Source organism: Nerophis ophidion, linkage group LG17 (genome assembly GCF_033978795.1).
Source record: "Nerophis ophidion isolate RoL-2023_Sa linkage group LG17, RoL_Noph_v1.0, whole genome shotgun sequence".
Lineage (NCBI taxonomy): Eukaryota > Metazoa > Chordata > Actinopteri > Syngnathiformes > Syngnathidae > Nerophis > Nerophis ophidion.
The window spans coordinates 36839704-36958989 of record NC_084627.1 but is presented as its reverse complement, the minus strand read 5'-3'; the positions used below and the strand labels follow the sequence as shown (position 1 = coordinate 36958989).

General features: G+C 40.6%; 3 protein-coding genes across 3 annotated transcripts in view; all 3 read right to left on the bottom strand.

The window, feature by feature from the left end:
- Positions 1-9591: 9591 nt before the first annotated feature.
- Positions 9592-30108, bottom strand: prrc1 (proline-rich coiled-coil 1). The gene is made up of 9 exons (XM_061876882.1): positions 29996-30108; positions 25982-26121; positions 23182-23559; positions 22333-22478; positions 18843-18945; positions 18530-18693; positions 15306-15409; positions 13410-13512; positions 9592-10424 (listed from the first exon to the last, which is right to left on the bottom strand). The coding sequence occupies exons 2-9, from the start codon at positions 26076-26078 to the stop codon at positions 10215-10217; spliced, it is 1305 nt and encodes a 434-aa protein (XP_061732866.1). The 5' UTR covers positions 26079-26121; positions 29996-30108; the 3' UTR covers positions 9592-10214.
- A 3067-nt stretch (positions 30109-33175) lies between these two features.
- LOC133536390 (long-chain fatty acid transport protein 6) lies at positions 33176-70904 on the bottom strand. The gene is made up of 10 exons (XM_061876881.1): positions 70328-70904; positions 63776-63979; positions 59623-59781; positions 52076-52200; positions 47857-48051; positions 45007-45097; positions 44726-44924; positions 40956-41053; positions 37685-37815; positions 33176-37622 (listed from the first exon to the last, which is right to left on the bottom strand). Exons 1-10 carry the CDS (start codon positions 70797-70799, stop codon positions 37446-37448), a joined length of 1851 nt encoding a protein of 616 aa, XP_061732865.1. The 5' UTR covers positions 70800-70904; the 3' UTR covers positions 33176-37445.
- An 11409-nt stretch (positions 70905-82313) lies between these two features.
- Positions 82314-119286, bottom strand: part of megf10 (multiple EGF-like-domains 10) — a 147000-nt gene continuing 110027 nt past the window's right edge. Inside the window, exons 11-25 of the mRNA XM_061876880.1 lie at positions 117430-117550; positions 114106-114269; positions 113020-113122; positions 112794-112940; positions 111617-111751; positions 109538-109666; positions 106827-106955; positions 105330-105458; positions 101875-102003; positions 99439-99663; positions 96221-96333; positions 96021-96141; positions 91557-91601; positions 91269-91478; positions 82314-87740 (exon numbers count right to left, since the gene is read on the bottom strand). Of these exons, the coding sequence (XP_061732864.1) occupies positions 87574-87740; positions 91269-91478; positions 91557-91601; positions 96021-96141; positions 96221-96333; positions 99439-99663; positions 101875-102003; positions 105330-105458; positions 106827-106955; positions 109538-109666; positions 111617-111751; positions 112794-112940; positions 113020-113122; positions 114106-114269; positions 117430-117550 (2067 nt within the window). The 3' untranslated portion in view covers positions 82314-87573. The remainder of the gene's footprint in view (positions 87741-91268; positions 91479-91556; positions 91602-96020; positions 96142-96220; positions 96334-99438; positions 99664-101874; positions 102004-105329; positions 105459-106826; positions 106956-109537; positions 109667-111616; positions 111752-112793; positions 112941-113019; positions 113123-114105; positions 114270-117429; positions 117551-119286) is intronic.

The window sequence follows — 119286 nt, the reverse complement described above, 5'->3', positions numbered from 1 at the left end:
ATTAGCTTTTCACTCTAAATTGTCTATGACTGGTCCTCAAACCTGCGGGGTAGATAGTCCGATGTAATCCACAGTTCTGGCCGCATCCTCCAATCATTTGTGGCAGCTTTGGGGTACTTTGAAGACTACCATCAACTTCCAATTTGTCGACAAACCAGAGCAACGCTTACTCCAGTCAGCAGATATCCTGTAATCATAATTCCGAATAGGTAGATATCTCCACGTCCTCGACAGAAAAGGTTCGACAGGCACACGGCACTCCTTCTTCTCCCAAGAGTCCATCGTGTGTCCAGCAACAACTGCTTCGTCACGACAGCAGTTTCCCCCAAACCCAAGATCTTGTCAATTTTGTTGAGGCCAGTTAAATCGTTCCAATGTTTAGATTTGGAGAGCAGTGCAAAAAGAGGCAACAAGAAAGTTAAGACAAGACAAAACAAAGAAGCAAGCAGGAGAGATAAGGGAGAGGAACCTCGTCACGTCCATTGTGTTCCTGAGCAAGACACTTCACCCTTGCTCCTGATGGGTCGTGGTTAGGGCCTTGCATGGCAGCTCCCGCCATCAGTGTGTGAATGTGTGTGTGAATGGGTAAATGTGGAAATAGTGTCAAAGCCCTTTGAGTATCTTGAAGGTAGAAAAGCACTATACAAGTATAACCCATCTACATTTATTTCATCACTAAATTACATGTTTTTAATCGCCATGTTCTATGATTACTTCAAAACTGATATAGTTGAGCAAACAAATAAAAATATGTCTATATATTGACACCATAGCCCAGGGGTAGGGAACCTATGGCTCTAGAGCCAGATGTGGCTCTTTTGATGACTGCATCTGGCTCTCAAGATAAATCTTAGCTGACATTGCTTAACATGATAAGTAATGAATAATTCATCCAATGCCCTTAGGGGTGATGGACAACTGGGCAGTGCCTGAAGAGCGGCAGCCCGCCAGCGTAGCCCCCCAATCCCTCCCCTCTGTTGCAAGTCTGGAGATGTACGTATGTTGTGATACGTATATATGCTTTGCTCTGGAGGTTTTTTTTCTCCCCTTAGCTGTTCTGTGACCCTAAACACTGTTTGTTTGTCTAATCAAATCAATCAGTCAATCAACAAAGTTGTGTTGTACTTGGGCAATAACAATACTTACCTACCTACATAATTAGGCTGGTAATCACAGTGTCAAAATATCCGCTTTCTACCGCACCTGTTCAAGAAGTCGCATTCATGATAAGAAGTATTTGATTTATTATTGGTGAGCTTCAGAATAACAATGTTATTAAAAAGAATAAGAGACCTACAATACTTTGAAAATGTTGGTCTTACTAAAAAAATGCATTATATTATATGGCTCTCACGGAAATACTTTTTAAAATATTTGGCTTTCATGGCTCTATCAGCCAAAAAGGTTCCCGACCCCTGCCATAGCCTGTGTTTTTATCTTCAGTGTCACCAGTACACTATATTGCCAAAAGTATTCAGCCCATACTTGCCAACCCTCCCGATTTTCCCGGGAGACTCCCGAATTTCAGTGCCCCTCCCGTAAATCTCCCGAGGCAAATATTCTCCCGAATTTGTCCGGATTTTCACCTGGAAAACCATATTGGGGGCGAGCCTATAAGACACTTCCGTGCAAACAGCGTGCTGGACCATTCACATACTAAATGCGACACATATAAGTGAATGCCTGCGATGAGGTGGTGACTTGTCCAGGGTGTACTCTGCCTTCTGCCCGATTGTAGCTAAGATAGGCACCAGCGACCCCAAAGGGAATAAGCGGTAGAAAATGGATGGATGGACGGATAAGTGAATGCAAGCATACTTGGTCAACAGCCATACAGGTCACACTGAGGGTGGCCGTACAAACTTTAAAGGCAGTCTGATAGTTTATACATCAATGATGAAATATTAACATTGCAACACATGCCAATACGGCCGGGTTAGTTTACTAAATTGCAATTTTAAATTTCGCGCTTAAGTATCCTGCTGAAATGTCGCGGTATGATGACGCGTGCGCGTGACGTCACGTATTGTAGAGGACATTTTGTTCCAGCATCGTTCCCAGCTATAAGTCGTCTGTTTTCATTGCATAATTCCACAGTATTCTGGACATCTGTGTTGCTGAATCTTTTGCAATTTGTTCAATGAATAATGGGGACATCAAAGAAGAAAGCTGTAGGTGGGAAGCGGTGTATTGCGGCCGCCTTTAGCAACACAAACACAGCCGGTGTTTCATTGTTTACATTCCCGAAAGATGACCGTTAAGTTTTACTATGGAACAGAGCGGTCAAGCGAACACGGTTGGATTGGACCACACACACACAAAGTACAGTGTATTATGCAGCGATCATTTCGAAAGATCGTGTTTCGAAGAGGGTCCCTTGCGAAGGGCAGAGATGGGCATCGCCACCACCCGTCGACCGGTGCGGAAGAAAGGTGCGGGGCCGACCTTCAGGCTGTACAGACACAACCTTATAATTTCACTAAAACACTAGTAACACAATAAGCAGATAAGGGATTTTCCAGAATTATCCTAGTAAATGTGTCTAATAACATCTGAATCGCTCCCACTGTATAGTCTTTTTTTTTCTTCTACTCCTTCACTCTCACTTTCCTCATTTGCGAATCTTTTATCCTCACTCAAATTAATGGGGAAATCTCTGCTTTCTCGGTCCGTATCGCTCTCGCTGCTGGTGGCCATGATTGTAAACAATGTTCAGATGTGCGGATCTCCACAACCCGTGACGTCACGCGCATATCGTCTGCTACTTCTGGTACAGGCAAGACTTTTTTTATCAGCACCAAAAGTTGCAAACTTTATACGATCAAGTATGACACATAGAATGAACCTGCTATCCCCGTTTAAATAAAAAAATCTCATTTCAGTAGGCCTTTAACACTGTTACAAATATGCGCCACACTGTAACCCCGCACCAAACAAGAATGACAAACACATTTCGGGAGAAAATCCGCACCGAAACACAACATAAACACAACAGAACAAATACCCAAAAACCATTGCAGCACTAACTCTTCCGTGATGCAACTATATACACCCCTGCTACCATCAAACCTCCCCATCTCCCGAATTCGGAGGTCTCAAGGTTGGCAAGTACGATATGGCCACCCATCCAAATGATGAGAATCAGGTGTCCTAATCATTTGGCCCGGGCCACAGGTGTATAAAATCAAGCACTTAGGCATGGAGACTGTTTCTATTACATTTGTGAAAGAATGAGATGCTCTCAGTGATTTCCAGCCTGGAACTGTTCAACAAATCCAGTCGTGAAATTTCCTTGCTCGGCGTAAATTGGCAGCCTTGTTTCTGCCGGTCTACCCCAGGGCAGCTATGGCTACAAATGGAGCTTAGTTCAGTTAAAGTACCAATGGTTGTCTCACACACACTACTGTAGGTGTGGCGAAATTATTCTCTGCATTTGAGCCATCACCCTTTTTCACCCCCAGTGAGCAGCAGTGGTGGCTTTTTGGTGATTTAACCCCCAATTCCGACCCTTGATGCTGAGTGCCAAGCAGGGAGGTAATGGGTCCCATTTTTATAGTCTCTGGTATGGCACACCCAATGTGTGAATGTTGAGAGAATGGATGATGAGTTCTAAATTCTTTCTGTAAAATGCTTTAAGTCAGGGGTGTCAAACTCATCTTAGCTCAGGGGCCGCATGGAGGAAAATCCATTCCCAAGTGGGCCGGAATGGTAAAATCATGGCATGATAACTTCAAAATAAAGACAACTCCAGGTTGTTAACTTTGTCAAACAATAGAACAAGGACAATGGAAAAAACACTTCATGTTTGTTGAAAATTCTGAGGAAATTGGTGCAGTTTCAAAAACACAATGAGTTTAGACGTGGTCGCAGTTTATCTACAAAGCCAGGATTAAACTTTAAGTCGCAGTCTTTCAGGGATTGAACAAAAAACACAACATGTAAACTCTTCGAGGTATCAAACACCTCCTTTGTCATGTCCACATATCAATCCAGAGTTAACTCAACAAACCGTGAGAATCGGAGGTAAAACTATTCAAAAGGGTTAAGTTTTCTCACTATATTTTCATAGTTGGCGCCTGTCGTGGCGGTAATCCTAGAACCCGTTGATAGAACACCTCATTTTACCGGTTTGGTCCATGTGCCGCCTCTAATGGCTCTGATATTCCGAAGCGTTTCAGGTGTATAGAAGAGTTTTATCTATCTATTATTAATATTAATTTTATTATTATGGAAAAAGGACGACAACGAGGCATCTTGCAATGGTAAAAGTTGATTTTCAAGACAAAAAATGATTTTTAAGGTAAAAGTTGATTTTCAAGACAAAAAATGATTTTCAAGGTAAAAGTTGATTATCCAAGTACACAAGATACTATCGTCTATTCTTAAAACCCACAGAAAGACATTATTGGGGAGTAAGGGTGCCAAATAACAATGTGTTTGAAGCGGAAGACACAAAACGGCAGGTTTTAAGTTTCCACGCTTTACTTTGTACCTCTTGCTGGTCCTAACAGAATTGCTATTGTGACATCCAGTGGACACATTCAGACCAGCAGTTTCTCTCATTAAAAAAATAAATAAATGCAACTCATTTTAATACGTTTGACACCCCTGCTTTAAGTGTATAGAAAAGTGCCGTAAAAATTAATTGTTATTATTATTATTATTAGGCCGAGGTGGATGACCCAGACCAGAGGCGGAGTGGCTCAGCAGGTAGAGCGGCTGTTCAGAAACTTAGAAGGGAACTGCTCTTTTTTGGAATTTTGCCTATGATTGACAACCCTTAAGAGACACAGTCTATTCAAATGCATTTCTGTAAATAAAAGTCTGCTAACAATATAGATTATGGCAGCCATGACGTCATTGCGTCCCATAAAACCCACTAAACAAACATCCACAAACCACCAACATTTTACATTTTGTGACCTGGATATTAACCAAGTATTAGCAATATTGTTATTATAAGTTCTGACATTAAAGGTCCTACTTTTAGTGGTGCATTTATCACAGAGAGGTAACTGGCTTATCCTGCTGTGTTGACATCAGCTGGTGAGCTGCTCTCTTGCCTCTACTTGGTGAAAGTTTATTCTAGTTTATAACCAGAAGGATGTAGTCATAAACTTGGAAGTTGGTGAACTTTGACTAGACCTGGTAATGGCAAGAAAGACACAAGAAGCTTTTTTCCCCACTTTGCAATGTTTAAGTAATTCTTTATATGAATGGCATAAAATGAACATCCCATCAGTCGGCATCCTAGTGAGAGCAGACATTGCACAGTAAGGGTTTAATTTATTGTAGTCGTCGTCTCTCACAAAGTAGTTGTTGAACCAAAAAATGAATGTTACATCTATGGAATTAATGCCAGCCCGTATGCTGAAAACGATCATAATACAAAACACAAAACCGGTAAAGTTGGCACGTTGTGTATATCGTAAATAAAAACAGAATACAATGATTTGCAAATCCCTTTCAACCTATTTTCAATTGAATAGACTGCAAAGACAAGATAATTAATGTTCGAACTTGTGTTATTTTTATGCAAATATTAGCCCATTTGGAATTTGATGCCTGCAATTTGTTTCAAAAAAGCTGGCACAAGTGGCAAACAAGACTGAGAAAGTTGAGGAATGCTCATCAAACACTTATTTGGAACATCCCACAGGTGAACAGGCTAATTGGGGACAGGTGGGTATAAAAGCAGCTACCATGAAATGCTCAGTCATTCACAAACAAGGATGGAGCGAGATTCACCACTTTGTGAACTAATGCGTAAGCAAATTGTCCAAAAGTTTAAACACAACATTTCTCAACGAGTTATTGTAAGGATTTAAGGGATTTCACCATCTACGGTCCGTAATATCATCAAAAGGTTCAGAGCATCTGGAGAAATCACTGACCCGTGACCTTCGATCCCTCAGACGGTAAGGCGTCAAAAAGCAACATCAGTGTGTAAAGGATATCACCACATGGGCTCAGGAACACTTCAGAAAACCACTGTCAGTAACTATAGTTGGTTGCTGCATCTGTAAGTGCAAGTTAAAACTCTACTATGCAAAGCGAAAGCCATTTATCAACAACACCCAGAAACGCCGCCGGCTTAGCTGGCTGGGCCCAAGCTCATCTAAGATGGACTGATGCAAAGTGGAAAAGTGTTCTGTGGGCTGACGAGTCCACATTTCAGATGTTTTATTTTTTTTGGAAACTGTGGACGTCGTGTCCTCTAGATCAGTGGTCCCCAGCCTTTTTGTAGCTGCGGACCGGTCAACGCTTGATAATGTCCCGCGCGGGGGGATTCTTTTTTTTTTGTCATGAAAAAGGGAGGTTTTTTGGGTTGGTGCACTAATTGTAAGAGTATCTTGTGTTTTTTATGTTGAGTTAATAACATTTTTTTTTTTTTAAATCCAAAAAAAAATCTTCTGCGGCCCGGTACCAATCGAGCCGCGGCCCGGTGGTTGGGGACCACTGCTCTAGACCAAAGAGGAAAAGAGCATCCGGACTGTTCTAGGCGCAAAGTTCAAAAGCCAACATATGTGATGTTAAAGTTAAAGTACCAATGATTGTCACACGCACACTAGGTGTGGGAAAATTATTCTCCGCATTTGACCCATCACCCTTGCTCACACCCTAGGAGGTGAGGGGAGCAGTGGGGAGCAGCGGTGGCCGCGCCCGGGAATCATTTTTGGTGATTTAACCCCCAATTCCAACCCTTGATGCTGAGTGCCAAGCAGGGAGGTAATGGATCCCATTTTTATAGTCTTTGGTATGACTCGGCCGGGGTTTGAACTCACAACCTACCGATCTCAGAGCGGACACTCTAACCACTAGTATGGGGGTGTATTACTGCCCAAGGTATGGGTAACTTACACATCTGTGGTTTTGGAGCAACATATGTTGCCATCCAAGCAAAGACTTTTTCATGTATGCCCTTGCTTCATAGTAAAAGAGTGCGGGTACTAGACTGGCCTGCCTGTAGTCCAGACCTGTCTCCCATTGAAAATGTGAGGTGCAATAAGAAGCCTAAAATACCACAACAAAGACCCCAGACTGTTGAACAACTTAAGCTGTACATCAAGAATGGGAAAGAATTCCACCTGAAAAGCTTCAAACACTGAGTGTTGTTAAAAGGAAAGACCATGTGCCAACTTTTTGCAACGTGTTGCTGCCATAAAATTCTAAGTTAGTGATTATTTGCAAAAACTTTCTCAGTTTGAACATTAAATATCTGGTCTTTGCAGTGTATTCAACTGAATATAGGTTGAAAAGGATGTGCAAATAATTGTTTTTATTTATGTTTACACCTATCTCCCACTTACAAAATTGTCCTTTAAACCATTCCGAAAAGACTCTGCAATATAACCTCCAACAAATAACAGGAGTTGGTGACATTTTTTTTTTTTTTACAACTGAATGAATACTAACATGGCAGGCGGTTAGTGGTTGATCCTCAGAGATCGTTCTGCCAAATAATAACTCAATGCTAACAAGGGGAAATCACACTTCCACTGTCATTGACTTTGACAATACAATGGTTTGATCGCATTTTAACACTTGGTTTTCTCACTACTGGTTTTCTCACTACGATAGGGTAAAACCATCCCAGGCACAGCCTCCTGGTTTTTGGAGTATAAACATTTGGGGTTTTGGCACCAGCAGCTAGAGTACATCTGACCAATCTACCAACCCCGTTTCCATAGGAGTTGGGAAATTGTGTCAGTTGTAAATATAAACGGAATACAATGATTTGCAAATCCTTTTCAACCCATATTCAGTTAAATGCACTACAAAGACAAGATATTTGATCAAACTCATAAACTTTATTATTTTTTTGCAAATAATAATTAACTTAGAATTTTATGGCTGCAACACGTGCCAAAGTAGTTGGGAAAGGGCATGTTCACCACTGTGTTACATCACCTTTTCTTTTAACAACATTCAATAAACGTTTGGGAACTGAGGAAACTAATTGTTGAAGCTTTGAAAGTGGAATTCTTTCCCATTCTTGTTTTATGTAGAGTTTCAGTCGTTCAACAGTCCGAGGTCTCTGCTGTCGTATTTTACGCTTCATAATGCGCCACACATTCTGAATGGGAGACAGGTCTGGACTGCAGGGGGGCCAGGAAAGTACCCACACTCTTTTTTTACAAAGCCACGCTGTTGTAACATGTGCTGAATGTGGCTTGGCATTGTCTTGCTGAAATAAGCAGGTGCTTTGAATGCAGCATATGTTGTTCCAAAACCTATGTAAGTTACCCATGCCCTGGGCACTAATGCACCATCACAGATGCTGGCTTTTAAACTTTGCGTCGATAACAGTCTGGATGGTTGGCTTCCTCTTTGGTCCGGATGACACAATGTCGAATATTTCCAAAAACAATTTGAAATGTGGACTCATCAGACCACAGAAAACTTTTCCACTTTGCATCAGTCCATCTTAGATGATCTCGGGCCCAGAGAAGCCGGCGGCATTTGTGGATGTTGTTGATAAATGGCTTTCACTTTGCATAGTAAAGCTTTAACTTGCACTTACAAATATAGCGACGAACTGTATTTAGTGACAGTGGTTTTCTGAAGTGTTCCTGAGCCCATGTGGTGATATCCTTTTGAGATTGATGTCGGTTTTTGACACAGTGCCGTCTGAGGGATCGAAGGTCACGGTCATTCAATGTTGGTATCCGGCCATGCCGCTTATGTGGAGTGATTTCTCCAGATTCTCTGAACCTTTTGATGATATTATGGACCGTAGATGTTGAAATCCCTAAATTTATTGCAATTGCACTTTGAGAAATGTTGTTCTTAAAATGTTTGACTATTTGCTCACACAGTTGTGGACAAAGGGGTGTACCTCGCCCCATCCTTTCTTGTGAAAGACTGAGCATTTTTTGGGAAGCTCTTTTTATACCCAATCATGGCGCCCACCTGTTCCAAATTAGCCTGCACACCTGTGGGATGTTCCAAATAAGTGTTTGATAAGCATTCCTCAACTTTATCAGTATTTATTGCCACCTTTCCCAACTTCTTTGTCACGTGTTGCTGGCATCAAATTCTAAAGTTAATGATTATTTGCAAAAAGTTTGAACATCAAATATGTTGTCTTTTTAGCATATTAAACTGAATATAGGTTGAAAAGGATTTGCAAATCATTGTATTCCGTTTATATTTACATCTAACACAATTTCCCAACTCATATGGAAACAGGGTTTGTAAGTCTATGACCAAATCTGACCAATCTATGTCTAAGACTACATCTGACCAATCTAAGTCTATGACCAGATCTGACCAATCTAAGTCTTACACTAGATCTGACCAATCTAAGTCTAAGACCAGAGCTGACCAATCTAAGTCTATGACCAGATCTGATCAATCTAAGTCTTACACTAGATCTGACCAATCTAAGTCTATGAGCATGAACTGATGAAGCCTACTCGGATGAAAGGCCAAACGTCTTCTAAGACAAACAAAACAGTCCAGTTACGATCGATTGAATGCCCTGAGAAAACACGATGTAACATTTGAAGATCTATTTCTCACTAGTCGTGTGGGTGTAAACACAGTCTGTGGACCAATTAAACAAGAACTACCCCTGAGACACACACCCTCATTTGAATATCACTTTATTCTTTCATGTGGCAGAGACCGTAATAAGGCAAACTCTTTTGGCATTATGTTTTATACGTCAGTAGTCTAGGTCAGGAGTCATTGACTACTGTACATTTGTCCAAGGGCCAGATTTTGCCCCCAAAAGACACTGTGAGGCACGGATGCTATTGTTAATAATAATAATAATAAAAAATATGCGGACGTAAAGTTTATCACAAGTTAAAGGAGCTATTTTGGAGGCCATCTTAGATTTTTACAAAACAATGACCCACAAGGAATAGGATCAATACGGCCTATGACCATACATGTGCTTCACAAAAACTGAATTTTTTTTGGGATAGACGGCATAAGATTGATTCAATTGTTAACATACATCACAAAGTATAATCTCAGAAAGGTTAAGCAGATGCTAAAACGATATACAGTCTATACTTCTTAAGAGGACCTTTGTAAGTGATACGCTACAGTAAAATCCAGTTGGGCTGGAATGTTAATGAGCACTGATCTTCACAAACTTGTCCATTAAGGAATAACATGAGACATCACCTACCAGTTATCTTAAGTTCCTTCTGCAAAATGTCACCAAATCCTCAGTGGATGACACACAGAGCAATAAAGCCTCATGCAGTTCTGGGTGGCAGCCTCTGTTTGTAGATTCCAGCCAAAGCTTTGGCAGCACTCTGGATCATCTGCCTTTGTGCCATCCCTGTCATGGCCGAATGCCATTCTGTTCTATTGATGTTGGGAAGACTGCGCTCCAGGATCTCACCAACTGTAACTGTAAGACCAGACCAACGAAGGCTGTAGTCTGGAGGGGTCTGGGACTGAGCCTGTGTGCAGATGACAAACATATTTTATTTGTGTTCATTTTAAATTGTGTTTCTACATTGAACCCTCTTTTAAAGCCTTGGCCAGTTTGCTTAAAGGCCTACTGAAACCCATTACTACCGACCACGAAGTCTGATAGTTTATATATCAATGATGAAATATTAACATTGCAACACATGCCAATACGGCTGGTTTAGTTTACCAAATTACAATTTTAAATTTCCCGCGGAGTTTCTTGTTGAAAACGTCGCGGAATGATGACGCGTATGATGACGCGTGTTTGTGACGTTATTGGTTGGAGGGGACATTTTAGCCCAGCACCATACACGGCTAAAAGTCGTCTCTTTTCATCGTATAATTACACAATAATTTGGACATCTGTGTTGCTGAATATTTTGCAATTTGTTCAATTAATAATGGAGACTATAAAGAACAATGCTGTTGGTGGAAAGCGGTGTATTGCAGCTGCCTTTAGCACCGAGACACACCCGGTGTTTCTTTGTTTGTTGTGAAGCTTTAACACAGAGCGGTCAAGCAAACATGTTTCTCTACGTCAACCAGCATGTTTTTGGATGGGAAAATTGTGATATATATCTTACCGGAGACATCAGTGGATTATTCGTCGTCCTGCAGTAGCTGTCAAAAAAGGCAGCTGTGAGCTTGGCTCCTCGGCTTCTCTCTGAGACACTGCGTGTCCACCGCAACCATCCGACTTTGAGGTATGTCTTTACAATCTCACTAAAACAGTGAAGATAAGGGATCTTCCAGAATTATCCTAGTAAATGTGTCAAACTACATCTGAAACGCTAACACTGCCACCGCTTTTTTTTTTTCTTCTAGTCCTTCACTATCAATATCCTCATCCACAAATCTTTCATCCTCGCTCATATTAATGGGTAAATTGTCACTTTCTCGGTCCAAATTGCTCTTACTGCTGGTGGCTTACATTACAAACAATGTGAGGATGTGAAGAGCCCTCTAAACGGTGACGTCACACGCACATTGTCTGCTACTTCCGGTAAAGGCAAGGCTTTTTTATTAGCGACCAAATGTTGTGAACTTTATCGTCGATATTCTCTACTAAATCCTTTCAGCAATAATTTGGCAATATCGCGAAATGATCAAGTATGACACATAGAATGGACCTGCTATCCCCGTTTAAATAAGAAAATCTCATTTCAGTAGGCCTTTAATAAAAAAATAAATAAATCAAGTGTATCTAATCAGCTACAAGGTCAACATTGATTAATCTTGGTCTAAAAGTGACATGGAGACTGGATGCAGGATGTAATGTGACTTCTTCAGTGTAGAAGCATGAACGTGTTAGCTTTCCACCTAAGCCAAGTTTGTTATTTGTTTTATAACATTATTCATTACAATTTGGTAATTGGTAAATCCAGCGTTACCACCAGGTATCACAAACCAGACAGTTCCATAGTCGCTATATGTGACGTCATGTTTGGTTGTAGCCTTGGAACCAGTTAAAACACTCCAATTTACAGGCTCCATTTTTTTTTAAAATGGGTGTTAGATGCCAGTTTACATGTACAGTACATGTAGTAGCAAAATACAGCAAAGATGCACTCTACAATCACAAAGCGATAGTCTAATACAGTAAATACAATCTGTAGGACTCAACAAAAGACAAGACTGGCACATTCGACATAATGGCAAAGACTACTTCCCAACTACGGCAACAAACCCTGGATAAACTGAAAAGAGTGCATGCATACTTACTGTGATATCTTAGTACATCAACTCAAAAAAGAGCAACCTACTTTCAGATTTGTTAGCCTTATATACAGACAGTGCGGCAACAAACTGGCACTTTCTGAGGCTTTCGTGGGACTCGTAAAACGATGTGGCATGCCAGAGTTGGACCCTGGGCCTAGAGTTTGACACCTGTGCTTGAGGCAAATTACTAACAAACAAAATGATGTAATAAAACTGAAAAAAGCTGTCAGAACAAAAAGAAGGAGTGGTAATACGGTTGGTAGTCTTGTTAACTGAATATCTTGCAATCTGTGTTTTAGGCTGTTGAAACCGTTCAAAATGGGAAAAGGATACAAATTCCTTACAATACCTCCAGAGGTAATCAAGAAAAGCAAAAGAGTAAAAGATTTTATGAAAAACGACAAGAAAATTGAGCAAGCAGAGTCGAAGACGGCACAGGTTTTCAGAGATCCCTTTGTTGAAGGTTTGTTTGATATAGTTTTAACGTTTAGAAAATCCCATTCAAGTATTATCTTTTATAACCTGTATTTTATCTTATTTTGGATTTCAAAATGCATTCAAATTCAATGCAACTCGGCGAGTCTAAATAAAAGAAAGCTAATGAGACCAAAACCTAAAAGAGTTAAGTTTTTACCAAAGGTACCAATCATAAATGAAGCTTTCAGCACATAAACAACGTGGAGGTCTATAGTTATAATTTGATAAAGATGAAAAAAAACAGGCATAATCGTAAACCACGCGTGCCACAAAGATGGCTGTAGACACAAAGTAAAATCAATAAATGCACCCTTACTCGGAAAAAAAAACTGCGCCACCCAGCCACACACAAATAAGTTGTAGACCTTTTCCAAGTTTTCCTGTTTTTTCGTGTTGAAACGCATCTGTAACACCAGAGTTCGACATGTCTGGGACCGCGACGGACGTATAATCCTTGGGATGATTTGAATTTTTTTTTTAAAATAACGTATAGGGATTGATTCCGTTGCAAATGTGGATTTTTTGCTCGTATTTGCTTTTTAATGGTAAGATAGGCTCCAGAAACCCCCGTTATCCCGAAATGGACAAGCGGTAGAAAACGGATGGATGGATATAGGACCCTGGCATACACAGATATTTTTCACTCTGTTTTCTACACAGTAGCCATATTGGTTTGGTGACCTTCTGTTCAAAATTCACATGAAGGAATACAACTTATAATGAATGACCTGTTTTCATGTCACATTGTTATTTGTGGTGTTCTGTTCCAGGTGTACCTGCTGGACATGTTCCAGTGCCAAAGGAGTTGCCTGGGTGAAGACCTCCACTTTAATGTTATGAGCCGGGTCTTCCAGGATCAAACAGCCAATGTCAAACCACCTGCAGGGGAAAAACAGCATTCTCAGGTATGAGACTTGTGTACACTTACATGAGCATGTTTTCTATATAGGGGTGCATTCACAATTATAGTGCGGTACTTTGGTCCGGACCAAAAGGTATGATAAAGATACTTGGTGCAAACTAATAAGTGTTCACGGTCTGTCTGGGGTGAGTTAAGCATGCAAAGCCTAGCTTTCATTGGACTGCGTATAAGACGTGCATACCATGCAACAAACCTGATGCATACAAACATTTGCTTGTAGCACTACAGTGCATCCGGAAAGTATTCAAAGTGCTTCACTTTTTCCCCATAGTGTTATTTCAGAAAGTTATTTCTCTCCAGAATTCCACACACATAAAAACCCATAATGAAAAAATTAACACCATTTTTTGTAATTTTTTGCAGATGTAAAGTATAACAATAGTTTTAAAAAATAGGCCTATCAAAGTTAATCCATGAGATTATTACAAAAAATTGTGCTTTAATCAAGTACAAATGCATATTAAAGGGCTGTTCTTAACTTGCTCAAAGTTATATTTTGCAAACCAAAAAAATATATCATGAACACCACCAGCTAGTTTATGTTTCCATTAGTGGTTTAAGAGAACACACAGTAGAACCTCGATTTACAAACCCCTCTATTTGCAAACTTTTAGATTGAGCCAAATATCCCTCTGTGTGCAAATCATGTGCGTGCATTTACAGTTCAGCTTTATTTTGTTAATAGAAGGATTGTCAAACATTACCCCATATATATATATGGACACACCTTCTCATTCATTGCATTTTCCTTATTTTCATGACTATTTATATGTAGATTGTCACGGAAGGCATCAAAACTATGAATGAACACATGTGGAGTTATGTATTTAACAAAAAAAGGTGAAATAACGGAAAACATGGTTTATATTCTAGTTTCTTCAAAATAGCCTCCCTTTGCTTCAGTTACTGCTTTGCACACTCTTGGCATTCTCTCGATGAGCTTCAAGAAGGAGTCACCTGAAATGGTTTGCACTTGGGTTAGTTTGTCTGCCTCACAATACGAAGGTCCTGAGTAGTCAGGGTTCAATCCCGGGCTCGGGATTTTTCTGTGTGGAGTTTGCAAGTCCTCCCCGTGAATGTGTAGGTTCCCTCCGGGTACTCCGGCTTTCTCCCACTTCCAAAGACATGCACTTGGGGATAGGTTGATTGGCAACACTAAATTGGCCCTAGTGTGTGAATGTGAATGTGAATATTGTCCGTCTATCTGTGTTGGCCCTGCGATGAGGTGGCGACTTGTCCAGGGTGTACCCGCCTTCCGCCCGATTGTAGCTGAGATAGGCACCAGCGCCCCCGCATTTTAACACTTGGTTTTCTCACTACGATAGGGTAAAACCATCCCAGGCACAGCCTCCTGGTTTTTGGAGTATAAATATTTGGGATTTTGGCACCAGCAGCTAGAGTAGATCTGACCAATCTACCAACCCCGTTTCCATAGGAGTTGGGAAATTGTGTTAGATATAAATATAAACGGATTACAATGATTTGCAAATCCTATTCAACCCATATTCAATTGAATGCACTACAAAGACAATCATATGTGAAACAGATAGTATTAGTAAATGATTCACTTTCAATTTGTTTAGCACTTTTCTCTTCAAAGTACCTAAAGTGCTTCACATCATTCCCCTCCTGATGACAGCATCAGGAGCAACTAAGCGTTCAATACTGGTCACACGAGTACTCGGGAGCCCTGCTGCCATACAATAAACATTCTGTTTAGAGAACCTCTAAAACTGGTTTTGTTGCTTACTTCTCAGGAAAGAGTTCCGCAATAAAGTTTTCCATAGAGACCACTGGCTGCTTCTCGTGGATCACCCCAGATCTTCTGAGACCATCAATGCGCTCCTGAGCCCCCTGCACAATAGAGAAGAAGACAGGTAGTCATATTTTATTTGATTTCGAAAAGTTTTTGTTGCTCACCATCATTTTGGTCAACAAAAGGCTCCAAATAATTGATGCAATGCTTGTTTTCAAAATAAAAAGGCATGAAAATATAGTAGAACCACTAAAGTTAGGGGTGTTTCAATCTTTCCATCCAACGTTCCCTTCTAAAGTGTGCACCTGTGCAATTGTGCACTGCACATTGCATTTTGTGCGCATGGCAGATCTAAGCCACGCACAAAATGTAAATAAAAAATAAGCGCATAACAATTTCCAATATAACTGATGACACACGGCCACAACAGAGAAAACAGTTTTCTTTATCACTGTTCAATTATTATAACATCTATTGGACATGAATTCCATCGACCACTTTGTTGAGCAGAACTCTTTATTGTCGCCCATAAACACATGGCCAAAACTGTGGTAAAAAAGTTTCTACCTTGCAAAACTGGTCATTTTCTGCCGTACAAACCAAACCAAAACCAACTTTGTCAACAGCAGCCGCTCGCTCTTTCTCACTTGCGCCAACACATGCGCATAAGGCACTTAGTCAGTGATGTGTTTACAGCCACACAAAAAGTCGGACAACTCAAACACCACACATAATGGGTAATTCCAGGTTGTTACATTATAATTTAACAATCAAAAGTGTGCTTATTCTAGTGTTAATAAGGGGATTATGGATGTTCATTTATAAATATTAATCATGAAATGCTGTTATCTGCGATGAGGTGGCGACTTATCCAGGGTGTACCCGCCTTCCACCCGAACGCAGCTGAGATAGGCTCTAGATGTGACTTTAAGGTTTTACTACTTACGTATAAAATACTACACGGTCTAGCTCCATCCTATCTTGCCGATTGTATTGTACCATATGTCCCGGCAAGAAATCTGCGTTCAAAGGACTCCGGCTTGTTGGTGATTCCCAAGGCCCAAAAAAAGTCTGCGGGCTATAGAGCGTTTTCCGTTCGGGCTCCAGTACTCTGGAATGCCCTCCCGGTAACAGTTCGAGATACCACCTCAGTAGAAGCATTTAAGTCTCACCTTAAAACTCATTTGTATACTGTAGCCTTTAAATAGACTCCCTTTTTGGACCAGTTGATCTGCTGTTTCTTTTCTTTTTCTTCTATGTCCCACTCTCCCCTGTGGAGGGGGTCCGGTCCGATCCGGTGGCCATGTACTGCTTGCCTGTGTATCGGCTGGGGACATCTCTGCGCTGCTGATCCGCCTCCGCTTGGGATGGTTTCCTGGTGGCTCCGCTGTGAACGGGACTCTCGCTGCTGAGTTGGACCCGCTTTGGACTGGACTCTTGCGACTGTGTTGGATCCATTGTGGATTGAACTTTCACAGTATCATGTTAGACCCGCTCGACATCCATTGCTTTCCTCCTCTCTAAGGTTCTCATAGTCATTATTGTCACAGACGTCCCACTGGATCATTATTGTCACCGATGTCCCACTGGGTGTGAGTTTTCCTTGCCCTTATGTGGGCCTACCGAGGATGTCGTGGTGGTTTGTGCAGGCCTTTGAGACACTAGTGATTTAGGGCTATATAAGTAAACATTGATTGATTGATTGATAGCGACCCCCCCAACCCCGAAAGGGGTCGGGGGGGTCTAATAAACAAGGGGTAGAAAATGGATGGATGGATAGATGGAATTCTATTTTAAAATTAAACTACCATAAAAATTACCATTTAAAATTGGACTTTTCATGTCTTTCAAGTTGGTCTGCAACGATGAAGTGATTAAATCGATGAGATAATTTTTTCCGATTCATATTCAGCTGATTGAGTGTTACTAATAAACATTGATCTAATTTGGACCGCGGAGTGCAAAAAACTTTATATACGTGGACATATTTTCTGGACGGCGGTGGTGTGTCGTGATCTGTGTGGTGACCAACAGCAGACAGTTTACATTTTTTTAAATGTAATGTTTAAAGTGTAATTTCAACATTGATGATGTGCAGTTATTAGAAAAAAAAAAGAATGAAGGTTATGTAAGTGGAAACATTGCTGTTTATTTTAACTATTATCCCTAAAATATACCATATTTTTCGGAGTATAAGTCGCACCCGTCGAAACTGCATAATAAAGAAGGTAAAAAACATATATAAGTCGCACTGGAGTACCAGTAGCATTTTTTGGGGAAATTTATTTGATAAAACCCAACACCAAGAAAATACATTTGAAAGGCAATTTAAAATAAATAAAGAATAGTGAACAACAGGCTGAATAAGTGTACGTTATATGACGCACAAATAACCAACTGAGAAGGTGCCTGGTATGTCAACGTAACAAATTATGGTAAGAGTCATTCAAATAACTATAACTTATAGAACATGCTATACTTTTACCAATCAATCTGTCACTCCTAATCGGTAAATCCCATGAAATTTTATACGTCTAATCTCTTACGTGAATGAGCTAAATAATATTATTTTATATTTTACAGTAATGTGTTAATAATTTCACACATAAGTCGCTCCTGCGTATAAGTCGCACCCCTGGCCAAACTATGAAAAAAACTGTGACTTATAGTCCGAAAAATACGGCACATTAAGTCTATAAAGTGTGTTTTATCCAATCAATTAATCAAACAAATTATCCATCCATCCATCCATTTTCTACCACTTGTCCCTTTTCGGTTCGCTGGAGCCTATCTCAGCTGTATTTGGTCTAATCCATAGATAACTTGATTACTTAGATAAACGATAGCTACAGTTATATATTTAAGGAGTTTTACAAAAGCAGTGGGATATCAAATGATTCACCCCAATGTACAAAGTCAAGTAGCATTGTAGGATATGATTTTTAACTAATCAGGATCAGTAGTGTACCTGTTACACACACTATGAACACAGTTCCAGTTCAGCTGCCATCTACTCAAAGTGCTTTCAAGTTTATTGAGAAGCTGCTTTTAATGTGTGTGCACAAAATAGATAACAATATTGTCAGTTCAAAATAAGGAATTGTGTGTTATTTAGAATGACTCTAGTTCATATTGTGATTATCAGTGTAATTGTTTTGCTCAACCTGTGCATTTAATTAAATAGATCTTTACAATTATAAAAAGTGCAGTGGACATACCTTGAGCCCAGCTGCATACCCCACAGGCTGTGGGGCAATGTTGGACAGACCATTTTCCCCAGTGACCATGGCCATCCCGAACACCTCCTGAAAGGCCCCTCGGACTGCATCAACATTCGCCTCTTTATCTGAAGTCACCACAATGTCGATATCCCCTCCAGACTCTGTAAACAAGAACACATTATTTAATGGGATTGTAGTCAGGCCTAATGGATCCCACCTGATTGGGACACTTATCATTTGATGTGGTCTGAAGTGTCATATGTTTTGACAAACAGATTAAAAAAATAGGTTGCAAACATGTCGTGCTTACTGATATAGGGAGCCATGCCAGGATCTAGAGTAGTGATCATGGACTCCACTGAATGTTTAGTCTTATCCAGGACTGATTTTACAACAGTGTTTCCTGCAACTCCCTAGAGGAAACAAAGACAGAACAGAGTCACAGATTACACTGTGCAGGTTTCACGCCACGAGCATGCAGTTAGAGCAGTCCTTAACATTATGTGGGCCCTACCGAGGATGTCGTTGTGGTTTGTGCAGCCCTTTGAGACACTTGTAATTTAGGGCTATATAAATAAATATTGATTGATTGATATACACTATATTGCCAAAAGTATTTGGCCACCTGCCTTGACTCACATATGAACTTCCAGTGCCATCCCATTTCTAAATTTCACACTCGGCACAATTCAGTCCGAAATGTAGGGTTCTCCTGGCAACCTCCAAACCCAGATTCGTCCATCAGAATGCCAGATGGAAAAGCGTGATTCATTACTCCAGAGAAGATGTCTCCACTGCTCTAGAGTCCAGTGGCAACGTGCTTCACACCACTGCATCCGATGCTTTGCATTGGACTTGAGGATTTATGGCTCCGATGCAGCTGCTTGGCCATGGAAACCCATTCCGTGAAGCTCTCTGCGTACTGTGCGTGGGTTAATTGGAAGGTCAAATGATGTTTGGAGCTCTGTAGCAACTGACCGTGCAGAAAGTCGGCGACCTCTTTGCACTATGCGCTCCAGCATCCGCTAACCCCTCTCTGTCAGTTTACGTGGCCTACCACTTGGTGGCTGAGTTGCTGTTGTTCCCAAACTCTTCCATTTTCTTGTAATACAGCAGACGGTTGACTTTGGAAATATTGGAGCGAGGAAATTTCACGACTGGATTTATTGCACAGGTGGCATCTTATGGACAGTTCCACGCTGGAAATCACTGAGCTCCTGAAAGCGGCCCATTCTTTCACAAATGTTAGTAGAAACAGTCTCCATGCCTAAGTGCTTGATTTTATACACCTGTGGCCAGGCCAAGACATTAGGACACCTGATTCTCATCATTTGGATGGGTGGCTAAATACTTTTGCGTAGTGTGGGATATCAGTATCATGCGTCAAACCACGCTTCAAAAAGATGCGAACTGCATAACATAAACATAATACATAAATTAATAAGCACAATATATTGCATGTATCAAGATGAGTTAAAATAGAAGTTTGTGATTCCACATTGAATTATCTGAATTGCACATACAATATCATGAAGTACTTTAGTGCATGTGGGCATTCATGGCCTTTCTAGACACTTGCGTAACGTTTAACAGTGAGAGCCCATTATTCATTCAGTCTACATTCACACATACTTTTAAAAAGGTACTCTGGGTTGTTAAAATTAACAATGTACAAAGAAATGAACATTGTGTCACAAAACCATGATAAAATCCAAAACATGGATTTTGTAAACCAGTCCAGCATTAATGTTAACTGTCCTTTGTTTACATAAAGCTGACTTGAACAAGGGGTGTGTGTATGATTGCTGGCCCACCTCCCCAAACAGAGATAGTAGATTACATGAGGGCTCACTCCATTCATATGATTCCCACTATGAAACAAATGCGGAAAAGTGCTAAACCCGATGCTCGGAGCGAACTATTTTGCTGACTTGTCGAAGGCGAGAGATGAAGACAACAAACGCACTTGCAACTTATTGAGGCCAGTAAAATTATTGCATTTATTTTCTTTGACCATTCAATGAAAACAGCTTATAGACCACAACTACGGCGGTCAAAAAGTACCTTGAAAATGGTGTGTCAAACAAAATCTATGATAAATATTGACCAAAGAACCAATATTACATGTTATGAAGACTACAAGGAAGTCTTTACAATTCTGAAAAAAATGATATAACCCCTATAAATGGACAACATTTTAGTAGTTTTTATTTTTCTAACACCTTAAATAGCAGCAGAGTAGAAGAATAAATAAATACAGCTAAATGAAGTAGCCATCTTTATTGTTAGTTACACACACCTAAAATATCTCAAGATGAATTTAAAAACCAATGGCTACATTAGAGTAACTGAATATGTGCACACTTCATAATCCAATTAGTCGACTACCGTATTTCCTTGAATTGCCGCCGGGCATATAGTATGCGCCTGCCTTGAATTACTGCCGGGTCAAACTCGCTTCGCAAAAGAATCAGCGCATGCTTAGTATTACCGCCGGGTCAAACTCGTGACGTCACGAGTGACACTTCCCCTGTCATCATTTTCAAAATGGAGGAGGCTGATTTCAATACAGGTAATTTGAAATCGCATAAAGGGAAGAAGATAAAGAGCTATTCAGTATGATTTAAGGTCCAAGCTACTGAATACCGGTATGCTAAAAAAAACAGTAAGCAGCTATGTTTTATTAATATAGCTGTGGAGAGGTGGAGCCGCCGGTCCGACAGAGAGGCAGGGCACGCTGGAGCCCGGCCCAAGATGGCGGTGAGGAGGCGGCGTCGGCGAGCGAGCGGAGAGGAGGAGCGGAAGAGCAACCTGGACTGAGGTTTGATTGAAAAATAAACAAAGTCAAACTGCTCAAGCTATGTCCTTCCTTGGTAGTCCTGGGAACCCGCAAGACAACGGCTTTAAACCATCACAATACCGTAGCTAAGTGTGTCAAATATGAGTCATGAAATGACTCCTGCCTCCTGGTGGTAGAGGGCGCTCGTGATCCTTTTTGCGACTACTCGGCTGCAGAAGAAGTGACAATGAGTGACGTGAATTGTGCTGGGACGGATATGACGCGGCGGATGCACAACGGACCTTTTAGGATTTAACACCTATTCTGGCTATGTAAACAACCGGGCTGAAATAAAGCATGTTCTAGTCCTAAATACCCAGTGTATTATTTATACAATAACACTTCCTGGTGGCAGCGGTGGGGTAAAGAGATCACCCACGGAGCAGAACGGGAGGGGGAGTTGTCAGAGGGTAATTCTGTCGTCGCCCCCGCACTTGAGGAGCCGAGCTAACTGATAGTAGCGGTCTGATAGCAGTTTTCTAAACTGGACTTTCAATCGAAGCAGGTGGTAATAAAGGAAGATCTCCATCAAGACAGAAAGACTTTTAAAACTGAAGAAAGATAAGGAAGACTTCTATAAACAAGTTATCGATGATTTTAATCAGAAGGAGCTGGCATGGACTATATTTATAAGTAAAGGTAAGACCATTATAACGTTTTTTTTAAATTAAATGTGCTTTTCATGATGGTATCCTTACATCACACTCAAATTGTACTGCATGCCTTTGGTAAGTGCCGGAGTGAGAAGAGGTTTTAAAATAATTAGCGCATGCTTACATTTACCGCATGCCTTTGGTAAGCGCAGGAATGAGAAGAGGTTTTAAATTAATAAGCGCCCCGGCGGCAATTTAAGGAAATACGGTAATTGTTAAGATAGTCGATAATTATCCAAATAGTCGTTAGTAATAGCAGTATTTAGGCAGCAACTAGCACTGATGTAAGCACATTTGATCAGTATTACCTTGAAAAAGCCCCATATTCCTCCACCAGAATTGTTCTCTCCAAAGACCCTGGGATCTTCCTGCTCCTCTGGAAATGTGATAGGAGATCTGGCATCCAAAGCACCTGTCATGACAGGCTGCTGAACCAGGGGGCTGGACACTACATCTAGAAATGGAGACAAAACTATGAAATCTCAATGCCTAAAATGGTTTGCTTCTGTTGGTCTCCTAATATTAGTTTGAGGTGAGTAGGAAATGCTATAATAGGGTCTCTCTGTCTCTTATATGCACGTACACGAAGGTTGTAGTGTAAGTAGTAAAGTACCATTACAAAATAGTAATTAAATCAAACATTGCACACCTTTTAGTCAGTGGTTGAGTAGTTTTTTTTACTAAATATTTACTGAGTCAAGTAATTATTTGGATGATGACTTTTTACTTTTACCTGACTTATATTACTGTAAAGTAACAATACCTTTACTTGAGTATTTTTTGGCTACTCTACCCAACTTTTATATCAGCTGAATTTTGTTGTGTTGTCTTAGTGTTTTGAGTAGGTACATTTTCAGAGAGAGACATTATAAAACTAGAATAAGGGCTTAGGAGTATTTTCTTAAAGAAAAAGGACTAGTGTGTGTGCTTCATGGGCACACAACTAGTCTTTGTTCATAAGAATGTTTTACAGCAGGCAAGGAGCTCAATCATTTCCATCGAGTGTATCCCAAATTGTGTTGAAAACAGATCTCAAACGATGTGCAGAATCTACTCGGTGAAACGATGTGATTAAACGCATTATTAAAAGGAACTATTTTAAACTACACTTTATGAATAGTACTGGTGTGTTATAGAAATGTTTGTACAAAACATACCTGAAATCGAGGTAGGGCTGGAGAATGTTGGCATGAGCGGTGTCTGCGGTGTTCGACCAGCATGACCCCGCGTGATATCATATCCTGAGCTCAGGAAGTAGTTGGTAAGAGGCGGCCCGACGGGAGGTGGGCCGCCGCCAATGGGTGGTGGTCCAGTGGAAGAGGGCGGGGGGGGCACTGACACGGCAGGACCAGCGGGGAAGGGAGAGGCGGTGCTGAAAGGAGGAGCAAGTGAAGATGGAGGAGGAAAAATGGACGGTGGAGCAGTGGGACCGCTAAAAGCAGGAAGGGAAGGACCAGGTGGGGGTGGAGCACTGATTGAGAGGGAGCCAATGGACACTGCACTGGAGCCTGCAGGAATAACGGGGCTGGACAGACCTGAAACACACAATTTAATACTGGTTTCTACTTTGTGTGTAAAAACAAAATGCAAAAATTGTTTTAAAAAATAATCATGAAATCAATTTCACAGGGCAGCACAATGGAGCATGTGGATGTATATTCTACTCCGGTTTTGTCTTGTGGGTTAAAGCTAAAAAAAAATCATGTTTAAAGGGGACCTATGATAGGAAAGTTGACCTCCACATGGAGAGGAACCAGAAGAAGTGGTTCGGGCATCTGGTCAGAAGGCCCCCCGAACGCCTCCCTAGGGAGGTGTTTAGGGCGCATCCGACCGGTAGGAGAACACGGGGAAAACCCAGGACAAGGTGGAGAGGGAACACCTCGGGATCCCTCGGGAAGAGCTGGACTAAGTATCTGGGAAGAGGGAAGTCTGTGCTTCTCTGCTGAGGCTGCTGCCCCCGCGACCGCAACCCGACTTCAGATAAGTAGAAGATGGATGGATGAATCAAGGTGGGGGGCTTATGATGAATTTTGTCTTGTCTGATTTGTACCGTATTTTTCGGACTATAAGTCGCGTTTTTTTTTATAGTTTGGCCGGGGTTGAGACTTGGCCAAACTATATAAAATAAAAAAATAAAAAAACATTTGGTAAAAAAACATGGTATTTTTTTTTTTTTTTTGTTTGGCCGGGTCTCACCCCCCGCTGGACTGTGGAGAAGACTACGACTTGTAGTCCGAAAAATACGGTAAATGTTACAGAGTTTCATACTTGTGTTAAACAAAGCCAACACGTCAAATCACGAGGTTAATGCATTTTGGTGTGAGCTTGCACGCAATTTTAGATGCCTATGTTGGCAGGCTTTTTCCGTCTGGCAAGGTGACATTAAAACAAGGTGGACAGACTTATTTGGACATTAAGTAAAGCTCTCAGCCAGAGATGGAAAAGCTCCTCCTCTGCTTCAGGCTACGAGGAAACATAAAAAGGTAGGATAAACTTGTTGTTTTTTCTAATCTTTGAATGTGCATTATAACACCAATATGCAGTCGCATGATTGCTGCTAAAAGGAGATTTTTTTTATACAGGTTTACCAAATGCAGGTGAACCTATGGCGACAGGGTGAATCTATATAATGTTTTATGAAGTTTATTTTGGACTATGTCTGGAAGAAAATAGCGGTGACGACTTGAATATACATACAGCGCCTTGCAAAAATGTTCTTTTTTACCTATTTTGTTACATTACATCCTGTAATTTAAATGTTTTTAATCTATTTCAGGGTCAATTTCAAAGTTATATTATTAGTTTTTAATTATCTTAATGGAATTGCGCCTTTTTATCTATCTGACCTGCTTTTACTTTGTCAACCCTTGCAGATCATAACTTTTATCTTTACCATATACCACAACAAAGGTGAGGGGGCATTTAGCCACTATAGCCTCCGCATGTAAGACAGCCTGCCAGATAGCCTCAGGATTGCCGAAACAGGTGATATTTAAAAAAAAAAAAATGGTTAAAACACACTTCTTCAATCAGACTTTTACTGATCATGTTAAACTCTTCAGTTTTTAATTGTTATTGTTACTTACATTGTATTTGTTGCTATTAATACTACTACTATTCTCCCAAATTAATTTTTTTATGTATTTATTAATGTACTATTGATATTTTTTTTACATATATTTTAAAATACATTTTATACTATTTTTTTACGTTTTATACTACTACTTTTAGACGCTATTAACTTTAGTAATTCTTCAGTGTTGCATTATTGCCATGCAATGTTTTGTTATTGTCAATAGTGCTGTGTGAGCATGTGTTTTCCTGGTGTATAGCACTTTGTGTTTCCACTTGCCTGTGCATGAAAAGTGCTATATAAATAAAGTTTGATTGATTGAATGATGTTCCAACACATTTACTCCCACACGTTAAGGACATTTGTAAACTGTTGAGAGCAATTTATAGTGCGAATTTTTGTTGGTAAATGAGAGTCGTTTAGAGATTATTATCACACTTCAACATCTCTGCCATGTAAATGCTGCATCTTTTCTAGGTCAGCATTGGAAATGAAAATATGTTCTCGATTGTCTTACCCTGGATAACTGTAAAATAAATATACAAATAAATGTAAATTGGGAAATACATTTTGTATACCACACTACATTACCCAGCAGGCTTAGTGCTATAGACAGGAACTGGAAGTACACCCGAGCTATGTGGGAGGATGACAATTTTGTTATTTGATCAACAAAGAGTTGATATAGTGTACATGTGTTGTTCTTGTTGCGTTACACATTTGACGTGAGCGTTTAAGCGCTGCTCAGAGAAAAAATTTAATTCGCCAAAATGATAATTCAAGGGGTTGAATTAATCGCAACATCAGGAAATCTTGGGGAGACCGAACAATGGTACATTGAAAAATGAAAAACATGATTTTAGACGCACACATCGTCTTCTTACCCATGCTCATTGGTGGAGAGCCGACTAAAGCTGCTGCACTCACAGAAAGTGTCGGGCTGGTTGGAGGCGTAGTCTCAATCCCGCTCTCTTCCATCATCTCCTTAGCCTTTAACGTCCGCGTAAGAAGGAGAAGAAACTAACTGTAATACACACAGTACATTAAGAGGTTATTTTACAGCATTTGGATGAAACTCAAACAGAGTGAACATATTCTCTATTAACATTTTGGCATGTGAGCACGGAATCAGTGCAAAAGATGAACGCTTGCCGTCTTAAAAAAAATATGATTCGGTGTTTTCATATATTTATTTATTATTGGAAAACTGTCAAAAATGCGAATTTGGCGCTTCTGGTTCGCACTCTCTTATGAACAAATGATCATGGAAGTGTAGCACAACTGTAGGTGTGCCTCCACTTTACAACACACCTCATACACGTCTGGTTTCAGTTCAGTTCCAGTTCATTTCGAACATGCATATGATACGATGAGATGCATCACATATTTCCCGTTGTTTCATTACAGCACGTCCGAAAAGGAGTAAGAAGAAGCTGAGTTTATTTAATCCTACCCCTTTTCATACCATAACAATTTTATCCTATTTTCTTGTTCTCGGTAACAGAAAAGTGAACAAATAAATAATATACCATTGGAAATATACATATAATAAATGCAAAAATAATCTGTCTAAAAGAAAATAAAAAATAGATAAAGGTTTCAACATGTTCATCATAATTCTTGTTCTGTGTACTTTGTGAACACTTGAACAGTCTCTTAAACTGAATCATATTGGTGCTTTGTTTGATTTCTTTGGTTAATTCCACATACAGATATACTAAAGTGTTGTACGAGCATACACATAATTTTAATTAGATTTTCCGCTAAGGTTATATTTCTCCTATTTTGTTGGGGGAAAAAATTGTGCATTCTTGGGTAGCAGGTTATAGTTTGCTTTGTACATACTTTTAGCTGTTTGGAAATGCACCAAACCGTTGAACTTCAACATTTGTGATTCAATAAAGGGATTGTATGTTCTCTATATCCAACATTATGTATTATTCTAACTGATCTTTTTAGTGAATGAAGCACACATTTGTAGTTGTTTCCCCATATTTCTACACAATAACTGAGAAATGGCAACACTAGCAAGCAGTAGAGAATATGAAGTGATTTTTGGTCTCGAACAGGTTTTGCTTCATTCATTATTGACGTGTTTCTTGCTACTTTGTTGTATATTTTTTACATGAGATTTTCACTTCATTTCATCATCTATTATTACAGCCAAAAATGTGTTTTCTTTTACCCTTTCAATATCTACTCCGTATATTTGTAAAAGACAAAAAGAGGTAGCAAAAATGATTTTTGATGCACTTGAGGCACTAATAAGTAGAGGTACACAATAAAATTGTAAGAGATAGGTTGATTGTCAACACTAAATTGGCCCTAGTGTGTGAATGGGAGTGTGAATGTTGTCTGTCTATCTGTGTTGGCCCTGCGATGAGGTGGCGACTTGTCCAGGGTGTACAACGCCTACCGCCCGAATGCTGCTGAGATATGCTCCAGCGACCCCAAAAGGGACAAGAGGTAGAAAATGGATGGAAGGAATCTCCTCTCTGGTCAACAAAAGCACCATGAATATTCTACCGGGGACTCTCATTCAACCATTTTCGATCACGCATACACCACCTGGTACCCCAGCACCTCCAAAACCCTCAAATCTAGACTCCAAACATCCCACAACAAGCTAGTCAGGCTACTTCTAGACCTCCATCCCAGATCACACCGCACTCCTACCCACTTCTCCAAAGTGGGGTGGCTCATGGTGGAGGACAGAGTAAAACTTGCAGGGAGCCTAGTCTATAAAATCTGCTACACTTCCCTGATACCGAAGTACATGTCAAACTACTTCCATACCGTGAATGACCCCCATAACTAAAACACCAGAGGGAGCACCGCAAACCACATCAAACCCAGATTCCGATCTAACAAAGGTCTTAACTCATTCTCCTTCTATGCCACATCAATGTGGAATGCACTCCCAACAGGTGTAAAAGTAAGTGCATCTCTATCCTCCTTCAAAACCGCACTAAAACAACACCTCCAGGCAACTTCAACCCTTTACTAATACCCTCCTCCATTCACATCCCATTTTCCCGGATTGTAAATAACCTTAAATAATCAAATGTATTTCTAATGTATATACTTGTTCTTATGCTATCCGAACTCACCATGTTCTCTGCTCGCTGTACATATTCTACTAAATAAGACCTACACTGTTTCAATGTCCATTTCTCTGTTGATGCAATTGTTGATGACTGAAGTGCTGATATCAACCAAAGCTCCTCATCCCACCCCCTGGATTGTAAATAATTCAATGTATATACTATGATGATTAACCTGTGTGATGACTGTATTATGCTGATAGTATATATTTGTACCATGAATTGATTAACGTGGACCCCGACTTAAACAAGTTGAAAAACTTATTCGGGTGTTACAGTTCAAGTTGCCTGGAGGTGTTGTTTTGAAGGAATATAGAGATGCACTTACTTTTACACCTGTTGGGAGTGCATTCCACATTGATGTGGCATAGAAAGAGAATGAGTTAAGACCTTTCTTAGATCGGAATCTGGGTTTAATGTGGATTGTGGAGCTCCCCCTGCTGTTGTGGTTATGGCGGTCATTTACGTTATGGAAGTTGTTTGACATGTACTTCAGTATCAGGGAGGTGTAGCGGGTTTTATAGACTAGGCTCAGTGCAAGTTGTTTTACTCTGTCCTCCTCCCTGAGCCAGCCCACTTTGGAGAAGTGGGTTGGAGTGAGGTGTGATCTGGGGTGGAGGTCTAGAAGTAACCGTACTAGCTTTGGAGGTGGGAGGAAGCCGAAGTATCCTGAGGGAAACCACGAACATGCAAACTCCACACAGAAAGCTCCTGAGCACGGGATTGAACACTGGACTACTCAGGACCTTCGTATTGTGAGGCACGTGCACTTACCCCTGTTCCACCGTGCTGCCCATGGACTAAATCAGGGGTCGGGAACCTTTTTGGCTGAGAGAGCCATACAAGCCAAATGTTTTTAAAAGTATTTCCGTGAGAGCCATATATTTATTTTTTTTAACACTGAATACAACTATATGCATGCATTTTTAAGAAAGACCAACATTTTTAGAGTATAATAAGTCTCTTATTCTTTTCAGTAACATTGTTATTCTGATGCTAACCAAAAATACATAAAATACTTCTTACCATTAGTCCGACTTCTTGAACAGGTGCGGTAGAAACCGGATGGATGGATGAAAATGCATGAGAATGTTATGTATTTTGAACGTTATTTTTGACACTGTGATTACCAGCGGAATTATTCATTACTTATTGTGTTAAGCAATGTCAGCTAAGATTTATCTGAGAGCCAGGTGCAGTCATCAAAAGAGCCACATTTGGCTCTAGAGCCATAGGTTCCCTACCCCTGGACTAAATGTTAACACAATGTATTTTGACATCATGAAAATGAATAAAAACTACAAAAGTACTTGTCCCTGGACCTATTTCGGACATTTTCCGAAAATGTCATCCAAATCAGTCTATTAGTTACAATATGTTGCTAACTATAGGATTACAGCTGGTTGCATTCTTTTATGAAGCAGCACAACAAAGTGTCCCTTTTTTTCCAGTTGGCAACCTTACATTCAGAGAGTATTGCACCTCCATTGTTAGGTTAATACAAAATATGTACCACAAATTTTCCCTTTTTCTCCGTTCAGACGTCAACTACACCCGGTGAGTGATAAGTAATCTCAACCCTTAAAAACCGACATATTATTTTATCAACCAATTCAGTCGAGGAGCACCTCTACTTGTTCCACATCAGCTGTCCACGTGTCCAAAGTTACTTTTACGCGTTCAATAAACGTTTAGAATAAAAAATAACTAGTATTCGTTATTCTTAAATTCGGAAACCATTCCGTATACATGTTTGAAAGTTGCTAAGAAAACATAAACAGTCTTAGTACTCACCTGCTAGCTCGACTCGCTACTAACACGAACATGCGCAGACACACTTTGATGACGTCATGTGTTGCCACGTCTCCCATCAGGCACGGGCCACGCCCCTTCAGGATGTCCGTCTCCGGCAAGGCTAAAGCTAGTGGGGGCGAAGTTTTATAATGTGCCCACGTGACTTCCATTTTAGTAGGGGCCACTCTCCCATTTATGGCAGTTATAGGGTCAAATGGACAAAATTAACAACATAGATATTGGAATAAGTACTTCAATGCATCATTCATTAATTGTAATTGGAATCAAATGCATACAATAAAATATTAGATTATTCAATTGTTTGATTTCTTATTATTAGAAGCATTTAAAGGCCTACTGAAACCCACTACTACCCACCACGCAGTCTGATTGTTTATATATAAATGATGAAATATTAACATGGCAACACATGCCAATACGGCCTTTTTTAGTTTACTAAATTACAATTTTAAATTACCCGGGAGTTTTGTCTTGAAAACGTCGTGTAATGATGACGTGTACGCAAGACGTCACGGGTTTTAAGGAAATATGAGCGCTGCACACACACACAGCTAAAAGTCGTCTGCTTTAACGGCATAATTACACAGTATTTTGGAGATCTGTGTTGCTGAATCTTTTGCAATTTGTTCAATTAATATTGGATAAGTCACAGTAGAAAGATGGAGTGGGGAAGCTTTAGCCTTTAGCCACACAAACACACGGTGATTCCTTGTTTAAAATTCCTGGAGGTGAAACTTTACTATGGATCATAGTGCGGTCAAGCAAACATGAATCACGACGGAATGTCAACCAGCAGGTTTCGGTGAGAAAATTGTGGTTAAAAAGTCGCCACTTACCGGATATCAGCTGAGCTTGTGCCTCCCGTACAGCTGCCGTCGACTTCCCCGAGACACTGCGCGTCAACACCCGGCCGTGGACGTACACTTCCGACTATCAGGTACTGTTAAACTCACTAAAACACTAGCAACTCAATAGAAAGATAAGGGATTTCCCAGAATAATCCTAGTAAATGTCTCTAAAAACATCGGAATCCGTCCCAATGCAATCGCGTTTTTTTTTTAAAACTTATTTTTTTAATCTTTTTTTTTTTCTAGTTCATCGCTATCAATATCCTCAAACACAAATCTTTCATCCTCGCTCCAATTAATGGGGAAATTGTCGTTTTCTCAGTTTGAATAGCACTTTTTGTTGGAAGCTACCATTAAAAACAATGTGACGGGTGACATCATCGTGTGCGACTTCCAGTAGAGGCAGGGCTTTTCTCTTAACACCGAAAGTTGCAAACTTAATCATCAATGTTCTGTACTAAATCCTTTCAGCAAAAATATGGAAATATCGCAAAATTATCAAGTATGACACTCAGAATGGACCTGCTATCCCCGTTTAAATAAGAAAATCTCATTTCAGTAGGCCTTTAAGTCTCACCTTAAAACTCATTTGTATACTCTATCCTTTAAATAGACCCCCTTTTTAAACCAGTTGATCTGCCGTTTCTTTCCTTTTTCTCCTCTGTCCCACTCTCCCTTGTGGAGGGGGCCCGGTCCGGTGGCCATGGATGAAGTACTGGCTGTCCAGAGTCGGGACCCAGGATGGACTGCTCGTCCAGAGTCGGGACCCAGGATGGACTGCTCGTCCAGAGTCGGGACCCAGGATGGACAGCTCGTCCAGAGTCGGGACCCAGGATGGACCGCTCACCTGTGTATCGACTGGGGACATCGCTGCGCTGCTGATCCGCCTTCGCTTAGGATGGTTACCTGCTGGCTCCACTATGGACGGGAATCGCTCTGCTGTGTTGGATCCACTTTGGACTGGGCTCTCATGGTTGTGTTGGATCCACTATGGATTGAACTTTCACAGTATCCTGTTAGACCCGCTGGACATCCATTGCTTTCGGTCCCCTAGAGGTCATAATTGTCACCGATGTCCCACTGGGTGTGAGTTTTCCTTGCCCTTATGTGGGCTCTACCGAGGATGTCGTTGTTTGTGTTGTGGTTTGTGCAACCCTTTGAGACACTAGTGATTTAGGGCTGTATAAATAATCATTGGTTGATTGATTAATTTTAACTGTCAGTAAAATAAAAGTGCAAATGAAAATACAGCTTCACCTATTTTGGTCTTGGTTTCTGCGCTTAGGAAATAAATATCCCTGTGATTTTAGCTCCAGACTTCTTTGGATATGGTCAGTGCTGCCACAAGTGGTGGAAAGGTGTATTACAACTAAGTGCGGACCACAGCTGAGAAAAAAAATGTTATTTGATGGCCCAACAATTTGTGTCAGGTTCAAACACTGATGACTTCTTTTAAACGGACAAGAAGCAAGGAACCATGCAGAGACAGCGTTAGATTTAGCTCATGAGGAGAACGCATGGAGCTGCACACTTCAATCAATCAATCAATAAATCAATCAATGTTTATATATCCATCCATCCATTTCCTGCCGCTTATTCCCTTTGGGGTCGCGAGGGGTGCTGGTGCCTATCTCAGATACAATTGGGTAGAAGGCGGGGTACACCCTTGACAAGTCGCTACCTCATCACAGAATGTTTATTTATATAGCCCCAAATCACAAGTGTCTCAAAGGGCTGCACAAGCCACAACGACATACACAGATCAGCGCCAACATAAGGGCAAGGAAAAACTCACAATCCAGTGGGACGTCGATGAGAATGACTATGAGAAACCTTGGAGAGGACCGCAAATGTGTACACAATTTTGAAAATAAGAGCTAAAAGGTGCTGTCCACGCATGCGGCCATTAAGCCTTTACAGGTTTTAAGAACCTCTTCCTGAGGGCGTTCCACTTTTATCTTTAGACCAAAATGTGTCCATTCTCCCTTTTCTGTCTACACAGTGTGTCTGCTTGGAAGTACTCCGTGATTGTGCGCTGCCGACCATGCTCGTAAACCCAGCAATGACACGACGAGGGGACAGGGTGTGGTGTTTGGGGGACCATTACTTTTTAGAGGCGGTATAGTACCGAATATGATTAATTAGTATCGCAGTGCTATACTAATGCCGGTACACGGTACAACCCTAATTGAAACATTGAGTATTGATCCGATACAGTATCAGCAGAAACCATAAATAGATAACTTTTTTTGTAGTATTGAATGTTAGAAAATGTTTGATCAAGTGGAATTAGTCAAACAGAGAACAATGGTAAATATGAAAAACACTCAACTATTTATTATTAACCATCTGGAATGTTTAATGCTAATTCAAAAAGGAAAATCCCTTTGAGATTAAACGTTACAACAACAAAGTTACAAGAGGAAGCACATAATAATAAAAAAAAAAAGTGCAGAATTTTGAGGCAGCAATGACCTCAATTTGTATTTAAATGCATTAAGGATACAAACTCAAGTCAATTTCCAGTCTTTTTGCAGCATGTTTCAAGCAAAAGGAGCTGAGTGAACAGAAGCTTACATCGCTCAGCTCTGTTTGAAAGTAAGACACAGAGAGCAAGAACTAATTGTTTGATCGCAGCGAGCACGAGTCGACGGTTCTCTGTGTGATTCAAATATTCATGTAGGGAGGCAGAATTCCAAGCAGCTCCTTTGAATACTACAATAATAAATAGTAGAGATGTCTGATATTATCGGCCGATAAAGGCTTTAAAACGTAATTATCGGTATCGGTTTCAAAAAGCAAAATTTACAACTTTTTAAAATTCCGATGTGTACACGGACGTGAGAAGTAGTACAGAGCGCCAATAAACCTTAAAGGCGCTGCCTTTTTCTTGCCGGCCTAGTCAAATAATATCTACGGCTTTTCAGACACACAAGTGAATGCAAAGCATACTTGGTCAACAGCCATACGGGTCACACTGAGGGTGGCCGTATAAACAACTTTAACATTGTTACAAATATGCACCACACTGTGAACCCACACCAAACAAGAATGACAAACACATTTTGGGAGAACATCCGCACCGTAACACAACAGAACAACTGTGAACCTACACCAAACAAGAATGACAAACACATTTTGGGAGAACATCCGCACCGTAACACAACAGAACAAATACCCAGAACCCCTTGCAGCGCTAACTCTTCCGGGACGCTACAATATACACCCCCCCAAACCCCGCCCACCTCAACTTCCTTACGCTCTCTCAGGGAGAGCACGTCCCAAATTCCAAGCTGCTGTTTTGAGGCATGTTAAAAAAAAATAATGCACTTTGTGACTTCAATAATAAATATGGCAGTGCCATGTTGGCATTTTTTGCCATAACTTGAGTTGATTTATTTTGGAAAACCTCGTTACATTGTTTAATGCATCCAGCGGGGCATCACAACAAAATTAGGCATAATAATGTGTTAATTCCACGACTGTGTATATCGGTATCGGTTGATATCGGAATCGGTAATTAAGAGTTGGACAATATCGGAATATCGGCAAAAAAGCCATTATCGGACATCTCTAATAAATACAATTGTGCCAATCTGCCTGCCTTTTAGTCGTGAGTACAAGTCACAGGGATGTGAACCTTACAGAAGCAGGATAAACTATGTCCAACGTTTCGAAGACATTGCGATGTAAAAAAGATTTATAAAAAAGTTGCAGAGACAACACACTTCTTTGCTTCTAAAGAAAAACAACTTATTATTAAAACAAAAACAAAGAAAAAACAATGTAAGATTTAGTTTCTTTACAAGTTTTTCTATACGTGGTTTAAAAGTCAAGCCACATATGGAATTAAGGTGGCCAAGGTATTTATATTAATAAAACACTATAAGGGAGTCCTTTCACCTTCTTACAGTTTGAAAACAACATGGGCATAGTTTTGTCGGCATTAAAAACTAAGTTTAACTCTGGACGTGAATGACGTTTGTCATTGACACAGGTGGACCCAAGTCCAGTTTAACATAATGTATCACACACAATACTGACATTACTCCATTAGAGAATCCAACAATATAATTACTTAAAACATTATGAATAAAAACTAAGTCTTTACATCTGTATGTATTACCTATACTGTACCTATTGCTTAAGGTACAGTATTTTGTTGCTGTTTTGTTAAGATTGGTCTCTATGTTTTATATACAGTCGTGGTCAAATGTTTACATACACTTGTAAAGAACATAATGTCCTGCAAGTCTTGAGTTTCAAATCATTTCTACAACTCTTTTTTTTTTGTGATAGAGCTCCTTGGTCACAAAACATTCATGAAGTCTGGTTCTTTTATGAATTTATTATGGGTCTACTGAAAATTTGACCAAATCTGCTGGGTCAAAAGTATACATACAGCAATGTATTGTAGCCAAACAGCTCAATTTTTATTTAATCTGACATCCCTTGGACAAAGATAAGACTTTCTAGAGGAAAGTTCTGTGGTCAGATGAAACATAAATTGAGCTGTTTTGCCACAATACCCAGCAATATGTTTGGAGGAGAAAAGGTAAGGCCTTTAATCCCAGGAACACCAAACCTACCTTCAAGCATGGTGGTGGTAGTATTATGTTTTGCTGCCAATGGAATTGGTGCTTTACAAAGAGTAAATGGGACAATGAAAAAGGAGGATGACCTCCAAATTCTTCAGGACAACTTAAAATCCTCAGCCCGGAGGTTGGGCCACAGGCACAGTTGGGTGTTCCAACAGAACAATGACCCTAAACACACTTCAAAAGTGGTAAAAGAACTTGCTAAATCAGGCTAGAATGAAGGTTTTACAATGGCCTTCCCAAAGTCCTGACTTAAACATGTGGACAATGCTGAAGAAACAAGTCCATGTCAGAAAACCAACAGATTTAGCTGAACTGCACCAATTTTGTCAAGAAGAGTGGTCAAAAATTCAAACAGTAGCTTGTGGATGGCTACCAAACGTGCCTTATTGCGGTGAAACTTACCAAGGGGCATGTAACCAAATATTAACATTGTTGTATTTATACTTTTGACCCAGCAGATTTGGTCACATTTTCAGTAGACCAATAATACATTTATACAAGAAGCTTTTTTGTGACCAACAAGTATGTGCTCTAATCACTCTATCACAAAAAATAAAAATAAGAGTGGTAGAAATGATTGTAAACTCAAGACAGCCATGACATTATGTTCTTTACAATTGTATGTAAAATTTTGACCACGACTGTACGCCTCAGAACCAGCGTTCCCTGCAGTGGACATTTGTGTTTTGCATCACAACACTATTTTTAGTGTGTGATGTTTAACGCTGATAAAAAAAAATTCAATGAACAACAAATGTCCATTGCAGACGATGGTTTTAATGATTTTATATGCTTACAAGGAACTGAAATTATTCCAACCATATACAAAATACAAACTATACAAACCCCAAAACCAGTGAAGTTGGCATGTTGTGTAAATCATAAATAAAAACAGAATACAATGATTTTATCCCTCAGATGGTACTGCATCAAAAAGTGACATCAGTGTCTAAAGGATATCACCACATGGGCTCAGCAACACTTCAGAAAACCACTGTCAGTAACTCCAGTTTGTCGCTACATCTGTAAGTGCCAGTTAAAACTCTACTATGCAAAACCGAAGCCATTTATCAACAATACCCAGAAACGCCGTTGGCTTCGCTGGGCCCGAGCTCATTTAAGATGGACTGATGCAAAGTGGAAAAGTTTTCTATGGTCTGACGAGTCCACATTTCAAATTGTATTTGGAAAATGTGGTTGTAATGTCCTCCAGAACAAAGACGAAAAGAACCATCCGGATTGTTATAGGTGCTAAGTTCAAAAGCCAGCATCTGTGATGGTATGAGGGTGTGTTAGTGCCCAAGGCATGGGTAACTTACACATCTGTGAAGGCTCCATTAATGCTGAAAGGTATATACTGGTTTTGGAGCAGCATATGTTGCCTTCCAAGCAACATTGTCATGGACGCCCCTGCTTATTTCAGCAAGACAATGCCAAGCCACGTTTTACAACAGCCTGGCTTCATAGAAAAAGAGTGCAGGTGCTAGACTGGCCTGCCTGTAGTCCAGACCTGTCTTCTGAAAATGTGTGGTGCAATTTGAAGCCTAAAATATAACAATGGCGACCCTGGACTGTTGAACAAATTAATCTGTACATCAAGCAAGAATGGGAAATAATTCCACCTCAAAAGTTTCAAAATTGGTCTCCTTAATTTCCTAACCTTTACTGAGTGTTGTTAAAAGGAAAGGCCATGTAACACAGTGGTAAAAATGCCCGTGCCAACTTTTTTGCAATGTGTTCCTGCCATTGAATTATAAGTTATTGATTATTGGCAACATAAAAAAATCAGTTTCTCATTTCCAACATTAAATATCTTGTCTTTGCAGTATATTCAATTGAATATAAGTTGAAAAGGATTTGCAAATCATTGTATTCTGTTTTTATTTACCAATTACACAATGTGCCAACTTCACTGGTTTTGGGTTTTGTATAATCTATTTTAATGCTTAGACTCTAATGAAGACCTTATTACTCGTTATATTATAGTTTGATTTTTCCCAGCACAATATCCTCATACAGGGATCCACTGAGGAGAATATAGTCCTTCTGAGTGATATCCAAGAAAAACAGAGGATCCATTATGACATCTGGGTTGAAGCCTTCCTGGACTAGTTTGCCCTTCTGCTGCTTAAAAGTGTCCGTCACATCCAGAGAGGGCTGCAAACAAGGTGAGATGGTCAAAATGCGGAAATTCTCTTAAAATCAGAAATGTGACATACCCGTATTCTGACAAACCATGGCCAGGCATACGAAGGAAGTGCTTCAACCAAGTGCTTGTAGAGTTCTGCACCGTTCAGTCTGTGGTCGGCTTTTAAAACAATAGCAGCCATGCCTGCTCGGCCTTCATATCCTGCAATTGATACCACAGTCAATAATTAACAAAGAAACATTTTTTCACTTTCTACAGATGCTTCAGCCTGCCAGCACATTAGCCTAACATTTCAAGTGGAGGAATTTCCTTGGTGTGTTTAGCAACGTTGAAAAATAACCCAAAAGGCTCACAAATTTCCGGTTTGGACGACAAATAATGCCTTGAGAACGGTAGGTCGTGAGTTCAAACCCTGGCCGACTCATACCAAAGACTATAAAAATGGGACCCATTACCTCCTTGCTTGCCACTCAGCATCAAAGGTTGGAATTGGGGGTTAAATCACCAAAAATGATTCCCGGGCGCGGCCACCGCTGCTGCCCACTGCTCCCCTCACCTCCCAGAGGGTGATCAAGGGTGGTGGGTCACATGCAATGAATAATTTTGCCACACCTCGTGTGCGTATACTTAAATATTCCGATATAGTCATTTTCTATATCACACAGAGACAAACCCGCGATATATCGAATATATCAATATATCGCCCAGCCCTACGGTAGTTTGTTGATATCGTAAACTCTGTTTGTGTAAAATTTCAATGGGTGCGCATTGTTAGTTGGGGAAGGTTAAGTCTACCCCAAAATAAGAAAGGATCTTTAGTCCTATAGGGTTTTCCATACAGTAGAAGGCTAAACTAACTACACAACAAATCGAGCCAACACTGCTAATGTATCAATCACAAATTACAAACCTACTGTTAATATTTACCATTCCATTGTCTTCTCCATTGCCATAAAATGTACCGTATTTTTCGGATTATAAGTCGCAGTTTTTTTCATAGTTTGGCCGGGGGTGCGACATATACTCCGAAGCGACTTATGTGTGAAATTATTAACACATCACCGTAAAATATTAAATAATATTATTTATCTCATTCGCAGAAGAGACGAAGAAAATGTCAGCAATTGTCACACACACGTCAACCAATAAGAATTCGGCGGGGGAGGGTCATGGGAGAAGTGCATTGTGGGTCATGAGATGCTAACTGCTATATGGTACTGCCGTAGCTATTAAAATGGATCATTTCAACGTTGGCGGTAACTTATAAAAACTGAGAAGGGGCTGAACAAAAATAGCACCGAAAAGGAAATCATGTACTGCAGATTACAAGCTGGACGTAGTGAAATATGCAGGAGAAAACGACAAGAGGAAGCGCCGTATACCTTTGGAGTTGGCAGAGTTGTTTAGAAGCGACATCGAGGAAGAAGATTTCATGGGATTTATCGATTAGGAGTGACAGATTGTTTGGTAAACGCATAGCATGTTCTATATGTTATAGTTATTTGAATGACTCTTACCACATAATATGTTACGTTAACATACCAGGCACCTTCTCAGTTGGTTATTTATGCGTCATATAACGTACACTTATTCAGCCTGTTGTTCATGATTTTTTATTTATTTCTAATTGGCTTTCAAAAGTCTATTCTTGGTTCTTGGATTTTATCAAATAAATTTCCCCCAAAAATGCGACTTATACTCCAGTGCGACATATATATGTTTTTTTCCTTCTTTATTATGCATTTTCAGCCGGTGCGACGTATACTCCAAAGCGACTTATAATCCGAAAATTACGGTAAGCATCGAGCTTAAAAAAAGGACATTTCTTACTTCAGATGAGGCTGAAAGTTTGTGTCATGACTTGTGCTGGTTTGAGCAACCACCAACAGATCATTTTCTTTCAATCGGTTTCATTGTGGAGAACGGACATGTTTTGGACTACAACTGCTTCTACATTAATGAACAATGGCTGACTAGTGCAAATATATTCGGTAAATCATATTTGGATACTCCGCTGACGTCACACCTAGGAAAACGTCATACATGGAGCAAAATCCAAATGGATTGTAAGGAGGAAGTATAAAGGTTGTTTTATAAATATATCTTTGGAAAGTCTCTATGGTTTGATTTCAAATTTTGGGGACATACGGAGATCCCAAATAATAGTTTTTGCATTTATACGGCCCCTTTAAGTGAGGCCATTTTTAGTAATATTAAGAACACGGTGGACCAGACCTTGATGAGTTGTTGACTAGGATATGTTGTCGATTTAAAACAGGTTCGACTGTCTGGTCCATACAATGTCCTAGTTCACATCCTTGCAATCTGACTAGATCATGATGAACACATACATAGTACTATACATCTTGAAGGGGAACTGCACTTTTTTTTTTTTGGTAATCTTGCCTATCGTTCACAATCATTATGAAATATATGACGAGGAATGGATTTTTTTAATGCATTCTAATTTGTAAAATAAAAGTCAGCCAATGGGAACTCCTATATTTTGCCCATAAAATCCAATAAATAACCATTCAAAAAGCGCCAACAATACTCCATTTACATCACAGGATTTAAATATTTACCCAGTATTAGCGATATCGGTATTATAAGCGTTAACACAGACAAACTATTCATACTATCATTGAGTAGTCTGCTGCTTCCTTGCTCCCTGCAAGTTTATTCTAGTTCATAAATCGAGCATCTCACCTGGACATGAGACGTCTGGGTAGGATACTTTGACAACCATTAAGGACCCGAAACTGGCAAGTACGACAAAAAAAGACACTTGGTCCCCCCCGCACCCTTGCCCTGTTTCTTCGTGAGCATCATGAGACATTTTTGATCTAAATGGGAATATATGAACATCCGAACAGTCGGCCTTCTAATGACAGCAGACTTTGTACAGTAAGTGATGTTGTGTTGATTTTGTTGGCTCTCATAAAGTCTGCTGTGAGAAATAATCAGTGATAAAGGGGAAAAAAAGCAAACGTGATGCTTTTTTTTAAAATCAATGAATATATATTACATGTTATTATAGATCTGCCTGTTACTACATTACATATATACTTAAATCATGTATATAAAACCTCACTGGAGGTGTTTAGGTGTTTAAGGGCATTATAGGCAGAATTGCACAGCTCCAAAAGGCTCTATTGTAAGCAACCTTTTGACTTATTTAACAATTAGAATGCAAAAGAAATAAAAAATAACACCAATCATCATGTCTTTCATAATGATTGTGAACGATAGGCAAAATTCTTCAAAAGAGTGCAGTTTCCCTTTAAATATCAAAGTTTACACAGTTGAAAGGTGCAGTGAGGTAATGAAGTTTGACAGACCTGATATGGTGACCCCATAAACACTGGCATCCTGAACAAAGTCAAGAAGACATAAAACCTCTGAAACTTCCATGGTGGATACATTCTCTCCTTTCCACCTGCAAGACAAACAATTATTCTGTCTTTACTAGCATATTCAGGACATTGAAAAGAGTTTTCATTCCACATTAATGAAATACAGTATGACACAATATGTGCAACCAAGTACCAAGTAACTGACAATATGACCTGGTCCCTACACACCGGAGCTCTTGTAAAAAGAGCTCAGCAGCGCATGCACTTTTTGCGTCGGATGAAAAGAGCACAGCTCCCTCCCCCCGTTCTCAGCACATTCTACAGAGGCACTATAGAGAACATACTGACCAACTGCATCTCTGTCTGGAGTGGAGCCTGCAGTGCCTCAGACTGGAAGTCTCTGCAGAGAGTGGTGAGGACGGGGGAAAAGATCATCAGGACTCCTCTTCCTCCAATCCAGGAGATTGCAAAAAGCTGTTGCCTGACCAGGGCTCAGAAAATCTGCAGAGACTCCTCCCACCCCCAGCAAGAACTGTAACTGGATTCAAGAAAGAGGTTCCGCAGTCTCCGTAACAGAACCTACAGGTTCTGTAACAGCTTCTTCCCTCAGGCCTTAAGACTCTTGAATGCATTACAATAATCCCCTCAATTCCCCCCAAAATGGATGAACTCGCTGGAATTTAAAGACAATATAACATACATCCATAAACGTGGATGCAAATGAAAAAGTGCAATATATTTATCTGTAGAGTAATCTATTTATTTATATCTGCACCTTACTGCTCTTTTATCCTGCACTACCATGAGCTAATGCAACAAAATGTCATTCTTATCTGTACTGCAAAATTCTAATTTGAATGACAATAAAAGGAAGTCCAAGTCTAAGTCTAAGTCTAAGCATGACATATGATTTTAGCGTAAACAAAAATTATAAAGACAATCACGGATTTCGCCATGACAACGGCATCGCCTGTTAAAGGCAAGACATCACGGGAATTGACGTCATTTTGACTGACATACTGTCATCGTGAGAAGAAGAAACGTTTGTCTGGAGAAATCATGTGTCCAGGACCGTAAATTTCTCCCCAAAACTCTCATTTTACCTCTCCCATAACCGCCATAACCACAACACCAGGGGTAACTCCACAAACCATGTTAAACCTAGATTCCAATCTAACAAAGGTCTTAACTCATTCTCCTTCTATGCCACATCATTATGGAATGCACTCCAAAGAGGTGTAAAACAAAGTCCATCTCTATCCTCCTTCAAAACCGCACTAAAAGAACAACGCCAGGCAACTACAACCCTTGACTAACACCCTCCCTCCTCCACATCCCACCTCCCCGGACTGTAAATAATCAAATGTATATACAGTACTTGTTCTTATGCTTTCTGAACTCACTATGTTCATTGCTCGCTGTACATATACTACCAAGTCAGACCTACACTGTTTCAATGTCCATTTCTCAGATGATATAATTGTTGATGACTGAAGTGCTGATATCAACCAAACCTAACCCCCCCGCCCCAACATCCCCCTCAACACATCCCACCCCCCGGATTGTAAATAACATAAATAATTCAATGTATATACTCTGATGTTTAACTTGTGTGATGACTGTATTATGCTGATAGTATATATTTGTACCATGAATTGATTAACGTGGACCCTGACTTAAACAAGTTGAAAAACTTATTCGGGTGTTACCATTTAGTGGTCAATTTTACGGAATATGTACTGTACCGCGCAACCTACTAATAAAAGTTTCAATCAATCAATCAATCAATCAATCAATCCCAAAATAAATCAATGTCAAAACGACAAATACAAACACTGGCTCAGTCTGCAAACAAACTACGAAGCTAATGCCAGTCAGGACAACACATAAATCAGCAACACATGACATCTGCTTGTGTTGTTGTGGACGACCCCACCAATGTACACTCGATATATAGACAGAAGGACAGCCACTCAAGTTGGCACACTCAAAAACATAGTAATTATCAAGCCCTTTTGAAAGGGGAATTGCATTTCTGGGGGAATTGTGCCTAAAATTCACAATCCCTATGTAAGACAAGAACACATATGTTTTTCTTTTGTTAATGCATACTAAGTCGTAACGTAGGCATGTACTGTACGAAGTGGCAATCAATAGAGGTAATAGGGGTACACTATTATAAAAAGCCCTCTATATAAACATCTAAAAACCGACAACAATACTTCATTTACATCTTGTGACCTAAATATTAACCAAAGTATTAGCAATATTGTTTTTAAACCTGCTAACGCCAACAAGCTATCTTTAGCAGCGCTGTGATCACAGAGGCAACTGACTTGTGCTGCTATATTGTCATACTGAGCTGGTGAGCTGCTGCATAGCCTCTGAGCTAGTAAAAGTTTATTAGAGATTTTAAATCACGCCTTTCACCTAGATACAAGAATGATGTGGCCATAAACCGAGAAGTTGGTTAACTTTGACATCCAACCTATACCAGGAGATGGCGGGAAAGACACAAAAATCCTTTTTTTTTTTTAAACAATCATGAAGATTATAATCATTTTCTTCATAGAAATGGGAATATAAAAACATCCCATCAGTCGGCAGCCTAGTGCGAGCAGACATTGTACAGCAATGGATAGTTTTATTATATTCGAAGTATGTATATCTTGTTCAGCACTTACCAATACTGCTGCGTAATGCTTCCGCTTTGTTGTTGAAGGGAAAAGCAAATGTAATTATGAATGTGCCTGTTACTAAATTGTCCACCATGACCCATTTGGCAATTCCATCCATCCATTTTCTACCGCTTATTCCCTTTGGGGTAGCGGGGGGCGCTGGTGCCTATCTCAGCTACAATCGGGCGGAAGGCGGGGTACACCCTGGACAAGTCGCCACCTCATCGCAGGGCCAACACAGATAGACAAGCAACATTCACACTCACATTCACACTCACATTCACACAATAGGGCCAATTTAGTGTTGCCAATCAACCTATCCCCAGGTGCATGTCTTTGGAGGTGGGAGGAAGCCGGAGTACCCAGAGGGAACCCACACATTCACGGGGAGAACATGCAAACTCCACACAGAAAGATCCTGAGCCCGGGACTACTCAGGACCTTCGTATTGTGAGGCAGACGCACTAACCCCTCTCCCACCGTGAAGCCATTTGGCAATTCCATTGGCTAAATTGATTGGCAGCATGAGAACCCCATGAAAGCAGAAAAATAGCATTGTATAAAGCGCAGGGTTCAAAGCTTAGGAAAAAAGTATTGGCTTATAGTCCGAAAATTACGATATTTTCATTTGATGATCTGAAGATATATTGATATGATTTTTGTCTACAATTTGACTTGCAAGTGTGACGGCGTGTATCCTAGCTTCTAAATCCCATTAGTTGATCCATGCACCTGTTAAACTTCGAATCTTAAAACACCCTAATCACATGAATAATAGTACATATGACTTTCACCCTGCAGGGTTCCAGTGGAATTCTTTAAAAAAATGTCACCCTCTTGTGATTATTGAGAGGGACCAGCCTGCCTCTACTTTAGAGACAGTCCCAGGACAGACCGTGGTGACTGCAGAAGGCACCTCCCAAAATTACATACTGAGCCAAATATGAAATAGAATTGTTAATATATTACATACCTGTATTACCAGCTCAGCTATCAGTTTTTTTAAATGAACTTGCCCAACACTGTAAACATGATCATGTGACAAAAATTATTCTATGTAAAAAATGCTTGACCCACCTGAAAGTATCTCCGACGCGGTCACGGAAGTAAAGAAAGTCTCTTTGATCCTGAAGCAGGAGATCTCCGGTGTTGAAATAGACATCACCCGTCCTGAAAACATCCTTGACCAACTTCTTCTCAGACTGGACCTTATTTCCAGCGTATCCCGGGAACTGGTTCATAGGTGTTAAAGGAGCTACCAGGATACCAGCCTCACCTGCGCATCAGTGATGGGTTACAAATACTTGTTTTCAGTGTTAAAACATTCACATGTAGTGGTCAAAAGACTGTGAAATTACCTTTTTGTGCTCGTACACATCTTCCAGAGTTCGTTCTGAGGGGCTCATAAGTTTGCGTGTCATATCTCAAGAGTTCAAATGGCATTGAAAGCTGAAGGAGAAGAAATGACAAAATGGCAGTTTTAGCAGAAACCATCTAAAAACGGAGTTTACCAGATATCAGGACATTCACACCACTTTTACCAACAATAAAGGTAAGATAAAAATCTTTATGTGTGAATGTATGAGTGAATGCGTGAATGTTACGTATAATGTAAAGCACTTTGGGTTCCGCTATACATATACATATATATATATACATATACATATATATATATATATATATATATATATATATACATATACATATATATATATATATATATATATATACATATACATATATATATATATATATATATATATATATATATATATATATATATATATACATATACATATATATATATATATATATATATATATATATATATATATATATATATACATATATATATATATATATATATATATATATATATATATATATATATATATATATATATATATATACATACATATATATATTAGGGGTGCAACGGTACGTGTATTTGTATTGAACGGTTTCGGTTCGGTACGAGGGTGTATCGAACAAAATTGTAATCTAAAGTCTTAACAAGCTGCTCTGCAGCTGCCTTTGAGCAGTGAGCACCCAGCATTGTTCCGCCCACACAACCATCTGATTGGTTACATACAAAGCCAATCAGCAGTGCGTATTCAGAGCGATGTAACAGCCAATCAGCAGTGCGTATTCAGAGCGCATGTTGTCAGTGCTCCGGCTTCGAGATGAGCAGATATGTGTTTAGCTGGTGAGCAGCTGACATCGTACACTCCCCAAATTATAAAAAACACTTCCCAGTCACAACTATTACAAACATTACTATGAGCCCGTTGACCTTCTAGAAACTTAAACTGGAGCTCAGCTCTCTCAAAGTTCTGGGTTGAGGTGAACGCTATTTAGCTTTTAGCGTTACGTTAGCTCATTTTGCTGTGTGCGTGTGTGTGTGTGTGTGTGTGTGTGTGTGTGTGTGTGTGTGTGTGTGTGTGTGTGTGTGTGTGTGTATAATAAAAGTCAACTACAGGCTTCCCAAATGCTGTAATAAATTAAGCATGATGAGTTGACTTGAAACTGTTTAATGTTGCACTTTTTAACGTGGGTAGAATTATTATAGTGTTTCCAATTTTAAAAGGATGAAGACATAGTTTACAAATTTGGTAAATAAATAACCAAAAAATTTATATTTTATTGTTTTCTTACTGTACCGAAAATGAACCAAACAGTGACCTTTAAACCGAGGTACGTACCGAACCGAAATTTTTTGTCTACCGTTACACCCCTTATATATATGTATATATATATATATATATATATATATATATATATATATATATATATATATATATATATATATATATATATATATATATATATATATATATATATAGACTATTTACCATTTTGAGGTTATCATCTTCCTGATCAGCCCTGATGTTATGTTTCTTTGTTTATGTTTTTACTAATAACGGGCAAGGAACCATTATTGGTCACCTTTTTATAGAGGATTTTCTATGTGAAAATCATTTCAAATATTTAAATGTTTTATGTGCTCCAACAACACTCTGGGGTTAAGATTGACTACATTGGTAAAGGCATTTTGACAGAGATGGACCACACTTGCCAATCTTGAGACCTCCAAATTCGGGAGATGGGGGAGGGCGGAGTTGAGGTGGGCAGGGTTTTGTGGTAGCGGGAGTGTATATTGTAGCGTTCCAGAAGAGTTAGTGCTGCAAGGGTTTCTGGGCATTTGTTCTGTTGTGTTAATGTTGTGTTACGGTGCAGATGTTCTCCCAAAATGTGTTTGTCATTCTTGTTTGGTGTGGGTTTACAGTGTGGCGCATATTTGTAACAGTGTTAAAGTTGGTTATACAGCCACCCTCAGTGTGTCCTGTATGGCTGTTGACCAAGTATGCTATGTATTCACTTATGAGTGTCTGTAAAAGGCGTGTATATTATGTGACTGCGCCGACACGCTGTTTGAATGGAGGAAAAGTGGACGTGACGACAGGTTGTAGAGGACGCTAAAGGCAGTGCCTTTAAGGCACGCCCCCAAAATTCTTGTCCGGGTGGAAATCGGGAGAAATTCGTGAAAATTATTGTCCCGGGAGATTTTTGGGAGGGGCACTGAAATTTGGGAGTCTCCCGGAAAAATCTGGAGGGTTGGCAAGTATGAGTAATACGCTACATTCACTTTGTTAGTTACTGAAACAACTTTGTAGATAAATGGCACTTGTCAGTGCAGTTTTAATGTTTTATACTTTTTGTCATGTTTATAATTGTTTGGCGGTGTATTTGGACCCCAAAGAGACGCAGGCAAAAGCAAAAAAATACAAAGATATAATAACAAAAGGAGCCCACAGGTGTGAAAAACTCAAAATTCGAATGATTACCAAAAAGTGACGGTAACATTGGGTTGCCATTAAAAAAACGATAGAAAAAGGTCAAAAGATAAGTCACTTGACAAGTCAGGCAAACAAATATACACAGGATAAGGAACCAGAGCAGACATGGAAATGAGTAACTTGAACAGGCATGCAAAGGAACAATCCGGTGACCACTGCACACATTCTAGGTAGCAGTCATAGCGCTTGTTGTTTAGTTGGCCATACTTTTTATACACAACTCTGGCTTTAGTTTGTCATTACTGCCACATGTGGTGGAAAAGTGTATTACAACTACGTGCCGCTGCGGCCCATACAGCTGGGAAACACCTTACAAAAATCACTGACACAATAAAAAAATATGTTACCAACCTTGTTGAAGGCGCTTGCTCTTCCAATGGGTCCAACTTCATCAGTGTAGTTAAGGAAGCCAATGCTGGCCTCAGTTAAACCATAGCCTTCTCTGATCTTGATCCTCCCAAAGCGTTTGGCAAACTCCTTCCACACATCTGACCGCAGCCCGCTTCCTGTTGCAAGCCGAACAGAGTGACTACTCTCCTCTGGAACCTGTATGTAAAGGAATAATTTAATCAAATTCAATATTCAGCACTTTGACATTTCTGTTTCTGTTTCAATGCAGCAAAATCTTGGTTGCGTCACGGATTAATAGGATTTTTAAGGTTTTTAAGGATCGCTTTCCTTAATTGCAAATAAAATGGAAACCATTTAAGTTGATCTTTTTAGGACTGGCTGACACACGCAGACATTACGGTTTGTTCACATCACATTTTTTCCAAGATGGCGCTGCTGTAGTGGCTGCTGTTGGCAGGAGCTCTGTGCTCTTGTGTCATCCTTTTGTGTTTCCCTCTTGTTTTCATGTCTTATTATATTTTTTTTGCCTTTTGGTCCGGGACCCTATGGGACTGTGTGACAAGGGGTGCCACTTTCGTGACCTCTGTGGTGCTTTTTTTGTGGACTTCTGGATCTGCCTCCTGGGAGCCTTTTGGCCATGGAGACCAGCTGCTGGGTGTCTGCCACACCGGAGTCGGTTTGGAGGGACTGGCGGAGATGCGGATGAGGGGACAGGACTGCAGAGTTTGGAGGGACTGGAGGAGATGCGGATGAGGGGACAGGACTGCAGAGTTTGGAGGGACTGGAGGAGATGCGGATGAGGGGACAGGGCTGCGGAGCTAGCACTGAGCGCTGGGACAGAGAGGCTTCGTGGTGTCTTGGCTGGGTGAGCAGGTGTCGGACACCTCAGTCACCTTGGACGTATCCTCGCTCATCCATGCGGACTGGACACTGGCCGAAAGTGGAGTCGGCTGTCTTGGTTGCTTTGTTGGGTCTGCTCCTGTCTCTGGCCATGCTCCCTCCACACCAGCGGACGATGGCGTGGAACACCGCAGAGGCCACCACAGTGTGTATGTTTATTTTACTTTTTATTCATAGCTGTATGTAGAAGTGTCTGGTTGTATCTGCTGCTTTAATGTCTTTAATGACCTCTGTGTTCTTTGATGTTTGAAGTTTCCCTCTTACACACATGGAAGAGGGATGTGTACCATGGCTATGAGTTGTTTTTTTTCCCTTGGCCTCAGTCTGCACCCCCTCTCCAGGGCCCAGGCTAAGACCGATTTTTTAATTTTATTTTAATCTTCTATTTTTTTCTCCCATTCCCCCCATTCCTTGTTTACCTGTATCTCATCTTTTTTGTAAAGGGCGGAGGAAGCCCGCAGACCCGTCAGCGACCCTGTTCTGTCCCCCTGTAATGTTTGTCTAAACTTGAATGGGATTGTGCTGAAAATTGTAATTTTACTGAAGGAACTCTCCTGACGGAATAAATAAAGTACTATCTATCTATCTATCTATCTATCTATCTATCTATCATCACTCAAAATTACCGTAGAATTATGTGATATTTGCCACAAACATGAAGAAAACATTTTTTTAACAGGGGGGTGTCAGAATAATTGTATTGAAGTTATCACTGAACTTTGTGTTGCCATGAGTTCTCGGCGAGAAGACAAAAGCTGTCTTTAAACTTACCAAGCAGAAGGCTTGTAAAACTCCACTGTGTAGGATGGGAAGCAACATGAAGGTGTTCTGTTTCTATGATGTATTGTAATCCACAGCAAGATTTTGTCTTCACCCGAGAACTACAAAGCGGAGAGAAAGCAGGATCTGCCCAAGTTTGAACTGTTTTACGACCTTTTCTTTACCGACAATTTCTTTTAATTGTTCTGTAATCAAAGGCGATGGCAGTTTACAACCCCCGTTCCTTTAGAAACAGCTGTTAACATGTAATCAGGGAAAGTCCAACGAAAAGAGGAGGCGCACAATCTTTCGTCAGAGCGTGGGAGACTGTATAAGAGTACAGCCCGGACGTTTCTCCTCGTTGAGCCAAATTTAATTCTGTCTCTCTATAAGTCCTTGCTTCTTGTCTTGTTTAATAGATGTCATCAGTGTTTGAACCTGACAAGGGGTGACAGGACATATATAAATCCTACTGTGAAACAAGAAAGGATCTTTGGTCCTAAATGTCAAATCTTTCCAGTTTACTGTGAAAAATCACAATGATTCATAGGAATCATTAAATATAAATCTAACATGTACATATGTAAAGCATTAAAAACCTTTTTACGACCTCTAAATAAGTTTTTCAACATTACCAGAGCTCTTTTAACGATTAGTGAGCGGTGCGGTGCTTGCAGCGTGACCCCAGAATGGGAGGCAGAATGTAAGTATAAGAATATTTTAATTAACAAAAGAAATCGAGTGCAGCTAGGAAGTGCACGAGGTAATTTAGCTACAAACATTAGACAAAGGAACGCTATAAGACTGTGTGCCGCTAGAAAGTACACAAAACAGAAAAATAATCCAGCCCCAAGAGACAGGCAGGGCGTGCATATAAAGGAGCCTGACTGGCAACCAATCAGAGACAGTTGTGAGAGTTAGCACTCAGTGGCTGGCAGGGGATATAAAAATACAGATTAAGAACCCTGGAGGAACTGTAAAAAAACCAATACAAGTCCAAACTATCACAGAGGTCATGAAATAACACCCTCTGCTCATCTTTACACTCGTATAATCCAATACAGTAATGCTGGCCAATCAGTGGTCACCGTACTCAACTGTGGGCTCTGATTGGTTTAGTCTCCTATAGTGGACAATACAACTGTATTGATATTTTTAGTTTATTTGGCCAGTTTATGCTTTAAAATACTTAACAGGATGATTGTAGAATATGCTATCAAAAATATGCAACGTGGTTAAAGCCTTACGACTGTAAGTGGTAGTTATTTTCCCCTCCCACTTTTCTGTTTGCTTTTATTGATTTTGACATAACCACAAATCTACTTTTGCACAAAAACTCTCGCAAAAAAGTGTGGCTGGAATTTTCAGGCATTTTATTGTTTTGTTGTGGAAGAGTGGATCGTGAGATCGACAGGTGGATCGGTGCAGCGTCTTCAGTAATGCGGACGTTGTACCGATCCGTTGTGGTGAAGAAGGAGCTGAGCCGGAAGGCAAAGCTCTCAATTTACCGGTCGATCTACGTTCCCATCCTCACCTATGGTCAGGAGCTTTGGGTCATGACCAAAAGGATAAGATCACGGGTACTAGCGGCCGAAATGAGTTTCCTCCGCCGGGTGGCGGGGCTCTCTCTTAGAGATAGGGTGAGAAGCTCTGCCATCCGGGAGGAACTCAAAGTAAAGCCGCTGCTCCTCCACATCGAGAGGAGCCAGATGAGGTGGTTCGGGCATCTGGTCAGGATGCCACCCAAACGCCTCCCTGGGGAGGTGTTTAGGGCACGTCCAACCAGTAGGAGGCCACGGGAAAGACCCAGGACACATTGGAAAGACTATGTCTCCCGGCTGGCCTGGGAACGCCTCGGGATCCCCCGGGAAGAGCTGGACAGAGTGGCTGGGGAGAGGGAAGTGTGGGCTTCCCTGCTTAGGCTGCTGCCCCCGCGACCCGACCTCGGATAAGCGGAAGAAGATAGAGATGGAGATTATTTTGTTGTTTCGCTACTTCATATTCAAGCTATCGTAGCAGTTAACATGGTTTCTTATTCCCCGCTGCCGGCGATTTTCTCTGTGCGTTTCTGTACTAGTTCGATATTTTAGAACTGTCTGAATTACTTTACCATACGAATCCATATTTGTACGTTTGTCTATCGATTCAGGATTGCCCACATTCCAGTTGTGAAGTATAGATTATATAGATTGAATTGAGCTAGTTACTCTTTTCTTCGACGTGTTTCGAAAAAAAATGTCCCAATACTTTCAAAGCGATTTGTTAGCGATTTTTGCCAACAATGTCAATGAATCGTTAGATCCCTCACGTCCAAAATCTGGTGTTTTACTTTCTAGCTAATAGCAGATAGCCAGCTGGACAGATAAACTTTGTTTTTCCAACAATGGGAATTGAAAAAGTGAGTGTAAAAGGTAATGCTAAGAACACTTAACAGATGACATGCAGTGAATTAAATAAATAAAAATCATGAAAAAGCATGCAAAAACAAAATTCAACATCTGAACAACATGATAAAAAAACAAAGAACCATAAAATGATCATTCCAAAACGTTTATCTTACCCTTGGGTGGGAAACCAAATATCGACAGAGCTCTCCAATGTATTGCACCACAGTCACATTATATTTCACACAATCCTTCCAAAACTGACTGGCTGAAAACTTCTTCTTTAAGACGCAAGTTGCACCTTTGATACATGTGAAGAAAAAACAAGGACATATAAGTCAAATGTCATTATTGTAATTAGTCATTATACAGTAACAACAATAACAATATTAGTAGTAAAAAACTAAATAATGCCATTTCTATAGAAATTACATTGAATGCTAAAAAGCTCAATCAAAGCTGAAATTCTGTAAATATTTAAATTTTTTTAAAATAAATTTTAGAATGAAAAATAAAACCCCCAAAAAAGATGCACTGGTTTGTATCATTTGAAAAAAATATAGAAACGGAGAATGTAAAACTACCCAAGGGAATAAGCGGTACAAAATGGATGGATAGATGGATGACAAAACAGTAATTTTTAGAACACAATCTTAAAAAACTAACATATCCTAAATGAGCTACACATTGAACTTAGAAACAGTTGAACAATGTGTTACATTGAACTTGAAGACATGTTTTTTCAGGGCATTCAATCAATTGCAACCGGACTGTTGAGTTTGGATTAGAAGATATTTCAACTCTCATTCAAGTGGGCTTCATCAGTTCATGCTCATAAACTTAGATTGCTCAGATCTAAGGTTCTGGTACCAAAACCCCAACTATTTATCCACCAACCCATGGAGGGCATGCCCAGGCAAGGATGGTTGTGCCCCGTTCAAGTAAAAAAAAACAACAAAAAAAACACTGTTAAGATGCAAAAGAGCAACCCTTCTATCAATGCCAATGACAGTTGGCATTGACACAATTTCCCCTCATTAGCAATGAGGTATTGTGTGGCAAAACAAAACCAATGCCGACGCAATATCGGAATCAACTACGTTAGCATTTCATTCAGTTGTAAAAATGGCACAAAATGAGTATCTGAAAATGGAAACTTTCCTTTGGAAAGTTTCTAACTCCTCTTAGTAGTTGGAGCTTAAATTGTAGTTTTTTAGGTATGGTTGAACGTGCAGTGTTGGTTGTATATAGGAAATAGGTAGTGTAGCAGAGACCATCTCTACTGTAAAGTAGAGATGTCTGATAATATCGGACTGCCGATATTATCGGCCGATAAATGCTTTAAAATGTACTATCGGAAATTATCGGTATCGGTTTGAAAAAGTAATATTTATGAATTTTTAAAACTCCGCTGTACAGAGTGGTACACGGACATAGGGAGAAGTACAGAGCGCCAGTAAACCTTAAAGGCACTGTCTTTGCGTGCCGGCCCAATCACATAATATCTACGGCTTTTCACGCACACAAGTGAATGCAAGGCATACTTGGTCAACAGCCATACAGGTCACATTGAGGGTAGCCGTATAAACAACTTAAACACTGTTACAAATATGCGCCACATTTTGAACCCACACCAAACAAAAATTACAAACACATTTCGGGAGAACATCCGCACTGTTCTGCCCTCACTGAGGTTATAAAGCTTGGCAGACAGCTAACAACCTATCCAGGATGTTCTAATAAAGTTCCAAAGCAGATGAATCCATTTAGGCTCTTTATTGTTGTTGATCTTGCTTTGTCTTGCACTGGACTTTTATTTTTATTATTATTATTCTTGTAAAACTGAAATACACACAATGACAATGTATAAGCTATATGATTCAATTAACATACTCAAATGTAATACACAATATGTAAACATTAGCTTTACACAAATATACAGCATTATTACCAAACAAATACTGCTGAGTGTTGAAACTATTTCGATGGTGGAAATATGCGACCGGCAGCCATTTTAAATCCTCAAACATTCATTAAAATAGAGCACAAAAATCGTTTTTCAATACACATCTTATTATCAAATTTAGCCACTTTCCACCATACTATTGAGTTACATAAACAAGTTAAACAGTTTACTTACAGACTTATCTTTTCCAAGGCTTGTAAGAGTTAACACAACTCGTCTACTTCTCATTGTTTGTGAACTGAACTAACATCGTAAACCGGAAGTGCCTAAACTAAACCGGAAGTGCCTAAACTAAACCGGAAGTGCCAAACTAATGACGTGCAGCATTCCCCATCGCTACAAGGTGTCAGTAATAGTCCACAATCAAACGGGCATAACACGCACCGTAACACAACATAAACAAAACAGAACAAATACCCAGAACCCATTGCAGCACTAACTCTTCCAGGACACTACAATATATACCCCCGCTACCCCATACCCCCCACCTCAACCCCACCCACCTCAACCCCCACATGCTCTCTCAGGGAGAGCATGTCCCAAATTCCAAGCTGCTGTTTTGAGACATGTTAAAAAAAAATAATGCACTTTGTGACTTCAATAATAAATATGGCAGTGCCATATATGCATTTTTTTTCCAGAACTTGAGTTGATTTATTTTGGAAAACCTTGTTACATTGTTTAATGCATCCAGCTGGGTATCACAACAAAATTAGTCAAAATAATGTGTTAATTCCACGGCTGTATATATCAGTATCGGTTGATATCGGAATTGGCAATTAAAAGTCGGATAATATCAGAATATCGGAAATCGAAAAAAAAAATTATCGGACATCTCTACTGTTAAGAGATGGTTTGTCAACGTTGATGGCGTTCCTCATTACGCAATGTGAGTATCTACAGCAACATGTAGCCCTGACAGAATAAGCGCTCCAAAGTTTGTTTAGATTTTACAAGAAAAATTGCAACAGCGCTACTTGTAACAATTGCAAGGTTGCTATTTCATCAAGAAGAGGTCACACAAGCAAAATACTGACATATGAAGACAGCATGCAATAACTATAAATAAATGTCATGTTTTTGAACCGCACTGATATCATCCCTGCAGCAGTCTTCTGGCGTGAATACAACAGACACTAACACCACCTATAATGTTAGAGCAGTGGTTCTTAACCTTGTTGGAGGTACCGAACCCCACCAGGAGAAGTTTTAATTTACTGTTAGAATAATCATGTACATATATTATCACACAACTTTAATATGCTTAAAGTCCGTTGCCATATTTATTAGCTATTGTGCTCAAGCTGCATTTTTTCTATCTGTGCAAGGACAAAACTTATTGTCTGAGGGGTGGCCTCCGCTGCAGATGTTGTATTTGTTTTAGCCCGTTAACAGCCAAGGACTTCAAAGACCTCAACTAAGATAAGATGACAGCACGCAGACGAAGCCGAAACAAGGAAATCACACGGCCCCCAGCAAATTCCGTCACACATTGTGCATACTGGACCTGCTTTGCATAATATATGTGACCACTCCTTTTAGAGGCTGCCTCAGTGATGTTGGCAATGGAACTAGTGAATAAATAAAGGGATGCGGGAGCTGAACCTTAGAGCGTAGGGCGAGACTGTGACTAAGTGTGCAGCTCCATGCGTTCTCCTCATGAGCTAAATTGAACTTTGTCTCTGCATGGTTCCTTGCTTCCTTGCCTGATTAGTAGATGTCATCAGTGTTTGAACCTGACATTTACACAATGAGTCGGGTGTGTCTTGACCTCCGCCGAACCCCTGAGCCCGACTCACCGAACCCCGAGGGTTTGATCGAACTCAGGTTAAGAACTACTGTGTTAGAGCTATTACCTGCTGAATTGAAATGAATGCCCTCTCATTTAAATGTGCATGATTCTGGTGGGCAACAATAGCACCAGTGCACGTCTTCCGCTAGATTCTCCTTTCACCGCGGCGATAAGAGTACACTGACTAAGGCCAGGAACGGCAAATGTCACTGAGCAGTCACTAAGTTTGTGGTCAAAGCTTGCAACCATTTGCCAGAATGCTCCTGATTTTTCGGTCAGTGAATGCTTGATTGTAGTAAGAAAAAAGTTTCATGTTTTCCTCCAACCAGATTTGTACTCAGTCATTCCCATGATACAGATGGAAAGCAAAAGGTTAGAATATCGTGTTTAAGTCTACTCCCGTAATCAATTTAATTTCAAATGAGGAACTAATATGTGATATAAACTCATTAAATGCAAAGTGAGATATGCCAAGGCTTTTCTTTGTAATCATTTTGATGATTATAGCATACTGTTTTTGAAAACCCCAAATTTTATGATTTTGATCAAAAAAGGGCTTGAAATATATTGAGTTACATGTTATGAGCCTATGTCATAAATCAGTCTCCTTGTAAATCTAAACAAACCTTTTCACAATATTCTATTTTTTTGTACTTCCCTAAAGAAAATGATAAAAAGCAGCCTTGTAAAACGGTTTACTGACAGTTTAAAACATTAGTTAAAGGCCTACTGAAATTAGATTTTCTTATTCAAACGATGATAGCAGGTCCATTGTATGTGTTATACTTGATCATTTTGCGATATTGCCATATTTTTAGTGAAAGGATTTAGTAGAGAACATCGACGATAAAGTTTGCAACTTTTGCTCGCTAATCAAAAAGCCTTGCTTGTACCAGAAGTAGCAGACGATGTGCGCGTGACGTCAAGCATTGTGGAGCTCCTCACATCCTCACATTGTTTACAATCATGGCCACCAGCAGCGATAGCGATTCGGACCAAGAAAGCGATGATTTCCCCATTAATTTGAGCGACGATGAAAGATTCGTGGATGAGGAAAGTGACAGTGAAGGACTAGAAAAAAAGAAAAGAAAAAAAAGACGAGGGCAGTGGGAGCGATTCAGATGTTTTTAGACACATTTACTAGGATAATTCTGGAAAATCCCTTATCCGCTTATTGTGTTACTAGTGTTTTAGTGAGATTATATGGTCGTACCTGAAAGTCGGAGGGGTGTGGCCACGGGTGTGGTGACCGGTCTTCGATGGAAGCCACGCTTCTCGACGAGGCAAGGCAGCCAAGCTGAAATTTTTTTTTTCCCTTCCTCCACGGTGTAAACATCCGACGGTCGGGGGCGGGCTGTTGGGAGGAGGCAATAGAGTCCGCAGCTGCAGGAAGCGAGGCACGACGCAAGCTCTCCGCTCATAACTACGGTAAGAACTGACTTAATACCACCATTTTCTCACCGAAACCTGCCGGTTGACATGTCGTAGGGAACCATGTTCGCTTGACCGCTATGTTCCATAGTAAAGCTTCACCATCAGCTTTCGGGAATGTAAACAAGGAAACACCGGCTGTGTTTGTGTGGCTAAAGGCGGCCGCATTACGCCGCTTCCCACCTACATATTTCTTCTTTGACGTCTCCATTATTAATCGAACAAATTGCAACACAGATGTCCAGAATACTGTTTAATTATGCGATTAAAGCAGGCGACTTATAGCTGGGATTGGTGCTGGATCAAAATGTCCGCTACAATCCGTGACGTCACGCGCATGCGACATCATACCGCGACGTTTTCAACAGGATACTTTGTGCAAAATTTAGAATTGCAATTTAGTAAACTAACCCGGCCGTATTGGCATGTGTTGCAATGTTAAAATTTCATCATTGATGTATAAACTATCAGACTGCATGGTCGGTAGTAGTGGGTTTCAGTAGGCCTTTAAGTTTTACTGCAAATGAATATCAGCCCCAAATATCGGTTATCAGCCTCCCTGACTACAAATATTTGGTACCGGCCATGAAAAAACATATCGGTTGATTTGTAACACATATCCTGTATACTAAAAGCTTTATGGACTGAAAGAAATAATAAACTAACTTTTGACAAGCCGTCATCTCTTTTGTTCTAAAGTTCTTTTTTTCCCTCTATCTTTTTGTAGAATAAAATAGAACGCTTTATTGTCATCAAAAATGAGAGCATGACGAAATCCTCTTGTGAGAAAGACTGGCTTGTATAAGTGCTCCAAATTTTTTTGCTACTGACATTTTTGATACAAAAGTAGCGTATAGTTCTAACTTATATGTCAGTACACTTGATATGGAAGTGCTAAAAACCACAACAGTCAGAAAGCGGCTTGAAGTTGGGTCTGTAAAACTAAATCTATGCAAAATGTGGACCAAAGCACCACCATTACATGCTACGTACACCACAAGGAAGCGTTTCAAATGTACAAAAAAAATCATAATGTGAACCCTTTAAAGGAAAAAAAAACAACAAACTGCAATTATTTACGATTAATTATTACAAGGGGTGTCCAAACGTTTTCCACTGACGGACGCATACTGAAAAATCAGAGCAAGCGAGGGCCATTTTCATCAATTTTATTTTAAAAACCAATACAATATATGTATAAAAAAATATACATTTAGGCCTCCACTCAATTAAGATCCCGGGGACCCCAAAGGGTTTTGGTAAAAAAAATGTTTTAAAATGTGTCATTATTCAGTATTATAATTTTTATTATTATGCAAAATTTTAAATCTCTAGATCAACATTATAAAAAAAATGGAAAAAACACAAAATATGCAATATTTTCACCCAATAACTTTTGAGGTGGAATATTTTAGATTATATAATAATTGGAGCATAAAGTTTGGATTTTGATTAATTATTATTATTATTTTTTTTAAATATTTTTTTGAGGGCTTCACGGTGGCAGAGGGGTTAGTGCGTCTGCCTCACAATACAAGTTCCTGCAGTCCTGGGTTCAAAACCAGGCTCGGGATCTTTCTGTGTGGAGTTTGTATGTTCTCCCCGTGAATGCGTGGGTTCCCTCCGGGTACTCCGGCTTCCTCCCACTTCCAAAGACATGCACCTGGGGATAGGTTGATTGGCAACACTAAATTGGCCCTAGTGTGTGAATGTGAGTGTGAATGTTGTCTGTCTATCTGTGTTGGCCCTGCGATGAGGTGGCGACTTGTCCAGGGTGTACCCCGCCTTCCGCCCGATTGTAGCAGAGATAGGCGCCAGCGCCCCCTGCAACCCCAAAAGGGAATAAGCGGTAGAAGATGGATGGATGGATTGATTATTTTTTGAGCAATGACACTTATAAACAAATCACAGTAAAATAATTGGGGATCCAAAAGTGTCCTACTTATTAAATTGTGAAAAAATTAATTATAAATTTTTTTACTTTTAGCACAATAATCTCGAGATCAACTTCAGATATATCCGTCAATTTTAAGTTTTATTGTTGTTTATGTTTTGTTTGTTTGTTTTAGGCCCTTCTTTAAAAATAAACAGCTCATTTTTTTATATGGCAAAACACAAAATATGCAACTTTTTCCCCAAAAACTATCTCAAAGTGGAATATTTAATGTGACGTAATCGGAGCCTTGAATAGGTCAATAATTCAAAATGACATGATTTTGATTCATTATTATTTTTTAAGGAAAGAAACAGCCTGCATGGTAGCGTTGTGTTACAAGAGTAGGCATTGCAACAATTTCGTGTTACATTTCACCTGTTTGCGCTTTTATACCAGTTTTTATGTTTTTAATTTTTTTCAATTGTTTTCTTAAAATGTGCCGTGGGCCATTAAAAAATGACCCGCGGGCCACAAAAGGCCCCCGGGCCGCACTTTGGATACCCCTGAGTTATTAAGTCAACTACAGACAAAAAAATGCAATTAATCCCAATTAAATATTGTATTTGTTTAACATCCCGAGAAAAATACATTATCTTACCGAGCTGTATTGCTCCTCCAATCCCTAACAGGGAAGCAGACATGTGGTAAAGAGGAAGGGTGATGTAGATGATGTCATCAGATGTAACCCCGCACATGTGAAAAAATGCCATACTCATGATGGCTTTAAGATGACTCACACGGGCTGCCTTTGGGAGACCTGTAGAATAGACGACACAAATTACTGCTCATTTATACTGTATAAATGGTTACTTGATGAGACTTACTTAGCATATGGTTCTAGTTGCAAAATATTAAAATGTACCTTGTGTCTTTAAAAAAAAAAAAGTTATTTAATTAATGAGGTCATAAAACATCATTGTCAAATTTAAAATTACTAGTTAAAGTCACATAAAGGGGTCATATCATGCAAAACCTAATTTTCTAGCCTGTTGGTAGCTGTTTTTGTGTATTTGGGTTACCCATAAGTGCCGATAATGTAGTTTCAAACCATGCAGGCATTGAGGCGATACTCATAAAATAACTCTGCCTTGTTTTAAAAAAGCCATTTGAGATTTACCCCGACTTGGACCTTTACCTACCTGTGATGTCAGTGGATACATGGCAGAGGTTTTATCTGCAGGAATATAGTATGGTGGCCAGACAGAAGCCATTTCTTGGTAAAAGTTTGCCAAAATGCACTTGAAAGTGTCATGCCTGTAAAACCGTTTTATGTTTGATCATGTTATGTTTTGTTTTGGACTCTTGTTTCCCGTTTTGCACTTCCTGGTTTTGTTTGTTGCCATAGATACTCGTTAGTTTCCACCTGGTCTCCAAGTCACGCCCCTGCCCTCAGCCCCACACCTGTTTCTCATCACCATAGCCACTATTTAAATTATTAGCTTTCTGTTTCTTGGTCTGGGAACTTTGCATTCTACTTGCTGCTTATGCTGTACCTGCTTGCGACATGCTGCTCCTACCTTCATGCCATGCTATTCGGTTTTGTCCACATCAAGTAAGTTTTAGTTATTTAAGCCGTTGTGCTAGTTTTGTTTATAGTTCATTATTCATGCCATCGAGCAAGTGTTTTTGTTTCATGTTTGTATTTTTTAGCCTAGTATTCGTACCTCCTTGAGAGCACCCTTTGTTTGCTTTTTTTTATTATAGTATATAAATAAATTAAATATGTACCTGAATTCAAGCCTGGCTTGTCCCAAATTCCCTCTGCATCGAAGAAGCAAAACTAATCCAATTCAAAGTCCTGACAGAAAGACCCTCAGAGCATGAGAAACAAAATTATTCGGTCTGATGAGACAACGATTGAACTCTTTGGCGTGAATGCCAGCCATCATGTTTGGAGGAAACCAAGCACAGTTAATCACCAGGCCAATACCATCCCTACACTGAAGCATGGTGGTGGCATCATCATGCTGTAGGATGTTTTCTTGGCGGCAGGAACTGGGAGACTCGTCAGGATAGAGAGAAAAATAAATGCACCAATGTACAGAAACAGGTTGGATGACAACCAATGCTTCTGATCCAACCTGATGGAATTTGAGAGGTGCTGCGAAGAGGAATGGGCGAAACTGCCCGAAGGCAAGCTTGTGGCATTGTATTCAAAAAGACCTGAGGCTGTAATTTCTGCAAAAGGTGCATCAACAAAGTATTGCGCAAAGGCTGTGAATAATTATGTACATGTGATTTTTTTTCTACATTTGCAAAACTCATTGCATTTCTGCGTGGAATGTAGTTCGGCTGGTATTTGTGTTGGGGGGGTTGGTCATTTTAATAGTCTCAAAATGAAGCGATTGTCTTACTGATGTCTCCACCCATTCAACATGTGCAGAAGTAGAGTTATATACTGTTGAGTTTGTTGCTTTAAAACGAGACTAGCAAAAACAAAAGTAAGGTATGGAGTGTCCTGTGTCAATGTAACAATAAAAGAAAGGATCCAGTTGTCGTCTTAACGAGCCGTTTTATTCTCGACATTACAGCTACTCCAAGTGCTAACTGCCAGCTTCAAACACATACACAGAATGTTGCAACATGAAGACGTGCTGCAACCCGTACATAATCACAACAGCACAGAACAGCTCCATTTCAAAAAGAGAGGTAAAACAAAAGTAATTAAAAGGAAAAAAATGATAAATAAATACCGTGAAAACGTCGGACAAGCAAATATGCATGTTTGATAACAGTGGAAGTCACTGCTTATTCAGCCCCTGCAGTGAGCGAAATCGTTCAAAAGATGGAGTCATAGCACAAATTAGGGCTGGGCGATATACTCCATCCATTTTCTACCGCTTATTCCCTTTCGGGGTCGCGGGGGGCGCTGGCGCCTATCTCAGCTACAATCGGGCGGAAGGCGGGGTACACCCTGGACAAGTCTGATATACTCAATACATTGCGGGTTTGTCTCTGTGCGATATAGAAAATGACTATATCGTGATATTCAAGTACACGTTCTCACACAGTTGCTTTTAGATGCGGCCATTACACTTCTGGCTCTCCTTCTCACTGAGACATAAAACAAGCGCACCTTCTTACATTCGTCACATACTGTCACGCTCACCCTCACAGAGCGGAGAGGTAGCGGCATGGTAACATTATCAATCAATCAATGTTTATTTATATAGCCCTGAATCACAAGTGCCTCAAAGGGCTGCACAAACCACAACGACATCCTCGGTAGGGCCCACATAAGGGCAAGGAAAAACTCACCCCAGTGGGACGTCAACCGTGATGACTATGAGAAACCTTGGAGAGGACCACACATGTGGGCAACCCCCCCCCCCCCCCCCCCTCTAAGGGCACCGAAAGCAATGGATGTCGAGCGGATCTAACATGATATTGTGAAAGTCCAATCCATAGTGGATCTAACGTAACCGTGAGAATCAAGTCCAACGTGGATCCAATATAGTAGCGAGAGTCCCATCCAAAGTGGAGCCAGCAGGAAACCATCCCAAGCAGAGGCAAATCAGCAGCGCAGAGATGTCCCCAACCGATACATAGGCGAGCGGTTCATCTTGGGTCCTGACTCTGGACGAGCGGTCCATCCTGGGACACGATTTTGGACAGCCAGTACTTCATCCATGGCAACCGGACCGGACCCCCTCCACAAAGGAGGGGGGGGACATAGGAGAAAAAGAAAAGAAACGGCAGATCAACTAGTCTAAAAAGGGGGTTCATTTGAAGGCTAGAGTAGAGACTTGAATGCTTCTACTGAGGTAGCAGCTCGAACTGTTACCGGGAGGGAATTCCAGAGTACTGGAGCCCGAACAGAAAAGACTCTATAGCCCGCAGACTTTTTTTGGGCTCTGGGAATCACTAATAAGCCGGAGTCCTTTGAACGCAGATTTTTTGCCAGGACATATGGTACAATACAATCGGCAAGATAGGATGGAACGAGACCGTGTAGTATTTTATATGTAAGTAGTAAAACCTTAAAGTCACATCTTAAGTGCACAGGAAGCCAGTGCAGGTGAGCCAGTACAGGCGTAATATGATCAAACTTTCTTGTTCTTGTCAAAAGTCTAGCAGCCGCATTTTGTACCAACTGTAATCTTTTAATGCTAGACATGGGGAGACCCGAAAATATCGTTAATATGAGGCTAAGGCAAAAAATTGAGGCATATATCGGGTATCGTTATATGGCCTAAAAATATCGAGATTTTAATAAAAGGCCATATTGCCCAGCCCTTAGCACGAATAATAAGACCTTTCCCTTCATGTTAGGTTCTGCGCACGTCGAAGTAAAGTTTTTCCGATTTCAGGTGTGATGCATGAAAATGCACGTCATGATAAGATCATTTTTTTCAGGGCCCATGTACACAGTAACATTCTAATCTGAATGATGATCAGATTAAATAAATGTTGTTCATGTACATGTGGCTAGTTAAGCATAAGAAACACAAAACATGCAAAATAGTAGGTTTTCTAACAGTATGTCAATTTATTTTATTATTTTAAAAAAAACTTAGTCAAGAGATTTTAGTGTTTGTTTAAGTACTTTTTGTGCACATTCAACATTACTGCGATGAGAATAATATCCGTGATGATTTTGGTCACAATAATCGTGTTATGACATTTTCATATCCTTTCATCCCTAGGAAACCATAAGAATGTGTTTTGGATGTAGATTAAAAATCATAATACGACCCCTTTAAAATGTACTAGGATACATTTGGGAAGGAGATAAAAGGCCAATGCAATACCTGTTGTGCCTGAAGTAAATATGAAGAGGAAGTTGGACATAATATCAACTTTGGGTAGCCCATTTTGGTTTTCTGATGAGCTGTTTTCCATCTTGTCCAGTAAACTGACGAAACCCTCTGAAGGTGCCGACTCATGTGCCAAAAACACAATCGTATTGTCCTCCTTGAGGTCAGGAAGCACATCTTCCACCAAATGAACCAGACCTGGATGAAAAGACACAATGAGTCACCTCACTACTACAAACCCTGTTTCCATATGAGTTGGGAAATTGTGTTACATGTAAATATAAACAGAATACGATGATTTGCAAATAATTTGCAACCCATATTCAGTTGAATATGCTACAAAGACAACATATTTGAGGTTCAAAGTGATAAACTTTTTTTGTGTGCAAATAATCATTAATTTTAGAATTAGATGCCAGCAACACGTGACAAAGAAGTAGGGAAAGGTGGCAATACATACTGATAAAGTTGAGGAATGCTGATCAAACACTTATATGGAACATCCCACAGGTGTGCAGGCTAATTGGGAACAGGTGGGTGTCATGATTGGGTATAAAAGCAGCTTCCACGAAATGCTAAGTAATTCACAAACAAGGATGGGGTGAGGGTCACCACTTTGTAAGCAAATTGTCAAACAGTTTTAGAACAACAATTCTCAACGAGCTATTGCAAGGAATTTAGGGATCATCAAAAAGTTCAGAGAATCTGGAGAAATCACTGCACGTAAGCGATGATATTACGGACTTTTGATCCCTCAGGCAGTACTGCATCAAAACCGACATCAGTGTGTAAAGGATATCACCACATTGGCACAGGAACACTTCATAAAACCACTGTCAGTAACTACAATAGGTCACTACATCTGTAAGTGCAATTTAAAACTCTACTATGCAAAGCAAAACCCAGTTATCAACAATATCCTGAAACGTCGCCGGCTTTGCTGAGCCCGAGCCCACCTAAGATGGACTGATGCAAAGTGGAAAAGTGTTCTGTGGTCTGACGAGTCCACATTTCAAGTTATATTTGGAAACAGAGGATGTGGTGTCCTCCAGAATAAAGAGGAAATAACCATTCGGATTGTTATAGGCGCAAAGTTCAAAAGCCAGCATCTGGGATGGTATGGGGGTGTATTAGTGCCCAAGGCATGGGTAACTTACACATCTGTGAAGGCACCATTAATGCTGAAAGGTCCATACAGGCTTTGGAGCAACATATGTTGTCATCCAAGCAACGTTATCATGGCCGCCCCTGCTTATTTCAGCAAGACAAGTGTTACAACAGCGTGGCTTCGTAAAAAAAAAGAGTGCGTGTACTTTCCTGGTCCGCCTGCAGTCCAGACCTGTCTCCCATCGAAAATGTGTGGCGCATTATGAAGCGTAAAATACGACAGCGGAGACCCCGAACTGTTGAACGACTGAAGCTCTACATAAAACAAGGATGGGAAAGAATTCCACTTTCAAAGCTTCAACAATTATTTTCTTCAGTTCCCAAACGTTTATTGAGTGTTGTTAAAAGAAAAGGTGGTGTAACACAGTGGTGAACATGTCCTTTCCCAACTAGTTTGGCACGTGTTGCAGCCATGAAATTCTAAGTTAATTATTATTTGCAAAAAAAAAATTAACTTTATGATTTTGAACATCAAATATATTGTCTTTGTAGTGCATTCAATTGAATATGGGTTGAAAATGATTTGCAAATCATTGTATTCTGTTTATATTTACATCTAACACAATTTCCCAACTCATATGGAAACGGGTTTTGTACACAAAGATCCAACATTGTGAGAACTACACAACATGCACAATTATTTTATCAAAATTGTTCTCATTAAATGTTCAGGGCTATTCATTGATCCAACTTGTTAAGAAATGACTACGAAGGACATTCTTTTTTAAACTGCAAACTCAAATGTTTAACAAAGGAAAAGCCACTTTTGTTTTTGGCATATATATGATTATGCACATGTACGGATAGGTTTGCCGAACATTGCAGCCATGTCAGTGGTTCCCATACATTTGTCTGTGGCAGCCTTCCACAAATTAGATTTGTTTGCTACCTGTTATTCCCTTGCTCAAAAACACATCATAAGGGGACATTTCTGCAAATGCAGTGTGTCGTTAAAACTCTGCATAGTAGATGACTTTGTAACTCAGCTGCTGTATTTATCAAGTATGCAGACCCATTCAGATTGTACTTTATTTAAATGTTTTTAAAGCAATAAGTAAATAATTTGGCAATACATTGTTCTCTTGCTGCTTTTTGGTTCACTTACCATAGTTTCAGTGCATCACAGATTTTAAAGTACGAATAATTACATTGAAATTTCGGAATCCGTTTAAGTTTTAATGTTAAAAGTACATAAGTTTTAGAGCACAGTTGTCAAACTCAAGGCCAAGGAGCTGGTCGTTGACTTTGGGAGGTCGAGTCCAAGGTCACAACCTATTGTGATCGAGGGAGTCGAGGTACAGACTGTGGACTGATTCAAGTACCTCAGGGTTTGGGTGGACAATAAGCTGGACTGGACTGTTAACACGGACCACCTGTACAAGAACGGACCGAGCAGGCTCTACTTCCTCAGGAGACTGCGCTCCTTCAACATTTGCAAAAAACTCCTGTGGATGTAAAACCAGTCTGTGGTTGCCAGTGTTCTGTAGTGTGCTGGGGGGCAGTACATCTAAGAAGGACAGCTCCAGACTGGAGAAACCGATCAAGCGGACCTGTTCTACAATCGGAATAAAACTGGACTCACCGGTGACAGTGGCAGAGAAGAGGACTGTGGACAAACTAGTGAGCATCCTGGATGATGCCAGTAACCCTCTGCATAGTGTTATCAGTAGCCAGAGGAGCCTGTTCAGTGCTAGACTGCTTCATCCCAAGTGCAGGACTAAGAGACTCAAGAACTCCTTTGTCCACACGCCATTAGACTGTACAACTCCTCTCTGGGACGAGGGACCCGGGGGGTATTAGGATGACAGGGGATGCAAAACATTAACAGTGCAATACGTTTTTCATAACATGGTCACTACTGCCTACTTTGTCTTGTTATATTCTTATTTTACTATTATATTGTTATTCCCATTGTTTTTATTCTTTTTGTAATATTTCTCTATTTTGTTTCCATTTAAACCCCCATTATTTACTTTTTACTTTTTTTCTTTAAATTGATCTCAACTCTGTACACTGCTGCTGGAATTTTAATTTTCCTGAAGGAACTCTCCTGAAGGAATCAATAAAGTACTATCTATCTATCTATCTAGTGTTATCAGTAGCCAGAGGAGCCTGTTCAGTGCTAGACTGCTTCATCCCAAGTGCAGGACTAATAGACTCAAAAACTCCTTGGTCCCACACGCCATTAGACTTTACAACTCCTCTTTGGGGAGAGGAGCGGGGATGCAAAACAATAACAGTGCAATCCTTTTTCATAACATGGTCTCAACTGCCTAGTTTCTCTTGTTATACCTGTTATATTCTTATTTTACTGTTATATTTTTATTCCCATTGTTGCTTTTTATTTTTATTGTAATTTTTTTCCATTTATACCCCCATTATTTACTTTTTAAATTGACCTCAACTCTGTACACTGCTGCTGGAATTGTAATTTTCCTGAAGGAATCAATAAAGTACTATATATCTATCTATCTACTATTAAACTTTCTTATTAAGGTGGGGCCGCAAACAAATGTCCCGAGGACCGTAAGAAAACCCTTGTCTCCATGGCAACCTAGCTTGCCGCTTTTCCACCAACGCAGAGGTAGGCAACCCAGAATGTTGAAAGAGCCATTTTGGACCCAAATAACACAACGCTGTCAAGCGTCATTCATATAAAACTTGCGGGTCGCACTACTATTAAACTTTCATATTAAGGTGGGGGCCGCAAAATAACGTCTTGCGCGCCGTAAGAAAACCCTTGTCTCCATGGCAACGTCACTTGCCGCTTTTCCACTAACGCAGGGGTAGGCAACCCAGAACGTTGAAAAAGCCATTTTGGACCCAAATAACACAACACTGTCAAGCGTCTTTCAGATAGAACTCGCGGGTCGCACTAACATTAAACTTTCATATTAAGGTGGGGGCCTCAAAATAATGTGTCGCAGGCCGTAAGAAAACCCTTGTCTCCATGGCAACCTAGCTTGCCGCTTTTCCACTAAAGCAGGGGTAGGCAACCCAGAACGTTGAAAAAGCCATCTTGGACCCAAATAACACAACGCTGTCAAGCGTCATTCATATAGAACTCGCGGGTCGCACTAACATTAAACTCTCATATTAAGGTGGGGGCCGCAAAATAATGTGTCGCGGGCCGTAAGAAAACCCTTATATCCATGGCAACGTCACTTGCCGCTTTTCCACCAACGCAGAGGTAGGCAACGCAGAACGTTGAAAGAGCCATTTTGGACCCAAATAACACAACGCTGTCAAGCGCCATTCATATAAAACTTGTGGGTCGCACTAACATTAAACTTTCATATTAAGGTGGGGGCAGCAAAATAACGTCTCGCGGGCCGTAAGAAAACCCTTGTCTGCATGGCAACGTCACTTGCCGGTTTTCCACTAACGCAGGGGTAGGCAACCCAGAACGTTGAAAGAGCCATTTCGGACCCAAATAACACAACGCTGTCAAGCGTCATTCATATAGAACTCGCGGATCGCACTAACATTAAACTTTCATATTAAGGTGGGGGCCGCCAAATAATGTGTCGCGGGCCGTAAGAAAACCCTTGTCTGCATGGCAACGTCACTTGCCGCTTTTCCACCAACGCAGAGGTAGGCAACCCAGAATGTTGAAAGAGCCATTTCGGACCCAAATAACACAACGCTGTCAAGCGCCATTCATATAAAACTTGCGGGTCGCACTACTATTAAACTTTCATATTAAGGTGGGGGCCGCAAAATAACGTCTTGCGGGCCGTAAGAAAACCCTTGTCTCCATGGCAACGTCACTTGCCGCTTTTCCACTAACGCAGGGGTAGGCAACCCAGAACGTTGAAAGAGCCATTTTGGACCCAAATAACACAACGCTGTCAAGCGTCATTCATATAGAACTCGCGGGTCGCACTAACATTAAACTTTCATATTAAGGTGGGGGCCGCAAAGTAATGTGTCGCGGGCCGTAAGAAAACCCTTATATCCATGGCAACGTCACTTGCCGCTTTTCCACCAACGCAGAGGTAGGCAACCCAGAATGTTGAAAGAGCCATTTCGGACCCAAATAACACAACGCTGTCAAGCGCCATTCATATTAAACTTCTGGGTCGCACTAACATTAAACTTTCATATTAAGGTGGGGGCCGCAAAGTAATGTGTCGCGGGCCGTAAGAAAACCCTTATATCCATGGCAACGTCACTTGCCGCTTTTCCACCAACGCAGAGGTAGGCAACCCAGAATGTTGAAAGAGCCATTTCGGACCCAAATAACACAACGCTGTCAAGCGCCATTCATATAAAACTTGCGGGTCGCAGTACTATTAAACTTTCATATTAAGGTGGGGGCCGCAAAATAACGTCTTGCGGGCCGTAAGAAAACCCTTGTCTCCATGGCAACGTCACTTGCCGCTTTTCCACTAACGCAGGGGTAGGCAACCCAGAACGTTGAAAGAGCCATTTTGGACCCAAATAACACAACGCTGTCAAGCGTCATTCATATAGAACTCGCGGGTCGCACTAACATTAAACTTTCATATTAAGGTGGGGGCCGCAAAGTAATGTGTCGCGGGCCGTAAGAAAACCCTTATATCCATGGCAACGTCACTTGCCGCTTTTCCACCAACGCAGAGGTAGGCAACCCAGAATGTTGAAAGAGCCATTTCGGACCCAAATAACACAACGCTGTCAAGCGCCATTCATATTAAACTTCTGGGTCGCACTAACATTAAACTTTCATATTAAGGTGGGGGCCGCAAAGTAATGTGTCGCGGGCCGTAAGAAAACCCTTATATCCATGGCAACGTCACTTGCCGCTTTTCCACCAACGCAGAGGTAGGCAACCCAGAATGTTGAAAGAGCCATTTCGGACCCAAATAACACAACGCTGTCAAGCGCCATTCATATAAAACTTGCGGGTCGCAGTACTATTAAACTTTCATATTAAGGTGGGGGCCGCAAAATAACGTCTTGCGGGCCGTAAGAAAACCCTTGTCTCCATGGCAACGTCACTTGCCGCTTTTCCACTAACGCAGGGGTAGGCAACCCAGAACGTTGAAAGAGCCATTTTGGACCCAAATAACACAACGCTGTCAAGCGCCATTCATATAAAACTTGTGGGTCGCACTAACATTAAACTTTCATATTAAGGTGGGGCCGCAAAATAACGTCTCGCGGGCCGCAAAATAACGTCTCGCGGGCCGCAATTGGCCCGCGGGCTGCGTGTCTGACACCCGTGTGCCAGAAGGTGCCATCCATCCATCCATCAATTTCTACCGCTTATTGCCTTTGGGTTCGCGGGGGGTGCTGGTGTCTATCTTAGCTACAATTGGGCGGAAGGTTGCGTACACCCTGGACCAGTCGGCCCCTCATCGCAGACCAGAAGGTGCAGTAAATGTAAATAAATACCTGTGCCTACGACAAGCGCCTTGGCTTCGCAACTCCTGATGCAGTGCAGCAGAGATTTCGATTTAATGTTGGTGTTGAGAAAGGCGACTTGACAGCCGAGTTTACAAAGTCCAAACCACACGTGAATAAAATCCGGCTCGTTGGCCATCAACACAGCAACAATGTCTCCTCCTTTCAAACAGTTCCGCCCGAACACGTCGGCGAACTGGTTACTTCTCCTGTCCACGTCTCGGTACGTCAACCTCTGGTCTTCGTGGATAATGAAAGTTTTGTCCGGTTTCGTCCTGACTTGTAGAAGAAAAGAGTCCAAATACGTGATTATTCCTCGCTGCGTGCGAGCCAGCAGAGACTTTCTGTACATCCGGAGTTTGAAGTAATATCCCAAATCCGCCCACAGGAAAGGATAAAACATTTTCTGATAGAGCAGAGCAGCCAGCAGCCCCGCTAAAAGGGTAAACGCCGCCGTGAACATTGTTTGAGTAGCTATGATGCTCTTCAAAAAAAAAGACAAAGTTTAGCCGAGAAGTTTTGATGGACGTGGACTCCTCCAACTAGCTTAGTCATCTTGCTAGCTTGACAGCAGCCAATCAGATGCCAGCATGGAGGATGTCCTCATCTACTTCAAAAACATCCATCCATCCATCCATTCTACCGCTTATTCCCTTTTAGGGTCGCGGGGGGCGCTGGCGCCTATCTCAGCTACAATCGGGCGGAAGGCGGGGTACACCCTGGACAAGTCGCCACCTCATCGCAGGGCCAACACAGATAGACAACATTCACGCTCACATTCACACACTAGGGCTTCAAAAACATACATTCTTAAAATACTATTAACGTAAAAGTATGTGATATTAATACAAAACCTTATTTTTTGGGGGGTGTGTGGGGGGGGATACAAATACCAAGTCAAGACTACTAAGGGCAGCACGGTGGGAGAGGGGTTAGTGCAGGTGTGTCCAAAGTGCGGCCCGAGGACCATTTGTGGCCCCCAGCTAATATGTTAAAGGCCGACTGAAACCCACTACTACCGACAACGCAGTCTGATAGTTTATATATCAATGATGAAATATTAACATTGCAACACATGCCAATACGGCCTTTTTAGTTTACTAAATTGCAACTTAAAATTTCCCGCGAAGTGTCATGTTGAAAACGTCGCGGAATGATGATGCGTTCGCGTGACGTCACGGACTGTCAGGAAATATTAGCAGCTGCACCACACACAGCTGAAAGTCCTCTGCTTTAATCGCATAATTTCACAGTATTTTGGACATCTGTGTTGCTGAATCTTTTGCAATTTGTTCAATAAATAATGGAGACTATAAAGAACAATGCTGTTGATGGAAAGCGGTGTATTGCAGCTGTCTTTAGCAACCGAAACACAGCCGGTGTTTCTTTGTTTGTTGTGAAGCTTTAACACAGAGCGGTCAAGCGAACATGTTTCTCTACGTCAGTGGTTCTCAAACTTTTTTTGTCATCCCCCACTTTGGACAAGGGGGAGTTTTCAAACCCCACCTGCCCCCATCGCCCCAACAAGAACGCTAATGCCAAGCTTAACATTTTCAAATTTATTGAACATCAGGTAACATTCAAGTTGTATACATTCAAACTCAATAACATAAAATAACATCAAGTTCAATAATAAATAAAATAACTGTGCAGCTGTGGTATAACTTGCATCAAGTTCAATAATAAATAAAATAACTACTCAGCCAGTTTACTTTGAAATAAATCAAGTGGCTTATTGACGTGATTGGGGTGTGTGGTCTCGAGGCGTCTCTTTAATTTGTTGGGTCTCATGCTGTCTGCTGCTTGCGGTTTTAGACACAGAACACACAGGGGTCTCTCCTCTGCCCCCACCACCGTTGCCGTGAATCCAAGAGCAAGATACCCTTCATCATATTTTCTTTTCGGTTGGCTTTTTGGTTGATTAAGCCCGTCAGATTTTTGTTTCTCTGCAGGCGATTGCTCGACGACCTTTGAGGTGTGAGTCACAAATTTATCCATTTTGTGTAATTGTGGTCCACACATTAGCCTGCCACCCATCCGTGTGAAAGATTGTTTCGCTTAGCCCCGCCCCCATTAGTTACTGTTGCTATGTTTGTCAAACTTTCGCTCCTACCTAGAAATTTAAAGCCTAGAGGAAAAATAAGTAATTTACATTTATTCATATAGTGGATTTCACAGACAGAATCACAAAGTGATTTACAGTGTGTATAGAAAATGAAAGCATGGTAAAAAAAAAAAAAATCTAAGAATATAATTAAAAAAACATTTTTAAGTGCGATTTCCTCCCGTTCCTCGTGCCCCACCTGTCATGTCTCTATTCCCCACCAGTGGGGCCCGCCCCACAATTTGAGAAACGCTGCTCTACGTCAACCAGCAAGTTTTTGGATGGGAAAATTGTGATATTAAGTCTGTTCTTATCGGAGACTTGAGTGGATTATGCGACCTCCTCCTGCATTTGTCAAAAAGGCAGCTGTGATTTTGGCTCCTCCGTTGGCCTCTCTGAGAGACACTGGCGTTCACCGCAGCCCTCCGACTTTCAGGTATGACTTTATAATGTCACTAAAACACTATTAAAACAATAAGCAGATTCGGGATTTTCCAGAATTATCCTAGTAAATGTGTCTAATTACATCTGAATCACTCTCACTGCCATCGCCTGGAGCCGTGGCATTTTGTTTTTTTTTAGTTTTTTTTTTAGTGCTTCACTCTAACTTTCCTTATCCACGAATCTTTCATCCTCACTCAAATTAATGGGGAAATTCTCGCTTTCTCGGTCCGAATAGCTCTAGCTGTTGCTGGCTATGATTTTAAACAATGTGAGGATGTGAGGAGCCCTGCAAGCCATGACGTCAAGCGCACATCGTCTCCTACTTCCAGTACAGGCAAGGCTTTTTTTTTAGCGACCAAAAGTTGCGAACTTTATCGTGAATGTTCTCTACTAAATCCTTTCGGCAAAAATATGGCAATATCGCGAAATGATCAAGTATGACACATACAATGGACCTGCTGTCCCCGTTTAAATAAGAAAATCTAATTTCAGTAGGCCTTTACAGGCCTACTGAAACCCACTACTACCGACCACGCAGTCTTATAGTTTATATATCAATGATGAAATATTAACATTGCAACACATGCCAATACGATCGATTTCGTTTACAAAATTACAATTTTAAATTTCCCTCGAAGTGTCGTGTTGAAAACGTCGATGACGCGTATGATGATGCATGCGTTTGACGTCACCGGTTGTAGCGGACATTATTTTCCAGCTCGAACCAAGCTATAAGTAGTCTGCTTTAATCGATAATTACACAGTATTCTGGATATCTGTGTTGCTGAATCTTTTGCAATTTGTTCAATTAATAATGGAGAAGTCAAAGTAGAAAGATGGAGGTGGGAAGCTTTTAGCCTTTAGCCACAAAAACACAGCCGGTCTTTCCTTGTTTAAAATTCCCGAAGATGAAGCTTTACTATGGATCAGAGCGGTCAAGCGAACATGGATCCCGACTACATGTCAACTGGCAGTTATCTGTGAAAAAATTGTGGTAATAAGTCGCCTCTTACCGGAGACATCAACGGAGCTTCCGTCCTGCTGCAGCTGCGTGACTTCCCTCAGAGACTCTGGCGTCGACACATCTGTGGCCACACCCCTCAGACTTTCAGGTACTATTTAAATAGGCAGATAAGGTATTTTCCAGAATTATCCTAGTAAATGTGTCTAATAACATCTGAATCGCTCCCACTGCAATCGCCTTTTTTTTTGTGTACTTTTTTTTTCTTTTCTAGTCCTTCATTCTAAATTTCCTCATCCACAAATCTTTCATCCTCGCTCAAATTAATGGGGAAATTGTCGCTTTCTTGGTCCGAATCGCTCTAGCTGCTGCTGGCTAAGATTGTAAACAATGTGAGGGTGTGAGGAGCCCTACAACCAGTTACGTCACATGCACATCGTCTGCTACTTCCGGTAAAGGCAAGGCTTTTTTATTAGCGACCAAAAGTTGCGAACTTTATCGTGGATGTTCTCTACTAAATCTTTTCAGCAAAAATATGGCAATATGGCGAAATGATCAAGTATGACACATAGAATGGACCTGCTATCATCGTTTGAATAAGAAAATCTAATTTCAGTAGGCCTTTAACTAATGTTTTAAACTGTCAGTAAACCGTTTTACAAGGCTGCTTTTTATCATTTTCTTTAGGGAAGTACAAAAATCGCACAATTAAACAGTATTCTGGACATCTGTGTTGCAATTTGTTCGATTAATAATGGAGACGTCAAAGAAGAAATATGTAGGTGGGAAGCGACGTAATGCGGCCGCCTTTAGCCACACAAACACAGCCGGTGTTTCCTTGTTTACATTCCCGAAAGCTGATGGTGAAGCTTTACTATGGAACATAGCGGTCAAGCGAACATGGTTCCCTACGACATGTCAACCGGCAGGTTTCGGTGAGAAAATGGTGGTATTAAGTCAGTTCTTGCCGTAGTTATGAGCGGAGAGCTTGCGTCGTGCCTCGCTTCCTGCAGCTGCGGACTCTATTGCCTCCTCCCAACAGCCCGCCCCCGACCGTCGGATGTTTACACCGTGGAGGAAGGGGAAAAAAAAAATTCAGCCTGGCTGCCTTGCCTCGTCGAGAAGCGTGGCTTCCATCGAAGACGGGTCACCACACCCGTGGCCACACCCCTCCGACTTTCAGGTACGACCATATAATCTCACTAAAACACTAGTAACACAATAAGCGGATAAGGGATTTTCCAGAATTATCCTAGTAAATGTGTCTAAAAACATCTGAATCGCTCCCACTGCCCTCGTCTTTTTTTCTTTTCTTTTTTTCTAGTCCTTCACTGTCACTTTCCTCATCCACGAATCTTTCATCCTCGCTCAAATTAATGGGGAAATTATCGCTTTCTCGGTCCGAATCGCTATCGCTGCTGGTGGCCATGATTGTAAACAATGTGAGGATGTGAGGAGCTCCACAACGCTTGACGTCACGCGCACATCGTCTGCTACTTCTGGTACAAGCAAGGCTTTTTTATTAGCGACCAAAAGTTGCGAACTTTTTCGTCGATGTTCTCTACTAAATCCTTTCACTAAAAATATGGCAATATTGCAAAATGATCAAGTATAACACATACAATGGACCTGCTATCCCCGTTTTAAATAAGAAAATCTCATTTCAGTAGGCCTTTAAATTGTGTCCATGTTTTCTACCCTTCACGCCCATCTATACGTCATTCATTTTCTCTATACTGTAATAGATTTACTATTTTAAAGTTATGTATTAAACATCCTGCTATTTTCTGCTTCTTCCAGTTCCTATATCCCCAAATATGGTCTCCTTCGTACCAATGGCACCCAAAATGTGTGGCCTTGTTGTTGTTGTTTTTAACCACAAATAGATTGTGATGTAGTACTGCATTTTGGCCACTAGATGTCAGTGACATTCCATTCATGTGTTGATAATCACAAAGTATCTATGTTGTATACTGGACACATGGTAAGTGTGCACTGATTTTAAAGGAAAAGTAAAGTTTAGAGTTATTTTTCTGCCATTTCAATACTTAATTTCCGGGAAAAAAATCATACATTTTAATATAAAATGAATATAGGCGTGAAAGTTTGCTTGAATCAAATAAAGAATGTTTACAAACCCTGTAACGCAAACCCATGACGTCATAATTGTTGGGATGTCGCATGGCTGCAGTTGTGTGTCCCCGAGTATGCAAGAATCCAGGAGAGTTGCGTGGAGGTAAGATGAATTTAATACACAAAAGAAAATAACAAAAGCAAACATAAAGCAGTCGTGCAGATAAACGTTCTCAACATAATATTATCATCGAGCACTGAGGAGTGCTCGAGTGAAACATAAATAGACACTAGTGTGATTGACAGCAGGTGTGAACCGCTGCCAATCAACGAAAAGAGAAAAATAGTGCTCCGTGAATAAAAACAGGAAATACAACAAAAATAAGAGCACTGAACCGGAAGTAAATACAAAAACACAAAAAACTAACAGAAATGAAGTGACACATCGTTACAGGACCTCCCCCTCAAGGAACAGATACCAGATGTTCCCTGGGAAAGAAAAAAAAATGGAAAAAAGTCCAAAATGTAAGGGAGGGTGGAGGGAGGATTTGGTGGAGGGTTGCCAAACCTCGTGTCCCCGCAGCCAGCGAGGGAAAGTCAGGTGGCGGCGCCGCGTAGAGCGCCGCTGGAACTGGCGAGGCGGGCGGCCAGGGAACGGCCAAATCACTGGCCGAAAAAGAGGAGAGTGCGCAGGGCACGGCCACATCCACGGCCGACGTAGAAGCGGGCGCGCTGAAGCAGGCCGGGAAGCAGAAGACGTAACCGGCGGCGTGGAAACCGCAGGCGTCATCAACGGCGTGGAAGTGGCGGATGTCATCGGCGGCGTGAAAGCGGCGGATGTCATCGGCGGCGTGAAAGCGGCGGATGTCATCGGCGGCGTGAAAGCGGCGGACGTCATCGGCGGCGTGGAAGCGGCGGACGTCATCGGCGGCGTGGAAGCGGCGGACGTCATCGGCGGCGTGAAAGCGGCGGACGTCATCGGCGGCGTGAAAGCGGCAGACGTCATCGGCGGCGTGAAAGCGGCAGACGTCATCGGCGGCGTGAAAGCGGCAGACGTCATCGGCGGCGTGAAAACGGCAGATGACGCCGGGCGAGGAGCAGCAAATGCTGGCCGAGGAATAGCGGATGCCGGCGGTGACGAAGCCCGGCGTGGTGCTGCTCTTGGCGGCGTTGGGGCTCGGCGTGGAGCCGGCGTTGGGGCTCGGCGTGGAGCCGGCGTTGGGGCTCGGCGTGGAGCCGGCGTTGGGGCTCGGCGTGGAGCCGGCGTTGGGGCTCGGCGTGGAGCCGGCGTTGGGGCTCGGCGTGGAGCCGGCGTTGGGGCTCGGCGTGGAGCCGGCGTTGGGGCTCGGCGTGGAGCCGGCGTTGGGGCTAGGCGTGGAGCCGGCGTTGTGTGCCTGGCTGCACCGCAGTGTATAGTGGGCCCCCCTCCACTAGGTGGCTGCCAGACACCGTTCACACATGCGGGAAAGCGTGCCTGCTCGTCGGAGTCCCCCGGTGCGAAAACCAGGGACGGGCGGGAGGGGACCAGGAGGAGGGACGAAGACACGTCCCGTGCCAAGTCCCAGCAGGAGGACAAAAGCGACCTCACTGTGGGCTCCACTGGAGCTCTCGGCGGACCAAAAAAGAGAGCGGGAGCTGGCAGAAAGAGCAGCCGGGGAGCAGCCGCTGGAAGCTGCGTAGGAGCAGGGAGAAGCAGCTCAGCAGACGACGGGAAGGATGGCGGCGGCGGACGTGCCGGTCGGAGAGCCGCAGTAGGCGACGGAGCCGCAGGAGCCGCGAGACGTGAAGGAGGAGGTGGGCGCGCCGGTCGGTGAGACGTAGCCGGCAGCGTTGCCGAGAGGAAGGATGGCGGCGGAGGACGCGCCGGTCGGTGAGCCGTAGCCGGTAGCGTTGCCGCGGGAGCCGCGAGGCATGCAGGAAGTGGCGGACGTGCTGGTCGGAGAGCCGTAGTCAGCCGTCGAGCCGAGAGGAAAGATGGCGGCGGGGGACGCGCCGGTCGGAGAGCCGAAGCCGGTGGCGTTGCCGCGGGGAGAGGGTCCGCGTCTGTAGGCTGGGACCGCACAAACCTGGCCTTCAAGTCCTCCAGGAATTGTGCGGTCCAGAACGTCGGCTGAGGATTGCCGACAGGGATTCTCGCGAGGACACTTTCTTCTGGCTCGATGATACTGTTGGGATGTCGCATGGCTGCAGTTGTGTGTCCCCGAGTATGCAAGAATCCAGGAGAGTTGCGTGGAGGTAAGATGAATTTAATACACAAAAGAAAATAACAAAAGCAAACATAAAGCAGTCGTGCAGATAAACGTTCTCAACATAATATTATCATCGAGCACTGAGGAGTGCTCGAGTGAAACATAAATAGACACTAGTGTGATTGACAGCAGGTGTGAACCGCTGCCAATCAACGAAAAGAGAAAAATAGTGCTCCGTGAATAAAAACAGGAAATACAACAAAAATAAGAGCACTGAACCGGAAGTAAATACAAAAACACAAAAAACTAACAGAAATGAAGTGACACATCGTTACAATAATGTCATCAAAGCTCACATTTTAAACATTCACACGGCGCACCAACATTTTTGGAAAAAGGATGAGGGGTTATAAAAAAGGTACAAAAATGGAATAAATCTAATTGTGGCCACATATGACTAAGTTATGTACAAGTTTTGCATCTCATTGCACATGAATGTGGTGCGTTCACAGACCCTAGATTGAAGTAACAAACACTTGTTTTTAAAGCCAACTCCCAGGAGATGCACTAATACAAATATAATCATAATAATAATTGATGCACTATTATGATTCGATTTAACCACTGATGATAATCGTAGAACTTAAAAAATACTTTAATACATTAACGTTGCCTTCACAGATGTGTAAGTTACCCATTCCTTAGGCACTAATACACCTTTGCGCCTATAATAATCCGGATGGTTCTTTTCGTCTTTGTTCAGGAGGACTCAACGTCCACAATTTTTCATAAACAATTTGAAATGTGGACTCGTCTGACTAGAGAACACATTTCCACTTTGCGTCAGTCCATCTTAGATGAGCTCGGGCCAGTTTCTGGTTCTTGTTGATAAATGGCTTTGCATAGTAGAGTTTTAACTTGCTCTTACAGATGTAACAACAACCTATAGTTACTGTCAGTGGTTTTATGAAGTGTTTTCACCACTTGTGCCAGCTTTTTTGAAACATGTTGCAGGCATCAAATTCCAAATGAGCTAATATTTATAAACAATTACGTTTTCCGGTTCGAATGTTAAGTATCATGTTTTTGCAGTCTTTTCGATTAAGAATAGGTTGAAAAGGATTTGTAAATCATTGTATTCTGTTTTCATTTACGATTTACACATTGTGCCAACTTCACTGGTTTTGGGGTTTGTACAAGTAACCTTTTGCGTCTCATTGCACATGAATGTGGTGCGTTCAAAGACCCTAGATTGAAGTAACAAACAGAGGCGTCACTTGTTTTTAAAGCCAACTCCTAGGAGATGCACTAATAAAAATATATTCATATTAATAATTGATGCACTATTATGATTCGATTTAACCACTGATGATAATTGTAGTACTTAAAAAATACTTTAATACATTAATGTTGCCTTCACAGATGTGTAAGTTACCCATGCCTTAGGCACTAATACACCTTTGCGCCTATAACAATCTGGATGGTTCTTTTCCTGTTTGTTCCGGAAGACTCAACGTCCACAATTTTCCATAAACAATTTGAAATGTGGACTAGTCAGACCACAGAACACTTTTCCACTTTGCGTAAGTCCATCTTAGATGAGCTCGGGCCAGTTTCTGGGTGTTGTTGATAAATGGCTTTGCATAGTAGAGTTTTAACTTGCTCTTACAGATGTAACAACGAACTATAGTTACTGACAGTGGTTTTATGAAGTGTTTTCGCCACTTGTGCCAGATTTTTTGAAACATGTTGCAGGCATCAAATTCCAAATGAGCTAATATTTATAAACAATTATGTTTTCCGGTTCGAATGTTAAGTATCTTGTTTTTGCAGTCTTTTCGATTAAAAATAGGTTTAAAAGGATTTGTAAATCATTGTATTTTGTTTTCATTTACGATTTACACATTGTGCCAACTTCACTGGTTTTGGGGTTTGTACAAGTAACCTTTTGCATCTCATTGCACATGAATGTGGTGCGTTCAAAGACCCTAGATTGAAGTAACAAACAGACGCGTCACTTGTTTTTAAAGCCAACTCCTAGGAGATGCACTAATAAAAATATATTCATATTAATAATTGATGTAATATTATGATTCGATTTAACCACTGATGATAATTGTAGTACTTAAAAAATACTTTAATACATTAATGTTGCCTTCACAGATGTGTAAGTTACCCATGCCTTAGGCACTAATACACCTTTGCGCCTATAACAATCCGGATGGTTCTTTTCCTGTTTGTTCCGGATGACTCAACGTCCACAATTTTCCATAAACAATTTGAAATGTGGACTAGTCAGACCAGAGAACACTTTTCCACTTTGCGTCAGTCCATCTTAGATGAGCTCACGCCAGTTTCTGGGTGTTGTTGATAAATGGCTTTGCATAGTAGAGTTTTAACTTGCTCTAACAGATGTAACAACAACCTATAGTTACTGACAGTGGTTTTCTGAAGAGTTTTCGCCATTTGTGCCAGCTTTTTTGAAACATGTTGCAGGCATCAAATTGCAAATGAGCTAATACTTGCAAACAATTACGTTTTCCGGTTAGACTGTTAAGTATCTTGTTTTTGCAGTCTTTTCGATTAAAAATAGGTTGAAAAGGATTTGTAAATCATTGTATTCTGTTTTCATTTACGATTTACACATTGTGCCAACTTCACTGGTTTTGGGGTTTGTACTAGTAACCTTTTGCATCTCATTGCACATGAATGCGGTGCGTTCAAAAACCCTAGATTGAAGTAACAAACAGACGCGTCACTTGTTTTTAAAGCCAACTCCTAGGAGATGCACTAATAAAAATATATTCATATTAATAATTGATGTAATATTATGATTCGATTTAACCACTGATGATAATTGTAGTACTTAAAAAATACTTTAATACATTAATGTTGCCTTCACAGATGTGTAAGTTACCCATGCCTTAGGCACTAATACACCTTTGCGCCTATAACAATCTAGATGGTTCTTTTCCTGTTTGTTCCGGAAGACTCAACGTCCACAATTTTCCATAAACAATTTGAAATGTGGACTAGTCAGACCACAGAACACTTCCACTTTGCGTAAGTCCATCTTAGATGAGCTCACGCCAGTTTCTGGGTGTTGTTGATAAATGGCTTTGCATAGTAGAGTTTTAACTTGCTCTTACAGATGTAACAACAAACTATAGTTACTGACAGTGGTTTTATGAAGTGTTTTCGCCATTTGTGCCAGCTTTTTTGAAACATGTTGCAGGCATCAAATTCCAAATGAGCTAATACTTGCAAACAATTACGTTTTCCGGTTAGACTGTTAAGTATTTTGTTTTTGCAGTCTTTTCGATTAAAAATAGGTTGAAAAGGATTTGTAAATCATTGTATTCTGTTTTCATTTACGATTTACACAACGTACCAACTTCACTGGTTTTGGGGTTTGTACAAGTTAACCTTTTGCATCTCATTGCACATAAATGTGGTGCGTTCAAAGACCCTAGATTGAAGCAACAAACAAGAGGCGTCACTTGTTTTTAAAGCCAACTCCCAGGAGATGCACCAATAAAAATATCATCATAATAATAATTGATGTAATATTATGATTCGATTTAACCACTGATGATAATGGTAGTGCTTAAAAAATCATTTAAAAGATTAATGTTGCCTTCACAGATGTGTAAGTTACCCTTGCTTCGGGTACTAATACACTTTTGCGCCTATAACAATCCGGATGGTTCTTTTCCTCTTTGTTCCGGAAGACACCACGTCCACAATTTCCAAAAACAATTTTAAATGAGGACTCGTCAGACCACAGAACACTTTTCCACTTTGCGTCAGTCCATCTTAGATGAGCTCGGACCCAGCGAAGCCGGCAGCGTTTCTGGGTGTTGTTGATAAATGGCTTTGCATAGTAGAGTTTTAACTTGCACTTACAGATGTAACAACAAACTATAGTTGTGCCAGCTTTTTTGAAACATGTTGCAGGCATCAAGTTCCAAATGACCTAATATTTGCAAAAAAATACGTTTTCCAGTTCGTATGTTAAGTATCTTGTTTTTGCAGTCCATTTGATTAAACATAGGTTGAACAGTATTTGCAAATCATTGTATTCTGTTTTTATTTACAATTTACACAACGTGCTAACTTCACTGGTTTTAGATTTTGTACTTTGAACAAACACTCTATATGATTACATTGATGTGTTGAATGCATATTAGACTCGGGGCCAACATGTCTCAAAAAACATTTTATTTTACAGTTCTGAAAAAGCAAATTCATACACTGTCAAGATTACAGCCAACAAAAGAGATAAAACGGCTGTCAAATGTCCAAAACGTTACATCATTTACACTTCATACCAATTGCCTGATCTGATATACAGAAATAAGACATTGAATGGAATTTGTATTTTTACATCAAAGCAGATCAGAACTATAAACTGTACAATATTTACAATGTTTCAAAAACACACTTAATTTTTCATCCAGGTTAACATATTCAGCCAATTATGGGAAGTGTTCTTGTCACCAAGCCAAAGTCCAGCTTAAGCTCAAATGTGACCATCTTTAAATGTGTCGTATTGTTTCTTTAAGTATAAATACATTCTAATTAATCTACTGTTCGAATCACTTCCAACCAGATTCAACGGTACAGTATTGGTATTGACGGTACATGTAGAAAGGATATCAAGTTTACAATGAAGAGAAAGAAATGGCAGTACTAAAATACATTCATCAGGTGGTTTGCAGTTTGTTGACAAGACTTCTGGTCGACTGAACAACAAAACGATCTGTAAATATTCTCATTTATCAGGTTTTTGTTGTATTTTCAAGAGTATTGAACCGATTGCAACTGGATTGTTCAGCACTAGTCTGAGGGGAGGGTGCGGGATCCAAGTATTTATTTTTTAAGGTTGAATGGTATCACCACAGACAAAACCCAATATTGACTTGAGCTGTCCTATCCAATTTTGTAGTACTTAAAAAATAGTTTAATACATTAATGTTGCCTTCACAGAAGTGTAAGTTACCCATGCCTTGGGCACTAATACACTTTTGCGCCTTTAACACGTTTCCTCTTTGTTCCGGAAGACAACATCCACAGTTTCCAAAAACAATTCCAGTTTTCTGGAGTGTTTTTGCCACTTGTGCCAGCTTTTTTGAAACTTTAATGGCAGATTCATTAAAATGACAAGTTGATTCAAAGTTATAATAAAAACAAAAACATTGCAACTATTGCTGCAACTTTTTTTTTTTTTAAGCTGCTCCAAATTCAGGCTGAGAGACAGAAAATGTCTTCCAAGTCAGCGTAAACATTCCAGTTTGGTAACAGTACGTGTATTTGTATTGAACCGTTTCGGTATGGGGGTTTCGGTTCGGTTCGGAGGTGTACCGAACAAGTTTCCACACGGACATATTAAGTAGCGTACCGCACGTTGTGTAAACAATGCAGAGCGAGGCACAACACAGGGCATGCTGGCAGCGACCGGGCTAGGACAACATGTAAGAGCCAGAGCTGGAAGACTCGTTAACATCTCCCCTTTGGGAACACTTTGGCTGCGTGATACAACAACGGAGGACGGAGGTTCGCCGACATTGTTCAGCAACTGCTTCTGACAACACGCCAAACACGCTAACCCGTTCGGGCAGCCTTTCCTTGGCAAGTCAGGCAGGGCTAAAGCAATAAGGAAAGTTTTTATAGCAGCAGATTTAATACCAGATTGCATTAAAAACTAAATTTTGACCCACTTCTATGGTGGAAGAACAATGAGCCCATATATCCTCTTACTACCAAGTTAGCCAGGCTGGGGGGGAAAAGAAAAGTTAATCTGAGGCCGAGTTGACTTGAAACTGTTTAATGTTGCACTTACTATATGTAGAAGAAAAGTTTTGTCGTTTTATTTAATTGGAACAACAATTTGAGGCAGTTTAATGTTGATTAACGTGGACCCTGACTTAAGCAAGTTGAAAGACTTATTGGGGTGTTACCATTTAGTGGTCAATTGTACGGAATATGTACTGTACTGTGCAATCCACTAATAAAAGTCTCAATCAATCAATCAAAACAAGCACTTTATATGTAGAAAGGTTTTGTTAGGAAACCAATTCTGAGGCTGATCTTATTTAGTTTTTATTTTCTATATGTTGACCACATTAACCCTGGCAATGGACCCTGTGTGTATATGTATGTAATGCCATTGTTTACAAATTTGGTAAATAAATAACCCCAAAAATTAATATTTTGTTGTTTTCTTACTGTAACGAAAATGAACCGAACCGTGACCTCTAAACCGAGATATGTACCGAACCGAAATTTTTGTGTACCGTTACACCCCTACTAACTAGATTAGATTCTGTGTTTAAACGTACTCTATGATTGTGATTAGTCCACTTTTTTGCCCCAAATTATCTAGGATAGGCTCCAGCTCACCCCTGACACTAAATAACATATGCAGTAAAAATGACGGAAGAGTCGTTTTTGCTCCTTGGTGTTCACAGGAAATCGTTCGGCAAGACAGATACAGTATTGAATATGTGTAAGAAGACAATCATGTCATGACAATAATATCAAGACAAATAAAAAAAACATTCACAAAGGTAATAGTGTCACGGTTTGGTGCTCGGTTAAATGGCGGTAGGTATCAATGTTACTGTAGATTATTAAATATTAACAATACATACAAAAGGTTTGGTACAAGCAGGGCTAGACTGGGGAACTAGGCAGAATTTAATTTATATGAAATAGTTTTTATACAAACTTGAATTTTATTTGATGCATTTGTGAACAAATATGAATTAATATAAAATAAATTGCTCAATAATTTATGTTTTCGTGCCAAATTCAACATAATAAAAACGTAAATCTGCAAACAACTCGAGAAATTCGCAACTTTGTTCTCATCGGCGACAGAGCAGGAAGGGGCTAGGAATAAGTTAGCGGTAAAAATAGCGTATGAAACGTCCTGTCATTAAAAACGTGACGAATCGTGGGGCGCAACGCACAGCGAGGGGTCTGCACGTACAGTATGGAGGACCCCGATTAAAAGAGTCGTATGTTGTGATTTGTCATTTCCCTGCCTTCTCTATTATGGTGATGTCTGTTTTCTTTAGTTCATTAAACCCCAGTGAGGCACGCCTGCAACAAATTTCTACCAAGGAGTATTTAAGCTCGCCACTGACAGCTGGCTCCTGTCGGTTACTGTCTCCTGCAGCTCACACGTGCATGCACCTGCTTCACTTTGTCAGTCCTGGTATGTTGTCTCTCTTTAGTCCTGAAATCCCTCTCCTCTTTGTGTTTGCTTCCTAGCCTCCCTGAAGTAAAGAGGATTCTGTGTTGCACCTTTTGCTGTGCTCAGTGTACCATGGCCATTTCCCCTGCCGACCACTGAGGGACCTGTTTTTGTCTGTTTATTCATGGTGTGCACTTCTGCCCCATCGCCTTTTGTTACACTATTTGGACTTATTAAATTTTCCCTTTTTGTAATTCTACCTTGCCTCCCGTCTCTGCATCCTGGGGTCACCTCCTTGATCAAGTCATAACTTCGTAAACATAGTGGTGATATTTGAGACATTGATAAATCACATATTGTTGAAATGGAATGTTTCTCCGATGCAAACTGTAGCATTGAATGTATGCCATCACATACCGCCTAACATTATTTGGCACACAATAGACCACATATGAAAAATTTGGTACAAATCCTTCATATGTCATTTCAAAATGACTTTTTACGAAATACTATTCAGGCCACATAGAAAAAAAGTCATATTGTTCAAGTGACATTTAAAAATTGCCATTCAGATGTGATGTATCCTCCAGTATGGAATGGACATTAAAAGGTTTCACATATTTGCTTAAAAGTACTAACGTTCTGTTTAATCTAATGTTGGCGTGCCAAAAGCATTGCAGCTAATAAACTGCATTTCTTACAAGTATTATTATCACTGGAAAATGAGGCTAAATGTGTTATACGTCAAGAACAAGCGGAAGCAGACAAGAAGGTATGCCAATCGCTATGCTAGGCTGAAACAACAGAATAATTAAGTGCTTCGTGTAGTTTAAGATATGGAAAAATGAATCATGTTACATTAGAGTAAGTGGATATTAATAGGAAATGACTGTAACAAGTAGATGAATAAGAGTTAGAGAGAGGATAATGCAACAATGTATATGGCTGCTTAGAGGCCAGGTGGACCCGTAAGTGGAAGTGGGATCCATCCAATTATTGATAGTATCGATACCAAGGGTAGTATCAGTATATGAGCGATACTAAGGTGATTAGATTGCTATTTTTTAATTATTTTGGTGAATATTTACAATCTGAAGGAATAATTTCCTGGACACAAGAGGACTTTAAGGGCAAAAACTAAAGGATTTAAAAGCGTAATAACTGTATGTGGTAGTTAATTTTTGTCTAGTTATTGTGCACTATTTACTTTGTTCTGATCAAATCGTATAATAAAAAACAATGAGGAAATAGTTTACATATTGTGTGGATATTGTTACAATGTTAACAGCACCCATCATGAAAAATTTACAGTTAATACACCTATTAGTTAATTAGTTAATGAACCTATTTAAAACATGTCATCAAAATTCTAAAATTAATCTTAATCAGGAAAAATTACTAATGATGTTCCATAAATTCTTTTTAAAATTTTTTCAAAAATATTCGAATTAGCTTGTTTTTGTCTTCATATTTTTCGGTTGAATTTTGAATTTTAAAGAGTCGAAATTGAAGATAAACTATGTTTCAAAATTTAATTTTCATTTTTTTCAAGTTTTCTCCTCTTTTAAACCGTTCAATTAAGTGTTTTTTTCATCATTTATTCTCTACAAAAAACCTTCCGTAAAAGGAATAAAAATGTACGACGGAAAACAGACAGAAATACCCATTTTTTTTTAAAATATATATAGATTTATTTATTAAAGGTAAATTGAGCAAATTGGCTATTTCTGGCAATTTATTTAAGTGTGTATCAAACTGGTAGCCCTTCGCATTAATCAGTACCCAAAGAAGTAGCTCTTGGTTTCAAAAAGGTTGGTGACCCCTGCTGTATAGTATCTCCAGTCGTGTCCTTGTGATGACATAAATTACGGTATTTTGGGAGGTAAAGTCGAACTAAGTAGGACATCACTGAAGGCCTGTGAGAAACGCACACCAAAGTAGCTTTAGTATAAGTACATTTACGAGATTATTCTAATGGTAGAGTTTATTTTCCTTCGTGCGGATAATCCTCCTTCATACGTTATACTTGTTGATATTAAAACTAAGATATGATTGACTCAGAATGTTCTTGAATCCCGATGGGCAAACGTAACCTGACCCTGATCCAAATAACACGTAAACAATATAACATTTCCACTGTTATGAATGAGTCATTCCTTAAGCAGATGTCAGGTAACATCTGGATGGAAACAAGTGTGCCATTTTTGCACTTCCAGTTGTGGAGATGTAGTTAAAACCTTTTCTCTGCATGGAATGACTAGATATTCAGTCGCTGTCCATCTTCTTGGGATCTGACGTCGGACTTTCTCGGGCAGGCAGCACATCATAGTGACAAGAAATATGGCTGTTTTTTGGTAGGTCGTAAAGATCCTGGCCTTGATGCATGCATTCACTTTTTTGTCCGGTGGAGCAAGTCGTGCTGACTGTTGGTTCTGGATCAAACAGATAGAAACAATTAATTCAAGAACAATGTAAGACTGTGTTACTTTGAAATGTATACTGTACACGAAAAACCTTTTGATGATAAGAATATTCAGTGTCAATCAAAATCTAAATTTACATGGTTTTCAGCCTTTTTACATGCTGAACTCCAAACAATTTGACCTATTCTGTCACAGATTGATAACAACAAAGTCATGGTTTTATGCCCCTGAAACTTGATTATTGTGATTATCATTATCATTGTCGTGTAACCTTGCCAAATGAATAGTAGTTAGCAATCGTCCCTTTGATTATAGACTTCATTAATTGTATCGTGGACAGCAGGGGTCCCCAAATGTATATAGATATACATATATATATATATATATACATATACATATACATATATATATATATATATATATATATATACAAACCCTGTTTCCATAAGAGTTGGGAAATTGTGTTAGATGTAAATATAAACGGAGTACAATGATTTGTATCCATATTCAGTTGAATATGCTACAAATACAACATATTTGATGTTCAAACTGATAAACATTTATTTTTTGTTGCAAAAATTCATTAACTTTGGAACTTGATGCCAGCAACACGTGACAAAGAATTTGGGAAAGGTGGCAATAAATACTGATAAAGTTGAGGAATGCTCATCAAACACTTATTTGAAACATCCCACAGGTGTGCAGGCTAATTGGGAACAGGTGGGTGCCATGATTTGGTATAAAAACAGCTTCCCAAAAAATGCTCAGTCTTTAACAGGAAAGGATGGGGCGAGGTACACCGTTTTGTCCACAACTGCGTGAGCAAATAGTCAAACAGTTTAAGAACAACGTTTCTCAAAGTGCAATTGCAAGAAATTTAGGGATTTCAAGATCTACGCTCCATAATATCATCAAAAGGTTCAGAGAATCTGGAGAAATCACTCCACATATATATAAGCGGCGTGGCCGGAAACCAACATTGATTGACCGTGACCTTCGATCCCTCAGACGCCACTGTATCAAAAACAGACATCAAGCTCTAAAGGATATCACCACATGGGCTCAGGAACACTTCAGAAAACCACTGTCACTAAATACAGTTCGTAGCTACATCTGTAAGTGCAAGTTAAAGCTCTACTATGCATGATGTCAAGTTATCGATGGGAAAATGCCTTTTTAGACAGTATGATTTGCCAGAGTGGCTAGGAAACAGAGTAACAAGCGGTAGAAAGGACAGATTGTAAATAACAATATCAATAAAAAAAAAATATATATATTTTTTTTAAACTTGGGACTTCCCACGGGCCATAGTTTGAGGACCCCTTATGTACTGCATATGTTGTTAAATCCCCCGGCAAGCTTCAGTTAATAAAATTTTATACCAACATATTTCTCATACATAAATATTTTACTATAGAACCTTTATTTAACCAGATAAGAAACCCGTTGAGATCAAGATCGCTTTCACAAGGTTGACCTGGCGAAGAGGTTACTTATTTACTAACCGTTACTAGCTAGTATGCTAATTTTGACTTGTTAGCATGCTAGCATTTTTAAGTCATTTTACAGATAAGCACCGAACAGTCATATATTTTGTTACTTGACTATTTGACTAACGTTCGCATGATAATTTTTGAGAAAATTTTACAAGTATACACATCAGAATCAAATATTTTGTTATGTCACACATGCTAAGAGTTAGCATACAAGCTTTTTAAAACTTATTTTACAGCTTTATATCTCAAAGTTAACACACATGCTAACTGTACGCATTCTTGACTATCTTGCTAGCATGGGAACATTAACATACTCATTTTTTGCGCTAATTTTACAGGAATACACCCCGAAGTCAAATACTTTGTTAGTAAACGCCTGCTAAAAGTTAGGACGTTAGCCTTTTAGCTAATTGCACGGGTATACACCTCAGAGTCAAATATTTTGTCACTGCACACATGCTTACAATTAGTGTGCTGGATTTTTTGCAAATTTTGCTCGTATACACTTTTGGTCACAAACTATTAGCATGCTAACAGTTAGCAAAGTTCTAAAACTGTTATTTTACAGCCCTACACCTCAGAGTAAACTATTGCATAGTCCACACATGCTAACTGTAAGCAGTTGTGACTATCTTCGTAGTGTAGGGAACATTAGCATACTAACTTTTTGCGCTAATTTTACAGGAATACACCCCAAAATCGAATATTTTGTTAACGCCAGCTAAAAGTTAGCATGTTAGTCTTTTAGCTAGTTGCTAATTGCGCGGGGATACACCTCAGAGTCAAATATTTTGTTACTGCACACATACTAACAATTAGTGTGCTGGATTTTTCGCAAATTTTGCTGGTATACACTTTAGAGCAGTACGTGGTTCTTAACCTTGTTGGAGGTACCGAACCCCACAAGTTCCATATGCGCATTCACCGATCCTTTCTTTAGTGAAAAATAAAATGTTTTTTTCCAAATTCAAGACAAAGTTATGTTTTTTTACTGCTGCACAAAATTAACCGTGCATGAACATCACCTTGTTCAAAGAACAAAACTAAAACAGAGCATGAACTCACAACAAATTACACACCTGCAAATCCGTGTGACTTCTGTGGTTGCCGTATACAGGGAGAAGTTTTTATTTACACGATGAGTTGAGTGTGTCTTGACCTCCGCGGTGGACGCTCCGCCAAACCCCTGAGGCCAAACCATCGAACCCCTAGGGTTCGATCGAACCCAGGTTAAGAACCACTGCTTTAGAGTCACAAACTATTAGGATTTTAACAGTTAGCATGTTAGCTTTTTAAAACTTTTATTTTACAGCTCTACAGCTCAGAGTCAACATTTGCATAGTCCACACATGCTAACTGTAAGCAATTGTCACTATCTTGCTAGCACGGGAACATTAGCATACTAGCTTTTGAGCTAATTTTACAGAAACACACCCCAAAATCGAATATTTTGTGGGTTCACGCCTGCTTAAAGTTAGCATATTAGGTTTTTAGCTAATTATGCAGGGATACACCTCAGAGTATAACATTTTGTTACTGCACACATGCTAACAATTAGTGTGTTAGATTTTTATAATATTTTGCTGGTATACACATCAGACTCACAAACTATTAGCATGCTAACGTGAACGTGACAACTTATTTTGCCCTTCTTGCAGGTATATACCTCAAAGCCATACAGTATATGTTTTATATAGTTTCAGTTTGGCTTTCCAGCATTCACATGCAACTTCCACAGTAAATTGATTTGTTTATAGATTACATACATATGTTGTGATTGTATTTTTCAAAAAACTACTAGTCAATCCTGTATCCAAAGACTGCTTAGCCAGATTGATAAGGCTGAATTTCCCCCAGGGATCAATAAAGTACTTTCTATTCTATTCTATTCCTTGTGGTCAAATTCTATTTTTTTTGTTGATATTCTCTCTCGACTCAAAAGCACTTAGGCTTAAATCCTGTCCTTTATAACAATAATCGCATTAACTTATTGTTTATGTTTACATTTTATTTACTTACACACTGATGAACAGCTCCTTACCGATTTCATATACATTCTTATTACTGGTTACACTGCTGTGGCTGATTTCGGCATAGGGTGAGTCCCGTCTCGCAGGCGACTTCATTTCCACGTAGCCGCAGTCTGTGTTTTTGCTAATCAGGAGGGGAGGGTCCTTGATGGTGGCGTAAGGGTTTTCTGTACTGTTCAGGGAGCAGGAGCTGCCATGATACTGTGTGCCTTTCACCAGGTCTGTATAACGACACAGGGACCAACAGAATGGAGGACGATTAGCGTTCGATTGGTCAAATTGGCCTGCGGCGAACTTACCTCGTAAAGACTTCCCTGTACACCTCCTGTCATTTCCACAGGCTCCTGGTTTAGAAGGAAAAGGAAATCAATAAAAAGGTGTGTATTTTTATATATACAATCGTGGTTAAAAGTTCACATGAATTTGTAAAGAACATAATGTCATGGCTATCTTGAGTTTCCAATAATTTCACAACTCTTATTTTTTTGTGAGAGTGATTGGCGCACATACTTGTTGGTCACAAAAAACATTCATGAAGTTTGGTTCTTTTATGAATTTATTATGGGTCTACTGAAAATGTGACCAAATCTGCTCGGTCCAAAGTATTCATCTGCCCACAGAACTTTCCTCCAGAAGGTCTTATCTTTGTCCATGTGATGTCAGATGAAACAAAAATTGAGCTGTTTGGCCACAATACCCAGCAATATGGTGGTAGCATTATGCTGTGGGCCTGTTTTGCTACCAATGGAACTGGTGCTTTACAGAGAGTAAATGGGACAATGAAAAAGGAGGATTACTTCCAAATTCTTCAGGACAACCTGAAATCATCAGCCAGGAGGTTGGGTCTCGGGCGCAGTTAGGTGTTCCAACAGGACAATGACCCCAAACACACGTCAAAAGTGGTAAAAGGAATGGCTTAATTAAGCTAGAATTAAGGTTTTAGAATGGCCATTGTTGCGTTGTACCCGGTCTTCCGCCGGTCACCCTCCCAGGTTCTTTGCATGACACATAAGCTGATTATAAATGAATCCCTGAGCTGAATCCCAGAGCTGCTCATTTTGATATTTTATTACCAAAGCCTTGGGAAATCAATCTAGATACAACCTTTCAATCGCATTGCCCAAATTGATCTAATTCTACTCTCCAAGTCTCGCCTCTTACTCCCTCTCCCCGGCCCCCTTCTTCTCCTTCCCCCCTCCTCCTTGCCTCGGACAGTTGAGATAAGAAAAGTGTTATGACCTCCTGCTACATTCCAACTACCAAGGCCTATGCATGGCCCACACTTAGCTATTCTAAAATATAATTTGGGTTCAAAAAGATATCTATCTCCATCACCTTCCCAAAGTCCTGACTTAAACGTGTGGACAATGCTGAAGAATCAAGTCCATGTCAGAAAACCAACAAATTCAGCTGAACTGCACCAATTTTGTCAAGACGAATGGTCAAAAATTCTACCAGGAGCTTGTGGATGGCTACTAAAAGCAACTCTTTGCCGTGAAACTTGCCAAGGGACATGTAACCAAATATTAACATTGATGTATGTATACTTTTGACCCAGCAGATTTGCTCACATTTTCAGTAGAAAATTCATAACAGAACCAAACTTCATGAACGTTTTTTGTGACCAAGTATGTGCTGCAATCACTCTATCACAAAAAAAAGAGTTGTAGAAATGATTGGAATGTCAAGACAGCCATGACATTATGTTCTTTACAAGTGTATGTAAACTTTTGACCATGACTGTAGTCTATATATTTCATGTTCTTTAGAACAATGATTCTCAAACAGTGGTAAAGTACTGTTCCATCTAGTGGTACACTAAAGAATCACCTAATTAAAATACAATGTTTAATTTTCCTTTACTGAAACCCAGCGTTACTGTTCAAACTGCGTGAAATGTTACGGTGGCCAAAAATATTAAATCTACTTGTTAAAACCGCTGCCTTGTTTTTAATGAATACATAGGCCTACTGCTACTGTGTTTTAATGTTCGTCATTATTAATGCGCTGACAGACAAGTTTTTTCTGAGGTAGTACCAGGTGAAAAAAGTTTGACAACCACTGCTTTAAATTATCATTTAGAAATGACTGAATTTCTTCGTAAGAAGTATTTCATTTATTATCGGCTAGCTTCAGAATAACACTGTTATTAAAAACAATAAGAGGCTTATTATACTCTAAAAATGTTGGTCTTACCTAAAAATGCACGCATTTAGTTGTATTCAGTGTTAAAACATACTATATGGCTTTCACGGAAATACATTTTAAAATATTTGTCTTTCATCGCTCTCTCTGCCAAAAAGATTCCAGACCACTGTCATACAGACTTAAAAGGCAGTAAATGGCAGTAAAAGCACATACTCAGAGCTCATAGTCAAATTACTGTACTGTTTTATTTCTTTATAATTCATGACATTTCCATCCATCCATCTTCTTCCGAATCCTCCAATTTAAATAATTTGGGCTTTGCTCTCAAAGCCTTCCTTTAACCAGAGACTTAGCGTATTTTCGGCACTATAAGGCACACCTAAAAACCTAAAATTTTCTCAAAAGCTGACAGTGCACCTTATAATCCGGTGCGCCATATATATGGACCAATATTGAGCCACAACAGGTCTCACAACTACGGTAAGCAGCCGCTGACTTCATGTTCCCCCGTAGGAGAAGAAGCGCACGGTGCATGCTGGGACATATGACTGCGCCAGGCGTGCCGTTTTCATTTCCATTTGTATGTTTATTAAAGATGCGCGGTTTGCGGTCTCATCCGCGGAGTCCGCGGATAAACCGCGGGTCGGGCGGTTGACATGACGAAAAAATAGATTTTAATTAGATCCGGGCGGGTGGCGGTTGAACCATCCGGAAATACTTGATATACATGGTTCTGTGATCGATATCCTTTGCCTTTCAAAGTGCCATTTAAGACCCGTGTCATAAAGCGAAGAAGACAATAAGAGACGCTATTATTCTCCTGAATGACTGCCGGCAGTCGCCCAGATAATAAGTAGTAGGGTGTGCTATGAAGCCATTGGCTTTGTCGCCTGCTACAGCATGTACGCTCTGCTTGTCAGTCCAGCATCATGTTGTGTGTGGCTTCCGCAGACACGCACACAACTGCAAGGCATACTGGGTGACACAGAGTACACTAATGGTTGTGATATAAACAATTTTAACACTCTTAGTAAGACGCGCCATGCTGTGAAGCCACACCAAACAAGATTGACAAACACATTTCGGGAGGACATCCTCCCAGTAACACAACATAAACGCAACACAACAAATACCCATAATCCTTTGTATTCATGACACACCTGACTATTTTATACACCCCGCTAGCAGCAAACCCAGCCCCCTGTGCGTCAGTAAGGCGGGCGGGGTTGGGGGTGTAAAATATATTCAGGAAGTTTCACGGATACAAAGGATTATGGGTATTTGTTGTGTTGCGTTTATGTTGTGCTACTGTGAGGATGTTCTCCCGAAATGTGTTTGTCAATCTTGTTGGGTGTGGTTTCACAGCGTGGCGCATATTAGTAAGTGTTAAAGTTGTTTATATCACAACCATCAGTGTACTCTGTATCACCCAGTATGCCTTTCAATCTTGTACGTGTAATTGCAGAAGCTGCACACATGTTTCCGGACCAACAATCGGTTCGTACATGTTGTTGAAGGTGTCTAAGGCAATGGCTTCACAGCACGCCCATATTCTTATCATCAGGATGAACGCAATAGGATAGTCGCGGGAACGTTAGCGGCTCCAATTGACTACATTACTCTGTGAAACAGGTTTAAATAGCTCTATGAGTGGTAAAGGCTGCCAACCTCTGATGTATTTCAGCGGGCGGTTGGCGGGCGGGTACGGTCTTGATAAAATGTTGGTTCGGGTGGATGACAACTTTGGTGATGCGGATGATATAATTGCCTCTCCGCGCATCTCTAATGTTTATGTAAAGACCCCAAAATGGCTCCTATTAAGAGACATGATTTCAGGAAGGCAGGAATTGTCACTGAACTGCTAGACAACAGCAGCGACACTGACTCCATTAATGACGTCTTCTACGAAACGGAGCCGGCCCCATCTCGTAGAAGACGCCATATATCCCAGCATGCACCGCGCGTTACTTCTTCTACGTCTGTCCCTGACACCCACATGGCCGCTCTGGAAACACTCTGTGGAAACGCTCCCCATCCACACTGCTTGGTGCCTCGTCTGACCTATTGTGACGTAGATTATCATAGTAACTAGTAGGGTTGTACGGTATACGGATATTAGTATAGTACCGCGATACTAATGAATCATTTTTGGTACCATACCGCCTCTGAAAAGTACCAGTCCGCCACACCCTAATATTGTTTTTAAAAATAAAGCTAATAATGCAATTTTTTCAAATCCTCTTTATTAAGAAAAGTATTGAAAATTACTGAAAACTATCAAAATAATATTGGTATCAGTACAACACTAATCACTAAAATATCATGCAAAAGCTCAGATTCCAAGCATTAAAAGATTTAGAATAGTTGAAGACTTACGGTCATTTGAAAACATCACTGCACATCATAATGGCAGCTACACATTCCATCTTAAAGATACCCTGTCCAATACCGTGATCATTATTCGGACGTCTCAAGTTAAAACTCTGCTTTAAGTTTATAAAAAGATCAACAAATTGATTTGTATCTTAAATAATCATTGCGAAAATAATCACAGCTTACTTTGATTTGGAGATAAAGCTGTAATTAAAGCCGACTCCTAAAGGAAATGATCTCACCCAGTTCGTTGACGCTGTCCTCATGTTTCCATCCAGCTGGCAGGGTGCCGGCGGCATCAGGAAGAGGATATCGCTTTCTTTCCTTCACATCCTTTAAGTTGGCAAACATGTTGTTCTTAGCCTTTTAAAAAAAAGCACAAAAAATGAAAGCCGCTATCGTGAAAACAGTCATAAAAAGTTGAGAAGAAAAAAGAACTTACTTTTTCATATGGAGAGTTATTAACATGTTGTAGGCTGATGCACTGTGTCAGAGTGTGGTAGCTGGGGTTGGTGAAGTAATTACTGGGGTGAATGTCATGTGGTGGCTGAGCATCTGAAAAGTGAACATGTAGAAAGAATGAATACATCGAGAGGCCGTCATAGCTGATCAGATTTACCGATGCATGAGTTTCAAAATACCTCAACGAGCAAGTGCATACAGTGGGGCAAAAAAGTATTTAGTCAGCCACCGATTGTGCAAGTTCTCCCACTTAAAATGATGACAGAGGTCTGTAATTTTCATCATAGGTACACTTCAACTGTGAGAGACAGAATGTAAAAACAAATCCAGGAATTCATATTGTAGGAATTTTAAAGAATTTATTTGTAAATTATGGTGGTCAACCATTCAAAGCTCTCACTGATGGGAGGTTTTGGCTCAAAATCTCACGATACATGGCCCCATTCATTCTTTCTTTAACACGTATCAATCGTCCTGTACCCTTAGCAGAAAAACAGCCCCAAAGCATGATGTTTCCACCTCCATGCCTCACTGGGATGCAACTCAGTATTCTTCTTCCTCCAAACACGACGAGTTGAGTTTATACCAAAATGGATACATGGATGATACAGCAGAGGATTGGGAGAATGTCATGTGGTCAGATGAAACCAAAATAGAACTTTTTGGTATAAACTCAACTCGTCGTGTTTGGAGGAAGAAGAATACTGAGTTGCATCCCAAGAACACCATACCTACTGTGAAGCATGTGGGTGGAAACATCATGCTTTGGGGCTGTTTTTCTGCCAAGGGGACAGGACGATTGATCCGTGTTAAGGAAAGAATGAATGGGGCCATGTATCGTGAGCCAAAACCTCCTTCCATCAGAGAGAGCTATGAATGGTTGACCAAATACTTATTTTCCACCATAATTTAGAAATACATTCTTTAAAATTCTTACAATGTGAATTCCTGGATTTTTTTTTACATTCTGTCTCTCACAGTTGAAGTGTACCTATGATGAAAATTACAGACCTCAGTCATCATTTTAAGTGGGAGAACTTGCACAATCCGAGGCTGATTAAATACTTTTTTGCCCCACTGTATTTCTCAAATGCATCACGCATCCGTCGAAACGCAATACGTTTGAGATAATGGGCCTGATCTAGTAAAAGTTTGCGTGTACTGAAACATGTGCAAACTTGATAGTACAAACACTAACACAACTCTATCTACGAAGCTCAAACAAATTAGTTACTTAACATATTTGTCTTTATGTATATTTAGAATCTGGAAGGGTGATAGGAGCTCAAATCTCTAGAGTAATGTATATTGCAGCTACCAGCGATAACGTCATATCAGACGTAGGATTGGGCGATATATCGAAATACTCGATATATCACGGGTTTGTAGAAAATGACTATATCCTTATATTCGAGTATACGTTCTCACGCAGTTGCTCTTAGCTGCGGGCATTAGACTACAGGCTCTTCCAACTCTGTCTCTCCTTCTCACAGAGACCTAAAACAAGCAAACACCTTCTTACATACGTCACATACGTCTACGCCCTCGCGGAGCAGAGAGGTTGCGAAATGGGAAACGTTAGCTGTGGTACGAGTGGTAGTCCAAGAGAAAGAAGGTGCAAATCTGGTAACAAAGGAAGGAAGAATTAATTCCCAAGAAAAACAGCAGGGGGTCCATCGTCTGGCTGGGGTTTGGCTTCAAGCGCGAATATGTCGAACAGACAACCATAATATGTCAAGTGTGGGGCAAAAGCGTTGCTACAAAAAGTTGCATTACTGCTAAGGTGTAGCATCATTTGAAAAGTCACCCGCTAGAGAATGAAGAGTGTTTTGAAACCCCGCATGGCAACATCGTGTCAACAAAATGTAGAGGCAACCATTTCAACATCAACACTGTATGAAAAAAATAGTCAACTATTGAAGGAGATTGTGACGCTTAGCTGGCATCGTGGTGTGGTTTTCTTCTCTTGTGGATGCAGGCGGAATGGACACAGCGTGAAGGTAAGAATGATAATTTATTTATAACTAAAAAAACAGACGAAGAACAAAAACACTTGCATTAAGGCACTAACAACAAAACCAACAGAACGGCGTGGCGCAGTGGGAGAGTGGCCGTGCGCAACCCGAGTGTCCCTGGTTCAAATCCCACCTAGTACCAACCTCGTCACGTCCGTTGTGTCCTGAGCAAGACACTTCACCCTTGCTCCTGATGGGTGCTGGTTGGCGCCTTGCATGACAGCTCCCTCCATCAGTGTGTGAATGTGTTTGTGAATGGGTACATGTGGAAGTAGTGTCAAAGCGCTTTGAGTACCTTGAAGGTAGAAAAGCGCTATACAAGTACAACCCATTTATTTATTTATCATTTAACTAGTATGTCAGCTAGAAAGAACCAAAGACGCTAGCATGTGAGCTAGTGAAATAAACAAAGGAAGGAATAGCGTGGAAGCTAACGAGTTCAAAAAGGTATTTACCACAAGCGGAGATAGCGACGTCACCTGTTGCATGGAATACAAATTAGACTGCAAGGACGAGTGAACAAAAGGGGCAGGCTTAAATAGAGGGGATAATCAAAAGGCAGGTGCGTTAGAAAGACAGGTGACACAAATGCGTTACTATGGCAACGGAAACAAAACAGGAAGTGCCACCAGGAACTACGGACGTCAAATACTAAACAGGATGTCATAAGAAAACAGAAAACCAGAATATGCCATGATCCAAGTAGCGGATCATGACAGAGATAACGTCCGCAGGAACCTACCACATAGTGAAGGACATACACTATTTGATTTCCTATTACGCAGCTCATTTTTATTTGACAGTTATTGAAATATCTTGTGTGACATCATGCATAAAAGTGCACTTTGTGTTTTACACTATTATAGTGGCGTTCTGTACAAAAAGTGCACCTTAATTCAGTGTTGTTTTGATATGTCATCTTAGTGACATCATGCACAAAAGTGCACTTAAAGCTTGTTTTAAAATGTCTCTGTCAATCTTGCACTTTCTGTTTTGAAATTGACATGAATGTTTGTGCCACTGCTTAATAACTGTTCAATAAATACAGTTTTTGTAAATTCTTAAATTCAGATTTTCCGGTTTCTGTCACTGATGGATGGGATTTTTGCTAAGATTCGGACTTTTGGAACGGAGCACTCAGGAAAAGCGAAATACACAGCATTGTACAAGAAAGCATTATGACCTGTGATGGTGTAGTCAGCTGTCACTCTCATAGCAGGGGTGTAAGTTACTGCTGGCATGGCCGCTTCTTTTCCTTTCTGCTTCTTCCTATAGATGATGAAGAGGAGGAGGAAGAAGAGCACCAGTAGTACCAGCACGATGATTGCTGCGATGGCGCCGATCTGGTAGGTGTCCACCTGCATGGCGGCACTTGTCAAAGTGTTGAGGCTGCCAATGACGACGGCGGCTGCAGATGGAAGGTCGAGGACACACTAAGTTATTCATTATTCCTCCTGAAGGAATCATTGAAGTACAAACCCCGTTTCCATATGAGTTGGGAAATTGTGTTAGATGTAAATATAAACAGAATACAATGATTTGCAAATAATTTTCAACCCATATTCAGTTGAATATGCTACAAAGACAACATATTTGATGTTCAAACTGATAAACCTTTTTTTTTTTTTTTTCAAATAATCATCAACTGTTACGCCGGTTCGGCATTGTGATGCCGGGTTCGATTCCCTCGAGGATGCGTCAAGTGAACACAGCAAAGGTAAGATATAAATAATTTATTTAACGAAAAGGATCTATGAAACAAAAACACTGGTGCTAAATAAAAGGCAAACCAAAGATGCTAGCATAAAAGCTAGGATATACAAAATTGAGAACTAAACTGGCACATAGACACATTAAAGAGAAAAAACAAAACATACAGCATGAGAGCTGGAATAAACAAATGGCTGAGCGTGAAAAGCTAGCGAGAATATACATACGATGTAGAGTGCAAGCGTAACTTGTTGCGTGAAAGCAAATTATGAACCCAGGCTGAACAAACAAAAGAGGACGGCTTATAAAGTGACGGTGATTATCTGTAGCAGGTGTGCGGGGTGTGAGCAGCAGGTGAACTGATGTGTAACCATAGTGATGGACAAAAACAGGAAATAAACGGGTCAGACTGAGAATGAAAAAACAAACATGTGAAGATCTGAGCAGCAGATCGCAACATCAACTTTAGAATTTGATGCCAGCAACACGTGACAAAGTAGTTGGGAAAGGCGGCAATAAATACTGATAAAGTTGAGGAATGCTCATCAAACACTTATATGGAACATCCCACAGGTGTGCAGGCTAATTGGGAACAGTTGGGTGCCATGATTGGGTATAAAAGCAATTTCCATGAAATGCTAAGTAATTCACAAACAAGGATGGGGCGAGGTTCACCACTTTGTAAGCAAATTGTCGAACATTTTTAGAACAACATTTCTCAAGGAGCTATTGCAAGGAATTTAGGGATTTTACCATCTACGGTCCGTAAAATCATCAAAAAGTTCAGAAAATCTGGAGAAATCACTGCACGTAAGTGATGATATTACAGACTTTGGATCCCTCAGGCGGTACCGCATCAAAAACGGACATCAGTGTGTAAAAGATATCACCACATGGGCTCAGGAACACTTCATAAAACCACTGTCGGTAACTACAGTTGGTTGTTACATCTGTAAGTGCAAGTTAAAACTCTACTATGCAAAGCCAAACCCATTTATCAACAACAACAACAAGGAACGCCGCTGGCTTCGCTGGGCCAGAGCTCACCTAAGATGGACTGATGCAAAGTGGAAAGGTGTTCTGTGGTCTGACGAGTCCACATTTCAAATTATATTTGGAAACAGAGGACGTGGTGTCCTCCAGAACAAAGAGAAAAATAACCATTCGGATTGTTGTAGGCACAAAGTTCAAAAGCCAGCATCTGTGATGGTATGGGGGTGCATTACTGCCCAAGGCATGGGTAACTTACACATCTGTGAAGGCACCATTAATGCTGAAAGGTCCATACAGGTTTTGGAGCAACATATGTTGTCATCCAAGCAACGTAATCATGGACGCCCCTGCTTATTTCAGCAAGACAATGCCAAGCCACGTGTTACAACAGCGTGGTTTCGTAGTAAGAGTGCGAGTACTTTCCTGGCCAGTCTACAGTCCAGACCTGTCTCCCATCGAAAATGTGTGGCACATTATGAAACCTAAAATACCACAGCTTGCCCCATGCTTGTTTGTGAATTACTTAGGATTTCATGGAAGCTGCTTTTACACCCAATCATGGCACCCACTTGTTCCCAATTAGCCTGCACACCTGTGGGATGTTTGAAATAAGGGTTTGATGAGAAATTCTCAACTTTATTAGTATTTATTGCCACCTTTCGCAACTTTTTTGTCACGTGTTGCTGGCGTTAAATTCTAAAGTTAATGATTATTTGCAAAAAAAAAAAGTTTATCAGTTTGAAGATCAAATATGTTGTCTTTGTAGCATATTCAACAGAATATATGTTGAAAATGATTTGCAAATCATTGTATTCCGTTTATATTTACATCTAACACAATTTCCTAACTCATATGGAAATGGGGTTTGTACTATCTATCTATCTATTAAATACAGTTAATAACTAGCTTGACTTACCTTGGTCACAACGGACCCCCTTCCAGCCTGGTTGGCAGTAACATGTGCCAGTGATGTGATCACAGGTGGCGTTATTGAGACAGTCACACACCTGACGGCAGCCATAACCATATGAACCAGAAGGACACTCTGTGGTAACAAAACAAAGGAAAATAAATAAAATTGATTATATCAAAAATTGATATCAAATGGGAGTGCACATACAATGTCATCATCATCTCCCATTGCCCACCATCCACAATCCTTATGTGAGACAAGAACATATGCACTTGTATTCTGTGGATTCTAAATTGTGAAAAACTGCGAGCAGAGGCAGCTAATAATGTATATAATGGGGATTGATCTATAAACCACAAAACCAGTGAAGTTGGCACCTTGCATTTATCGTAAATAAAAACAAAATACAATGATTTGCAAATCTTTTTCAATCTATTTTCCATTGAATAGACTGCAAAGACATGATACTTATCGTTCGAACTCAAAAACTTTGTTTAATTTTGCAAATATTAGCACATTTGGAATTCGATGCCTGCAACATGTTTCAAAAAAGCTGGCACAAGTGGCAAAAAAGATTGGGAAATTTGAGGAATGCTCATCAAACAATTGTTAGGAACATCCCACAGGCTAACTGGGGACACGGTGTGTGCCATGATTGGGTATAAAATCAGCTTCCGTGAAAGGCTCAGTCATTCAGAAACAAGAATGGGGCGAGGGTCGCCACTTTGTGAACTAATGCGTGAGCAAATTGTCGAACAGTTTAAGCACAACATTTCTCAACAAACCATTGCAGGGAATTTAGGGATTTCACCATCTACGGTCCGTGATATCATCAAAAGGTTCAGAGAATCAGGATAAATCACTGCACTTAAGATATGAAATTACAGACCTTCGATCTTTCAAGCGATACTGCATCAAAAAGTGACATCATTGTGTAAAGGATATCACCACATAGGGCTCAGGAACACTTCATAAAACCACTGTCAGGTAACTACAGTAAGAAGCTACATCTGTAAGTGCAAGTTAAAACTCTACTATGCAAAGCCAATGCTACCAATCAACAACACCCAGAAACGCTGCCAGCTTCGCCGGGCCCAAGCTCATCAAAGATGGACTGATGCAAAGTGGAAAAGTGTTCTGTGGTCTGACAAGTCCACATGTCAAATTGTTTTTCAAACTGTGGACGTCGTGTTCTCCGGAACAAAGAGGAAAATAACCTTCCAGACTGGCACAAACTTTCAAAAGGTGTATTAGTGCCCAAAGCATGGGTAACTTACACATCAGTGAATGCACCATTAATGCTGAAAGGTACATAAAGATTTGGGAGCAACTTATGTTGCCATCCTAGCAAATTCATCATGGACGCCCCAGCTTATTTCAGCAAAACAATGCCAAGGCACGTGTTACAACAGCGTGGCTTCATAGTAAAAGAGTGCAGGGACTAGACTGGCCTGCCTGTAGTCCAGAACTGTCTCCCATTGAAAATGTGTGGCGCATTATGAAGCCTTAAATACCACAATGGAGACTCTGGACTATTGAACAACTTAAGCTGTACATAAAACAAGAATGGGAAAGAATTCCACCTGAAAAGCTTAAAAAATTGGTCTCCTCAGTTCCCAAACGTTTACTGAGTGTTAGTATAAAGAAAGGCCATGTAACACATTTGTAAAAATGCCCATGAGCCAAATTTTTTGCAGTGTTGCTACCCTTAAATTCCAAATTAATGTTTATTTGACAAAAGAAAATGAAGTTTCTCAGTTCAGACATGAAATATCATGTCTTTGCATTGCAGTCTATTCAATTGAGTATAAGTTGAAAAGGCAAATCATTGTGTTCGTTTTTATTTACGATTTTCACAACATGCCAAATTCACTGGTTTTGGGTTTTGTATTTTGCCTATAACTCAATCTAAAGAAAACATCCACAACTCGCCAGCAATGCTCCACTTACATGCTGTAGCCTGCATAAAAACAAAGTTGTCGCAACATTGTTATCATAGAAGCTAACACAGACAAACTACTTTTCTGGCGTAGTGACACAGAACCTTATTCCCACTACTCCTCTGACTACTAGCGGCATTTAAGTGAGAGCAGACATTGTAAGTAAGTAACTTTTGTTGATGCATCATTTTGCAATAGTGCTACATGATACCACTCCAAGGAAGAGTAGCAAACACAGAAAGTGCTCTCAATGGTATTGTTGACGGACATATTTGTTGCTATGCACACTGTGAAATCAACGTGGCCACCAAAGAAGTTAAAATAGTGCTTAAAATGACCAAAATACTGTAAATATTAACTTTGGTTACACATGTCTGTTACTACATTATATATTTACTTAGAGCATGTACATAAAACATTGTGGGTTTTCGGATGCTTTTTAGAGGGTGTGGAGGGAGAGTGTGATCAGCGCCTCTGTCGATGGCATGTGCGGACGGCGAGACACAGCTGGCAGGTGATTAGATTTCACAGGTATGTGGTAATCTAATCATCTGTTGTCTTTAACAGTGAGTGGCCGGGAGCAGAGAGGGAGAGAGGATACGGACATGGCTGACAGGTCAAGTTCTACTGGAGAAAAAACTTGTGTTAAAAACAATTGTTCACTAAAACAAGTGGAGGAGTTCAAGTACCTACGAGTCTTGTTCACGAGTGAGGGAAGAGTGGATCGCGAGATCCACAGGCGGATCGGTGCGGCGTCTTCAGTAATGCGGACGCTGTATCGATCCGTTGTGGTGAAGAAGGAGCTGAGCCGGAAGGCAAAGCTCTCAATTTACCGGTCGATCTACGTTCCCATCCTCACTTATGGTCATGAGCTTTGGGTTATGACCGAAAGGACAAGATCGTGGGTACAAGCGGCCGAAATGGGTTTCCTCCGCCGGGTGGCGGAGTCTCCCTTAGAGATAGGGTGAGAAGCTCTGCCATCCGGGAGGAGCTCAAAGTAAAGCCGCTGCTCCTCCACATCGAGAGGAGCCAGATGAGGTGGTTCGGGCATCTGGTCAGGATGCCACCCGAACGCCTCCCTAAGGAGGAGTTTAGGGCACGTCCAACCGGTAAGAGGCCACGGGGAAGACCCAGGACACATTGGGAAGACTATGTGTCCCGGCTGGCCTGGGAACGCCTCGGGATCCCCCGGGAGGAGCTGGACGAAGTGGTTGGGGAGATAGAAGTCTGGGCTTCCCTGCTTAGGCTGCTGCCCCCGCGACCCGACCTCGGATAAGCGGAAGAAGATGGATGGATTAATTAAAACCTTGGTAAAACCTGCACGCTTGGCTTTTGTGTTGTGTCTACAGTGGAGCTGCTAGGAAGCGACTTCCACAGAGGGCTTTATCAGGCAAAATAGATTACCAGTCACCTGCATGGTCAGCTACCTCGTGCTGGCACTTTTTTACTACTTAGAATTCACAGAAAAGGAAAAGAGCTGTATATGATATTTAGGATTAAACAACTATTATTACATACTTTGTTCGCAATGCTGTCCCATAAAGCCAGTGCGACAGGTGCACTGTCCAGAGTTGTGGTCACAGTCTGCCCCATTCCTGCATTGGCATGTCTGTGAACAGTCTTTGCCATAAAACCCCAAAGGACAACCTGAAAAAGGGAGCCATGACATTTTATAGGAGTCAAAACATTTACAGAACGCTTTCTGACAAACCGTCAAATGACTACAGTGGCACCTCAGGATACGACTGCCGCATCTGGCAAGTTTTTCTGGATATGAGTTGTCTCTCGGCTTGTTTTTACGATTAAAAATTAAAGGTTATTAGCCTGAATGTGAATGTCACAGTGAACCCCGTAATGAGCGTCCAAATCATCGTCTTACTTCCTCACAATAGCTTATAGCTAAAGATGGACATACACTATATTGCCAAAAGTATTTGGCCACTGTTGCGTTTGACCTGGCGTTCCTCTGCTGGGAATTTAAACTGCCGGTCTTCTCCCAAGTTCTTTTCGATGACACATAAGCTGATTCTCAATGAATCCCAGACAATGAGTAGGATATATGATACTTTATTCCAAAGCTTTGGAGAGACCAATCTAGATACAACCTTTCGATAGCATTCCCCAAATTGATCTAACTTTTGAACAGGAAGAGACTACTTCTTGAATCCTCAAACAGCCCCCCACCCATCCTCCGGAGCCAATACACATGTTTCTTGTTTCTCCTTAGCTGCGCAGCAGGATGAAATAAGAAAGGGAGTAAATCTCCTCCTCACATTCCTACAGCCAAGGTTAACTTGCAGTGTACCAAAGACACTGGCTATTTCGAATATTCTAAAATATGCATATATGTAGATATCTATCTCCGTCACCACCCATCCAAATGATGAGAATCAGGTGTCCTTAATAACTTGGCGTATAAAATCAAGCACTTCGGCATTTGTGAAAGAATGGGCCGCTCTCAGGAGCTCAGTCATTTCCATTGTGGAAATGTCTATAGGATGCCACCTGTGCAACAAATCCAGTCGTGAAATTTCCTTGCTCCTAAATATTCCAAAGTCAACTGTCGGCTTTATTATAAGAAAATAATTAAAGCAGAATGTGTCGATAACGCTAGCCAAGGATTAAGAAAAAATCATCCATGAAAATATGGAGAAGCTGCTGATGGTGTGTTTGACGGAAAAGCAGCATTGGCAGGAGCTACCATATAAGACCACTCTCCAAGGTAAATATTATTACATTACTTGATAAAACTGCTGTAGTTGTTTGTAAACATCCTATTGTTTTGTTTTTTATACAAAAGTTTTTGCTGTATGGGCGCCAGCACCAAGGAAATTAATTTTGATTCATTTTCTATGGGCGACGCTGTCATAGAAACAATTTAGCTCATAACCAGAGGTACCACTGTAGTTGGGTAGTAAGACTTGATTGAAGGGTTACGATCACAATTGAGTTTTGGCTAAGCGAAGTCATTTGTTGGGATCGTTAGGTGCAAAAAATAGTTGGTATGCGACTGACGTTGTGTGCAATAAAGGCCGGTCCATCCCGGGGTGCACTTGCATTCTCCATCGTAAGCACTGCAACGAGCTCCATTGTGGCAGTTACACGTGTGGATGCAGTTTGGCCCCCACTGTCTAGGCGGACATGCTGCAAAACAGTAAAAAAATCAACCATTATCAAATGTAGTGCAACAGACACACCTACAAACCCCATTTCCATTTGAGTTAGGAAATTGTGTTAGATGTAAATATAAACGGAATACAATGATTTGCAAATCATTTTCAACCCATATTCAGTTGAATATGCTACAAAGACAACATATTTGATGTTCAAACTGATAAACACTTTTTTGTTTTCAAATAATCATTAACTTTAGAATTTGATGCCAGCACACGTGACAAAGTTGGGAAAGGTGGCAATAAATACTGATAAAGTTGAGGAATGTTCATCAAACACTTATTTGGAACATCCCACAGATGTGCAGTCTAATTGGGAACAGGTGGGTGCCATGATTGGGTATAAAAGCAGCTTCCATGAAATGCTAAGTGATTCACAAACAAGGATGGGGCGAGGGTCACCAATTTGTAAGCAAATTGTCGAACATTTTTAGAACAACATTTCTCAATGAGCTATTGCAAGGAATTTAGGGATTTTACCATCTACGGTCCGTAAAATCATCAAAAGGTTCAGAGAATCTGGAGAAATCGCTGCACATAAGCGATGATATTAAAAACGTTGGATCCCTCAGGTGGTACTGCATCAAAAACCGACATCATTGTGGTTTTATGAAGAGTTCCTGAGCCCATGTGGTGATACCACATGGGCTCAGGAACTCTTCATAAAACCACTGTCAGTAACTACAATTGGTCCCTACATCTGTAAGCGCAAGTTAAAACTCTACTATGCAAAGCAAAACCCATTTATCAACATTGCCCAGAAACACCGCCGGCTTCGCTGGGCCTGAGATCATCTAGGATGGACTGATGCAAAGTGGAAAAGTGTTCTGTGGTCTGACGAGTCCACATTTCAAATTATATTTGGAAACTGTGGACGTGGTGTCCTCTGGAACAAAGAGGAAAATAACCATCCGGATTGTTATAGGCGCAAAATTCGAAAGCCAGCATCTGTGATGGTATGGGGGTGTATTAGTGCCCAAGGCATGGGTAACTTAGACATCTGTGAAGGCACCATTAATGCTGAATGGTCCATACAGGTTTTGGAGCAACATATGTTGTCATCCAAACAACGTTATCATGGACGCCCCTGTTTATTTCAGCAGGACAATGCCAAGCCACGTGTAACAAGTCAATGGCGTTTTAAAATCGCGTTTTAAAATCGTGTTTTTATCACCTTCGTCTTTTAGTAAAGGTTAAACCGTTTTTATCTTTTAACCTTTTTGAACAAGTCGTGCATGCTTTTATGTCAAGTCGCCTGGACTACTGCAATGCACTTTATGCTGGCATTAGCCAAAAAGCTCTCTCCCGGTTGCAGTTAGTCCAGAACGCGGCAGCACGACTTTTAACAGGGGCCAGGAAACGCCAGCATATAACCCCAATTCTTCAGAGTTTGCACTGGCTCCCTGTTCATTTTATAATTGATTTTAAAACATTGCTGTTTGTTTTTAAATCTTTACATGGACTGGCACCTCAATATATCTCAGACCTCATCCAAATTTACATTCCTGCGCGCGCTCTGAGGTCCGAGAGCCAGTTCCAGCTCGTGGTGCCCAAGACCAGACTTAAGACCAGGGGAGACAGGGCCTTCTCTGTGGTCGGCCCTAAGCTCTGGAACACTCTGCCGCTCCATGTTCAAACTGCTTCCACAGTGGAGTGTTTTAAGTCTCGTCTTAAGACCCACTTTTATTCTTTGGCTTTTAACACTACGTGAGTTGTGTTGTCCTCTGTTCTCCTCTGTGTTTTTTATATACTTTGATTTCTATTTTACCGTTTTAATTGATTTTACCCTTTAAAATAGTTTTTAATCATATTTGTTTTTATATTGTTTTTATTGGTTTTATATTTATTTATTTTTTGTTTTTATTCAGTCATTGGTGGAGCATAATATATATATATATACTTTTTTTTAATTCAATTTTATTTATTTATTTATTTTTTTTACAATTGTTTTTAACATGGCTGTGCAGCACTTTGGAAACGTTATTGTTGTTTAAATGTGCTATATAAATAAAGTGGATTGGATTGGATTGTAACAACAGCGTGGTTTCGTAGTAAAAGAGTGCGGGTACTTTCCTGGCCTGCCTGCAGTCCAGACCTGTCTCCCATCGAAAATGTGTGGCGCATTATGAAGCTTAAAATATGACAGCGGAGACCCCGGACTGTTGAACGACGAAGCTCTACATAAAACAAGAATGGGAAAGAATTCCACTTTCAAAGCTTCAACAATTAGTTTCCTCAGTTCCCAAACGTTTATTTAGTGTTGTTAAAAGAAAAGGTGATGTAACACAGTGGTGAACATGCCCTTTCCCAACTACTTTGGCACGTCTTGCAGCCATGAAATTCTAAGTTAATCATTATTTGCAAAAAAAAATAAAGTTTATGAGTTTGAACATCAAATATCTTATCTTTGTATTGCATTCAATTGAATATGGGTTGAAAAGGATTTGCAAATCATTGTATTCCGTTTATATATACATCTAACACAATTTCCCAACTCATATGGAAACGGGGTTTGTATTTAACATTGTGTTTAATTGAAGTAAGTGAACTGACGCTGTGAACAGTCACTGCCGATCCATCCTGGAAAACACTGGCAGGATCCATCGATGGGGTTACAGGTGCCATTGTTGGTGCACCTGCAGCTCATGGTGCACTTCTTACCATAGTAACCACTGGGACACACTGCACATAAGTCACATCATGCAATTGTCAGCTGTGTTTCTTAATGACAGAAGTGCTGCCGCTACACAGGGATAAAAAGTATGTATAGATTTGAACAATTTTGTGTAGATCGGGGGTCAGCAACCCACAACTCTTTAGTGCTGCCCTAGTGGCTCCCTGGAGCATTTTTAAAAATGGATCGAAAATGGAAAAGGATGTGGGGAAAAATACAAACAAACGCAACAGTTTGTTTACATGTAAAATCTTCCACTCCTTTGTCTCATTTTGTCCACCAAACGTTTTATGCTGTGCGTGAATGCACAAAAGTGCGCATTGTTGATGTTATTGACGGGTTGGAGTGCTAATCAGGCATATTTGGTCAGAGCATGCTAATCAATCAATGCTAACATGATATTTAGGCTTGCTGAATGTACACATTGCATAATCATGCCTCATTTGTAGGTATATTTGAGCTCATTTAATATCCTTTAATTTATATCTTCTTTGTATATAATTTATATTTGCATTATCTGTATGTAATAGGGGTGTGACGGTACATATATTTGTATTGAACCGTTTCGGTACTGGAGTTTCGGTTCGGTTCGGAGGTGTACCGAACGAGTTTCCACACGGACATGTTAAGTAGCGTACCGCACGTTGTGTAAACAATGCACACCACAACACAACACAACACACGGTATGCTAGCAGCGACCGGGCTATGATAGACTGACCATACCTCCTTTTTTCACTGGATATGTCCTCTTTTGCGGGGCTGTCCGGGTGGAGTTTCTTAAATGCCTCAAATGTCTGGCATTTTAAGTTAGGGTTGCGTGTATTTTCAATGTACGTTCAGGGTTAAGATGGGGTTAAAAACAAAACAAATTGAGCAGGCAGCAGCATTCGTGAGGGAGGGGCAGAGTCAGAGCGAGCGAGAGAGTTATGATAAACGCGCATGCGTCGCCAGGCTCACCTATCAGATTTTATTTTTTATCTACAGCAGGGGTGTCAAAACTGTGCCCCGGAAGCCATTTGCGCTCCACAGCTAATGTTTTAAAGGCCCACTGCACATTCTAAAAATACTATTAAAATAAACAAAAAAATAAACAAAAGTGAAATAAAAATCTTAAAGGCTCAATGTAATTTAGAAAAAGTTGCAACGTTGACTAATAAAACAAAGCTGTTTTCTTTTTCTTTCAAGCTGTCATTGCTCAAAACATAATATTTAATCAAAATCAATGTTATTATGAATTATTGACCCATCCAAGGTTCCCATTACTTCACATCAAATACTCCACTAAGAAAAATATTTTGGTGGAGGATTTTGCAAATTTGGTAAATAAGTAATCAAAAAATTTACATTTTGTTGTTTTCTTACTGTACCGAAAATGAACCGAACCGTGACCTCTGAACCGAGGTATGTACCGAACCGAAGTTTTTCTGTACCGTTACACCCCTAGTATGTAATATTGGCTGCATTTCTGATGTTGTTCCAGACCACAGCAAACATTACCAAGGTTGCCAAAGATTGTATTAAATCTATTAAAGGAAGACAGCCTGCCATTTCCTTGAACTTGGAGCAAACATCTATACCTTTGGCCATTAAAAGTCTGTAATTTCCAGGAGTTATCTCCCCCTCTGACTAACCTCTGATTTACTAATGGTTTCGAATGTTGTAAAAATGTGTAAAATAAATATTACATTTCGTCATTTCTATCAACCAAGATTTGCTTCAGCCTGCCACATATAGACATTTTGATAGTAGGCTAATATAGACACTTATGTCATGTGTTGCCTTCATTGTAAGACATACATACGGCTTTTTAATTTTTTGCGGCTCTAGACATACTATTTTTTTGGTATTTTTGGTCCAATATGGCTCTTTCAACATTTTGGGTTGCCGACCCCTGGTTTAGATTAATGTCTTTCACTTTTTGGTGCAGGTGTGGTTTAAAAAGTATGTCACAGCTCACCCTCATTGCAAAGTGCTCCCTTGAAGCCGGGGAGGCAGTCACACTGGCCGCTGATATGGTGACATGGTCCATTGCTGTGGACGCACTGCGGACATGTCTGACTACAACGGTGACCAAAGTAACCCGGGGAGCAGACTGCAAAGACAAAGATTGGATAATGTAACTCAGGTTATAGTACAGAAAAAAAAACAATCCACTCAATATTCATAACTGTTAAGGATGGGCACCAAAGGTGGTACTTTTAGAGGTACCGACTGAATTCTGCTTGGATATTGATTGACGTAAAATTAAACGCTACCATATTTCGATATCTTTGTTGCACGCGGCGTTATGTGCGGTTGTAGACTCGGCATCAGCTCAAACACTTGGCTGGGAAACATGCACTCAAAGGTAATGTTACAATTTTTCATGTCAACAAAAGTACAGTAAAGTCCAATATCAGATCGGGACACTACTAAATTTAACACCTCAAATTTGGTAATGAAAACTAAAGTTGCGAACTTTATCGTGGATGTCCTCTACTAAATCCTTTCAGCAAAAATATGGCAATATCGCGAAATGATCAAGTATGACACATAGAATGGACCTGCTATCCCTGTTTAAATAAGAACATCTCATTTCAGTAGGCCTTTAAGTCAATGAATTACTTACTGTCGCCAAACACAAATCACCACTCAAATTCAATATAAAAACAGCATTAGTCCATTCCAGACGGTTAAAAAGAAATATGCTAGTGATCCTGCGTTTTTCTAATATGCCTCACTGTAATCTGAATAAAATATGTCCTAGGATTCAACCTGATATCGTATCGGATTATATAGGTATTGGCCAATACTATAAGCTGCAATATTGGTATTGCATTTTAAGGGAAAAGGTTTTATTGGAACCTATACCCACATTCTGACATACCGTCATAATAATCACCGCAAAACCAAAACAATTACTGAGCCAAGCAAAATGTGCAGTAAAAAATGCTTGTGAATGCTATGTTTTGTGTAAAACTACTGTAAATCTGATAAACATTGCAAATAAATACACTATGAAATGAGGGCGGAATAATTTTGAGTGCTAATGTATTCCACTTGTTGCCTCATTGAAGGCCGGATATCACAGTCAGTGTATTTTGGGGGCTCCACTAAAATGTCATATATCGAACAAAACTTGCGGAATCACATACTCCTCTGACAGGTGGGGCCTCTGAATCCTGGCGCACACTCACAGGTTCCTTCATCTGGGGTGCAAGACGCTCCGTTCTTGCAGTGGCAGGCAAGTGAGCAGTTTGGGCCCCAGCGGCCCTCTGCACACACACTGTCACAATGGATACCTGCTCACAGACAAACACACACAACAATGTCATCTATGAAGGGTTTTGTGTCCTGACAATGACATCCATTGTCCTTTACCTGTCCAACCAGGCAGGCAGCGGCAGTGTCCGGTGGAGTGGTGACATCCGTCGGCGTGACTGCAGTCACAGCGCTCTTTACAGCTGAGACCATAGGTACCCCCCTAAAGGAGACGTGTTATTTTCTATTTCTGTGTGTTATACAGTGGGGCAAAAAAGTATTTAGTCAGCCACTGAGTGTGCAAGTTCTCCCACTTAAAATGATGACAGAGGTCTGTAATTTTCATCATAGGTACACTTCAACTGTGAGAGACAGAATGTGAAAAAAAAAATCCAGGAATTCACATTGTAGGACATTTTAAAGAATGTATTTGTAAATTATGGTGGAAAATAAGTATTTGGTCAACCATTGATGGAAGGAGGTTTTGGCTCAAAATCTCACGATATATGGCCCCATTCATTCTTTCCTTAACACGGATCAATCGTCCTGTCCCCCTTAGCAGAAAAACAGCCCCAAAGCATGATGTTTCCACCCTCATGCTTCACAGTAGGTGTGGTGTTCTTGGGATGCAACTCAGTATTCTTCTTCCTCCAAACACGACGAGTTGAGTTTATACCAAAAAGTTCTGTTTTGGTTTCATCTGACCACATGACATTCTCCCAATCCTCTGCTGTGTCATCCATGTATCCATTTTAGTATAAACTCAACTCGTCGTGTTTGGAGGAAGAAGAATACTGAGTTGCATGCCAAGAACACCATACCTACTGTGAAGCATGGGGGTGGAAACATCATGCTTTGGGGCCGTTTTTCTGCTAAGGGGACAGGACGATTGATCCGTGTTAAGGAAAGAATGAATGGGGCCATGTATCGTGAGATTTTGAGCCAAAACCTTCTTCCATCAGTGAGAGCTTTGAATGGTTGACCATATACTTATTTTCCACTATAATTTACAAATAAATTCTTTAAAATTCCTACAATGTGAATTCCTGGATTTTTTTTTCACATTCTGTCTCTCACAGTTGAAGTGTACCTATGATGAAAATTACAGACTTCTGTCATCATTTTAAGCGGGAGAACTGACTAAATACTTTTTTGCCCCACTGTAATAATTTGAGAGAAAATTTCGAAGACTCCCGCTGTTCCGACCTGGCAATGGAGTTCACATCTCTGGCCTCTCCAGCCTGCAGCACAGGTACAGTGACCAGTCACGGCATCACATGCACCTCCATTTCCACACAGACAGGTCATGTTACAGCCGAGACCCCACGTACCACTGGGACAGTTGATAGAGCAGTCCACTCCATGCCACCCTGGTCAAAGCAGGTAAGTCATTATTAAGAGCAATGCAACACAGTATGTTAATTTCTTATTCATACTGTACAATGAAATGTATCCTCAGCAATAAATTCTGTATTAAGGTAGTGGGTTGCCCCAGGGTGTCCCATAATACTGTTGGATCCAGATCCAAATCTTTCATCAAAACCTTGTCAGGGAACGAATTACAAATGGCTGTAAAGTAGAACAGTCCCCTCTCTCCACATCGCGCTTCAAATTGAGTTTTATGTATGTATAGTATGCATTACTGTGCAGTATTTGTATTTCCATCCATCCATTTTCTTCTGCTTATCCGAGGTCGGATCGTGGGGGCAGCAGCCTAAGCAGGGAAGCCCAGACTTCCCTCTCCCCAGCCACTTTGTCCAGGTCTTCCCGGGTAATGCCGAGACGTTCCCAGGCCAGCCGGGAGACATAATCTTCCCAACGTGTCCTGTGTCTTCCCCATCGCCTCCTTCTGGTTGGACATGCCCTAAACACCTCCCTAGGGAGGCGTTCGGGTGGCATCCTGACCAGATGCCCGAACCACCATTGAGCTCACCCCGGATGGCAGAGCTTTTCACCCTATCTCTAAGGGAGAGCCCCGCCACCCGGCGGAGGAAACTCATTTCGGCCGCTTGTACCCGTGATCTTGTCCTTTCTGTCATTACCCAAAGCTCATGACCATAGGTGAGGATGGGAACGTAGATCGACCGGTAAATTGAGAGCTTTGCCTACCGGCTCAGCTCCTTCTTCACCACAACGGATCAATACAGCGTCCGCATTACTGAAGACACCACACCAATCCGTCTGTCGATGTCACGATCCACTCTTCCCTCACTCGTGAACAAGACTCCAAGGTACTTGAAATTCTTCACTTGGGGCAGGATATCCTCCCCAACCCGGATATGGCACTCCTCTCTTTTCCGGGCGAGAACCATGGACTCGGACTTGGAGGTGCTCATTCTCATCCCTGTCGCTTCATACTCAGCTGCGGACCGATCCAGTGAGAGCTGAAGATCCTGGCCAGATGAAGCCATCAGGACCACATCATCTAATACTGCAGCCACCAAACCGGATCACCTTAACGCCTTGACTGTGCCTACAAATTCCGTCCATAAAAGTTATGAACAGAATCTGTGACAAAGAGCCGCCTTGGCGGAGTCTAACCCTCACTGGAAACGTGTCCGTATTTGTATTTGTCATTCGATAAAAATATTCACCAAAGAAAAACAACACCCGGCTAATCTAGTTGCTATCTTCACTGCGACGATCAAGTTTATTAACTTTTCCATGCACTTCCTCTTCATCTCCTGCCTTATCAATAAAAATATCTCCACATTGGTCAGCCATAGATGTGAACGATATCGAAAGACGAGGTGTGAGACGTACCAGTACTAGAATGTTTTTTTAATGTTAACAAACCTGCTATTAGTTGTCCAGGCAATGCTTAGTGGAAATTAACTCTGTTGATTCACCTCATCTTCAACATCATCAGCTCCACATGACATTGGTGAGCCTTTGGCGTGAGCGATGTGGAGTGACAACATCCAACACCTAATGCTAACAACATTGAATGCTAACAACACGGCTAATGGTTGTAGCTGCAAGTCCTAACTTAGAGGAATTACCCAGGATGTTAGTTAGGGCTGCACAATGAATCAAATTTTAATCGTGGTCACGATCAAATGAGGGTGATCGCTGGCAATATTAACATTTAAAAAAACAGGCTTCGCTGCATCAATAAAGTACTATCTATCTATCTATCTATCTATCAGGGGTCGGCAACCAGCGGCTCTGGAGCCGCATGCGGCTCTCTGATCACTCTGATGTGGCTCAGCCGCATAAGAGCCTACCCCACCGGTTAATTCGGGAGGTTTCCGAATTTTAGTGCCTCCCCCAGGAATCAGCCGGGGCAATTATTTTCCGATTTTCACCCGGACTACAATATTGAGGGCGTGCCGTGATGGCAATGCTTTTAAAGTTTGCTACATGATGTCGTCGCGGCAATTTTTACACCATGCTATCTGCCTGCCGGCCAGTCACATGTAATATGCAGCCTCTGTTAATACACGAAAGCGAATGCAAGCCATACTTGGTCAACAGTCATACAGGTTACACTGAGGGTTGTGATATAAACAACTAACATTCTTACTAATATGCGCCACACTGTGAACCCACACCAAACAAGAATGACCGGGGGGGATTTTGTGCTAGCGGGGGTGTATAATGTAGCCCGGAATAGTTAGGGATGCATGGGATACTGGGTATTTATTCTGTTGTGTTTTAGTTGCGATGCAGTGCAGATGTTCTCCCGAAATATGTTTGTCATTTTTGTTTGGTGTGGGTTCACAGTGTGGCGCATATTAGTAAGAGTGTTAAAATTGTTTAAACGGGCACTTTCAGTGTAACCTGTATGGCTGTTGAAAAAGTATGCCTTGTCGTACACGCGTGCCTGCGGAAGCCACATACAACATGTGACTGGGCTTTCAAGCTGTTTGTACATATTGTAGAGGGCGTTAAAGGCAGCACCTACATAGCACGCCCTTATTATTGTTGATTGAGTGAAAATGAGCAGACATTCGTGAGAATAGTTGCTCTGAAAAGTGGGGATCCTTTTGGAAAATTTGGCAGGGTCGGCAAATGTGATGCTGTCAAGCGGCATACATTTAAAGCAACATCAAATTTTCATATCGGGCCGCGTGTCTGAGACCACTGGTTAATACATAGCACAAAGCAAAAAAAAAAAAACCTCTGTATGCAGTGTTATTTCATTTTAAATTTCAAAAGAGTTTTGTGGCTCCCATTGTTTTCTTTATTTTGTGAAACGGGTCAAAATGGCTCTTTGAGTGGTAAAGGTTGTCGAACCCTGATCTATATCAATTACCATTAATTGATTAAGGTGGACCCGGACTTAAACAAGTTGAAAAACTTATTGGGGTGTTACCATTTAGTGGTCAATTGTACGGAATATGTACTGTACTGTGCAATCTACTAATAAAAGTTTCAATCAATCAATCAATTAATTAATTAAAGTACTTTCACAACCAACAATCAGCCAACCACCAGGGAGCGACCGAAAGACAGTGGACTTGTGTGATTCGTTACAATAAAAGAATAACAAATATGTTACAGTTATCTTATTGTTCTTCAACTCACCTGGTTTACAGAAGCAGGACCCATCCACAGGTGAGCATTGAGCTCCATTCTTGCAGTTACAGGTGGAAGAGCATTTGGCTCCATGAGATCCTGCAGGGCACGGCACTGAGCAGTCCAAAGCCTGAAAAAATGAAGCAGGACTAGATCAGGGACGATTTCTCGAATTCTGGCTGACAATTTTTGTGCATTTAAGCCAATACTAATAATAGCGTATTGTGCCACTAGTTAGGGGTTATGACATGTAAGGTGCCAATGCCATAGGTGTAAATGCCTATGGGGGTGCTAGCGGGGTTATAATAGAGCCAAGAGTCTTGGAATTCTTTACTGGTATGTTTCTATACTCGATTACCCAGAAGGCTTAGCATCGCTTAGACCAGGGGTGTCAAACGTAGGGCCCGCAGGCATCAGGCCTGCAACAGGTTTTGTCTGGCCTACGGGATGATTTTGCTAAGTATAGAAATGAGCCGAAATTTTTGAATGAAAGAAAATGCTGTTCTAAATGTGTCCACTAGATGTCGCAATAGCAATTATTTGTATCTTTTTAGATGATATAACCTCTGTAAAAAAATATACCACATGTTGTCCGTGCACCAGTCGAGGAAAATGCGCACACTTCATCAATAACATCCTGTAATTTGATTTTGATATTATTTTTTTTATATTGAAAGATTGAAAATTAACACCAATGAGTTGACTGATGAACATTATCACATAATGTATTCAGAAAGAATACATAACAACAAATAAAGATAGAATACTATTAACCGCAACATGTAAGTGTAAAAAAAACCCCAACAACATTATGATTTGTACATTTTCAGAATGTGCTTGTTCTATTTTTAAACAAAGAAAACAATCTGAAGTTGTCTTTATTTTTAAGTTATTGTGGTGTGATTTTACCAGTCCGGCCAACTTGGGAGTAGATTTTTCTCCACGTGGCCCCGATCTAAAATGAGTTTGACACCCCTGGCTTAGACGCTGAAAGAACAAAATGAAATTGGTGAAAATTACGCTGATTGGCCGAAATGTCCGGGGAAAGTTGCGGGTATCGGACAAAGTTGCAAGGTAGTGCATAAGTTGCGAGTATTGGTTTAAAGGGGAACATTATCACAATTTCAGAAGGGTTAAAAACAATAAAAATCAGTTCCCAGTGGCTTATTTCATTTTTCAATTTTTTTTTCAAAATTTTACCCATTGTGGAATATCCCGAAAAAAGGCTTTGATTTTCGCTATCTGTGAAGCCACCGTCCATTTTCCTGTGATTTCATCCAGTGATATACATGCTATCCAGGCGGATAGCACAGCAAGATATAGCGACATTAGCTCGAATTCAGACTGATTTCAGCGGCTTAAGTGATTCAACAGATTACGCATGTATTGAAACGGATGGTTGGAGTATGGAGGCAGATAGCGAAAACAAAATTGAAGAAAAAACTGAAGCTATTGAGCAAATAACTATTGACGCTATTCGGCCATGTCTGCCTTAGCATCGCCGGTAAAATGTGCAGACCAAACGATCGGGAGTTTCGCATCTTGTGACACTGGAGCAACTTAAATCTGTCGATTGGTAAGTGTTTGTTTGGCATTAAATGTGGGTGGAGGGAAAGGCTGGATTCAAATATAGCTACAAATGTACATACAGCTAGCTTAAATAACATGTTAGCATCGATTAGCTGGCAGTCATGTCGCGACCAAATATGTCTGATTAGCACATAAGTCAATAACATCAACAAAACTCACCTTTGTGATTTCCTTGACTTTATCGTTGGAAATGCATCTGCAGGATATCCATACATCTCTGTGCCATGTCTGCCTTAGCATCGCCGGTAAAATGTGCAGACCAAACGATCGGGACTT

Bases quoted from the DNA above. Each gene is read 5' to 3' on its own strand.
- prrc1 (XM_061876882.1), bottom strand. From the start codon at position 26,078: ATGATGGAAGAGAGCGGGATTGAGACTACGCCTCCAACCAGCCCGACA. The intron at 18,694-18,842 runs GTAAGCACGACA...TCTTGTTTACAG, and splicing joins TGGCATGGCTCCCTATATCA to AGTCTGGAGGGGATATCGAC. The intron at 10,425-13,409 runs GTACACCTGGAA...ATCTGCACACAG, and splicing joins CACTGGAACATGTCCAGCAG to GCTCAGTCCCAGACCCCTCC.
- LOC133536390 (XM_061876881.1), bottom strand. From the start codon at position 70,799: ATGTTCACGGCGGCGTTTACCCTTTTAGCGGGGCTGCTGGCTGCTCTG. The intron at 48,052-52,075 runs GTAAGATAAACG...CTTTACATACAG, and splicing joins ATTTGGTTTCCCACCCAAGG to GTTCCAGAGGAGAGTAGTCA. The intron at 37,623-37,684 runs GTATGTCACATT...CCTTGTTTGCAG, and splicing joins CATGGTTTGTCAGAATACGG to CCCTCTCTGGATGTGACGGA.